Below are 143,569 nucleotides of genomic sequence, written 5' to 3'. Positions count from 1 at the left end.
GTGAACCGTATGTGCAGTTGACGGACTTTGAGCGAGGGCGTATAGTGGGCATGCGGGAGGCCGGGTGGACGTACCGCCGAATTGCTCAACACGTGGGGCGTGAGGTCTCCACAGTACATCGATGCTGTCGCCAGTGGTCGGCGGAAGGTGCACGTGCCCGTCGACCTGGGACCGGACCGCAGCGACGCACAGATGCACGCGAAGACCGTAGGATCCTACGCAGTGCCGTAGGGGACCGCACCGCCACTTCCCAGCAAATTAGGGACACTGTTGCTTCTGGGGTATCGGCGAGGACCATTCGCAACCGTCTCCATGAAGCTGGGCTACAGTCCCGCACACCGTTCGGCCGTCTTCCGCTCACGCCCCAACATCGTGCAGCCCGCCTCCACTGGTGTCGCGACAGGCGTGAATGGAGGGACGAATGGAGACGTGTCGTCTTCAGCGATGAGAGTCGCTTCTGCCTTGGTGCCAATGATGGTTGTATGCGTGTTGGGCGCCGTGCAGGTGAGCGCCACAATCAGGGCTGCATACGACCGAGGCACACAGGGCCAACACCCGGCATCATGGTGTGGGGAGCGATCTCCTACACTGGCCGTACACCTCTGGTGATCGTCGAGAGGACACTGAATAGTGCACCGTACATCCAAACCGTCATCGAACCCATCGTTCTACCATTCCTAGACCGGCAAGGGAACTTGCTGTTCCAACAGGACAATGCACGTCCGCATGTATCCCGTGCCACCCAACATGCTCTAGAAGGTGTAAGTCAACTACCCTGGCCAGCAAGATCTCCGGATCTGTCCCCCATTGAGCATGTTCGTGACTAGATGAAGCGTCGTCTCACGCGGTTTGCACATCCAGCACGAACGCTGGTCCAACTGAGGCGCCAGGTGGAAATGGCATGGCAAGCCGTTCCACAGGACTACATCCAGCATCTCTACGATCGTCTCCATGGGAGAATAGCAGCCTGCATTGCTGCGAAAGGTGGATATACACTGTACTAGTGCCGACATTGTGCATGCTCTGTTGCCTGTGTCTATGTGCCTGTGGTTCTGTCAGTGTGATCATGTGATGTATCTGACCCCAGGAATGTGTCAATAAAGTTTCCCCTTCGTGGGACAATAAATTCACGGTGTTCTTATTTCAATTTCCAAGAGTGTATTTACTACAGAAATTGATTGGTAGTGGTGACTGTTGCCGACTTACGTGGTGGGCCTTAATCAAAATGATATTTCATTCAATTTTGATTTACAGTATATTAATTTCCTCAGCTAGTCAGTTCACTTTAAAGCAAAAAATCTTTATTTATTAGTTACAATTGCGGCCCACATAGGCATGAGAGTATTTTTTTCTTACCTTTATTAACTATTGCATTGTAGCTAGAGTCTTGGCTCTGGCTCTCAGCTGCTGCACTGAATATAAGAATCTTAAAGCTCCGTATTTTCTGCAGCGTCAGGTGGCTGTAGACGAAAATGTATATTATGTTAATAGCAGGCGAGTTTTTCGCCTACAGTAATTTTTATTAGTTAATATCGCCACTTAATGGCGTCGTTGGCTGCATCGGCCGCTACGATTGTTTCACTGTAAATTAGTCGAATGCATGTTAATTCAAGGAAGGCGGACATGAAATCAGGATCACCTCTTACGAACTGAAAGTGAACAATAATATTAAATGAATATATTACCTACTTAATTAGTACAAATATGCTTACATTTGCCAGCATTCGCAAGATGTCCGTATACACACATCAAGACAAGAGAAGAAGTGAAGATGACTAAAAAAATTGACAAAAGAGCGTCTCTTTAGATCATTTTGTTATATTTCTTCGCCTTCGAAACTTACACAGAGAAATTATTATAATACGGATGCATCACAAAAATATATGTTCGCCTGAGCGGCTAGTGTCCACTTACTATTCAATTTTTAAATGTCTCTTCTTTATAAATAACGTTTTTAAGTCTTTTCTTAGTATTTCACTGGGGATGGTATATGTTCTAAGAGCTTCAGTCCGAAACTGCACTGTTGCTACAATCGCAGGTTCGAATCGTGCCTCGGGCATGGATGTGTGTGATGTCCTTAGGTTACTTATATTTAAGTAGTTCTAAATCTAGGGGACTGATGACATCAGATGTTAAGTCCCATAGTGCTCAGAGCCATTTGAATTATTTTTCAAATAAGGAGACAAACAACACAACTTATTTGTCATTGGTGGATAAAAACATATGGTACTACAGAAGATGTGGCAGGAATTACATGCTGTGTGAGTTGAATTTTGAAGGCAGTTCTGGTTTTCGTAACTTCGCTAGGATGTTGTCATCCCATTTTGAAATTATAATGAATTTTACAGGACAAGTAGTTCCAAAGAAGGCCATATATTTCAGAAAAGCAATTCCTGTGAAGCAACAACAGCTGTTAATTTTTTTTTTTTTTTTTTTTTTTTTTTTTTTTTTTTTTTTTTTTTACAACAGGAGATTCCTATCAAAGCCTTGCACATTTATTCCACATTTCAAAGTCAGCCATGTCTCAAATCAATAGTTACTATAGTTTGTGAAGCTTTGGTTGAAGGATTCAAGGACTATGTAAATGTAATTCTTTTATGTTACTAGCATTATAACATCCATTTATTTGATCATACATTTATTTTTATTTTCATATTGTAATTAACCCAAATTATCACTTTCAATAAAGAAAATTTCTCCAGCCTCAGTTCACTCACACTTCTAGTGAATGTGACAGGGAATCTGCAGTCTATGATTCTGCTGCCATATCAACATTTAACACTGACTGCTGCCTCCTAGATACATTAATTTCTGTAACATATAAAACGTCATTTTTGTCACCATCCTTTCGTAGGGCAGCATCTCACATTCTTGCTGATGACAAATTTTTCCCAGGTCTGAAAAGAATCCTGCTGTCATTGTTCTTGCTGTGATACTGAGAAATCAACGACTTAACCCTCCAAAGCCCACGTGGCTTCCTGGCGGACCCAAACACACTTTTTTTTCCCTTACCTTTCACTGCTCACTCCTTGTATAGATTCCTCCTCAGTTGTGCTTCAGAGGCTGACAAGACAGCATCGGTCCTACAGGTCAGTAACCCTTATTTTTTCGATTGTTTTGCTAAAAAAACGTGGTTCGTGTCTGAACAGACCCCATTTGGGTGTCTGTGTAGAAAAATATGGCACATGCAAAAACATTTTTTCCTCTTCGATTTTCAACTACTTGAGCTACTTAAGGGTTATTTTCACTGTCTGCGTCATTGATCAAACTGAGAATGACAAACAAGTGTTTTTTGTCCTTATTGGTATTTTGGAAACGTATTATTTTTCAGATCTGAATGGAATGCTTTGCTCATTCAGATTTATCTTTGTTGAGGAGATGTCAAATCGTTGGATAGGTCCTTGGTTCGTCGGTGAGGAGCAAATCATAGCAGAGTGGGAGTGAAAAGAGAGAGAAAAGTCACTTCAAGAAGATAATATTGAAGAAATAGACTGTGAAGTGGAGGGCAAAATTTTGCTAAACTATGGTACAGTGTCTCATGAGTTCTTCATTGCTCCTGAAGAAACTCAAACCCTTGCAAGAGCCAGATTTAGACGACTGTGAAGATAGAGACTTAGTTTTGCGGAAGGACGGGGAGACAATTTGGACAACTTTGAGACATTCAGCTACTAAAACTACCTTACTCACCTTCCTAACGCAAAAGAGGTCACCAGATTAGCCAAATCTGCTCTCTTCTTCTTTTAATTTTTCTTGAGTGAAGATATGATTAAAGAAAATTATACTTCACATTAATTAAGCTAACAATAAACAGAAATTTTGCTCCCAAAGTTAGAAAGATACACTGGGCCCACTGATGATGTAAAGCTGAAAGAACTTACTTGATTTACCTTTCTTTGTGGTGCTGCTAATATCTCCGATGTGAGTCTTAATGATCTTTCACTCAAAAAATTGGTCTTTCATTTTCATATGTGTAGTGTCCACAAACTGATTCAAATGCCTTCTTTCACATTTCAGATTTGGTTCTAAACAAAGACTTAACGAGAGAAGAAGAAATGAAAAATTAGCTGTCATTCGCAAAGTATAGGACATTTTCAGTGCAAACTGTGGGACATATTATTCCGCTTACAAATATGTGGATACTGATGAAACTCTTCTTAGATTCAGTCAGCAGTGTCACTTCAAAATGCATATCCTTAAAAAACGATAATATGAATTTAAGGTTGTCACTTTGCAACTCTCACACATTTTATTTTTGTGGTGGGATACCCTACACAGGTAAAAATACCACTCAGGTGGATGCCTCCCTTCTTCTGCAAACATGCTACATCCTTCATTGTGTGGAAACAAAAAAATACAATCGCACTGTAACAGCCGAAAACTGTTTTGCATTGTACAAATTGGCTGAGGAGCTTACTAAGCATAAACTCACATTTGTTGGTACCATGCAGAAAAACAAGAGAAATATCTCCTGGAATGCTCGTTATGAAAGAATTAGATCCTACTACATCCATTTTTGATTACCAGCCTGTCATAATGCTCATCCTCTTCTCTGAAAAAAAAAGAACAAGAACGTCATACACGATTCAGGAACCATAAACTGGCAAAAGGTTGAGTTGATTGTTTCAACAGAATGTGTCACTCTTACACATCCAAGAGGTATGCTTGTCATTGGCCCACACAATACTTTTATGGCTTATTTGATATAATGGAAGAAACCAGCTGGGTTTTATTCACCTTAATTGGAAGTAAATTGTCTGGACAAGTTTTTTGAAAAATCTTGCCTACTGCTTGGGAGATACTCATATAAAGCAAAAGCAAGCTGATGTAAGGATTAGGGAAACCCTATGTCTCAAAACAGGAGTGGTTGTTGGAACTAAAGAAGATACAATGGCTCAGTATCTGGCCTGTCCCCTCAAGAAAATTAGATGGCACATGAAACAGAGGAAATCGTACAAAACATACGTCAAATTTAACCATCCAATATCCATAAAACATGAAAAACTGAGCCGGTCATGTCTGATGTATGATGGCAATGATAATGTTGATGATGATGATGTTTCAGATTATGGGGCGCTCAACTGCGTGGTTATCAGCGCCTGTACAAATTCCCAACCTTTACTCAGTCCAGTCTCGCCACTTTCATCAATGATGATGCAATAATGAGGACAACACAAACACCCAGTCATCTCGAGGCAGGTGAAAATCCCTGACCCCGCTGGCAATCGAACCATGGACCCCATGATAGGGAAGCAAGTGCACGATCGCGAGACCATGAGCTGTAGACATGCAAATGATTCACAAGTGAATCCAGAGAAGAGAAATTCTGTGATGGGAGTTTGCAGTATTTATTCGTTCTTTTTTTTTTCAAGTATACACTTCTACATTACCAGCGTGGTTTAATCTGTAGTATTATGAATACTGAATAAGTTTGCAACTACTAAGACTGCTAAGATAATTTATTCACATAGATTACTAGTTTTGGAAATTATTTGTTACCATTTTCAGATCTGCAAAAGGTGAGACTGAAAACGCTAGGATACAGCAGCTAACATAACAGCACACACAATTATATCCAAGATTTGCAACACATGGAATAACAATATACGTATGTTTACATCTTCACACATTCTTCTCCTGCAGCACAGCAAGTGGTGCTACACAATGTATGTCCACATTGGTATTGTGAGTTGTACTGGAAGTTGGCACATCAGTTTTAAAATAAAAGCTGTGCACACACATTTTATTGTGTCGATTACAAGTGGTAGCAATCATCACCATTTTACAACTGACAGATCCCAGTGTAAACATTCTTAGTGATACATAAGTAGATCAGGTGGTGCAGAGGTAAAACGAATCGATATTATCATCTCACATTAGATTAAGGCATGGATCTCCTACACCATCAATTTTATGTAATTACATGTGCCTAAATTATTATCATAATGCACAAGCCAAGTCAGTATTCTACATTTTCTAAAAACTCTATAAAATCATGTGCTTGTGTCATGTCTGAAATTATTCAAAAAAATTATAAAAAATTCTTAATAATTCCTTACTATATTCTCTTTTATATGAAATCACAGTCATGTGATAATCTAAAGCCACTGAAATAGCTCAAAAATGGCTCTAAGCACTATGCAACTTAGCTTCTGAGGTCATCAGTCGCCTAGAACTTAGAACTAATTAAACCTAACTAACCTAAGGACAGCACACAGATCCATGCCCAAGGCAGGATTCGAACCTGTGACTGTAGTGGTCGCTAGGCTCCAGACTGTATCGCCTACTACCGTACGGCCACTTAAAAGCTCTATAAGTACAGCTAATGTTAGAATGAAAAATTATCTTAAGGATCTGTTGTAAACATTTTTTAAATTATAACATTTTGGACACTGATGATATGCTGTTAGTTGATGGCATTTTTGACATTAGTCGCCTAAGGTGAATATCTTATCAACATATTTGTTCTAGCACAGGTTCATGTAAGAGTGAGCTGCTAATGCTAGATCATGGGCTCAGGTTAGGAGTGATTGCAATCCCACATGGTCTAATAACTATACATTGGTTGCATTAAACATTGTAAGACTGTTCACCTAGATAACAGTTGATCAGATTGCACACAGATTCAGGTGACAACATTTCACTTAGATTTCAAGCGATGTGATGTCATGGATAAGGTCATGTAAACATTGTAATTGACAACAAAAGCACAAACACCAAATAGCTCCATTGTTGGTAGATATACTTTGAATGTGTTCTTGATGAAATATCATATTTGTATCTGTAGATATCGAGCTATTCCTGGATGTATTAAAATTAACCTATGTGTTATATCTTTAGCTGTAGGTTGTCACATTGATTGTGGTTTTGTGTACCTGTGTACATTGCTGTTATTTTAAAATTTAACATGCCGACTTCTAGTATAGCTAATGATACCAACATGGACATGTGTAGTATAGTACCATTCACTGTACTAAAAGAGAAGGCTGTGTAATGATGTAGATATAGATATTTTGTTACTCTGTGTGCTGCAAATATCAGACATAATGATGTGTGTTAGTATGTTAGCTGCTGTATCCTAGAATTTTCAGTCCTACATTTTACAGATCTGAAGATGGAAACAGAGAAGTGCCGAAACTGGTAATCTACATGAATAAATGATTTTAGCGATCTTGGCAGGTGAAAATTTATTCATTACTCCTATTTTCAAAGTTTATGGACCATTTAAGTTTATACATTTTTCTAAATCTGATTTTGGTATAGTCAGTAATATAAGTTGTTTTTGCTTCGCTTCTGAAAAGGCAATTTACAAAATACTTCCAGGTTCATTCAAAGTTTCTTCGAGTTTGCATATATTTTTAACTTCAATAGGCCTACAACACTTTGAGTTTCAATATTTTTCTACATCTGATTTCGTAATGAATGTAATTGGTTGTTTATAATTCCTTTTTAGGGCAATTTTCATGAAATTTCTGTATTTCATGCCTCAAGTCTGAATCAACGATGAAAATATGTGTATTTTGGCAGATATCACTTTTGTACAAGAAAAAAGGATGTTCTCATATTCTGTGTTCACTCAAATTTATATCTCTTTCTGGCATCAATAAAATATTTATCATTTTTGATTTTTTTCATTTTGGTATTCAACAATGTACCCACTTCAGCACCATTTTTTGCATTATTAATTTCCTTAAATGACGAAACACCTCTTTCTATTTATTTTCAGACCTACAAGCAGCACTTTTGCTTCCTGAAGGTTATAATTTTGAGATTATATTCGTAAGTACCCCTGAATTCATTCTATGATGTTTTGAGACCCATGTGGGTGATGAAGGGGTCGGCATTTAGTGGTATTCGGCCACGAATGGTGTTCCCTTGACTTGTACCAACACAGCCATGGAACACTGATTTTGTATTGCCAACATGTTGCTACTAACTGTATTCCAGTACTAGCTGTGAACAATGTTGAAGAACATGTTTTGAACTCAGTGTAAATGTGTCTTAAGATAAAGTGATTCTTTGAGGATCTTTGGTTATCAACAGAGTAAAGAGGATTGCAATAGTTCATTGCTTAATTTTTTGGGGAACAAAAGCAGAAAAAAGGTGTTAGCACACACACATACACACACACACAAGTTGAGCGTGTTCAATAAATAAAGAAAGACCAAGACGCTGCACAAGCAGAACTAGTGGTACAGTAAATGTGGACACTGGCTCATTTGGGGAGAAGAGTAAGCCCGAAGTAGTGTTATATCAACGAGAATTTCAGGCAGCTCAACTGCACATGAGTTAGGATGTCGAGCAAATAACGAACTCTGCAACAAAACGCACACTGGATTGGAAGAAAAAATTAAAAAGAAGAGACAAGTTGTCACCATTCAACAATACCAGCAGCAAATAATAAAGGAGGTAACAAGTGTGACAACACTCAATACAGGTATGTCTGAATCTTTCAATTTAAATGAAGGATCAAGTCCCTTCCTTGCAGAGCACACAACTTACTCAAGAAAATGGTAGTATACCAAAAGAAAGTCCTTCACAAACAAATTTACAGCTTATGGTCAAAACAGAGGTAATAGATATCACAGTGATGCAGTAGGTCCATTTTATGTATTTATTGAGGGACTTAATTGGGATGTAGGTAAATACCGCCCTGTGTCCTTGATAAAGATACTATTTACCTCTGACTCTGAGTACAAGCAAAAAATCCCAAATCTAACGATTGTGGGGAAAAACAGAATTTGTACCAATTTCTCAACGAAGGAGGCTGCAAACAGACTTGTGGAGGACAACCTGCTACATCATAAACAGATGGCAGCATACATGCCAAACCAGAGAACACATTGGCAGGAACTTATTTGGGATGGAGACATCCAATTAACAGAGTTAGGGCTGAAGGATACTATTCAGTCTACAATTACAGTCAACCATGTACGCAGAATGATGACTAGAAATAGTAATTTAGAAATGACGAACGACATACCCCAGAAAACGTTTTTGGTTACATTTGCATTGCAGTTCCTATCGGAATATGTGACAATATATGACATGAAGTGTCATGTTATACTGTATATACCCCTCAAGAAGCATTCTTTTAGACATCCTCAATGTGTCCATCTTAGTAACCACTGCAGTCACAGAGTCGATGTAATCAATGTCGAGTGAGCCATGAGACGGCTCAGTGCACAAGTGAAAATATGTGCTGTGTTCATTGTAAAGGGAACCTGCATCAGGAGATAAGTCTTGCCCTGCGTATCTCAAACAAAAAGAGAAAGCTTCAGCTACATACAATATACCCTTTAAGGAAGCTGAAGAATATAAACCAAAGATCTTATGCTATTGTGGCAGGGAATCTTGATAGGAGTAAATTGGAATAGGAGAAAGATTCCCCCACCCCCACCCATAAAAAGCATTCAGCACAAATTCATGAGAACTCTTCCCCACAGTACACCAAAACAAATAAAGATTACACCAACCCCAAGTCCTCTTTTTGCAAATATAAGTTTACCAGTATCTCCTATTAAAGAGAATCCATATGCACCATGATCACATACCCCTGAACCACAAAGGCAATAGTATCAGGAGCGGAGGACAAGAATACAGCAATAATCGAACAGCTAGTATCTGGACTAACAACTTTAATAACACAGCTTACCTCATTAAACAAAGATAGCTTGGATTAAGCTAATATATAGAGTATGGTTGCTTCGATAGTGCCAAAAAAATAAACCTGGATCAGGACAGAAAGGGTCCATACTTACACTCTGCTCATATAAACAGAATAACAGATAATTTCTCCAACGGAATGCCAGATCCTTTTATGTTAACAGAGAGTAGTCATTCATGTGCAAACTTTATACTAATGTCTATTGTATTGCTGTTATAAGTGAAACATGTATAAAAACCAAACATGTCTATTAGATATTGAGAATATCAAGGAATAAGGTCGGATCGAGAGGATGGGAAAGGTGGAGTAGCCACTCTGATTAGTACAAAAATCGGCTATAAACCAATTACCATGCCAATACCTAACCTCAGCTTTCAAGCAATGGCAGCTGAAGTAAGTACTAACAAATGCTGATTCTCTGTTGCATCTGTATATCGTCCCCCAATCTGTAGGAATTTCGAACAAAACATTCACACAATGTTGCAACACATACTAAAGCCCTTCCTAGTTTGTGGGGCCTTCAGTGACCGCCACATGGCATGGGAGAATCATAAGAATAATAAGGCAGAGAAGTACATAATGCCTTGCATTGATGGTTATAACATGATCATTTACACTGAAGAGCCAAAGGAACTAGTACATCTACCTAATATCGTGTAGGGTCCTTTCAAGCACTCAGAAGTGCCACAAAACGACATGACATGGACTTAACTAATGTCCCAAGTAGTGCTCCAGGGAATTGACACTATAAATCCTGCAAAGTTGTCCATAAATCCGTAAGAGTACGAAGGGGTAGGCATCTCTCCTGAACTGCACGTTGAAAGGCATCCCAGATATGCTTTATAACGTTCAAATCCGGGGAGTCTCGTGGCCAGCGGATGTGCTTAAACTCAGAATGTTCCTGGAGCCACTCTGCAGCAATTCTGGACGTGTGAGGTGTCGCATTGTCATGCTGTAATCGCCCAAGTCCGTTGGAATGCACAATGGACATGAATGGATGTAGGTGATCAGACAGGATGCTTACATGCATGTCACCTGTCTGAGTCGTATCTAGAATTATCAGGGATCCCACATCACTCCAACCACATACACCCCACGCCACTGCAGAGCCTCCTTCAGCTTGAACAGTCCCTTGCTGACATTTAGTGTCCATGGATTCAAGAGGTTGTCTCCATACCCGTACACGTCTACATCCATCCGCTCGATACAATTTGAAACGAGACTCATCCGACCAGACAACATGTTTCCAGTCATCAACAGTCCATTGTCAGTGTTGGTAGACCCATGCAAGGCGTAAAGCTTTGCTTAGTGCAGTCATGAAGGATACATGAGTGGGCCTTCAGCTCCTAAAGCCCATATTGATGATGTTTCGTTGATTGGGTTGCATTCTAACACTTGTTGATGACCCAACACTGAAATCTACAGCAATTTGCGGCAAGACTTCACTTCTGTCATGTTGAACGCTTCTCTGAACTCATCATTGGTCCTGTTCTTGCAGGATCTTTTAACGGTCTCAGCGATGTCGGAGATTTGATGTTTTTTCCGGATTCCTGATATTCTAGTTACACTCGTGAAATCGTTATACCGGAAAATCCCAAATTCATCGCTACCTCGTAGATGCTGTGTCCCATCACCTGTGCTCCAACTATAACATCATGTTCAAACTCACTAAAATCTTGATAACCAGCCATTGTAGCAGCAGTAACCAATCTAACAACTGTGCCAGACACTTGTTGTCTTATATAGACATTGCAGACTGCAGTGTTGCTTTCTGCCTGTTTACTTATCTCTGTATTTGAACACCCATTCCTACACCAGTTTCTTTGGCACTTCAGTGTATGATGATGGATCTGTAACATTAAACCAACGACCACAGACGAGACCAATTGTAGTCGATGTAATATTAGTTCTCCCTGTATGAACCAAATCACAGAATGAGATTAGCTTACATTAGATTAGATTAGTTTTTCGTTCCATAGATCTGTGCTGAGGAGATCTTTGTGGATGTGGAAGATGTAATTTTTTTTAAAGCTGAAGTAACAATACTAATAGTATGAATATATATAATACATCATTTGCTTCTATTAAAAAATTGGTCAATGGAGTAGGAGTTGGCCACTAGTAAGTCTTTCAGGCTCCTTTTAAACTGATATTTATTTGTAGCTAAATTTTTTATGTTTGCTGGAAAATTATTGAAGATGAGTGTTCCTGAGTAGTGGACCCCTTCTTGAATTAAAGCAAGTGTTTTTAAGTACTTATGCAGATCATTTTTGTTCCTGGTATTGTATGTATGAACTGAGCTGTTTGTTGGAAAAAGAGATATATTATTTAGGACAAATTTCATTAAGGAGTAAATATACTGAGAGGCAATAGTTAGTATACCTAGTTCTTTGAAGAGGTTTCTACACGACGTCCGTGAGTTTACTCCACAAATAATACGCTTTTGGACTCTGAAAACTTGTTTGACTTGAGGAGTTACCCCAAAATATTATACCATATGACATCATGGAATGAAAGTAGGCAAAGTATGCAAGCTTTTTCACTTTTATGTCGCCTATGTCTTCTAACACTCGACTTGCAAATACAGATTTGTTAAGGCGTTTCTGCAGTTCTGTGGTGTGTTCCTCCCAACTGGATTTATTATCAAGTTGTAATCCCAGGAATTAAAGTCTCTCGACCTCTTCTATCTGCTTTCTTCATACTTTATGCATATGCTGTGTGGAAACCAATTACAGGTCCTGAATAGCATATAGTGAGTCTTTTCGAAGTTTAATGTCAGTGAGTTGGCTTTAGACCATTTATTAATATCCATGAAAATATCATTAGCATAGCTTTCTAGAACTATGCTCGACATACTATTTATTGAAATACTTGTGTCATCTGCAAACAAAACGAACTCTGTTTCTGGCAGTGTAACTGATGAGAGGACATTACTGTACACAAGAAAAAGCAATGGCCATAAGATGGATCCTTGTGGGACACAACATGTAATTTCTTCCCATTCTGATGACTGATGACTTAATTCACTAGTCCCTTGCACTGACACCCTTTGTTTCCTGTTAGTGAGGTATGACTTGAACCATTTTGCAGCACTGCCTGTGACACCACAGAATTCTAATTTATTTAAAAGGATGTTGTGGTTCACACAATCGAATGCCTTTGACAAATCACAGAAAATACCTGCTGCTTGTAACTTGTTATTTAATGAATTAAGTACATTTTCACTGTAGGTGTAAATAGCCTTCTCGATATCAGAACCTTTCAGAAATCCAAACTGTCTTCTTGATAATATGTTATTTGTGGTCAGATGGTTGAGAAGCTGCCTGTACATTACTTTTTCTAAAATTTTTGAGAATGCTGGCAAAAGTGAATCGGTCTGTAGTTTGATGGTATCTCTTTATCCCCTTTCTTGAATAGAGGCTTAACATCTGCATACTTTAGTCAGTCAGGAAATGTCCCAGATACACAAGTAACTTAGAACTGTACTAAACTCACAAGAACATGCCTTAATTAACTTTGTTGATATTTCATAGAAACCACTAGAAAGCTTTTTTTAAAGATTTTATAATGGAAGTTATTTCTTTTGGTGAAGTGAGTGACATATTCATGTATCTGAAGCTATTTGTAAAGGCTAGTTCCAGATATTCAAGGGCATTATTTACTGATCCTGACAATCCCATTCTATCAGTAATGGATATAAAGTACTTGTTAAATAGATTTGCCACACTATGCCCATCGGTTACTAATGTGTCATCTACCCTTAGTGCTATTTGCTCCTGTTCCTTTCTGGTTCTACCAGTCTCCTCTTTCACTTTATCCCATATTGTTTTTATTTTGTTCCCTGACATTGCTGTCTTCTTCTCGTAGTGCATTTGTTTAGATGTCTGATTTACTTTTTTAAATATTGTACAGTAATCCTTTTATTTAGCTAAATCGTCAGCATTGGAGCTATTCTTGGTCGACAGATACAGTTTCCTGTTTGTCTTACAGGAAATTTTTATTCCTTGTGTAATCCATGGTTTTATTATAGACTTCTGTTTAATTTGAGTCACTTTTAAGGGAAAACAGTTTTCAAACATGGTACTGACATTTTCATTCATGTCATGAGCTCTATAAACATCCTTCCAGTTCATATCTTTGAGAAGTTTTCTAAAACACTCAATTTTTGGTTGATTGACTACTCTCCTGTGCTCACATTTAGCAGTCTTCATAATCTGATAAGAATTTACATCTAAAACAAGTGTAAGTAGGCTGGTTAGGTTTTTTTAATGGTAACACAACGTAGCGCTCTGTATGAAAATCACTGGCTGTGCTGTGTGCAGTCTGTGGCTAGTTTGCATTGTTGTTTGCCATTGTAGTGTTGTGTTGTTGGCTGTTAACAGCGCATAACGTTGCACAGTTGGAGGTGAGCCGCCAGCAGTGATGGATGTGGGGAGAGAGTGGCAGAGTTTTGAAATTTGTAAGACTGGATGTCATGAACTGCTATATATATTATGACTATTAAGGTAAATACATTGTTTGTTCTCTATTAAAATCTTTCATTTGCTAACTATGCCTATCAGTAGTTAGTGCCTTCTGTAGTTTGAATCTTTTATTTAGATGTCAGTAGTGGCTCTGGTTGTATTGCAGTAGTTCGAGTAACCAAGATTTTTGTGAGGTAAGTGATTTGCGAAACGTATAGGTTAATGTTAGTCAGGGCCATTCTTTTGTAGGGATTTTTGAAAGTCAGATTGCGATGCGCTAAAAATATTGTGTGTCAGTTTAAGCACAGTCATGTATAATTTTTCAAAGGGGACGTTCCACAAGGAGCTGTATGTCATGATCGGATAGTCCATTTATTACAGGTTTTATGATATTATTTTGTTCCTTTGATTTGTCTATAAAAATGTTATCAATGGCTGTTCTTGAGGATTTTGTGATCCTAGTTGGAAATTTTACAGTGTGAGTTAGATTGAAAGACAACATTACTAACTGCAGTAAATGTTTACTGGAAGATTGCATTAGAAAATCTGTATTAAAGTCACCAGCAATCAAAATTTCTTTGTTTCTTCCTGTTAAATAACCCAAAAGAGCTTCTAGATTATTTATGAATAGATTATAATATCCTGCAGGTGCTCGGTAAATAGTTACTATTATATAGGATCTGTTATGGAACTCTACTTCTGTTGCACATGCTTCTAGATGTTGCTCTAAATAGAATTTATTAATGTCAATGTTCTCAGATTTATGGCAGTTTTTAATAAATGTGGCAATTCCTCCATCCATATCTACACTGCGGAAGTAGGAAGCTAGGTTAAATCCTGGAATGTCTAACATATCTATACCAGTGGTCACTTGATGTTCAGGGAGGCAGATTATGTCAATTTGGTTAGATAAATTCATTTCATCGATACAAATGAGTAGTTCATCAACTTTATTTCTGAGTCCCGGAATGTTGTGGTGTAATAAAGATAACTGATACTGCATACTAATGGGATTGCAACTGCTTTGGCAAAGATGAACTGGCAGTTTCTGATTACTTTCTGTTAAACATTGTTTAAATGGAGGTTGTATGCTAAATTCTGGCTCTTTTTCATCTGTTTTCTCAATCTGAGTGTGTCTGCCAATCTCTCTTAAAACTCGTTTCTTTCCCCCTTCCCTATCCTAAAAAAGGCATCCCTCTGAAAGCTGTGACCACTGGTATTTTACCACTTGTCACAGTGTCCCCCCTTAAGTTTTCTGCAATCAACCTAGACAGTTTTCCCTTCCCTTTCCTATTGAGGTGAAGGCCATGCCTAATGTAGTCCCACCGATCGATAGAATCCACAGGAATCAAACCAATATGGGACCCTATATCCGTCCTAAGCAGCCCCTCCAACTCCAAGTTCACCCTCCCAATGTAAGAGTTCAAATGAGGCCGATCATGGCGTCTCAACACAGACACAAATCCCACACTCGCATGCAGATGCTTCGCCAGGTCACTCTCTATGGAATATTCAGTCTCTGTCAATGCTATTTCCCAGACCACCCACTATAACCACGGCATCCTTCTTAGTGAAATTCTTGCATAAAAAACCTAAAATCTCTGTTACCTGACCCAGATCTTTACTAGGCTTGAAAAAGTTTGTGACCTGGTACTCTGTACCTAGATTTTCCTGCCGTAGTTGGCCAACACCTCTACCATGGAAACTACCTAACAACAGAACTTCCTTTCTCTTTACAAATTTCCCTACCTTTTTCAAGTCCTTGAAACCTTGTTGTGCCCTTTCTAACTTCAGCTAGATGAGGCTCATCCGATTCTGACTGAGGCAACAGGACAAATCTATTTCCAAGATTTATGACAAAGCTGTCTGATGCTCTCCTTTGCCTGTTCCCTCTATTGCCTGTTGCCGCTTCTCACCTCTGTTCACCCTTCTCCCTCTTTAACCTGTCCAGATCCTCCCTTGCCTTGTCTAGGTCAGCTTGAAGAGCTGCAATTTTCTCTTCCTGTTCCAGTATTTCCTATCTCTACTGCAGATCCTACAATACCACTGGTGAGCCTCATGTATGTCCCCATTTCCCACTCCACTACATTCGCCCCATGAAAGAAACTACAGCACCCATCACACCATACCCCGGAACTAACGATCCTACGGCATGTCACACACTTCTCACTCATGGTAAAAACAGAAATCGTATAAACTGAATTAAGTACTGACTAAAACGTAAACAAAGGACCCTAGAAACTATTCAGGACAGATGTAAATAAATTGAAAGAGTACGGAATAAAAGAACTGGTGATTACATATAAGTTTAAGTCACTGTTTACTTCCGATACGCGCGCGTGGAATTAAGCTTAAAATCCGTGTTATAGGTGCGAGAAGGAAACTAAACTTCTTACCCCGTTTAATCTTCTTTAACACTTCACTAACATTTCCACTAATGTAACAAGACTTGTATTATATGTATACCAACTGGAAACGTTTACCTGTAAGTTTAATTCACTGCTTACTTACGATTCGCGCGCGTGAAATTAGGCCTAGGATTCGTGATACAGGCGCGAGAAGAAAAATATGCTTCTTACCCCATATAATCTTATTTTATACTTCACTAACACTTCCACTAATTTAACAACACTTATATTATATTTATGACACCTGTAAACGCTTAAAAATAGCTTAATAACAACGCTTTTTATAACTATTTAGTGCAGCAAATACTCGAAGAGTCCGCGTCGGCGCAGTGTTGCCAGTCAGAATGATCAGTTCTGCAGGATACAACGGGATCAGATCATTTCCCTACAGCTATGAATATACAGTGCAAGAAAAATAACTGGGCACATATTCCCAACAAATTGACTTGGAACGTGAACAAAGTTGATTGGTATAGATATCGCCAAATTCTTGAAGTAGGGGTAACATCAATAGAAAAAAAACAACCCTCATACAGGTAAAACATGCAACTACATAACAACATATACCATGCACCAAATAAATCCATTCCAAAATGATCTTTATCAACAAAAGCAAGACGACTGGGTAATGCATGGCGGAATTAAAACTCCACTAAAGCAGTATAAGACAAAAGAGCAGCGTTATGTGAATATGTTAAACAACATAACATGAATAACTTTTTGCTCTATAAACAAATGGCACCTAGAACCAAGAAGATATTGAAATCCATCAGGAAGAGTATTTGGATAAAATATTCTAATAGTTCGACCAAGAAAAGTAAATCATCAGAGATATGGCAGAAGTTCAACAGATTTAGGAATATTGTTCCTACAATCAATAATATACAATCAAATGAGTGAATGGAAGAATTCTGTGATCTTATTGCCCCACCAAGTTTTCCCAGTAAGTTATTCAGCAGACAAAGGGAAACTTCTGCAACTCAACATGTGCTAACAACACAGTTCAGTATTGATGAGTTGACATCGGTCTCCAAAGACAGCCCTAATACTGCCTCAGGAATGGATGAGATCAAATATTCTATGATACAAAAACACGCCTGACAATGCTGTAGAATTACTTCTTCAAATCTATAATGGAATTTGGATGCATCAAGAATTAGTACACAAAAAAGGGAAAGATCCATCACGAGCCATTTCTTACAGACTGAGTCTTCATCCCTTCCAGCTGGCTCAAAGTTTGGGTTCCTTAGAGGCAGAAGCTGCATGGACAACATTTCAATATTAGTTTCTCATGTGTTAGCTGCCTTCGGTGAGAGAAAATATACAGAAGCACTATTTTGAGATATTGCAAAAGCATATATAATATTCAGACAAATATGCTATTAGGTATGTTACTACTGTCGGGAACCCCACCTCCGTTAGTAGAAGGTATGTCATCATTAATTAGTGAATGAACTGGATATATTAGAAAGGATCCTGGATTCAAGGGCCCACGCATGATAATGGCATTCCACAAGGATTGGCACTCAGCCCACTAAGATATACCTATGCTATGGAAAGGGTAGTAAGTCAACCAGTTAGAATTATACAGTTTGCAGATGGTATCTGTGTATTACTTCCCATTAGGTATTACGGAAGGTGATGAACAACATTATGTCATTGAAAAAGAAGTTTAGTTGGTAGCTTCATTGAAATGACCTGATGATGGAACAGAAGAAACCTTCAGTAGTGATATTTACTGGGATATGCACCAATAAATTTTTAATACATGTAGATGATAAAATACTACAAGTTCAAGCACTTATTCGGTACTTAGGTATGGCAATGGACAACAAGATTACATGGACAGCAGATATCACTGTCTTATTCTAAATCTGTGAGCAAATGCTTTGTATTCTTCAATCAGTTACTATGACACCCTTCAGTGCTGCTGTTTCTATATAGCTCCCTCTTTAGATCCAGATTGTAATATGGACATATCTACTACAAATACACAACTTGCAAAATGTTAGAGAAGCTAGACAGATTGCAGTACTGCTGTATACAAATATACTCAAGAGTAATGAAACCCACACCAACAAATGGATGGAAGCAAAAGAGATGCCCCTCCACATAAGGAGGAAGATGGTTATGGAACGATACATAGTAGAGAAATTATCACAATCACTGCATCCAATTCATCAAATCCTACAATTGCACATTTCTTTTCCAGAAGATTGGGGCAGAAAGACTTTTGATTTCATTTAAGCATGTGAAGATTTGGCAGATGAGTGGAAAGATATTGCCACAAGTATGCAGTGGCCTGTTTAGTAATATGACTATTTCATCATCAGGTACCACATCCCGCTCCAATGATAGAGGGAAAATCTGATTTATTGGAGTCAGTTACAGTACTGCAAAGACATGTGGAGGAAACTAGGCAATGGGTAATCCTCATACACACAGAGGGATCAAAGGCAGCAGGAGACGACAACACAGGATGTGCTATATTTAGTCCGCAATTGCAGATAGCCCAAAAATATAAATAACCAGCAATTACTCCTTCCTACCTAACCAAAAAAGTGCAGAATTAAAGGCAATACAATGGTGTATGAATGAGAAATACACATACTATGCAATATTATCAGACTCGAAAACTACACTTCAAGCAATATCAAATACAAAAGTCTCAAAAACAACCAGTAAGTATCTACTCAAAGTTCGTTATTGGTATTATGAATGTCTCAGAAGGCGGAAACAAATTTCCTTTATGTGGGTGAAAGCCCATTGTGGAATTCCAGGCAATGAAAACGCAGGTCAGCTGGGAAATCAGGCTAGGAGCAATGGGACACCACTAGATATAGAGCTTCCCTATATGGAATGTAGATAACCTATTCAGAAAAAGGTATTCGAATCGTGGCAGGAAGAATGGATACAGAGCTTACGGCACAAAGGAGGCGACTATGTGCAGATACAACCATGAATACCGAAACAACCTTGATTGAGAACATTTATGGATCCTGAAAACCAACATCAACATTAAGCGGAAAAGATTCAATCATGGGACATTTTCAGAGCTTTTATGCCAACTGTGTATGAACCAGACACCAACCTGTAACTGTGATGAAACTGCTCAGGGATGTATGAAAAATATTATTATTGTTCATGTATAGTACACACGATGCACAAATCATCAATGTCACTTTTAATGGTTGGCCTTCCTTTGTGTCCAAACTTGTTTCATCCTTTCAGAATGAAGTCTCTTTCTTTCATGAGACCACAGTGTTCCAATCAATTTTCTAATTTCCCTTCTAGCAACTTTCCAAACAAATATCTTTTACCTGAATCTTTGTCTATCAGTCACGTTTATCTAACTTATATCAGCTACTTTAAGATACTCCTTAATCACAGTGATCAATTTAATTGGCTCAGTCTTGGCCTTACTTCTGTTTTCGTAGAATTCTACTGTTTGCTTTATCAACGTAGTGGGTGCCATTCTTCTAATGTGCCCCTAAGATTTAAGTCTTCGTTTTCTCTTGTCACCATGTAGTCAGTGTATTATTCTACACTTCTGGAAATTGAAATAAGAACACCGTGAATTCATTGTCCCAGGAAGGGGAAACTTTATTGACACATTCCTGGGTCAGATACATCACATGATCACACTGACAGAACCACAGGCACATAGACACAGGCAACAGACCATGCACAATGTCGACACTAGTACAGTGTATATCCACCTTTCGCAGCAATGCAGGCTGCTATTCTCCCATAGAGACGATCGTAGAGATGCTGGATGTAGTCCTGTGGAACGGCTTGCCTTGCCATTTACACCTGGCGCCTCAGTTGGACCAGCGTTCGTGCTGGACGTGCAGACCGCGTGAGACGACGCTTCATCCAGTCCCAAACATGCTCAATGGGGGACAGATCCAGAGATCGTGCTGGCCAGGGTAGTTGACTTACACCTTCTAGAGCACGTTGGGTGGCACGGGATACATGCGGACGTGCATTGTCCTGTTGGAACAGCAAGTTCCCTTGCCGGTCTAGGAATTGTAGAACGATGAGTTCAATGACGGTTTGGATGTATTGTGCACTATTCAGTGTCCCCTCGTCGATCACCAGAGGTGTACGGCCAGTGTAGGAGATCGCTCCCCACACCATGATGCCGGGTGTTGGCCCTGTGTGCCTCGGTCGTATGCAGTCCTGATTGTGGCGCTCACCTGCACGGCGCCAAACATGCATCCGACCATCATTGGCACCAAGGCAGAAGCGACTCTCATCGCTGAAGACGACACGTCTCCATTCGTCCCCCCATTCACGCCTGTCGCGACACCAGTGGAGGCGGGCTGCACGATGTTGGGGCGTGAGCGGAAGACGGCCTAACGGTGTGCGGGACTGTAGCCCAGCTTCATGGAGACGGTTGCGAATGGTCCTCGCCGATACCCCAGAAGCAACAGTGTCCCTAATTTGCTGGGAAGTGGCGGTGCGGTCCCCTACGGCACTGCGTAGGATCCTACGGTCTTCGCGTGCATCTGTGCGTCGCTGCGGTCCGGTCCCAGGTCGACGGGCACGTGCACCTTCCGCCGACCACTGGCGACAGCATCGATGTACTGTGGAGACCTCACGCCCCACGTGTTGAGCAATTCGGCGGTACGTCCACCCGGCCTCCCGCATGCCCACTATACGCCCTCGCTCAAAGTCCGTCAACTGCACATACGGTTCACGTCCACGCTGACGCGGCATGCTACCAGTGTTAAAGACTGCGATGGAGCTCCGCATGCCACGGCAAAGTGGCTGACACTGACGGCGGCGGTGCACAAATGCTGCGCAGCTAGCGCCATTCGACGGTCAACACCGCGGTGTGTCTGCTGTGCCGTGCGTGTGATCATTGCTTGTACAGCCCTCTCGCAGTGTCCGGAGCAAGTATGGTGGGTCTGACACACCGGTGTCAATGTGTTCTTTTTTCCATTTCCAGGAGTGTATTTCCGGTTTACTTCTAAGCCTATAAGTTTCTCCATCAGTCATTTTGGGGCCTAGCATTTTTTTAATAATCTATCTTTTGAATTTTTTGAGTATCCCTCTTTCTATTTAAAATTAAATTTTCTGCTCAATGAAGACATTCAGGTTTGATTACAGTGCAGTAATGCCTAAGTTTACTGAATTTAGAAAGTAATTTTTATTATAAATATTTTGTGTTAATCTGAATGCAGTTGCCATTTTTTGACATCGATCTTCGTTTGCAGCTTTTTCACACCATTTTCTTGTATAATTTCACCCAAGTATTTAAACTGAGGAATTCTTTTTATTTTTCTATATTATGTGTTCAAGAACTTTGGTGCTTATTCATTGCATGTCATATATTCCATTTTTGCGAATGATATTAGTAGTCCTACTTTTTTGGAACTTCTTTAAGAATTTCAATTTGTTTTTGAGCTATGGTAATATCCCTAGTTAAAAATGCCAGACTATCTCAAAGGCTAGGCAATCTGCTTCAGTATTACTTCCGTATAACTTGTTTGACTGATCTATATTTTGACTTGACTGTTGCTCTCGCCATTCTGTAATCACCTTTTCCAAAACACAGTTAGACAGTAATGGAGAGAATCTATCTCCCAGTCTAACATCTGACTTTATATCGAATGGTTCAGAAATTTCTCCCATGAATTTAACTTTAGAGCTAGTGACGTTAAAGTTTTCTTAATCAATGTTAGAGTTTTATTATCTAGCCCTAGCTCCTTTAAAATTCGGAAAAGAGATTCACGATCAACTGAGTTGTAGGCCTTCTTAAAATCCACAAATGTACATACAATATTATTACCAGAAATTCTTTGGAGCCTATGGATTAGTTTTAAATTAAGAATTTGTTCCAGACAGTATCTGGCCTAAAGCCTGCTTGGCGTTCACCAACATTAGGTTCTAGCTGTTCTTGGGCTCGATCAAGTAAACAATGCTAGAAACTTTTGTATATGACTGGAAGAACAGAGATTCTTCATAATTATTAACATCGGTTCTATCCCCTGTTTTATCCAGCGGATGAATTAGGGCAGTTTTCCAGTCCTCAGGTATTTTCTCAGTTTGCCAGATATGTCCTATTAGTTGAGTGATCCCTTTTATAGTGATAGGGCCAACTGATTTTAGTAGTCCTGCAATTATACTGACTTCTCCTGATGCTTTATCGTTTTTAACTCTCTTAATTTGTTTAATTATTTGGATTTCGTCAACTTCCTTATAGTTTGGGTTGGTGTCATTAGTGTGCTGTGATTGGAATTTATTCGCTGATTCTGGACAGGTAAATAATTTTTAAAAATAACTGGCAACTACCTTGCAAATTTCCTGGTTGTTAAGAGCCAAACAGCCATTTTCATTTTTTAAGCAAAGACTTTGAGGTTGGTAACCAGTTAGTTTTGTTGTAATTGTTTTGTAAAAGTGCCTTGTACTGTTCTTTCGGAAGTCTTTTTCGATTTCTAAATATTGCGGATTTTTGTAGTTTCTTTTAGACTGTCACATTACTTTAGATGTTTCTTTTCTTGCAATTAAAAAGGTGCTGTATATATTTTCAGTTTTGTTACTATTCCAGTTTTTGAATGCCCCATGCCTAAACTTAACTGCTGTTTCACAACCCGCTTTCCACCAATGCTGTGTTTGTTTCTTTCGAAGCAGCATTAAATTTTGTGGGGTTGTGATGAACTTTTCCTTTAGGCTTTGCCAGTTGTTGGATTGTTTTTTATCAAGTTCACTACCTAGAGATGGGGTTGTTTTAGCAGTATCAAATTTTGGCATAATATTTTTTGTTTTTAAGAATTTTTGAAGTTGAAGTTTTACTTTTATTTGCATTAAATAATGGCTGGAATCTATATTATCCCCATTCCTAACTCTGGCAATTAAAATTTCTTTGTAGTTAGGGTATGAAATTGCTATGTGATTGATTTAAAATTCCCCAGTAAACGTACTGGGTGCCAGCCAAGTTTTTTGTTTAGATGCGTTCTTTTTAAAATGTATTGACATGATCTTAAGGTTAAAATGTTTGCGTGTTTCAATAAGTCTTTGGCCATTTTGATTTGTTCCTTTATGCGCAGATTATCCACCCAGCGTTTACTTACATTTTTTTTCTTTACCTAATTCTGCATTAAAATCACACATTAAAATTTTAACGTGATTTGAGAGAATTTTCAAGATGATGCTTTCCCAAGCTTCATTATCTTCTTTAACTTTTATACAGTTATTCTCATTGACTGGCATATGGGCTTCAATTAAAGTGTATGCTTTATTTGCACATTTAAGAGAAATTGTCATTAGTCTATTATAATAACTTTTTCCTCCATTACTGAATTTAAAATATTTTTAGATACTGCAAAAGCAACTTCCGGATGTGGTGTATTATTATGTATTCGTTTATCAGTCTTACTTTTATAAAGTCGATAGTTATAGAAATCTCTGGTGATATCGTCTGTCATTCGTGTTTCTTGAAGTGTCAAAATTTGACCCTTGTGTTCTTTTAATGTATCTCCCAAGTTATGAAGTTTACTTGGTTGCAAAAGTGTTTGTATGTTAACTATTGAAAAAAATGTATTTGTTTTGGTTTTAAGTCAGCCACAGGACTCCAACTTCCCATGTTGAATCACACTGCATTTTAAACTGGCCACCTCAGAATCCGGAAGACCAGTTGCACCAGTAATACTGGCAGTGGATTGATCACCTGGGTTAATATTGTGATTATCAAAATGCTTCGTGATGATTGCACCTGGAATCAGGCGGAATTGAGTAGACACACTGAGTAACCTCAGAGTGTTACGACTGGAAGGACTAGTTCCAGAATATAAATTTCAACCTCACCACTGGTGAGCAGACGGTGATCACTTTGCCGCTTGCTACAAGACAGATGCAAAGTGCATTTGGTTTCATTTTGCCTTGATCCCGGAGCGCTTATTCCGTATTCGTTGCTGTCCACCATGTATGGCAGAACATTCATTATCCACCACATATTACCTGGACAATATCGTATGCAAGGAGGTTTCTTAGACTTTTAGTTACAAAGTCTTAAAGCCTGGATATGAATGATATATTATTTCAGTGCCGAAAATATAGTGAGGCGAGCAACAAATTGTTAGCATTTGTTATCAAGAGTAATATCACAGTCTAATATATACAGTCGCGACACTCACTGCTGTGAAAGTTGTTACCATTTGACAGTTCATGTGACACTAGCGCCCCTAGCGGCCAGAAAGGTCGCCTGCCTCTGATGGCAGATGCGATGTAAAAATAATGTTTGTTTTTAATTCGTTTTGTACGTAATTTACAAAATAGTTAGTATATTTTTTGAGTCACAAGTGTTAGGAGAACAGCGAGAGACATAAATGATCATGAAATATAAGTAAACAGAGCACGAACTATTGAATGAAGTGACACAAGCTGCAACATATTCTTGAATAAATAATTAAGAAGTAGCATGCAGTCGCACTTATTCTACTGAAAGTAATAGAATACACACTGCATATCCCATATATGAAGTATATAGATGCCCTTCCTTGTGTAAAAATGAAGCGACACATCACTTTTCATTACGTTCTGCTTTGCAGGAAGCCTGCTTCCAAAAATACAATTTCCATATTATTCTTTGTGGTGTCAGTTTATCTCAATAAAAAGCATGACTGTTTTAAAACTATATTATATCCCATTGATACATTTAACGAAAATAAAATTAAATGAATGAGAAACTGAAATGAGCCAGCTTCATCACTTTCTCATTTCTTCTCTTGCTCCTACAGACTAAGTCTTGATTCCTGAATTTAATAGTGTAAAACAGCTTCACTTTCACAAACAGACTTATTAACAGCAGCTTGGTTTCAGCACAGCACCCAGGTGGAAAATTAGGGATGTCCATCAAGATATTCACGAAGAAAGCACCACAATTACTTATGTGAGCATATTCATCAAAAGTAGAAGTCATCTTAGTCTCACAATGAGTTAAAAATTCTTTAACATCTTCTGTACAAATAAATAGGCTTCCAAAGTTGCCTTCATATTCCATGACCGTATCCATGGCTTCAGTGTCTTTAATGTTTCCAAATGTCTTGAGGCACTTGTAATGCAGTTCCTTAAGGATACAGGCCCTTTAACACAATATGCATTAAATATGTCAAAAATGTCGTTTACTTTTTGGCAAAAATCTGCAGTAGCAGTAGCAGATGATGATATGGTGCCACAAGTAACAAGTGTCTCAATGCCTGCTCCTACTGTAGGACTCAACACACGAACTGCAGTGCTTACCTTCATTTTTGAAAATGCTGACAGTTGAACAGCTCTTTTAGTGAACTTGGGGGCCAACTTGTACTTCCTTTCACAATCACTTGAGTACAACTGACAAATGTCCTTCCATGAAGCAGTGCCAATCCATCCTTCATCTGTTGTGTGGATAATGTTATACCTGAATAAATTGTTATGTATGCTTCTTATCAAGCATGGGGTGTCATAAAAAAGTAGATCTTACTACCTTCGTGTACTAAGCATGGATTAACTGGTGTGATACCCAGTCTGTGCCTCCAATCCACAATATTCGAGCCTTGGTCAGTCACACATGATTTTACAACCAAACCAATCTCTGTGAGTTTTTTGACAACATCAAAAAATATGCACGTCAGATGGGTGGCTACTACTGGTCCTTTGGAGAAATAATATACTAATGGCTGTTTAAAATTTGAGAAGATGCCGTCTATCATTATAACTAATGCAGTATTGGCATGTGTGTATGACACCCGTCTACAAATCCAATAACACGATCCCTAGAGCTGTCATATATCAAATTTTCCATTAGTGACATCTCATCCATAGACAAATTAACAATTATATCAGTTTCTGGTAACTGCTGCACTTTCTGCTTTAAAAGATGAAATATGTTATTATTTATCCCACAATTTAATTGCATATCTTCCACATACCTTTGTAAGGTACATAATGATGAAAGGCTAAAACAGTGCGATAAAAAACTGTATCCCAGAGTACTATAATACAACAAATTAAGTGCAAATAGTTTAGTTTTATGTTTCCATCTCGCACCACGTTTTCCATTAAATGGTATACTGATTTGGCTTATCAATAAATCGAGAGCATCTTTTTTCAAGTATTTGGAACCAAATTTTTTTAAATGAGTCCTGTGACGTTATGGTTGCAGTTTATTCTTACGATGGGCACTTTCCTTGTCACATAGTAATTTTGTACAAAGTCTAATGGCACGTTTTTACATTTCACACGATTTTCCAACACGCGAATAATTTCACGCAATCTAAGCATTTTATCTTCAAAATATCTCTGTGTTGCAGATTCCGTTGTTAGTGGTTTTTTATATGTCTCTCGTGTAGGAACACTTGTGGCAGCTGTTTCTTCTGTGTCAGGAGACAGTTTTATTGTTTTTGCAGTACCAGGTTTGTACGGCAATTTTCTCTTCATCGTAACTAGTCGTGGCTTATTCGTCACCCCAAATAACGTAGGAACTGCATTCCATACCAATGTCTTCTTTCCCGCGCTAATGAGCAGGTCTGACTCGAAATGTAACGCACAAACCTTTACGTTATTGTCGAAATAAAGGGCATTTTTTTGCAGCAGGTCCTGTTTTCTACTATTTATTAACCATTTCTTGCTCCTAAAAAAGAGAAAACAAATTTAGTAATTCAATACAGTTTAGAAAAAAATCGTAAATAAGGAGTGCTCTAATATGATGTTTCATACCTCGCAGGGTCCTTAGGAAACCTGAAGAATGACAAATGTGGTGTCTTCTTCCTATTATTACAGCAACTGATTGCGCTACATACGCTGTCTTTCGTGAAAACCATGTTAAAAATGAATATAAACGATACTGTTTACATTTACTGAATACCGTATTCAGCAGCGTAGCTTCTCCACCGTTTGGGGCGCTGTTGTAGCGGTGTATAACAAAAATCAGCGAGAGTGTCGCGACTGTATATATTAGACTGTGGTAATATCCCGCAACATTCTTCGGCGGAACTCGAGAGAGTTGCGCCCTTCGAGGATTGATTTCCGCGATCGTCGAATCGATAGGTTTAGCAGCAGCAGCAGCTGCTGCAGTTCCAGTAGCGGCTCCCGTCGCAGTTCCAGCGGTTCCAGCAGTTCCAGCAGTTCCAACAGTTCCGGCAGCGCAGCCACCAGTGTCAGCAGCAGCAGCAGCAGCCGCCGTCCCCGCAGCGCGACTCCTGTCGCCGATGCAGCCCTTCCTGCTCGCCGTCCTCGTCGCCGGCTGACGCAGTCTGCCCCGTTCGTCGTCATCGCCGCCGCCTCCGCCAGCCCGCCGCCGAGCCCGTCCTCCTCCGCCGCCGCAGCAGCAGGGCGGGGCCCCGGACCCCGCTCCCCGCCGTCGCAGCAGCAGCCGCCGCCGCCGTCTTCGCCTTCCTGGACTTGTGCAGTGTAGTGTAGTGTTCGTCTTCATCTTCGTCTTCGTTGTCTGTCATCCTTGGTGTTTCTTTTTCCCTCATCCCGTTCAGTTGTTTCATTTCACCATGACCACCCCTACCACCACCGCCTCTATCACAGCCATAACTTACACCTCCCCCTCAGCAGCTGCCACCACCATTACTTGGTGTGCTCAAACACCCCCCGCCCCCTACATCCCACCCCTCCTCACCCTTCCCTCCCCAGCTCCCTTTGTCGCTCCTTCTCCCCCAGCCACCTCACCTGACCCCTTCCCTCCACTCCCCCACGCCACTTCATCCGCTCGTGCAGCCCCCGCCAGGGTTGTGGCTCGGAGAGCCACCACCCATGCCGTACCTTCACCAGCACCAGCACCAGCACCAGCACCTGCGCCCGCACCTGCATCATCTGCAGCACCGGCCCCAGCACCACTGCCGGGACCTGCCTCCCCCCACCATCTCCCGGTTGCTCCTGTACCCCGCCCCTCTTCCCATCCTGTAAAACGTCCAAGTGGCACCCCTGCCCACTCCACTCCCAAGAAATCACAGCCCTTTCCCCCTCCTCCCCCCAAAGATGCCATGGATGTCTCCCCGCCCGCCCCTTCTACCACTTCCTCTACCACCCCCTCCTACAGATACCTCCTTTCCCGTCCGGATCCCTCTCTCCTGGAGGCCCGCAACCTCACCTTGCTCCTCTGCCAACACTTTCCTGGCGCCCCTATCTCCCTTCTCACCCCCCGTAGGGACTCCGTCCTTATCACCTCCTCTAGCCCCACCCTCCACACCGACATCCTATCCCGCATCCCCATTACCCGCTTCGGCCCCAATGCCTCTCTCGCCCCTGCTCCTTCCCCTTCCTCCTCCTGTCAACCCCAACCCCCGCATCGCCCGCCAACCCTCACCGCCGTGATCACTCGGCTTAGTCCGACGATCACAGAGGAGGAGGTGTTGGCAGAGCTTAAGGCGCATCCCTACCTCGATGTTCGTGCCGTTCGCCGGATCCACAACCCTGCCGGCCCCACCCACCTTATGCGGGTTTTTTCTGAGCACGCTCCTTTGACCGACCTTCTCCTTAAGGAGGGTGCCCTCCTCTTCAACCGCCGCTATAAGGTCGACCCTTCCCGCTCCCCTCCCCAGTCCATCCGATGCCAGAGGTGCCTGCGCTATAATGCACACCTAACATCTGAGTGCCGCGAGGCCCCTGTCTGCCCGCACTGCAAGCAAGCGCACTTCCTCCGGCAGTGCCCCAACCTTCAGTCCCCTCCATCCTGCAACACCTGTAACCTCCCTCACCCCACATACTCCCAGAAATGCAAGGCTCGACCAGCCCCTTCCACTCCTGAACTCACCGTCCCTGTCCGCCCTCTGGATGACCCTACCCCCCCTGGTAACTCCCTTCGTCCCCCCCCCCCCACTGCCGAGGACATCATCAGCTTTGTCACCATTGTCCTCCAAAACGTCCATCCTTTTCAGCGCCCCCACACCCTCCAGCAGATATCCCTCGCCGCACGCTCCGTGTTCCATCTCAATACCTATGCCACCTACTCCCATAACCAGGCCCACTTCACCTTCTCCCGTCTTGACACCCTCGTCTAAATTCCCATCATGGCGCGACAGCACCGTATCTTGTTCAATAACATCTGCTCCCTTCCTGTCAACAAGAACCTCCTTCTGCATACCTTCACGACCCACCGCGTGGATGCCTTCCTCCTGAACGAAACCTTTCTCCAGCCCCACATCACCGTCCACACCTCCCCCTACCTCCTTCATCGCTCCGACAATCCCCTCCCAATAGCGCGTGGTGGAGTCGCCATTGGCCACCACCGCCAGATCCCTGTTCGGCTCTAACCCCTCCTTCCTGACCCCACAGAACATCTGATCCTCAGCCTCTTCTTCCCCGGCGTCACCATTACCTGTGCCACCATTTATGTCCGCTCCACTGCCCCTATTCCTTTCGACTTCCTTTCCCACATCGACCGTACCTTCTCCTCCTACGTGATTGCCGCCGACCTTAACATCCATAGTCGCTCCGCTGCCCAGCTACGGCGGTGGCATCGGTTCCTCGCCACCCTCCAAGGAGATGTCCTTCCTCTTCCCCAACACACCCGCCCTGAATCCAATACCACTCCCGATGTTGTCCTGGCCTCCCCCAACCTCCTTGGCCGCATAGCAGTGGACGTCCTTGATCCTATTGGCAGTGACTATCTCCCTGTCCTCCTTACCATATCTGACGGTCGTCGCCCCCGTCCGGACCCTTGCCTTGACCCACCCCCCAAGTATGTCCATGATTACTCCCGTGCCGACTGGAATGCCTACCGGGATACCCTTACTGCCCGAGTCGATAGCCACCCCCTCACCTACCACCAACCTGATGACATCACCCATGCCGCGTCCTTTCTCCAGCAGACCTTGTCTGAGGCCGTGGAGGCCCACATCCCTACTGTCGCTATCCACCCGCACTGTCCCACTTTACCCCCACAGGCCGTTCTCCTCCTTCGAGAATCCCGTCGTCTTTACCGTGCCTTCCTTCACACGCGTGACCGGGACACACTACGACGCCACCGGCAACTCCAGAGACACATCCGGAACTTGCTCGCGGCTAAGAAACGCCGGGACTGGCGACAGACATGCACCCGTCTTAATGCTACCCTACCTCTTAACTCGTCCAAGTACTGGTCTGCCTTCCGCCGCCCTACCGGATCTAAACCCCCCCCCCTTACTATCCTCTCCTCCATAATGATCGTCCCTTTCCTGACAACCTTAGTAAGGCCAACCACTTTGCCTCCTACCTCACAGATATCTTTACCGTCCCTGACGATCCCCAGTTCGATTATTCCCTCTTCCCCGATGTCCGCGATCGAACTGACACCTCTGTCCCTCCACTCGCTCCTGGCTTCCAATACTTGGACAACATTACACACACCGAACTCAATACCCCTATCACTACTCAAGACATCCTAGCTATACTCTGCACCAAACGCAACACCACTCCTGGTCACGACCGTGTTACTTACCGTCACCTCCGTGAAGCTCCCGCCTCCTTCCTCTCCACCCTGGCCAGACTGTACACTGTGGTCTTGTCCACCGGCTTCTACCCCGACCTGTGGAAAACCTCCCGGATCCTAATGTTCCTCAAACCTGATAAACCACCTTCCGCTGTCTCCTCCTACCGTCCTATAAGCCTTACCTCGGTCTTCAGCAAGGTCCTGGAATCCATTCTTACCCGCCGCATCCACCAGCACCTCCACCAGCACCGCTTCCTTCCCTCCACCCAATGTGGCTTTCGGCCATCCTTCTCTGCCGATGACCTTCTCCTTCACCTCACTCACCTCCTCTCAGAGCAACTCAACTCCCGTCGCCCTGCCATCTTCCTCTCCCTCGACCTTGAACGCGCATATGACCGTGTATTGCATTCTGGTCTCCTCTACAAGCTCCAAACCTTTGCCCGTCCCATAAACTACGTCCGTCTGGTCGCCTCCTTCATTTCCCACCGTCCTTCCTATGTCACCATCCACAACACGGATTCCTACACCTTCTACCCCTCCGCCGGTGTGCCCCAAGGCTCCGTCCTTTCCCCTCTTATTTACCTTCTTTATACGGCGGACATGCCTCCGCCTGCACCCCCCCTACACCTTCTCCAGTACGCCGATGAGACCGCCTTCCTAGCCCTCGCCCCCACCCTGCAACGCTCCCAGCACCTTCTCCAATCCCATCTTGACCGGTTCATCTCTTGGTGTAACCAGTGGTTGCTCAAGGTCAATCCTTCCAAGACCCAGGCAATCATCGTAGGCAAAACCACCCCTTCCTTCCGTCTCCTTGATTTCTATCTTACCATTTATGGCCGTCCTATTAACCTCACCCCCACCCTCAAGTATCTTGGCGTCACCCTTGATCGTCGCCTCTCCTGGACCCCTCATCTCCGGACAATCCAAGCCAAGGCACGCCCCCGACTCCGCCTCCTCAAGCTCCTCTCTGGCCGCACATGGGGTCTGGACCCATCCACCGTCCTCCACACCTATAAATCCCTCATCCGTCCTATCCTTTGTTATGCCCATCCCGCCTGGATCTCCGCCCCTCCTACCTTTTACCAATCCCTTCAAATCCTTGAACGCCATGCACTCCGCCTCGCCTATCGCATCCGCCTCCCTTCCCCCACGCGGATCCTCTATGACCTCATCCCCTTCCCACACCTCCTCCTTTTCCTCGAACGGATACGGATCCTCTACACCTCCCGCAAGCTTGATCCTCCCCACCCGCTTGTCTCTCCCATCCTCTCCCACCCCAACCCTCTGCCGCGCCTGTACTCCTGTATCCCACCTGTTCTCCATCTTCACACTCTCCACACCCTCTCCCAAGGTGGCTTCCGCCAACTCCCTCTCCTGGATGATGCCCTCCTCCCCTCCATCTACCCCTCCTACCAACTTTGAGCCTTCCCTCTCCTCTCCTTATCCTGTGGGCACCCTCTCTCCCTTCTCTCCCTCCCTCCTTCCCTCCCCTCCCCCTCTCCCTGGGCTTCCGCACACCACCCCCCCCCCTCTCCCATCCTCTCCCCATTGGCATCAACCCCTCCCCCATTCTCTCCTACCCTCGCCCCTTCCCTCTGGCAGGTCCCCGGCCTTACTCGTGTGACAAGTACATCACCAACCGCCGGAGATTGTCACCGCAGTGCTTATGTGTTTTGTCGTCCCGCTAGTGCATCCGTGTCTCTTGTTCCGTGCTCCATCGTTCACGTGTGCTACTTTGTATCTCCCCGTTATGTGCTGTGTGAATCACTTTTAACTTGACTGCTCCACAGTGAACGGCTTCTGTTATTTTACTCTGTTTTGTCTACTGTTTTTTAACCTCCATGTCTCTGTGTGTCTATTACTGCTTGTACTATGTTCATGTCTGTGGCCGAAGAGCGGCTTAGTTACGCCGCTGCTGGCCTACCTATGTATAGGTTTAAAATAACAATAAAGAAAAAAAAATATCCCGCAACCAATACCAGTCAAGTCTTTGCTATCTGAACCTAAGATTAAAACCTACAAGAAGATAATCGAATTTGTGTGTAATGCACAGAGAAAGGTTGAATGTTTAATAGTAAACTATGACAAACGAAAAAAGCGAAGTTAAACTAAAAGAATGGGATATTATGTGAACAAAGGTATTATTATTATGCAGCAATGATTGACTGGTGTCTAACGCAAGTAAAAAATAAATAAAAAATTAAAATCATTCCTTGGACATCACTATTAATGTCGGTGTGCATTTCGAGTGGAGCGTCTTGACGTTTGATTAGCTTTGCTAGGAACAGTATGTTTATGTCCGGTGTTGTTTGTTATGAACGGTGATTTGAAAGTGCTTGTGAATTTGTTAATCCGCTATTAGTTTACGTTTCCCAGTGTAACTGACTCGTATTTACAATTTCTGTTAACATTCAAAGGACGGTATTTGATTATGGATCCACTTGTGTCAGATCTTTATGCCATCCACGAGGGTATTAAGGTGGAGCCGGAATCGAAGGAGAATACGGCCCAGGACTCAACAAACACAACACAGTCAGACAGTTCTGGCCATCCACCAGTCGTTCCATCATCCGCTGCCCAACCAACAGCACCTCAACAACCTGCAGCAGCCGTCTCACCAAATCATTCAAGTGTGGACAACCAGAATTCATCACAGAACGGTGCGTTGAGGGATTATTTTGTTCTTAGACTCTGAGAATTTCGCAAATCTCCGAGCTGTAAACAAGCTTTCACTTAAACAGTTTTCGACAGTAATATTTAGTGAACGTTCATGATAATGCTACGAAGAAGAATAAGAATAACAAGACATCCCTCCAGAGCGTGGCAATGAATTGTTTACACATTGTCGGTTGGAAAAAACGCCTTCACTGGCGAACTAGATGACTTTAATTTTATTTTTATCTGTATTGGGTTTTGTGTGAGGTGGTCGATCACTCTTTAGTTACATTTTTTGTTTCGTTTTGCAAACAAAGCCCTCCCTATTTTATTTCAAATCTATCTTTTACTGATAGTTAATGGAAACCCTCAGCCGTTGACAGGTGTTGTTGGTATACCTCTATGGGGGCAGCCAAAAATGTGAGCCTTGACCGGGACTCGAACCCAAGATCTCCTACTTACATGGTAGACGCTCTATCCATTGGAGCTACCAAGCACACAGATGAATAGCGCAACCCCAGCTTATCCCTTGCACGCTTCCTATGAGACCCACATTCTCAACTGTCCACAATCTACATACATAATGTTCCTAATATATATTTGCCCATTCACTCATTACTCACACACACTGAGGTGACGATACCCCTAAGAGTTTGGGCAACTTGTGTGCATTCACACAGACGAAGGTCGATGGCCAGGTAGCTTTTAACTGTATATGAAAGTAGTAACTGTTCTCGAAAGAACAGATACCATTGATGACTGTGCAGCTGCTATTGAAATAAATGATAATTAATTAAAACCCTCAGCTGTCAACAGGAGTTGTCGATGATCCTCGATGGGGACAGCTGAAAATGTGTGCCCTGACAGGGACTCGAACCCGGATCTCCTGCTTACATGGCATACGCTCTATCCATCTGAGCCACTGAGGACACAGATGAATAGTGTGACTGCAGGGACTTATCCCTTGCACTCTTCCTGTGAGACCCATATTCCCAACTTTCCACAATCTACATACGTAGTGTTCGTAATAGATATTTGCCCGTTCACTCATTACTCGTGCTGGGCAACCTGTGCGCATTCGCACAGACGAAGGTCACTGGCCGGGTAGCCTTTAACTATATATGAAGATAGTAACTGTTCTCAAAGCATGCAAGGGATAAGTCCCTGCAGTTGTGCTATTCATCTGTGTCCTTGGTGGCTCAGATGGATGGAGTGTTTGCCATGTAATCAGGAGATCCCGGGTTCGAGTCCCGGTCGAGGCACACATTTTCATCTGTCCCCATCGAGGTATACCAATGACACCTGCCAGCAGCTGAGGGTTTCAATTAACTATCATTTATTTCTAGAAAAGCTGCACGGTCATCAATGGTATCTGTTTTTTCAAGAACAGTTACTATCTTCATCTGTCTTTTAAGATGGACCCTTCCTGCTCCTTCCAAGCGTGCCAATCATTAGTAACAGCGTGTAGGATCATCATTTACTCTTATCAGGGCTTATAAATTTTAAGGAAAAAATTTCCGCAGTGTTCTGTACTGTTGAAAATGAGTTTTTAGGATTAGTAAACAACATGATACCACGCCGAGGAATTGAGCACACTATTAACACGGTGGAGATACTAGTAACTAGTAACAACAACACTAACACATTTGCTAAACAAATATCAAGAAACAAACAAAATTTTCCAAGGATAATGTTTTTTGGATGAGAGATATTAAACATTTGAAAACATTGTACTGCAGTGGGAAAAAAAGTTTTCAACCAGATGTACTACTTGTAACTATATAAAGTATTAATTAAAGATTTTTGTGACATACTTATTAGCTTCGCCAATTTGCAACTACTTATTCACCTTCCAGTATAACTAAAGCCTACGGTTATGCTACATCTTTTGGTCTATCACCACAATATTTTTTTTCCTTTTAAATCACTTCTTATCATGATGTATTTTGTAGCCTCTTAACTCACAACCCATCAATTGCCTTTCAACCTGACTTAGGCCCCAGACTACCCTCAGACCAGCCAGTCACCACAACAACAAGCAAAATCCAGTTCACTAACTGTCTTCGTGAGACATATTAAATGTCTATCTATCTATGGTAAGACAGAGATTTAGGAACCAGGTTTTAAACTGTAGGACTTCCCAAAAAATGGTTCAAATGGCTCTGAGCACTATGGGACTCAACTGCTGTGGTCATTAGTCCCCTAGAACTTAGAACTACTTAAACCTAACTAACCTAAGGACATCACACACATCCATGCCCGAGGCAGGATTCGAACCTGCGACCGTAGCAGTCGCACGGTTCCGGACTGCGCGCCTAGAACCGCGAGACCACCGCGGCCGGCAGGGACTCTGACCACAATCTATTGGTTATGAACTGTAGATTAAAACTGAAGAAATTGCAAAAAGGTAGGAATTTAAGGAGATGGGACCTGGATAAACTGACTAAACCAGAGGTTGTACAGAGTTTCAGGGAGAGCATAAGGCAACAATTGACAGGAATGGTGGAGAGAAATACAGTAGAAGACGAATGGGTAGCTCTGAGGGATGAAGTAGTAAAGGCAGCAGAGGATCAAGTAGGTAAAAAGATGAGGGCTAGTAGAAATCCTTGGGTAACAGAAGAAATATTGAATTTAATTGATGATAGGAGAAAATATAAAAATGCAGTAAATGAAGCAGGCAGAAAGGAATACAAATGTCTCAAAAAAGAGATCAACAGGAAGTGCAAAATGGCTAAGCAGGCATGGCTAGAGGACAAATGTAAGGATGTAGAAGCTTATCTCACTAGGGGTAAGATAGATACAGCTTCGGGGAAGATCAGTTTGGATTCCGTAGAAATTTTGGAACACATGAGGCAATACTGAACCTACAACTTATCTTAGAAACTAGATTAAGGAAAGGCAAACCTACGTTTCTAGCAGTTGTAGACTTAGAGAAAGCTTTTGACAATGTTGACTGGAATACTCTCTTTCAAATTCTAAAGGTGGCAGGGGTAAAATACAGGGAGCGAAAGGCTATTTACAATTTGTACAGAAAGCAGATGGCAGTTGTAAGAGTCGATGGGCATGAAAGGGAAGCCGTGGTTGGGAAGGGAGTGAGACAGTGTTGTAGCCTCTCCCCGATGTTATTCAATCTGTATATTGAGCAAGCAGTAAAGGAAACAAAAGGAAAATTTGGAGTAGGTATTAAAATCCATGAAGAAGAAATTAAAACTTTGATATTCGCCGATGACATTGTAATTCTGTCAGAGACAGAAAAGGACTTGGAAGAGCAGTTGAACAGAATGGATAGGGTCTTGAAAGGAGGATATAAGATGAACATCAACAAAAGCAAAACGAGGATAATGGAATGTAGTAGAATTAAGTCGGGTGATGCTGAGGGAATTAGATTAGGAAATGAGACTCTTAAAGTAGTAAAGGAGTTTTGTTATTTGGGGAGCAAAATAACTGATGATAGTCGAAGTAGAGAGGATATAAAATGTAGACTGGCAATGGCAAGGAAAGCGTTTCTGAAAAAGAGAAATTTGTTAACATCGAGTATAGATTTAAGTGTCAGGAAGTCGTTCCTGAAAGTATTTGTATGGAGTGTAGCCATGTATGGAAGTGAAACATGGACAATAAATAGTTTGGACAAGAAGAGAATAGAAGCTTTCGAAATGTGGTGCTACAGAAAAATGTTGAAGATTAGGTGGGTAGATCACGTAACTAATGAGGATGTATTGAATATGATTGGGAAGAAGAGAAGTTTGTGGCACAACTTGACTAGAAGAAGAGATCGGCTGGTAGGACATGTTCTGAGGCATCAAGGGATTACAAATTTAGCATTGGAGGGCAAGGTGGAGGGTAAAAATCATAGAGGGATACCAAGAGATAAATACACTAAGCAGATTCAGAAGGATGTAGGTTGCAGTAGGTACTGGGAGATGAAGGAGCTTGCACAGGATAGATTAGCATGAAGAGCTGCATCAAACCAGTCTCAGGACTGAAGACAACAACAACAACAACACAATCTATGTCGCAAATCAGAATAACTAAATGTCATACTTTTTTTGTTTCATATTCCACACATCATTTTTATTATAAATCAAAATGACCTGTAAATAAAACAGACAATGTACAAACAAAACACTGTGTGCGGCAATTATGTAACATATGACGTTACATTTCAAAGAATACAGCAATGATTTCTGTTGTTCGTGAGATCCACATTTCTTTCCATCAGTATTTTGAGCTTGTTGACTACATGCCATAATTAACAGTCAGCTTAATCATCATTTAGCAGGCCAGTCCACAAACTTTACACTATACTCATTGTAGGGTAACCATGGCCCATGTTTTGTAAGAAGTATAATTAAGTTGATGATACAGAAAGGGGTAAAAGTTACATATTGGACCTCCCTTTCATTTTTCAGTATGTCATTACCAGTTAATTTATAACCACAACCATATTTTCTGCTTTCACATTAATTGGTTTCTCCAACTCATGACCAGATTGTCACCTTCCAACCTAACTAGACCATGGGCTATGCTGCAGATCAATCTGTCAGCACAACTAAGATTTCAAGGGGGGGGGGGGGGGGGGGGGGGTCCAGTACATAAATTTAACCCAGTACAGGTCTAATCTTAAACTGTTAACATATTTTGGAAAATATGCTATTACACAGACTTTTGTAAGCATGTAGGGTAATTTTATGATCTATCAAAAGTAAAGATTTGATTCTAAATCGAGAAAAATAGCCTAAAACCATTACATCACATCCACTGAAGTTTACTGTCACAGTAATTATTTCAATAAATACCTTTTACTAAATGACTGATAGGCCAACATACACTCACATTACTGTGTCTTCGTGTAAGGTGTCTCATAACTCCATCAGACCTGAAACTTTCTGGCAGATTAAAAATGTGTGCTGGATCGAGACTCGAACTCTGGAAGTCAGTCCTAAGTGGGCAAGTGCTCTACCATCTTGAGCTACCCAAGCACGACGTGCGGTCTGCCCTCGCAGCTTTAATTCCGCCAGTAACCTGTCTCTTACCTTCCAGGCTTCACAGAAGCTCTCCTTCACACCTTGCAGAACTAGTATTCCTGGAAGAAAGTATATTGTGGAGACGTGGCTTAGCCGCAGAATTACATTTTCACTCTGCAGCGGAGTGTGCACTGATACAAAGCTTCCTGGCAGATTAAAACTGTGTGCCGGACCGAGACTTGAACTCAGGACCTCCTTCCACTGGTCCTTAGACCAGGGACATTTATATATATACCATTTAAATACAGTTACCCATTCATTCTTGTTATTAGTGAGTTTCAGACAGCTCCTGAAACATGATAATAAAGTCTTTTACATCAAATCAAATTATTCTGTCACTGACTTTTCAGAAGACATTCTAAACAACCATTACATTGCCTAAATACATCAGCACACTATTATGCTTCACCAACACTTCAAAGTGTTGACAGTCTTCAATAACATACATACAACTACTAGAATTGTTTATCAAGTGTATCCAAGTAAAATCTAAACCTTTTTAACTACTAACATACATTACAATGGCTGTGATTACCCATCTCAACTTTTTAGGTATATTTAATACAAATTCTGCTATTATTGGTAAAACTTTGTAGCCTAACTGTTTCTTCATGCAGTCTCTTTCCATTCTTTTTCAAGCATCTTTCCATTATCGTGGGTGAGATGCTACAGTGATGAAATTTGAGAGAATCATCCTGATGTTGATCTGTTGAGATTTCTGCAAATCTTATTAGGCAACCATGTCACCTGTGGTTGCCTTGTTGGCCACATTAGTAGAGCTGCAATGTCTCTGGTCAACCAAAAGTTGTGATTCCGCCCTTCTGTTCACAATTTACAGTTCCTGCTGTAGAAAGTTAAACCTCAAATAGGGAGAGTGAGTGTGGGTGTTTATGGTTTCATTTAATCCAACAAGTTGTTCCTGTTCAGTAACAGCGATCAGTCTTGTCCTTTATCTCTTTGACATTCCAAGTGCCATTTTCATCTTCCCAGACTTTCTGCTGTACAACCATTCTTGATAGGTCTTCAATAACCTATCGCATTGACATCCACATTTTATTGGTTGTTTGTTCATGTATATACAGAATTGACCAGTTTTTACAGAGCCATTGGAGAAGTGGAGGTCAACATCCAGGAAGGCAGCATGCAAAGCTGTGGAGAAGCAGCTGGGAGAGAGGATGGTTTCCAGGAAGGCAGCATGCAGAGCTGTGGAGAAGCAACTGAGAGAGAAGATGTTTAGGCTGTGAGGAATGTTGATAGTGTTTTGACCTTGGGCTAAGATCATGAAGATACAGGCAGTGAGCTGGGATTTGCTTATTCCCTCAAGGAGAAGCAGTTATGGGCAAAGACCTAGTAGTTGGGTCTATAAGCAATGAGGTGGTGACACTGAAGTCTGTAAGACTTTTGGAGAGAGATGTTCAACATTATCAAGGTCACAGATATTGGTGAGGGCTAGTAGGGGGAGGCTTGTGTAGGCAGGTGGTGTCATTAGTGACAAGTAGGGTCCATGTGCTTATAAATAAGCAGATAAAAGTGTCCACTCCTTCCTAACTAACTACATCAATGTTAACTAGATGTGGCTCAAATTTAAGAAATAATGTTGATAAGTTTTATACCAGCTAAATTGGTAAGAGACGGCACAAATCCCTGTGGGACACAAACCAGGTTCCAACACTTGCAAAAGCAATGAAAAAAGCATAACAGATTTAAAAGAACACAAGATCTCCAAGACTGGCAATGGTGTATCGTAGTTCAAAATTTAGCTCTTGTTTTTAGTACTTTCTTCAGTATTTAATACTTCCCATAATAATACTCTGTTACAAAATCTGGCAGAGATTCCAAAGAAATTCTGCTTATATTTAAAGTATACCAGCTCAAGTACACAGTCGGCACCTGCACAATAGCAATAGTAACAATGCCGATGACAACACCTATAAAGCAGTGTTACTAAACATGGTTTTCCGAAAACCGTTCTTTAAAGAATACTCAGTAAATATTCCAGAATTCAAATCAAGAACATCAGCCAAAGTGAGTAATTTAGAAGTAGACACCCTCAGTATAGCAAAGCAGTGTAACTCATTTAATAAAGGCCAGACTTCCAGCCCAGTTTGTATGTCAGTTAGGTTCCTTTCAGAATATGCTGATATAATGGCTCTGTGATTAACAGTCATATTCAACTGCTCCCTCAATGAAAGATCCTTACCTAAAGACTGGAAAATTGCTCAGGTCACATCAGGCTGCAATAAAGGGAATAGAAGTAATTTGCTGAATTATAGAGCCATATCATTTACATAGATTCGCAGTAGAATTTTGGAAGGTATGCTGTGTTTAAACATTTTAAAATACCTGAGAGACAATGATCTGTTAACACACAACTACCACAGATTCATAAAATATCATTCTTGCGAACCATAACTGACACGTTCTTCTTGCAAAGTAATGAATACTATCAACGAGATATTGCAAGTTGATTCCATGATTCTAGATTTCTGGTAGGCTGTTTACATTATTACTGGCAAGCAGCCACCAATCATTTTGCGTGCCTGTAGAGTATTGTCTCAGTTGCATGGCTGGATTTGTGATTTCCTGTCTGTTCGTAATAATTAATGCATAGTCACCTAGTAGAACAGAAGTGATATCTGCAGTACTGTAATGTAGTTTTACAGGCCCTCTGATGTTCTTAAACTATATAAATGATTTGGAAGATAATCTGAATAGCCCTCTCAGATTGCAGATGATGCTGTTGTTTGCCACCCAGTGAAGTTATCAGAATATGAAAATGAACTGCAGAATGATTTAGGCAACAAATCTGTATAGTGCAAAAAAATATGAGGTCTTCCACATAAGTACTGAAAACAAAAATTAATAAATTTTGATTACACAATACATTACACAATGCATCACACAAATTGATTACACAATATGTCACACAAATGTAAAGGTTGTCAAGTCAACTGATTACCTTATTTCAGATAGAAACAACTTAAATTGGAACCACCATATAGAAGAGATTTGTGGGGAAGGAAAACCAATACCTGTATTTTGTTGGCAGAAAACATAGAGATGCAAACAATCTACTAAAGAGACACCCTATAATACTCTTCTTGGTCCTCATGTGGGGTATTGTTTCATGATATGGGATTAGTACAGGTAGGATTGATGGAGAACATCAAAAATGCTCAGAGAAAGGTAGCTCATTTAGTGTTATCATGAAATAGGTGAGAGAGTGTCAAGAATATGATATGCATGTTTGAGTGGCAGTCATTAAAAGAAAGACTTTTTCATAGTGGTGAGATCTTTTCACAGAATTTTAATCGTGAACTTTCATCTCTGGATGTGAAAATATTTTGTTGAGGCTTACCTACCTAGGGAGAAATAACAATCATAATAAAATAAGAGAAATCAGAGCTTGCAAGGTTTAGGTCTTCATTTTCCCCACATATTATTCAAGAGTGGAATGATCGAGAAATAGTCTGAAAGAGGTACTATGAATCCTTTGCTACATGCTTTAAGTGTGAGTAGTCATGTAAAACAATAGAAAATCCTGGATAGATCAATATGTAGACCACGGGAAAGGCAGCCACTCACCTATAGCAGAATGAGCACATTTAAAGCTATTGCTCTTTTCCTAGCAAAAGTACACACATTCACTCATGCAGCCACACAGAAAACTGAACATGCACTCCTGTGTCGACGGGAAGATCAATTTAGTGGGAGTGCTTGTTTGAGTGTCAGTGTGGTTGTGTGACTGAATGTGTGTACTTTTGCTTAAAAAAAGAGCAAGAGCTAGAAAGCCAGTGTGGATACTGTATCCTGTTACATGTGTCTGTGTTTCAAGCAGTGGTTCATTATAGGTGAGTGGTTTGCTTTCACTTGTTTTTGGTAGTTATGTAGATTTAGGTGTAGGAATCTAGGTAATTATGTGGTGGAGATGGTTGAGAGATGATGAAAGAATTCAATTGTGTCTACACTGCAGGTGATGGGTTGGAGGTGTTGGTCAAGGAGAGCTCAGTTTCTTTCCACATGGTAACCAGTTAAAATGTGGCGTCTTGGGTTGCTATACTTATGGATTTTGGGAGGAATGTAGAAGGTGGTATATGAGGAGGGAAATGGATTCAGGAGAGAGGTTTGGAATGGGAATAAGAATTTGAGTAGGGATAGGAGATTATGCAATTGTAACTCTATAGCAGGGCTTGAAGGTGAAAGAATCAGACAGTTGATGAGTACCTTCGGTCAGGTAATTACTCTGGTTCATTGTAACAGTGTTCACAGGTAGGATAATTGAGGTTTTGGATGGCTGTTCTTTCCTTTGCCAGGAGGTTTGTGTTGTTTGGAAGGAACTTATGAAATAAGAGTAAGCTCAGATTGAAGGTAAGAAAATCCAGGAAGGTAACATGCGAGTGAGGGAGGGGCACAGTTGGATAGTATTAACCAGAACAGATAAGGTTCAGTGTTAGCTTTTGGTCAGAGAGGTCGGTGGCAGGAAATTGTTTCCGTTGTGGGAATCTGGAGAAGGAGAGTAGGTGTTTGACAAGTCCAACTTGATTGATTTTCGGTGTGGAGGCCACAGAGGATGCCTCTGGATAGCACTGCAACTTCTATGGGTTGGTGTAGCGAGGAATCAGGTCTACATGGCATTTCATGCAATGGACATACATTAGTTGGTGAACTGAGAGGTTTTATGTGTTTCCATGTCTCTGAACTGTTAGGATTTACTAGTGGTGGGACTGGAGCAAATAGTAGTAGGTCGAGGCATGAGGCAGGTTTTGCATTGGTAACAATTGGGGTATGGATAATGTTCTGGATATGTCGTATGGTTTTAAAAGGACAAATGTATGGGCCAAAAGTAACTATAGTTGGTATGAAGAGATCACGGAGAGATGACCTCATTTTATGCCTTGACCTCAGAGAGTCAGCCGTGGAAGAGTAATGTCTTGAGATATGGATGGGCTAGCTGTCAGTTGGGGAGGAAGGGAATACTGATACTTTTTGCAAATGCAAGCTATGTTTCTCTTAGTATCAGAGCAGAAGACTCTCTTGGATAGTTGGTTGTGTACAAGGACTATGTGGTAACTGCAAAGAGGAAACCAACCGGTTATACAAGTTTAGATGATGAGAGATTTGGTGTTGGAACCGATATATTTACCCAAGATGCCTAGGCTGTAGGTATAGAAGCATTTGATGTGAAAGAGTTGGCAGCTATTGAAGTTGAAGTATTGTTTTTTAAAGGTTCATGGCCAGTGTGTGAATGTAAACATCAATGAGCTGCATGTCAACATCAAAGAAGGTGACTTTGGATTTGGAGAAGGGTCAGATGACTTTGGGTTTGGAAAATAAAATAAACTTTTGCGGAAAGTGGAGGTGTTTCTTGCCACCATGAGTCCAGACCACAAAGATGGAATCAATAAATATCTACTAAGCCTGGGAGCATATCTCCAGGATAATAAAGAAAATTTCTTCATTGTGGCCCATATGTTTTCTGAATTTTAAACAGCCCCTTAATGGTGATTTTCTTTCAACTCTGTATATCTTCAAAGGAAAATAACACTGCATTTATGTTGAAGGTCAACATTATAACAGCACACAGATAATACCATATGTAGGCCTAATTCAGTGATATTGTAATAATGGTTTGTTAATGCTTGTCAAGAAGGGCCTGTGAAATTGAGTTGTGTAAAGATCAAACAATAATTTCCATTCCTCACTGCACTGTGTGTCATCATTGCAGCATCCTACTCAGATGCTATGCCTCGTTATTATTGCTGTTGAATTGGTCTTATGGCAACTTGCAAACTGTGGAGACAACACTATAGTGCTGACACATTGTTTGTTTATGTTGAACAAAGTGTGAACAAATGAGTGGAAGATGTAGCCAAATATTTAAAGAATATGGTAGTGGTTTCTAGAGGTTCCAGTAGTCCAGGACAGGACCACATAGAGCTATAGGGGTACAGGTGACCATTATTTGTTTGTCAGTGTCTGACTGTGCCACTGTTGCACCTCACAATAATTGGCCTTTTGCACTCACCCCATCTGCTGCCATCTATGTATAAAGGCAATTAACACCTTTGTGCCTGAATAAATTTCTGAATGAAAGATAAAAATAAAAAACTGTGGTGTTTTAGAGGTACCCAAAACACTCAGGAGAATGCGCCACTTGTCAGAAGTGTTGTTAGCTTCATGAAGAATAAGCATGTACTGGCATTGGTATTCAAAAACAGTTAACCTTCCAGTTAGCACAGTGTTGGTATGGTGCGAATTCGCTACACCTGGCATTGAGGTGTTCATATCCAAAAGTCTTAGGAGACAGAGACCAGTTATACAAGTGACTTAGTATCTTTATTCCTTGGATTAAGTTATGAAATACATTGAAGAGCCAAAGAAACTGGTACACCTACCTAATATCGTGTAGGTCTCCCACGAGCACAAGGAAGTGCCGCAACACAAAATTCGTAAGAGTACGAGGGGGTGGTGATCTTCTCTGAACACCACGTTGCAACAGATCCCAGATATGTTCAATAATGTTCATGTCTGGAGAGTTTTGTGACCAGTGGAAGTGTTTAAACTCAGAAGAGTGTTTCTGGAGCTACTCTGTATCAATTCTGGATGTGTGGGGTGTTGCATTCTCCTGCTAGAATTGGCCAAGTCCGTCAGAATGCAAATGGACATGAATGGAAGCAGGTGATCAGACAGGATGCTTACGTACGTGTCACCTGTCAGAGCCGTATCTAGATGTATCAGGGGTCCCACATCACTCCAGCTACACACACCTCATACCATTACAGAGCCTCCACGAGCTTGAACAGTCCCCTAATGACATGCAGGGTCCATTGCTTCATGAGGTTGTCTCCATACTCCTACATGTCCATCCGCTTGATACAATTTGAAACGAGACTCGTCTGATAAGGCAACATGTTTCCTGTCATCAACAGTTCAATGTCAGTGTTGACGGGCCCAGGCGAGGTGTAAAGCTTTGTATTGTGCAGTCATCAAGGGTACATGAGTGGGCCTTTGGCTCCAAATGCCCATATCGATGATATTTCATTGAATATTTCACATGCTGACACTCATTGATGGCCCATCATTGAAATCTGCAGCAATTTGCAGAAAGGTTGCACTTCTGTCAAGTTGAACGATTCTCTTCAGTTGTTGTTGGTCTTGTTCTTGCAGGATCTTTTTCCAGCCACAGAGATGTCAGAGATTTGATGTTTTAAAAAAATTCGTGGAATTGACGGTACACTCATGAAATAGTCGTACTGGAAAATCCCCACTTCATCACTACCTCGGAGATACTGTGCCCCATCATTCATCTGCCAACTATAACACCACCTTCAAACTCATTCAAATCTTGATAATCTGCCATTGTAGCAGCAGTAACTGATCTAATAAGTGCACCACGCACTTGTTGTCTTATATAGGCATTGGCGACTGCAGTGTCATATTCTCCTTTTCCATATCTCTGTGTTTAAATATGCACACCTATACCAGTTTCTTTGGCGCTTCAGTTTAGAGCACATCTGACCTCCTACTGTCAGCAAGTCAACTGGCTGATGAACAATGGACCATTATTCTCTTCAAATATGAATCTGGATTCAGTCTACAAAATTAAATGCGAGAATTCACATTTGCAAAGAACTAGTAATAGTTGTAGTGTAAAATACACAGGGTCAAGACCAATATGGATGCATTTTGTTGACAGTGTCAAGAGGGATCATACAGCAGGGAAACCACGTTTGTAAACCCATGAGCAGTAATAGCACCAGCTATCAAGATAAGATTTTGAAATGTAGTGTCCAATTGTGGTAAGGTTCTGTTGACTGTGATTCCCTAATGTTAAGCAATGCTCATTCACATAGTGCATGCCTGGTGGATTAATTCCTCCAAAGTTGACAGTGTTTTTCCATCTAAATGACTTAACACTTCCCACACTTCCCATATGCAAATGCTGTAGAGTTTGTCTGCGATAGTATTTGCTGTCAATTTGCTGCATACCAGCATCCACTGCCAATATTATTATGATGTTTCTTACTCACCCGAAGAAGGGGCTATTAACTGTCAACACTAGAACTGCTGACTAGATTGATGGTATGCAATAATGTTGTCATACCACTCTTGCTGTTAAAACTTGTCACACAAAATAGTCACAGAAAGAGAATGGTTTCCACATTAGTGACAAAAAGTTTGTGTACACAGTCATTTATTTATGCTAGATGTTCTTAATTTATAATCTTTTTTTTTTATTTTACAATTTGTTGAACAGCATTCATTAGGTTCAGTAAACTCATTTTTGATGGTTTGATCTCTCTCTCTCTCTCTCTCTCTCTCTCTCTCTTTTTTTTTTTTTTTTTTAGTTTGTTGGTTGTTTGCGTGTTCCCCAAATCTTAATTGCAATCTCTCATGTCATGGGGATTGTGTTAGTTTGTGGACATCAGTGTGTTTTTTTTATACTAACTAATTTATTGATGAAACTAATTGATTTCATATTTATCTTTATGCTTATATGAGATAGTTGCAGATGTTGGGATCATTTCTGGAAAAGACGAGAAGACACCGTTTGTTTCCCATACATCAACTCTCCATCACTTTTGTGTCAGTGATACCTATAATTACTATAATAATAAAATATTTTAATATAATATTAATAATAATAATAATTTGTTTACATCAGTGCTTAGTACACTACTTTAGTATAAGTGCTGGAAAATTGCAATTCATAGAAATACAGAAATGAAAAACATTCATCCAAAAATTTGAGAAATACATGGGTCATGCAAATGATTTAAAACTATGATAGTAACATACTCACAGCTTCAGCAACTTCAAAATTTTCTCATTATAAAATCAAAATGTACACACATCATCATCAGTATTTCACTTGGCATTACGATTGTGAACACAGGACTGTGGACGTGGACTATGGCTCTACGAGTTTGTAAGTGAGAAGAATTCCCCCCCCCCCCCCTCTCTCTCTCTCTCTCTCTCTCTCTCTCTCTCTCTCTCTCTCTCTCTCTCTCTCTCTCTCTCTTTTTCCAGTCATCTCCACATAAATTTGAGAATTGAGTCTTCCTGTTTTGTTTTTCTTAGTAGGAGCAAGTGTATCTTTCCCTTTCGGTTTTGGCTTGTACCCAACTTCCAATGCTTTGGTGATGAATACTTGTGGATTCCTGAGTTATGTCTCTTTGCCGTTGGCAGCAGGTACAGTTAGCCTGTGGATGGGTGCCTTTACCAGGCTGGATTGCCCTCCATATGCAGTTAAGATGCAAGCCCATCCACCTGGGCAAGAAACTGAATAGTATACAATGTTAAATAAAGCTTTTAATTTTCTGCAATTCCTTGCCACTTTCAAGGCTCTTAATTTTCAAACTGTTTTGATCTTCAGAGGTTACCTGAAAAATTTGAAAATTGATAACTGTAAAAATATTAACACGTTTACTATAATGTTTCTTTTTTTACTCTCTGTTCATTTGGATTTGCAATTGATTTGAGAGAATGGGAGCTTCTGTCTGTATATTTTCTGTTAATGCTGTTGATCTGCATTTGATTTTAATCTAGAAGAAAGAAAATACCTGCCAGACTCCTAGCAATGACAGAGATGGAACACATTTGCAGTATGTTGCTATGACATGAAATTTATTTGCACTTGCTTATAAAAGGAACACGTTTTCCAGTGGATATATGTCTATATTAAAGACAGTTGAATGAGAGGTGTGTGCTTTTGTTTTTATACAGTACGTACTTTATCTGTACCACCCCCCCCCCCTTTCAACACACACACAAAATATTCAAATGTTCTTGCCTTTAAAATTGATTTCACTTTCTTCTTAAAATACCATCAATTGTCCTTTATTTCTCTGTGGGGTAGTCAAATGATGTTATGACAGATACTTTCTGTGCCAGAATCAGTTTCATTTGTGAACATGGGAGGCTGTTTATGATTATTAATGCTACTATTGCGTTTCTCAGATTCTGTACTGTCCTTTCACAATATATCTAGGGGTAATCAGGTTTGATTCAATGAGAGTAATTTTCCTCCATGACTGTGATATAATCCAAGACAGAAAAAAGGTCAGCATCACTCGTAAAGTCATCTACATTTTCAAGCAGATGTAGATTTGAACTATCATCAGTGCAGTGTAGGTAGCCTAGTCATGTAGACTCAGTGTGGTTATAACTTTGGTATGTACAGGTGTCAATTGAGCAAGAGTTTGACTGATGATTGTATATGCCAAAGCTATATTGTTATAGTGTCATTATAACTACATACACTGAGTTTACATGACTGCCTATAAGGCAAGCAAGGAGGAAATTGACAGGGACTGCATATAGGTGACTCTCAATGGGAGAGTGGGTTGGCTGTGAGGCGTACTGAAATAGTCCGCTTAGTTGCATTAACACTGTGTCCTAGATGGCACAGTGATCTACGCACCTGCCTAGCAAGCTGGAGATCCTGAGTTTTAATCACGATCCACTGCTGATTCCACTTAATGTGCCAATGCAGCTGAAATCAGTAATCCATTCCTGTTCCTTTCCTTTCTCCCTCCATCCACCTTCATTTTACATAAAACATAAATTACCCATAAGGTTTTTGGTCAAAAGCTTTTAAATCGAATGCTGTTTATCGTTCCTTCTACATAATGATAAAAAGCATTATAGTGATATTTAAGTTTTTAATACAGTAAAGTATGAGGAAGAGCTTGTCAAACAAATTGATCAGTTTATACTAATATTTAGATTTTTATCTACAAAATAGTATTACTGCTCAACGCTTGATTTATTGCATGATAGAACTAAATTACACATGAAATTTGCAGCCACACAGCCAGTGGCAGCAGTGACGAAAGGAACTGGAAGCTCAGATGAAAAAGCTCCAGATTCATCAGACAATGGTAATAAACCTCGTGCCGGTTGGCCTAAGGGAAAGAAGCGGAAAAAGAGCCAGCGTGATCAAACTGCACCTCGACAACCCCTGACAGGTAGGACTAATGCATGAAATTTTTCAGTTAAGTTACTTGATAAACAGAAGAGTGGAGCCACTATTTCAGTCAGTGATATCCTATAACAACAATTCCAGGATGAAATAATATGTAAAATAAAGGAAAGGCAACCACTCACCCATGGGAGACTGATATGTGGCACACAGAAACACTCAACAGGAAACAGTATTTAGACTAGATTTCAAGCTTGCTGTTTGTCAGGTAAAAGTACACACACACACACACACACACACACACACACACACACACACACACACAGCCTGCAGACAGACATCTGGTCCAAGCACCTCGAGATGGTGGTCAATTGTGGGTGATGTGTGTTTCTCGTATAAATACATGTGTGTGTATTCTTTTTTGAAGGCTTTGACCCAATGCCAAGTGTGTAATTGTCTTTGCATTGTGCCTATCTGCAGCCCGAAGTGTCACCTTGACAAGTGGCAGTCTACTTTTTCCCATTGTTTTATAATCAGTTATTTTTGTTTCTGTGATGAAATAATGTATAATCTGGTTATCTATAAACTGAGATAACCATTTTAATCTACTCTTGGAATAGTTTCATTATTTGTAAGTTCAGTAATTTTGTTTGGTTGTAAAGATTTCTACAGTGGCACGTAGCATTGGTTTGCAACAAACTTATATGGTAGATTGGAGATAATGCTATTTATCTGCCACTGATATTTTTGGCAAGAACATTAATGCTACACTACTGGCCATTAAAATTGCTACACCATGAAGATGATGAGCTACAGACGCGAAATTTAACTGACAAGAAGAAGATGCTGTGATATGCGAATGATTAGCTTTTCAGAGCATTCACACCAGGTTGGCACCAGTGGCGACATCTACAATGCGCTGACGTGAGGAAAGTTTCCAATCGATTTCTCATACACAAACAGCAGTTGACCGGCATTGCCTGGTGAAACATTGTCGTGATGTCTCGTGTAAGGAGAAGAAATGTGTACCATCACGTTTCTGACTTTGATAAAGGTTGGATTGTAGTCTATCACGGTTGTGGTTTATCGTATCACGACATTGCTGCTCACGTTGGTTGAGATCCAATGACTGTTAACAGAATATGGAATCGGTGGGTTCAGGAGGGTAATACGGAATGCCGTGCTGGATCCCAACGGCCTCGTATCACTAGCAGTCGAGATGACAGGCGTATTATCTGCATGGCTGTAATGGATCGTGCAGCCACCTCTTGATCCCTGAGTCAACAGATGGGGACGTTTACAAGACAACAACCATCTGCACGAACAGTTCGACGACGTTTGCAGCAGCATGGTCTTTCAGCTTGGAGACTTGGAGACCATGGCTGCGGATACCCTTGATGCTGCATCACAGACAGGAGCATCTCCGATGGTGTACTCAACGATGAACCTGGGTGCACAAATGGCAAAATGTATTTTTTTTTCCCCCCCAGATGAATCTCGGTTCTGTTTACAGCATCATGATGGTCGCATCCGTGTTGGGCGACATCGCGGTGAACGCACATGGGAAGCGTGTATTTGTCATCGCCATACTGACATATCACCTGGCGTGATGGTATGATGTGGCATTGGTAACACATCTCGGTCACGTCTTGTTCGCATTGACGGCACTTTGAACAGTGGACGTTACATTTCAGATGTGTTACGACCCGTGGCTCTACCCTTCATTCAATCCCTACATTTCAGCAGGATAATGCATGACGGCATGTTGCAGGTCCTGTACGGGCCTTTCTGGATACAGAAAATGTTCGACTGCTGCCCCGGCCAGCATGTTCTCCAAATCTCTCACCAATTGAAAACATATGGTCAGTGGTGGCCGAGCAACTAGTTCGTCACAGTACTCCAGTCAGTACTCTTGATGAACTGTGGTATCGTGTTGAAGCTGCATGGGCAGCTGTACCTGTATATGGCATCGAAGCTCTGTTTGACTCAATGCCCAGGTGTATCAAGGCCGTTATTATGGCCAGAGGTGGTGGTTCTGTTTACTGATTTCTCAGGATCTATGCGCCCAAATTGCGTGAAAATGTAATCACATGTCAGTTCTATTATAATATATTTGTGGAATGAATACTCTTTATCATCTGCATTTCTTCTTGGTGTAGCAATCTTAATGGCTAGTAGTGTAATAAGACTGATACAGATCATTAGCAAAAAAAAAAATCCTTAGATAGTCTGAGGCTGCTAAATGATGAACCTATAGATATTTGTGTATAAACAGGTCATAGTCATAGTTGTAGCCTTTGTAGCCACAGCTGAGGACCATGGCTGGTCAAATTTTGGGCATCGAAATTTGGTGAGTATTCACACTTTTTTCCCTGGTATATTTCCTTTCTGCCTAACTATCAACTATAATTCTTTTACTTCCTCATTCTCTCTAAATCAAATAGTTTGAACATTCTACTTTCAACAGAAGGTGAATTGAGATTTTATCACTCAGTTGTGGTATAATCTCATTATGTGACTCCAGTGCTGTCAGGGGTGGGGGGGGGGGGGGCGGCAGGACACCTGAATTGTAGTTTCTGAAGTAATCTTCACTCTCCATTACCAAGCATGAGACCTCTATTAGAAATATTACATGTATGACTTCGTTTTCCAGTGAGCTGTCTTCTGTTGAATGAGAGATACTCAGCCCATGACATACATGCCTTTAGGAAGGGTGGTTTTTGTTAGTTGTTTGCAGGACTAACAATCAGTTGATGGCCTGGTTCCACATTTTTAACTATTTTTGTTGAAGCTTACTTCTCCTGACAAGTTCAGTTCATATTGTTTGTTTTCTCAGTTTATCTTGTTCTAACAGCATTTCTATCATAGCTCATTTGATGTTAGTGAAGTATTCTGCTTTCTCAGTTCACTCCTAGACTTCCATTTCAGCTCCTTATCTGCTTAGACAGTTACTCTGGATTGTAATTTCCAGAAGTTGAGCTGTTAGTGGTATATTGTTTGCACTGATCAACCACTCTGTACCTCAATTATTGTTTACCTTTACTCATTCCATTTTTTTTTTTTTTTTTTATTTTTTTTTTTTTTCCCCCCCACAAAGGACTTGTCATTACCATGTTTAATGCAGACTGAAATTGAAAATTTTCTTAGGACAGTTCTGGCATTAGAGTAAACCTTCTTGTTATTCACATGCTGGACTGTCCAGTTTCTGCTCCGATATCTTAGATACTTTATGTCAGTAATACCTTCCTTCTAGTGGACAGGGCAAATGGAAGCTTAACCCCAGTCCGAGAGTAACTTTTCCATTTTGTCAGCAGTTATATTAACCTAAGTGGAATTTAATAGGTCACCCACAATGATGTCCTCTCCAGCTGTCTTATTATTCTTTTGTAGCATAATAAAAGAGACTTAATTTTCCACTACAGGAGCTAGTGAGTGAGTTTTGTAATTAGTGCTTGTTGACAGTTGAAATTTTCATTAGGTGGACTGTAATTGACCGTTTCTTTACATAGACTATATTTTCTGAGATTCTGATTTATTGTCTAATGTTCTTGTTTCAGAAACATATTCTGACATAGGTTAATTATTTATGTGTAAATAATTTTAATTGTAACCTTGTAATTGAGCCATGATAGAACTTCTCAACAAACAGTTCGCTTGAAAAGGAAAAGTAGTTTCTATTCATAAACATGTGTCCTGAACAGAAAAGACTACACCTGCATGACAGGCAGATGTTGGCAACAATTCATGTGCCATTTTTAATTGGTATTACATGTCCGCATTTTTGTGTGTTTCTGTGGAAGAAAGGATACATACTGCTCATTCGTTAAAAAAAAACTTTATGCGCCTTCAATTTTTTAGTAAAATTTATATCTTCTTTTGAAAAAGTACTTTGCAACATTGCATTCTTAAGACTGGAAATTCGGGTTGTTTGAGAACTTTGTGTTACTACATTTTTTTACGCATTAAATCATATGAAGCACCAATTCTTACCTCTCGAATTCTGTTACCAGGTTATGTGCGGTTTTTAAATGATCGCCGTGAGAAGGTGCGAGCAGATAATCCAAACCTCCCTTTTCCAGAAATAACAAAACTGCTAGCAGTGGAATGGAGCCAGCTCCCACCAGCCCAAAAACAGGTATTCCAACATAGCAAAGCTGTAGACAGCAACAAATATTGTTTATAAAAACATAGTGCCAGCCGAAGGTTTTTATTTATGAGGGTTGCCCTGCACATTTTTATGAACAACCATGAACTGTAACATTATTATTTATTTTAAGAATTGTCATTTGTTTTTCTTAATGCAATGTCAGCTCAGATACTGAATTTGTGACGATATCAATTTTTGACAATTTTATAAAGAACTAACTCATCAATAACACCTTAAATCTCTTAGTTCACAATTAGTTATCAGTTGCCTTCAGAAAAAAAAGCTGTTTGCAGTTGATTTGTAGAATTTCATTGTGTTCATGTTCTCTCTAGTGATAGTTTGCTTTCCTCTCTCTCTCTCTCTCTCTCTCTCTCTCTCTCTCTCTCTCTCTCTCTCTCTCTCTCTCTTTTTTAAAAAAAATGCTCAATGTCAATATAGAGGCATCCATAGACATATTAAAGCCTGCAATGTGTTTGATTTTTCATGAATGTTGAGCCAGATCTGTTTCTGATGGATTCTACACAACTATTACTGAACCTCAAGAACTGTGTCTCTATGGGTGTAAGAGAAGGCTCAAAAATTTCGACAGAGGAAATTCAAAATATCCATACAACATTATAAAAGGAAATAAAAATTGGATATATTCATATGAACTGGAAACTAAGCAATAATCGAGTTTTTGGGTGATCCAGGATGGACTAAAACTAACTAAACCAGTTCATTTGTGAAGCACTTGCGAGAAAATGATCACTTGTTTTCTTTGTTAAGCTGCACTGGTCATACCTGTTGCTTTAGAGGATCAAAGGACATTTAATACTGGATGGTATAGAACAATTTTTCTGCCACAAGACTTTGATGAAATAACTTTAATAGGTCAAACAATAATAGTCCTGAGTGACACAGCAATGAATTTAAGCAGTCGAACAAGATTTTCACAGCTATATTGAATGACTTGTATTTTGAAAATTTTTGGGTGCAACTGTAAACATTGTTGTGGTCTTCAGTCCTGAGACTGATTTGATGCAGCTCTCCATGCTATCCTATCCTGTGCAAGTTTCTTCATCTCCCAGTACCTACTGCAACCTACATCCTTCTGAATCTGCTTAGTGTATTCATCTCTTGGTCTCCCTCTACGATTTTTACCCTCCACACTGCCCTCCAACGCTAAATTTGTGATCCCTTGATGCCTCAGAACATGTCCTACCAAACGGTCCCTTCTTCTTGTCAAGTTGTGCCACAAGCTCCTCTTCTCCCCAATTCTATTCAATACCTCTACATTAGTTACGTGATCTACCCATCTAATCTTCAGCATTCTTCTGGAGCACCACATTTCGAAAGCTTCTATTTTCTTCTTGTCTAAACTATTTATCGTCCACGTTCCACTTCCATACACGGCTACACTGCATACGAATACTTTCAGAAACAACTTCCTGACATTTAAATCTATACTCGATGTTAACAAATTTTTGTTCTTCAGAAACACTTTCCATGCCATTGCCAGTCTACATTTTATATCCTCTCTATTTCAACCATCATCAGTTATTTTGCTCTCCAAATAGCAAAACTCCATTACTACTTTAAGTGTCTCATTTCCTAATCTAATTCCGTCAGCATCACCCGACTTTATTCGACTACATTCCATTACCCTCGATTTGCTTTTGTTGATGTTCATCTTATATCCTCCTTTCAAGACACTGTCCATTCTGTTCAACTGCTCTTCCAAGTCCTTTGCTGTCTCTGACAGAATTACAAAGTTAGATATAGTGGGAATTAGTGAAGTTCGGTGGCAGGAGGAACAAGACTTTTGGTCAGGTGAATACAGGGTTATAAATACAAAATCAAATAGGGGTAATGCAGGAGTAGGTTTTATAATGAATAAAAAAAATAGAAGTGCGCGAAAGCTACTACAAACAGCACAGTGAACGTATTATTGTGGCCAAGATAGACACGAAGCCCACGCCTGCTACAGTAGTACAAGTTTATATGACAACTAGCTCTGCAGATGATGAAGAAATTGATGAAATGTATGATGAGATAAAAGAAATTATTCAGGTAGTGAAGGGGGACAAAAATTTAATAGTCATGGGTGACTGGAATTCGAGAGTAGGAAAAGGGAGAGAAGGAAACATAGTAGGTGAATATGGATTGGGGGTAAGAAATGAAAGAGGAAGCCGTCTAGTAGAATTTTGCACAGAGCATAACTTAATCATAGCTAACACTTGGTTCAAGAATCATAAAAGAAGGTTGTATTCATGAAAGAATCCTGGAGATACTATAAGGTATCAGATAGATTATATAATAATAAGCCAGAGATTTAGGAACCAGGTTTTAAATTGTAAGACTTTTCCAGGGGCAGATGTGGACTCTGACCACAATCAATTGGTTATGAACTGTAGATTAAAACTGAAGAAACTGCAAAAAGGGGGGAATTTAAGGAGATGGGACCTGGATAAACTGACTAAACCAGAGGTTGTACAGAGTTTCAGAGAGAGCATAAGGGAACAATTATCACGAATGGGGGAAAGAAATACAGTAGAAGATGAATGGGTAGCTTTGAGAGATGAGGTAGTGAAGGCAGCAAAGGATCTAGTAGATAAAAAGACGAGGGTTCGTAGAAACCCTTGGGTAACAGAAGAAATATTGAATTTAATTGATGACAGGAGAAAATATAAAAATGCAGTAAATGAAGCAGGCAAAAAGGAATACAAACGTCTCAAAAATGAATCAACAGGAACTGCAAAATGGCTAAGCAGGGATGGCTAGAGGACAAATATAAGGATGTAGAGGCTTATCTCACTAGGGGTAAGATAGATACTGCCTACAGGAAAATTAAAGAGACCTTTGGAGAAAAGAGAACCACTTGTATGAATATCAAGGGCTCGGATGGAAACCCAGTTCTAAGCAAAGAAGGGAAAGCAGAAAGGTGGAAGGAGTATATAGAGGGTCTATACAAGGGCGATGTACTTGAGGACAATATTATGGAAATGAAAGAGGATGTAGATGAAGAGGAAATGGAAGATATGATACTGCGTGAAGAGTTTGACAGAGCACTGAAAGACCTAAGTCGAAACAAGGCCCCCGGAGTAGACAACATTCCATTAGAACTACTGACGGCCTTGGGATAGCCAGTCCTGACAAAACTCTGCTATCTGGTGAGCATCATGTATGAGACAGGCGAAATACCCTCGGACTTCAAGAAGAATATAATAATTCCAATCCCATAGAAAGCAGGTGTTGACAGATGTGAAAATTACCGAACTATCAGTTTAATAAGTCACAGCTGCAAAATATGAACACGAATTCTCTACAGACGAATGGAAAAACTGGTAGAAGCCAACCTCGGGGAAGATCAGTTTGGATTCCGTAGAAATATTGGAACACGTGAGGCAATACTGACCTTACGACTTATCTTAGAAGAAAGATTAAGGAAAGGCAAACCTACATTTCTAGCATTTGTAGACTTAGAGAAAGCTTTTGACAATGTCGACTGGAATACTATCTTTCAAATTCCAAAGGTGGCAAGGGTAAAATACATGGAGCGAAAGGCCAATTACAATTTGTATTGTAAACAATAGTAGATAAAATAGAATGTGAGGAATAATGTGTTACAGAGAACCCAAGGCAGTTAGAGGTAATAGTTATCTCTTGACGTTTTTTTTTTTTCTATAAATTAGATTTCAGCCTCCTTCTTCTTTGCATTTTCCTGTTTGTCTGTGGGATCAGCATTGTTGGGCCACGGCAATGTTAGTGGTAGTTGGTAGCTGAATGTCCTTCCTGATGCCACCACTCCTCCCATGGCAGACTTTGTATGCCATATCGATCTGCGTCTAGAGTAAATCTCATTTCCATTAAGTGAGACTGTTTTCTAAATGTTTGCATATTGTGTATGTGAGAAGGGGATGTGGGAGCCAGTTGGGTATTTACCTAGGTGGATGTGGGAAAGTGCACAAAAACCACATCCTCACTGGCCAGCACATGAGGCCTTGTCATTAATCCACTGGACAGATTCTATCCAGGGCCTACATGCTTCCTTATATCCCAGAAGCTGCCACTTTTACATGCTCAGTGATCTGCATTCATACTAAATTGATTCTGAATGATTGGAGAAATAATACTTTTTGTAACATGTCTATTGTTATACAAGGTGCATGAGAAATGTAGTGAAACTGATAACACTTGAGTGATCCGTAAATGCTGTGTTGTTCTACTTGTGTAGACTGGTGTGTTCACCCTATCCAGATGCCCAGTCCATACAGCCATCACATGAGTTTTGAGAGCGCAGTCAGTGAACTTGTGTTTTTGTTTTGTGTTACGAAAATGGAAGAGCGGAATTTAGAGCAACATTATGTCATCAATTTGTGTGTTAAATCATCATGCATCATGACAGTGCCACATGTCAGACAGCTACTCCTATCAGGAATTTTTTGACCTCAAAAGGCATTCCTATTGGCCACATCCACCCTACTCACCTGATCTGAGTCCTTGCGACTGTTTCCCTTTTTTTTTTTTTTTTTTTTTTTTTTTTTTTGAGATTGAAAAATGTTTTAAAGGAACATAATTTTGGGACTCTGGAGAACATTCAAAAGAATACAACCAACATATTAAAGGTCCTACCAGTTGAAGCACTTCAGCACTGCTAGCAAGACTGGGAATGACGACTCCACCCATGTATAGCTGCTGAAGGGAACTACTTTGAAGAGGATAATATTATTGTTTGAAAAAATATAACCTTGGTAGATAAAAAAATAGTCTCATTACTTTTCTCTCACCCCTTGTATTGTTCGTGATTCAGGGAGGTCCATGAGCAAAATGTTTCTACCATTCTTCTCCAAGCGTCTTACATGTTTTACATTTTCTTGCTGTCTAATTTCTTCTACTTTTGACTGTAATCGATCAGTATTCTACCTATGATTTAAAAGCTGTCAAATGACACACACACACATATTTAAACTTTTGTGACGGTTAGTTATCATATTCTGCCATATTTTTATCCCAAGATAATATAATCAGTTTTTCCATAACCAAGAGGTGTCATTTTACGTTGTGTTGTGTTCTCTACCTTTGTTAAGTGCCAGTCCATGTTGCTAAAAGAACTGTTATTTACAGGCATTCATTTCTGTTTTTAGTATCACATGGCTTTTTTAAGCTATAAATCAAATTAATGTTAACACCTTGTTTGAATTCAGTGTTCTGATTTATTTTTCCAACACTATCTTGTACATTTGTTGTTGTTGTTGTTGTTGATGATGATATGATGACGACAATGATAATTATTCAACAGCTTTAATTTCAGAAATCATCAAAACTCATTTTCTGCTAATCATTTAATGTAAGTCAAAAGTAATAGTATGCCCACAAAAAACAGGAGATTACTAACCCACATGCAAGTAAACAAAAGAATAGCAGAGCATAGTCAGCAGTAGAGCACATCGGAGGATGAGCTCCTGCCGTACTGCCCTTATATAGGGAAAAGCTATAGAAGGTGGTCGGGCAGGTGCTGTGCTGTATGCATGAGTTATAGCAACCTCTGTAGCCAGCCTGTGCAGTCGGAGATAGTGGATGCCTGTCCAGCAAACCCTGCTGAACTAGGTGAACAGCCTAGCATAAAACCAGATCGGCAGCAACAGCAGTTGTGATCTGGGAGCCAGTAATAGAAAACCCTTGGAGAAAAGGTGCTCCTCCGATGTGGGCATCAGGACAACTTTACGCATCCATGGTGTCTGTGGCAGGCACTGCAGGTGATGACAGCAGCAGCGGAAGGAGAGTCCAGGCTATAACTGGTGAATAAGAGTAGAAGTGTCACAACCGTGGATGCGTGTAGCAGCCACTAACCCTCGAAGTACCAGAAGAGGTGATGAGTGACAAGGGTACAGAAAGCATCTCGACATCCTGAACCTTGATGTAGTGGAACTGTGCTCTGCTGGCGTATCGGGGGGAGGGGGGGGGGGGGGGGGTGGTCGGTCACAGCCTGCAGCGGGGCCTAACAGAGAGGGCCAGCAGCAGGCATCGGGGCACTCCAGCAGGAGGTGGTGACATGTAACAGGAAGGTGGGTCTGCTCTCACAGAAGGGGCGCTCTGCGAGATCTGGACACTTGCTAAAGGAGGACAAGGCGGAGGTGTCAGAAGTGCAGCCCTCGCAGTGGCACAAAGAAGTAGCTGATTATGATGACACACCACCAGCCTGTCACTGGCGTTCATCCTACAGAGGTGGCTGCACCAATAGCTGTGGAAAAGGAGGGGCTGTCATATGGCAAATGCCTTAACAAGTGCAGAAATCAGGCATTGTCTGAGACACAAATTGAGGACCATTATCCATCCCAAGTGTATGTGGCAGTCCGTCAGTAGAAAAAATTTTGGGAAGGGTCTGACCCATAGTGATGGTTGACACAGGAGGACAGCAGACAACTTACAAAAATTTAGAGAAGCCATCAACAAACAACAACCAATAAGAAGTGAAGAAGGATCCCACAAAATCAATGTGGATGTGTTACCACTAGCAGTGTAGTGCAGCCCACAAAGAGAGCAACACCCTTAGCGCCATCTACCGTGTATCGCACACTGATAGCAAGCCGCGACAATACAAATAATGTCAACGTTGATGCTGAGCCAAAAAACATGCTACAGGTCAGTGACATAGTGCATGAGACTCGCCAATGCCCCTGGTGTATGAACTGAAGCACATCCCACTGGAGGGCTGGTGGGACCATCAACCTAGGTTGCAACCTGTCCGTAGCTAATAAAAAACAACCTCAGCCCCTGAAAGGCAGTCACAGAGGGCAGTATAGTTATGTAAAGAACCCTTGCCCGGACTGGCTGGTGAACCATGCTGAACAAAGTGAAGAGCCTGGTGCAAAACCTGATTGGCAGCAACAGCAGCTGTGATATGTGAGCCCGTAATAGGAAGCCTTCCACTGTATGTTGTGCTTCAACATCTAAGTTTAAATAAAGGAGCGCATCGTGATCAAAAGTACGATCTGGCCCCATTGGAAGCCAGGACAGTGCATTGGCATTGGCATGCCACATGGTAGACCAAAATGTATTTCATAGTTCTAGTGAGATAAAAACAAGGCCCAACATTGAAGATGAAGTGCTGCCTTTTTGAGCAATGAAGCAGAAGGATTAAACAATGAAACCAAAGGCTTGTGGTCTGTAACGAGGTGGAACGTGGACCTATATAAGAAGACATTAAACTTTTTGAGAGCATAGACAATAGCAAGCATTACCTTTTCAACTGGTGAGTAGCCCTGCTGTGCAGAGAAAAGCATTTTTGGATGCATAAGCTGTCAGACAGTTGGAACCATTATCATAGCAATGAGCAAGAGCAGTCCCAAGGCCTTATTGGGATGCACCCATAGCCAAGATTAGGTGGTGGCCAGGATGCAGAGTAGCCAAACAAGGAGCAAAATGTAATTTACTTGTAGATTTCAAAAGTGTAAACACATGCTCGCAGGCCAGTGTCCACTGAAGAGAAACAACCTTGTGAAGTAATTCGTGGAGAAAGTGGGCCAACATGGCCACAGCTGGAATGAATTTAAGATGGTAGGTAATTTTTGCTATGAACGCTTGGAGATCTTTGACATTTGTTGGACGAGGCTGAACCGTGACAGCTGTGACATGGTGACGCAAAGGCTTTTGCACCATCCCAAGAGACCTCAAACCCCAGATTCACAAGTGATGGCTGCAAGAAGTCAGACTTGGCCAAGTTGCACTTCAAACCAGTATGCGAGACCAGGTGAACAATGACCGTAAGTGTCCAACCGTGAATTCACCTGTCATGACAATGCGTCAAGATAGTTGATGCATCCCGGAATGAATATCATCAATTGTTCCAAAAAACACTGAAAAATCCCAGGGGCACTAGCCATACCAAATGGGATGTGCTGACACTGGTACAACCCAAAGGGGGTGTTGATCAGAAGGATCCATTTCCAATCCTCATGCAACAGAATTTGTACGTAGACTTCAGATTTTAGAAAAAACTTACCCCTTGCGAATTTGTCCAATAACTCATCCTGACAGGGCAAAGGGTAGGTGTCAATGACAGATTGACCATTAACAACACATTAAAGTTGTCACAGAAGTAAAGTTGAACATTTGGTTTTTTAACAATCACATAGGGAGTAGACCACTCACTTGGCATAAAGGTTGGATGACCCCAATAACTTCGTCTGTCCAACTTGGATTTCACTTTATCATACAAGGCCATTGGAATAGGTCACACACAGAAGAAATGCGGCCAATCCATAGGTTTCGGAGTAATGTGGGCTGTAGAATTAGTGGCGCAACCCAACCCCTCAGAAAAAAGAGAGAAGAATTCAGAACATACAGAATCTAATTGCTGGTAAGGCACCTGGTCAGACTTGAGGTGCACTGCATCTGCAATTTAAAAAAAAAATCAGTGAAAGCATCCAGACTAACCAGATTGTCGACAGTAGTATCATCCATTACCAACAAAGTCAAGGAATGAAACACCGATTTATACACAGTTGGTGTTGTAAATTCCCTCAAAATTGGAATATGCTGCTTGATGTAACTCACCAACTGTTGAGTAACAGGAGATAACACCAGAGATCCGAAGTTGATGTAAGTCTGTGTGATCAGTAATGTCACCGCTGCACCCATGTCCACTTGTTCCCGGAGCACTTTGCTCATCACTTACATTTCAATAAACAATTTTTTAGTTGCATAAGGGCCACAGATACACAATAAGAACCATGTCCACATCTGCAGAGAAGGATGTGAACGACTCACAGATGCTACACACTGATCAGCCAGAACATTATTACCACCTCCCTAATAGCCAGTATGTCCACCTTAAGCGCGGGTAAAAGTGGCAATGGATCATGGTATGGAAGCAGTGAGGCCTTGGTAGGGCGCTGGAGGGACTTGGCACCATGTCTGCACGCACAAGTCGTGTAGTTCCCATAAATTCTGGAGGGGGGGGGGGTCGATGGGCTCCGACACTATGTTCAGTCATGTCCCAGGTGAGTTCGATCAGGTTCAGCCGATTTGGAGGACCAGCACATCAATTGGAACTTCCCACCGTGTCCCTCAAACCACTCCTTTACACTCCTGGCCTTCTGACACGCCACATTACCGTGTTGAAAAATGCCATTGCCACAAGAAACAAGATCATCATGAGGATGTGTATGGTACTCATCGGCCGTCACAGTGCCTTGCACAAGCTCCAGAGGACCCATGGGTGCCCACATGAATGCTTCCCAGAGCATGGCGGAGCTTCTGCCAGTTTGTCTCCATCCCACAGTACAGTTGTCAAGGAGCTGTTCCCCTGTAAGATGGTGGATTCGCACCCTTCCATTAGCATAATGAAGGAGGTATCGGAATTCATCAGACCCTGCAGTGGTGAGCCACTGCACCAATCTCCAGTCCCAATGTTCATGTGTCCACTTCAGTTGTAGTTGTCAATGTCGTGGTGTTAACATTGGCACATGCATGAGTCATCAGCTGTGGCTGCCCATTGTTAGTAATGTCCATTGCACTGCATGTGCAGACAAACTTTTACTCTGCCCAGCATTAAAGTCCGATGTTAGTTCCACCTGTCCTGTTTTACCAGTCTGCCCAGCCTACGATGTCAGACATCTGTACTGATGAGTCTCTGCCCAATCCCACAACATCTGCATAGGGTTTCACTGTGGTTCAGCCACATGTTGAAAAACCCACCACAGCACTTTTCGAACACCTGATAAGTTGTGCAGTTTCTGAAATGCTGTGCCAAGTGTCTGGGTCACTACAATCTACCGTCTGTCAAACTGGGATAAATCGTGTGCCTACCCCATTCTACACATGAACAGCACACACACTGATACTACTTGCACCACGCATGTGTCTGACTAGCAGTCGTTCCTCACCAAGAATATTCTGACTGATCCTTTTATTCTACAGTTGTTTGCAGGTCACCCAGCACTTAGGGCACACAGTCCTCTCATGTTTCATGAAGCAGTATGGGCAAGGTGGGAGTGCCTACCACTGCCATTGCTATGGTTGTGGCTGTTGTTGTTTGGTGTTTGGCATGTTGCTCTCCACCGCAATGCAGAGGGCACGTTTGCACCACTGCCACATCACCTTCCCCCCGAGAATGATGCCGTGTTAACATCAAACCAAGACTCAGTCTGATCGCCAGCACCATGAGACATCTCAAAAGATTGGGCAATATTTAACCCTTCAGACAGATTTTTGCACTGTAGTGCGCATTGATGCACCTCCTTGCCAGGAGCCAACCAAACTATAGGACCATAGAATCAACGTAGGAATCGTGATGGGCATCGGTAACAAACTGACACTTGCGTCTGAGGCCATTGAGTTTGGCCGCCCAAGAACTTAATGCTGAAATGACTGTTTATGACAATGCCAGAACTCGACACACATCGCAATGACTTGCATGCACTTATGGTGATAATTAGACAACAACATACACATTTTATCAAACAAAAGTGATGGTGGTTCCTGGAGTGGGGCTAACAGTCACAACAACTGACAAACACAAGGGGAAATCCCAGAGAGAAACAAAGCCTTGCACATATTAGCATCAGTGACACCAAAGGCAGGCAAATGTTGATGAAGCAACTTCCCTTAAGCTTCCTGGTCTTCAGTCGCATTATCGTAGGGGAGGAAGGGTGGCGGGTAGGCTGATAGCGTAGAAGCCTAAATAGTCTCACAATGACCAACAAATTCATAATAGTAACCATTAGAGTCCGTTGCTGCTTAAGGAGAGACTCAAGCATTGCCTCCATACCCCCCAGGGGGCTCGCCACTCTTTAGTAAGTTTCTGCTTGGCTACCACAGGGCACCAGCATTTGCAGCATCTTTTCCGTTCCATGCTTCATGTCTATCTTCTTGCTATTCTTTTTCCCCTCCATTGGAGATTATGTCTGGGGTGTTATTGGGAATGTTCTGCATTGCCCATTGCTGACATAGGAATAGCCTCACTACTGTTTTTCATTCCCTTTTCCTTTCTTTGTTTACCTTCTCCTGTCCTTCCTCTGCTTTGGCATTTGAGGTTGCTCTTTTTCTTTTTCCTTCCTGTGTTCCTCTGAAGTTCGTGCCACGTGTCTGACACGTAACAGGTGACTGGGGAATGTAATTCCCAGCCCCAGGTCGACAGGTAGGGTTCACATTTACCCCTGGTTATGGGCCAGGCCCAGGGAGGGAGGGAGGCAGGCAGGCCTGAGCTCCCCAAATTGCTGATTGATCCCTCTGTCAGGTGTTCAGGAGGTGTGATCTGTGGTGTGAACAATCACTTAAGGCGATTGCATCCCCTTGGAAGGAGCATGCCATTGGAGACACTGGCAATCGTGGTGGATTTTCTGGCAATGAACCAATCATCTTCACAGTCAACATTATGAAACCTAAACAGAATAAAGCTAACGATTCGTAGACCTTTCCAGCTGAATCACAGTTCGTCATGGTTTCACATACTGAAGAGGGTCAGTCCTTCGCAATGGTAAATCTGTTTATTATTCAGAAAGGTGTTGGGTGCAATTGCCGGTCCTGTGAAATCCTGCTCTCATTTATGGACTGTCACTTTGCTTTGGAGACTACTTCTGATTGTCAAATAGTAAAACTGCTTGCTGCTTCGCTTCTCCACAGCTATCCTGTTTGTGTCGAGGCCTTAGAGCTCTGAATTCTTCCCATGGTGTTAATTACTACAACTGTTTGCTGCTTCGCTTCTCCACAGCTATCCTGTTTGTGTTGAGGCCCATAGAGCTCTGAATTCTTTCCATGGTGTTATTTACACTAGGCTGCTCGACAGTCTGACTGAGGCCTAAATCCAATGATACCTCTCTGACCAAGGTGTCATTGCTGCCCCCGGATGATGAAAAAGGTAGATTCCTCCTTAGTGCCCACGCACACTTTTCTTCTCACCTTTGATAGAATGATGTTTCTTCCCAATATCAAAGCAGCTATGAAATAATCACAGTCCAACCATACATTCCGAACCAGATGCGCTGCTACCAGTGTCATTGTTTCAACTACTCTCTAATATCTTGTCGACACCCGGCCAAACATGTAACCTGTGGTAGGGATGCGCACGAGGTTGATTGTCCACCACCTTCTCCCCGCTGTATCAATTTGAATGGTGACCGTACTGACCATACCACCACCTCTCGAGATTGTCCTGTGTATCTCAGTGAATAGGCTATTCATGAGATCCGGTAAAGAATAAAGTGCCTTACCCTGTCACCTGCAAGTGATTGGCTAGTCACAAACACTGTGTTCTACCATCTGGCATTTACAGTACTGTTCTTGCTACATCTCCCTCTATGAAGGACATGGCCACACTGGTATATGACCTCAGATTCAGCAGTGCGGTTGTGAAATTGCCCAGTTTCATAGTAGCATCGCCATCTCCTCATTCAGCTGTACAACAAGCCACCAAACATTTGCCTCCCAGGACCTAGTCACCTACTACTTTACCGGCGGGCCAGAAAGGGCAGAAGAAACACTCCTGTGACAACTTCCTACGTCCCTCCAGCCAACAAACATCTGAATCTTCCTCTGTCAACCAGAAAGACTCCAAGAAGTCAAATGAAGGCAAACAGTCTTCTCCTTCGCCAACTCAAAGATCCTCTTCAGCGGTGTCGCCACATGATACTCTCTCCTGGCTGACCTCCATATCACCAGTGTGCACCACCAAACGTTTTTCTGCCCTGGACTCTGCAGATCGACAGAGGGAGAATGCTGACGCCTCGAGATCTCATGCAGCAGGATCTTCCAGCCTCCGCACCCTGTAGCAGGCAGTCTGAGGTGAGACCCCTTCATTTTTTCCCATCTTCCCTTTCTTCGTTATGACTCTCCTTCAATAGAACCTTCGTGGCCTTTGACCAGACAAAGAGGATTTATGGCTGCTCTTAGAATTGAGGTGTCATCTTGTTCTCTGTATCCCGGAAACAAAATTGCGTCCTCGTGACTGTTTTGAGCTCCCGCATTCCTTCCCGGTCTGTTTTGACCTACCCTTCAAGGACGACATTCCATCTCATGGGGGAGTCATGCTGCTCATATGGAATGAGATTCAAAGTCAACCCATCTGCCTGACTAACCACATTCAAGCTGCTGCAGTTCACCTTTTCCTCTCTCATTTGACCTTTTCCCTTTGTGCTGTTTACATCCCTCTGTCATCCGATGTCCAGCTTACTGGGCAGCTACCTCACACCTTTCTGCTGCTCGGTGACATTAAAGTGCACTATCCCCTTTGGATTCTCCCAGAACATAAAAGAGAGGTACCCTCTTGGCTGACCTTCTTAATCAACTTAACCTCTTCTGCCTCAACATAGGAACACCCACATTCCTTTCTGACTCCTCGCACACTTGTTTCCTTTTGGACTTATCCTTCTGCACTGCCCAGCTTGCCCATTGTCTCGAGTGGTCCATTCTTTCTGACACCTAACCGAATGACCATTTACCATAGTGATGTACCTTTTTCATTTCTTGCTTTTATGTTTTCGTTTTCTTTAAAAGCAAAGAGAAAATGTGAAGTGGGGGTCCAGTGTAGAGCTTGCACCTACCGTCATGTATTTTTGATTTTCAAATGTTAATAAATATAAGATGTTTTTCCTGTTCCTCATAAGAGGAAGGGCTCGCTCTCTGTTAATGAACAAAGGTAGATGCACATTAGACATTTTGGTAATGAGAATAAGTGAAAAGTCTGTATTTTTTATGTGTTCAGAAGAAATAATACCTTTGTATTTGATTAGTGAAAAATTGAGTTGTTATTCCATGTAGTACTGTGATATAGAAGAATTGAAGAAGCCCACCTGTGTACTTCGGAGTTATCATGAAAATCCGATTCCCATTACACGGACAAGGTCAAGTTTTTGTAAGTGGATACAGAGATCGCACGTAGTATTATTAGTAAGCATAAATCTACAACAAGAGAAAGACTATTTCGTCCATGCAGAACTAATATGAACCTATTTACAGGCATAGCCCAGCTTATTGTGCTTGTCTCAGCACCAAAAAATTAATCTCACTATTTCCATATATTTAAACATTTTTTTATTATGTTATACCATGTGCTATCTGTTTGCTGCTGGCTCCTACCCCACCAAGATGCACACCCAAATGACAGCTTACTAAGGCTGACTGGCAGCTTTACTCCTTCCTGGCGACCTTCGAAGAACAAGATTTTCCCAGTTGTGATGACCAGATGGGGTATCGTACAAACTTTATCCTTACCACTGCAGAATATTCCATTGCTTTCACTTCCTCTTTACCACACCGTGTCCCAGTCCCTTGGTGGACTGAGGTATGCTGCAATGCAATTCATGAACAGAGACATGCTCTCCCTGTTTTTAACCATCATCCTATGATGACAAACTGCATTCATTATAAACGGATACGTGCACAGTGTCCTCACGTTCTTTGGGATAGCAAAAAGGCTAGCTGGATTTCATTCAACCATTTTTTAACAGTTCCACTCCCTCCTCTGCCGTGTGTGCTAACTTTGACAGCTCTCTGGGACCAAGATCCACTCCCCAATTTCCGGCCTGACAATACAGACCATGTCATCTTGGGCCCTATTGCTATCTCCAACACCTTGGGCTGCCATTTTACAGAAATGTTTAGCTCTATCTTCCCACTATCACCCTGCCTTCCTCAATAGGGAACAAGTGGAGGAGACTTGGTTGATACCCTTCTCTTCTCAGAATTGATAGTGCTACCATGCCACCTTTACTATGAGGGAACTAGATCATTTTATCAGTTCATCCTGATCCTTCGCCCCGAGGGCAGATGCTTTTCACATTCAGATGTTGCAGCACCTTTTTCGTGTGGGCAAGCACTTTCTGCTTAATATGTACAACCACATCTGGGCAGAGGGCATGTTTCCCAGATGCTGCTGTGAAGCCACTGTCATACCCATACCTAAGCCTTGTAAGGACAAACACCTTCCTTCTAGCTAACATCCCCAACTCTCTCACCAGCTGTGTTTGCAAGGTGATGGAACTTATTCATGCCTGGCTGGTATAGTGGCTCGAATCTCGCAATTTACTAACCAGTGCACAGTGTGGAGTTCGAGCACGCCATTCTGCAGTTGACCATCTTGTCACTTTGTCCACCTGTGTCATGAATGGTTTTCTGTGGAAATCCCAGACTGTAGCCGTGTTTTTCAATTTGGAGAAGGCCTATGACACCTGCTGGTGAACTGGTATCCTCTGTACTCTCTGCATGTGGGGCTTCCGTAGCCGCCTGCCCCATTTCCTTGATGAATTTTAAAGACCGAGTTTTCAATGTACGTGTGGGTTCTGCCTTTTCGGACACCTTTATCTAGGAAAACAGTGTGCCTCAGGGTTCCGTCCTGAGCGTCTTCCTCTTTGCTATTGCCATTAACCGTATAATGGCCAGTCTCCCACCAGGCATCTGCAGCTTCCTTTTTGTTGACAGTTTTGCCATCTATTGCAGTTCTCAATGGACCTGTTTCATTGAGCGACATTTTCAACCCTGTCTCAATCATCATTACTCATGGAGCATCGACAGTGGCTTCTGTTTTTTAACTGACAAAACCATTTCTATGAATTTCTTGTGGCGCAATTGGTTTCTCCCACAGACTTTACATCTTGTCTCTGTTGCTATTCCATTCATTAAAACTACGAAATTCCTAGGGCTCATGCTCGATAGGAAACACTCTTGGTCCTCCCATGTGTCTTACCTGGCAGCTCACTGTACGCAGTCCCTCAATGTCCTATGTGTCCTCAATGGTACCTCCTGGGGTAGAGACCGAACCATCCTCTTCTGTTTGTACCAGTCCCTTTTCCATTTGAAACTAGACTATGGGTGCTTTGTTTATACATCTGCATTCCTGTTCCCCTTAGGCCATCTCAACACCACCATCACTCACTATCCACCATCATGGCATACGTTTGGCCACTGGCGCCTTTTACACTAGCCCAGTTGAGAGTCAGTATGCTGAGGCTGCTGAACTACCACCGTCCGACTGCCATGAGGCCACTGGCACCTTTTACACTAACTCAGTTGAGAGTCTGTTTGCCGAAGCTGCTGAACTACCACCGTCCGACTGCTGTGACTTTCTCTTCAGCAGGCATGCATACCATTTGTCAGCAATGCATGACCACCCATCCTATGCCTCCTTTTTCAGTGACTCCGTTGATCGCCAGTATGGAGTGCGACCCTCTTCTCTGTTACCTCCTGGAGTTCACATTTGGCTCTTGCTCTGGCGGCTTTACTTCATTTTACATGCAACTTTTACTGTGGGCGTAAACTGTTCACCACTTTGGCTTTGTGTGGTGGCCCATTCACTTCCTTTGGATACAACACTAGACTCACTCTATCACCTTCACTTTCGCAGTATCGGCTTCCGACACATTGCTCAGTATTTACAGTAGAGCTCTTCGCCTTGTATCAGGCCACGCAGAACATCCAGTGACACAGGCTTTCCAATTGTGTACTCGGCTCAGACTCTCTCTGCGCCCTTCAAAGTTTCTGTGCGCTGTACACTATAAAAGTCGCATGCGGAGTGTTTGAATGTAGCACACCGGTGCCTATGTCTATGGCTCATATCCAAGTATGTTGTACAGGATTATGGCAAAAGTATAACGCTGTGTGTGGAGTAAAGTGTTACAGAGAACCTGTGGCAGGTGGTGATTGCTATGCATCCGATTACAACAATATAATCACCATTCCATGAAAATACAGCATGTGATTGTGCTGTTTTGCATGTGGTTCGAATTAATGCTATAGCACATGATCCTGTTCTGTTTTGCTGCCAAGATGATACAGTTGTAGACATTTGTGTTATAATAGTGGAAACAATCAGAGTTACAATTGAAGAAGATCTTCTACTTAATATATATAGATACATGAAAAGGAACAAATAGGTGAGACATGATGAAATTAGGGAAATTTTTTATAATCGCTTCAAGGAAAAGAAAAAAATGGAAAAAAAATGGAGGCTAATCTTTAGAAACTCAAAAGAAAGGCCTTTGCCGTTGCTGGGTCCATGACCGGTGCACCACACAGTAGAAGATCCAAGAAATATGACAACGATAATGAAGTCACTGAAAACTTAAATGTGTAATTGCTTCATTCACCAGCAAAATTGATGAGGATGCTGTCAGCGGAGATTAACATTACCAGAAGCTCCATGTGTTGTGGGGTGAAGAAAGAAGGTCACCATTCATTTCAACCAGGCAGCATCAATGAATTAAGTGATGGTCAGGGTATGGTGAGAGTTTGAAACAAGTAAGAAGTGTGAAAGAACATCCATTTCTCTGTTATTCCATTCTTGGGTGTATCTTTTCTCATTAAATATAATTTCTGCTAGAGCTAGGGAGTTGTTTCATGTTCCTTTTTGCCTGCTCTGTTTTTCAATCAAATAACATTAAACATTACTGATTATGACTTCTGGCCCACCCTATATATGAGGTAACAATGAAACCATTTTTGAGTTGATATTTCATTTAGCTTGTGACTATTATCACATGTACCGTTCCATTATTTAACACAACAGGATAGTCACATTCTTTGTCTAGCTAAAGGATTAAATTTAGTTTTCACCAATGAATACAGCGTTGAAAGAAAGTCATCAACAGACTTTGGATTCAGTGGAATTATGGTGCAAATTTTAAACTTGAAGTTATTCAATATGCAAAGAGTATACCTTATAGAGAAGCTGGCATAAAGTATGGTGTGGACATATATAACATGTGATGCTGAATCGCATTGGAGAGTAAGCTGCGAACTGCCATTTCATCAAGGATATCCTAAAGCGAGTCAAAAGATGGCAAATATGATTCAATTTAAACTAAGGTTCTTTCCTTACTAAAGATAAAAGGAAAGCTGGAATACCTATCTCTCATTAAATAATACAGTTAAAGGCCTTGCAAATTGTGAATATGTTAGACATAGCACTGACGGAATTCCACACGATTACATTTGGTGTCACAGGTTCATGAATAAAAGTGACTCCTCTTTCCAGTTAAGTACTTCACTATCACAGAGACTGCCAGATGATTTTATTGAGAAACTTGTCAATTCTCATAGGCATGCAATCCAAATATTGCAGCAGCACAAACATCCTCTATGTGATATCGACAACACCAGCAGTACATTTGTCTTTTGAGACATTTATAGCAATACTATGCTATAAAGGGGTGAAACATACCTCACTAAGAACAGCTAGAAACAAAAAAAAAAAACTTCCTATGATTTTAGGTGAGGAAAGCTGCCTCTTACATTATTCTCAAGCTTAAAATTTTATGCAAGAAAAATTTCCCTAAGAGGTTACAGATCTATTGTCAAGAAAAAGGCTGACTCTTGGAATCCCAGCCATGGTGTTTTGTTCATTAAGAGAGGTACCTAGTGTTCAATGCCTTTAAAGGTCACTTCACACCTAAAGTAAAGAATATACTTGCTGCATTGAAGACTGACCTTGTCATTATGCTTTCAGGTATTACTTTGTATCTGCTGGTGCTTGATGTCACCAAAAACAAGCAATTTAAAGAGTCTCTCTGAAGGGGGAAAAAAAAAACAGTTCCAATTGGCTTTAGAAGGGAGCTTGTATATTCACTCCCTTTGACAAAATTAAAAAGCTGTGAGTCAGCCTTAATGTGTGAGTGGTTTCTCTCTTTGTGGTGCACATAATCACCAGCCTCTGTCTATGTCTACTTACATATTCTGCCAGCCACGGTATAGTGTGTGGTGAAGGGTACCCTGTACTCTAACTAGTCATTTCCTTTTCTCTTCCACTCACAAACAAAGCAAAAGAAAAAGAAACTCCATATGAGCCATATTTTTTCCTATGTTTGTGGTCCATATGTGAAACATACATTGGCAGTGGTACAATAATTCTACAGTCAACTTCAAGTGTCTGTTCTCTGCATTTTCTCTGTAGCATTCCTTTAAAAGAATGTCCCCTTTCCTCCAGGGTTTCAAATTTGAGTTCCTGAAGTATCCCTATAATACAGGGTGCTTATAAATGAATATCGGGGTTTTAACACTTTATAATATTTATTACATTAAACTTACAGTTGTAAATGATATGTCAAATGAAAGAGCAACTCAAACAGTTTTACCAAGGACCTTATAAATGTTCAATTTGAGCACCATTTGTCACACGGCACACATCAAGTCTATAGCTGAGTTCTTCCCGAACGTTGATAAGTGTGTCTTCAGTGATTGTAGCAACAGCTGCCTCATTCTGGTTTCTTAATTCAGGGAAGTCCGCTGGTAGCAGAGGCACATACACATGATCCTTGATGAAGCCCCAAAGGAAAAAATCGCATGGTGTTAGGTCAGGCGAACATGGAGGCCATATAAAGCAAGCCATGTCATTGGGCCCCTTGCTGCCTATCAAGCACTTGGACTATAGACTTGATGTGTGCCGTGTGGCAAATGGTGCTCACATTGAACATTTATAAGGTTCTTGGTAAAACTGTTTGAGTTGCTCTTTCATTTGACATGTTATTTATAACTGTAAGTTTAATGTAATCAATATTATGAAGCATTAAAACCCTGATATTCATTTATAAACACCCTGTACATGCATGTTAATCGAACCTAATGGTAATAAATGTAGCTCCCCCCTTCCCCCTTCTGAATTTTTTCAATGTCTTCCTTTAATCTGACCTGGTGGAGATCCCAAACACTGAAGTCATAATACTCAAGAATGGGTCATACTAGTGTTCTGTATGCGGTCTCCTTTACAGGTGAACTGCACTTTCCTAAAACTCTCCCAGTAAATCAATGTCAGCCATTCCCCCTGAACATTACAATCCTTAAATAATAGTTCCATTTCATATCGCTTTGCAACATTATGTCTTGATATTTAATTGACCTTGTTGTGTCAAATACCACACTACGAATGCTGCTTTGTAACATACAGGATTTTTTTACTACCTATCTGCATTAACTTACATTTTTCTACATTTATAGCTAGCTGCCATTCATTGTACCAGCTAAAAATTTAGTCTAAGTCACCTTGTATACTCCTACAGTCACTCGATGATAACAGTTTCCAGTACACCAAAGCATCATCAGCAAACAGCCTCAGATTGCTTCACCTTGTTCGCCAGATCATTTATGTATATAGAGAATAACAGCAATGCTATCACACATCCCTGGGGCCCTCCTAACGGTACCCCTATCTCTGATGAACATTTGCTGTCAAGTACAGTGTACAGGTTCTAGTATTTCAGAAGTATTCAAGTCACCAAAAGGTTCAAGATTTGATACGTGGACTGTAGTGAAGACAGTGTATACTTCTGACCATTAAAATTTCAAAAACAGGTAGAATAACAAATAATAAAATTTTTCTTATTGTGTGCATACAGTATGGTGGAATAATAAATGGTTAGATTTGTAAGTGATTTGAATGCATACAAGGTGTAAAATTTAGTTCACAGAGCTTCCATCCGTGGCAGCAATAGCAACTCTAACCTGGCTGAACATCACGTTGAACTGAGAGTGGATGACAGATATGGGTACATCATTCCATGTTGCGTCATCAGTCACAATGGCAGGCCAGTCTCTCAGCAACACATAACCAGATGTTTTTAATGGATAAGGCATCTGGAGAAAGTACTGGCCTGGACTACAGTTTTAACACCCTCTGTATTGTGATAGGTCAGGACAGCTTGGGCAGTGTGCATTCTTGCATTTTGTTGCTGAAAGATTACATGAGGAGGACATGGATGTTACAGCAGTGCCAGGAGTCTTAACTCATCTGAATTGTTAGAGCTGCTGTCCAAATAACCAGTTATGCGACCAAAGGTGTCCAAATTACCAATTATGGAATGAAATATGTCTTACTTACCAGTTATGTGACCAGTGGTGCACGTGATTTGTGCTCAGTGGAACCCAGTGCCATCACACCAAGTGCTAGGTTGTAAGATGAATTGCAACACATTCTAGTAGACATTTTTTCCTCGTACAAGAGGCACAAAATGATCTTTTGACAAACAAACAACATTCAAAATCAATTTGTGACTGTGAACGTGCTGTGTAATCTTTCCTCATATGCAGAATTTAGATGACATTACTCCTACCTACTTGTGGGAACTGGGCTACGATGCTTATCATTTCCTTAACCAAACATGTAGTAAACATCATACCAATATTATGAAAAGGAAAGTTGCTGCTCACCATATAGTGGAGATGCTGAGTCACAGATAGGCACAGCAAAAAGACTGCCTTCAACCAATTTTGAGATTTGATGCTCGTCATCTTCAGTATGTTACAGTTTTAATGGCCCACAAAGTACTTTGGGAGGAAAGTGATGAAAATACTGGCAATTATGAAACAAATACTTCTCATGAAATCAGTGATGACTGTGATTAGAGGGGTGATATTGCTGTTTAATTTGTCTTCATTGCAACATAAAAAATTTGATTAAGGTTGACCATATTGTGAACAGTTTTTGTAAATGTGTAATGTGTGATATTTTTTCTCTTTGTTCTTATATTCAGGCCAGTATGGTATGTAGAAACCTTCTCTCTAAAATTTATTGCTGATACACAGTGATGTAAATCTTGATTTGTACGCTGAGATATATTAATGTTACATAATTTGTTTATGTAGACATTTTAACATTAAAGTACATTGTGAGAGCAATAAAAGATATCAGATTCAGAGCAGATACCTAGTTTCCTGTCGCTGCACTTGCATAAATTATTCCCAAGTTGTACACATATAAATTATAAAAATCAAGAATGCAGTTTGCAAACTTTTATTTGATCCATTGAAAGTCGTTTTATGTTTTAGAGAGAACACAATTATAACAAAAGTTATTGTCTCTGTAACATAATTTATCAAAATGTGTAATACATAGAAATATGTTATTTAAGTTTAACTTTGGGAAAACCGTGAAAAAGACTTCATAATCTGTATGTATTATTACAATGTTGTGACAGTTGCGTAAGGCACTGGGCTCAAGATCTGAAGGAGTATGGTTCATACTTCATGGAGACAGCAAGATAATTTTTTTATATATTTCCATTAAGCAATTTAGTAGCTTGGCTTTATGATTACATTGAAAAATGACACCTGGTTCCTTTCCACATCCTCCACCAGCTAAGTTTGTGCTCAGATTCTTAATAACATTGTAAATTGATGAGACATTCGTTGTCTTATTTATATATTGATATGCCTCTTGTACTTTGAATTACTGTAGTTAGCTAATTTCTTATTCTGTATGTCATTTGCACAATTTTATGTCAGTTATGTGGAATGAGTCAGTTTAGCAAGTACTTGCACACAATCTTAAGAGCAAAACTTCAACATGCATAGTCACAATGGAGAGGCATGTAGACTGACTGAACCGTAATTTACACAATCCTTTGCTGAGTATGTGCTGAAGTTACCTTTCTGTCTCAAAATAGACATTGACTATGTATTATCCTATTACAAAAATTAACCTGAAAGTAAGTAACGATATATTTAATAGTAAAATGTAAGCATTTATATTTCCATCTCATGAAAAGAGGAAAAACTTTTCCGTGTAAGATTAGGGAAATTCCAACAGTTGGGTAATTTGTGCTATTTAGCAATAGATTATAGGAATTCATTTCATTCTGTGACATGATTAAAATAATTTTTCGACATTGTACGGCATATAGTCTGCAGGTACCAAATTTGCATGGTAGTTTATTTGTGAAAACAGCTTTATTAGTTTGAATCCATACATGTATGCACTTCATAACTTATTATCAATTTTATTTCAATTCCAGAGCTATCTAGATGCTGCTGAACAAGATCGTGAACGCTATGTCAGAGAACTAAATGCCTATAAACAAACAGAAGCTTATCGTCTATTTACACAGAAGCAAGTGGAGAAGAAACAGCGTCAAGATAAACAAGTAGAGCAAGTTGTCCAAGAGGTAACTTTAAAAAAATCATTGTTGATTACATCAGCTCTGTGACTGTAGAAGGTACCTCTGTCCAGACTGCTCCTGAATCACAAGTGTGGATCTTTTAAAATTCTCACTATGGTATTTGACTAAACATTACATCACTTGAAATTAAGCAGGAGGCCTTAATTCAGATCCATTCCATGATAAGCTGTACCAAACAGAGATAATTGGACGTTCATGAGGAGGCATTTCTTATTGCACTGCTGGAGCAGCAGTTGGAGAAAGTGTACCTAAGAAGATGATAGCAAATATTGCAAAGCTACAATTATGTTACAGTTATAAGTTTGATTATTTTTATTTTTCACTTTATTATGTACATTTTTGGCGTAGAAATTAATTGCATTATTATAAACAACCAATATTTCATAAATATAAGGGGCAGTCAAATGAAAATGAGATAGATGCGGAAAAAGTAAGTAAAACTGTGTGGAGCAATAAGTAAAATAAGAGAAAGTCAACCAGATTAGATTAGATTAGTACTTGTTTCATAGATCATGAATACGACACTTCGTAATGATGTAGAACGTGTCAGGTTAATAAAAGGTGTCTATACAAGATAATACATTTCACAAAATATTGCATGACACTCTTTTTTGTGGGGGTTGGGAAATTACCCACTTACTATATTCAAAAAATCATCTAATGAGTAGAAGGAGTTGCCAGTAAGAAATTCTTTTAATTTCCTTTTAAATGCTATATGGCTATCTGTCAGACTTTTGATGCTATTAGGTAAGTGACCAAAGACTTTTGTGGCAGCATAATTTACCCCCTTCTGAGCCAAAGTTAGATTTAACCTTGAGTAGTGAAGATCATCCTTTCTCCTAGTGTTGCAGCCCTGTACACTGCTATTACTTTTGAATTCGTTCGGATTGTTTATAACAAATTTCATAAGTGAAAAAAATGCAAACATACACACAAAATTCAAGCTTTCGCAACCAACGGTTGCTTCATCAGGAAAAAGAGAAGGAGAGGGAAAGACGAAAGTATGTGGGTTTGAAGGGAGAGGGTAAGGAGTCATTCCAATCCCGGGAATGGAATGACTTACCTTAGCGGGAAAAAAGGACAGGTATACACTCGCACACACATTCGCGCGCACACACACACACACACACACACACACACACATATCCATCCACACATACACTGACACAAGCAGACATTTTCAAATGTGTGTGTGTGCGAGTGCATACCTGTCCTTTTTTCCCCCTAAGGTAAGTCTTTCCGCTCCGGGGATTGGAATGACTCCTTACCCTCTCCCTTAAATCCCATCCTTTTGTCTTTCCCTTTCCTTCCCTCTTTCCTGATGAAGCAATCGTTGGTTGCGAAAGCTTGAATTTTGTGTGTATGTTTGTGTTTGTTTGTGTGTCTATCGATCTGCCAGCACTTTTGTTTGGTAATATATATATATGATGTAAATAAAATAGAAAGAAACTTCCACATGGGAAAAATATATTAAAAACAAAGATTCCAATACTTACCAAGCGGGAAAGCGCCGGCAGACAGGCACAATGAACAAAACACACAAACACATACACAGAATTACTAGCTTTCGCAACCGATGGTTGCTTCTTCAGGAAGGAGAGGGAAAGACGAAACGATGTGGGTTTTAAGGGAGAGGGTAAGGAGTCATTCCAATCCCGGGAGCGGAAAGACTTCCCTTAGGGGGAAAAAAGGACAGGTGTACACTCGCACACACACACATATCCATCCGCACATACACAGACAGAAGCAGACATATTTAAAGGCAAAGAGTAAGGGCAGAGATGTCAGTCGAGGCGGAAGTACAGAGGCAAAGAAGTTGTTGAAAGACAGGGGAGGTATGAGCGGCGGCAACTTGAAATTAGCGGAGGTTGAGGCCTGGCGGATATCGAGAAGAGAGGATATACTGAAGGGTGAGTTCCCATCTCTGGAGTTCGGATAGGTTGGTGTTGGTGGTAAGTATCCAGATAACTCAGACGGTGTAACACTGTGCCAAGATAAAACACACAAACACACACACAGAATTTCGAGCTTTCGCAACCGGCGGCTGCTTCATCAGGAAAGAGGGAAGGAAAGGGAAAGATGAAAGGATGTGGGTTTTAAGGGAGAGGGTAAGGAGTCATTCCAATCCCGGGAGCGGAAAGACTTACCTTAGGGGGAAAAAAGGATAGGTATATACTCGCGCACACGCACACACACACATCCATCCATACATATATAGACACAAGCAGACATATGTGTCCACATATGTGTGGAAGTTTCTTTCTATTATATATATATATATATATATAAACAGAAAGAAACTTCCACATGGGAAAAATATATTAAAAACAAAGATTCCAAGACTTACCAAGCGGGAAAGCGCCGGCAGACAGGCACATGAACAAAACTCACAAACACACACACAGAACTACGAGCTTTCGCAACTGGCAGTTGCTTCGTCAGGAAGGAAGGATGTGCCTGTCTGCCGGCGCTTTCCTGCTTGGTAAGTCTTGGAATCTTTGTTTTTAATATATATATATATATATATATATATATATATATATATATATATATATATATATATAAGATTCCAAGACTTACCAAGTGGGAAAGCGCCGGTAGTTAGGCACAATAAATAAAACACACACACAGAATTTCTAGCTTTCACAACTGACGGTTGCTTCTTCAGGAAAGAGGGAAGGAGAGGGAAAGACGGAAGGATGTGGGTTTTAAGGGAGAGGGTAAGGATTCATTCCAATCCCGGGAGCGGAATGACTTCCCTTAGGGGGAAAAAAAGGACAGGTGTACACTCGCACACACACACACACACACACACACACACACACACACACACACACACACACACACACATTCATCCGCACATACACAGACACAAGCAGACATTTGTAAAGGCAAAGAGTCCGGGCAGAGATGTCAGTCGAGGCGGAAGTACAGAGGCAAAGAAGTTGTTGAAAGACAAGTGAGGTATGAGCGGCGGCAACTTGAAATTAGCGGAGGTTGATGCCTGCTGGAAATATCACTTTGCCACGAAGAAAAATAATCCTGATCCCACTCCTAATGATCCAACTCCCCAAGACACTATCCAAATTGAACCCTGCCTGGAACAGTTCCGTCCTCCATCACAGCGGGACCCACCTCCTCTTCCTCAAAATCACCCTATCCAAACCTTCCAGGAATTTCTCACTTCCAGCCTTGCCTCCCAATCTTTCTTGAAAAACCTTAATCCTACTCCCAACATCACCACAGCCGAAGCCCAGGCTATCCGTGATCTGAAAGCTGACCGATCCATCATCATTCTTCCGGCTGAGAAGGGTTCCATGACCGTGGTACTTGATCGTCGGGAGTATGTGGCTGAGGGACTGTGTCAGCCTTCAGAAAACTCTACATACAAAGTTTGCCTAGGTAATCCCATTCCTGATGTCCAGGTGGAGCTTCAAGGAATCCTCAGAACCTTAGGCTCCCTACAAAACCTTTCACCTGACTCCATCAAACTCCTGATCCCACCGACACCTCGCACTCCTACCTTCTACCTACTTCCTAAAATTCACAAACCCAAACATCCCGGCCGCCCCATTGTAGCTGGTTACCAAGCCCCCACAGAACGTATCTCTGCCTATGTAGATCAATACCTTCAACCCATTACATGCAGTCTCCCATCCTTCATCAAAGACACCAACCACTTTCTCGAACACCTGGAATCCTTACCCAGTCTGTTACCCCCGGAAACCATCCTTGTAACCATTGATGCCACTTCCCTATACACAAATATCCCGCACGTCCAGGGCCTCGCTGCAGTGGAGCACTTCCTTTCACGCCGATCACCTGCCACCCTACCTAAAACCTCTTTCCTCGTCACCTTAGCCAGCTTCATCCTGACCCACAACTTGTTCACTTTTGAAGGCCAGACATACCAACAATTAAAGGGAACGGCCATGGGTACCAGGATGGCCCCCTCGTATGCCAACCTATTTATGGGTCACTTAAAGGAAGCCTTCTTGGTTACCCAAGCCTGCCAACCCAAAGTTTGGTACAGATTTATTGACGACATCTTCATGATCTGGACTCACAGTGAAGAACAACTCCTGAATTTCCTCTCCAACCTCAACTCCTTTGGTTCCATCAGATTCACCTGGTCCTACTCCAAATCCCATGCCACTTTCCCTGACGTTGACCTCCATCTGTCCAATGGCCAGCTTCACACATCCGTCCACATCAAACCCACCAACAAGCAACAGTACCTCCATTATGACAGCTGCCACCCATTCCATATCAAACTATCCCTTCCCTACAGCCTAGGCCTTTGTGGCAAACGAATATGCTCCAGTCCTGAATCCCTGAATCTATACACCAACAACCTGAAAACAGCTTTTGCATCCCGCAACTACCCTCCCGACCTGGTACAGAAACAAATAACCAGAGCCACTTCCTCATCCCCTCAAACCCAGAACCTCTCACAGAAGAACCACAAAAGTGCCCCACTTGTGACAGGATACTTCCCGGGACTGGACCAGACTCTGAATGTGGCTCTACAGCAGGGATACGACTTCCTAAAATCCTGCCCCGAAATGAGATCCATCCTTCATGAAATCCTCCCCACGTCACCAAGAGTGTCTTTCCGCCGTCCACCTAACCTTCGTAACCTCTTGGTTCATCCCTATGAAATCCCCAAACCACCTTCCCTACCCTCTGGCTCCTACCCTTGTAACCGCCCCCGGTGTAAAACCTGTCCTATGCACCCTCCCACCACCACCTACTCCAGTCCTGTAACCCGGAAGGTGTACACGATCAAAGGAAGAGCCACGTGTGAAAGCACCCACGTGATTTACCAACTGACCTGCCTACACTGTGACGCTTTCTATGTGGGAATGGCCAGCAACAAGCTGTCCATTCGCATGAATGGACACAGGCAGACAGTGTTTGTTGGTAATGAGGATCACCCTGTGGCTAAACATGCCTTGGTGCACGGCCAGCACATCTTGGCACAGTGCTACACTGTCCGGGTTATCTGGATACTTCCCACCAACACCAACCTATCCTAACTCCGGAGATGGGAACTTGCCCTTCAGTATATCCTCTCTTCTCGACATCCGCCAAGCCTCAACCTCCGCTAATTTCAAGTTGCCATACCTCACCTGTCTTTCAACAACTTCTTTGCTTCTGTACTTCCGCCTCGACTCACATCTCTGTCCGGACTCTTTGCCTTTACAAAGGTCTGCTTGTGTCTGTGTATGTGCGGCACTTTCCCGCTTGGTAAGTCTTGGAATCTTTGTTTTTTATACTTCCACATGGGAAAAATATATTAAAAACAAAGATTCCAAGACTTACCAAGCAGGAAAGCGCCGGTAGATAGGCACAATGAATAAAACACACACACACACACACACACACACACACACACACACACACACAGAATTTCGAGCTTTCGCAACCGGCGGCTGCTTCGTCAGGAAAGAGGGAAGGAAAAGGAAAGATGAAAGGATGTGGGTTTTAAGGGAGAGGGTAAGGAGTCATTCCAATCCTGGGAGGGGAAAGACTTACCTTAGGGGGAAAAAAGGATAGGTATATACTCACGCGCGCACACACACACACACACACACACACACACACACATCCATACATACATATTTAAAGGCAAAGAGTCTGCTTGTGTCTGTATATGTATGGATGGATATGTGTGTGTGTGTGTGTGTGTGTGTGTGTGTGTGTGTGTGTGCGCGCGCGAGTATATACCTATTCTTTTTTCCCCCTAAGGTAAGTCTTTCCGCTCCCGGGATTGGAATGGCCTCTTACCCTCTCCCTTAAAACCCACATCCTTTCATCTTTCCTTCTCCTTCCCTCTTTCCTGACGAAGCAACCGCCGGTTGCGAAAGCTCGTAATTTTGTGGGTGTGTTTGTGTGTTATTTTATTGTGCCTGTCTACCGGCACTTTCCCGCTTGGTAAGTCTTGGAATCTTTGTTTTTAATATATTTTTCCAATATGGAAGTTTCTTTCTATATATTGTGAGGCTACAGTGAAGAATTCTAGCTCTTTAAATAAGTGTCTGCAGGATGATCTTGATGAGCTCCAGCAATTATTCTGATTACACGCTTTTGTGCAATGAACACTCTTTTACTCAATGATGAGTTACCCCAGAATATGATGCCATATGAAAGCAGAGAATGAAAACAGGTGTGGTAAGCTACTTTACTCCGATGTTCATCGCCAAAATTTGCAGTGACCCTAATAGCAAAAGTAGTTGAACTCAAACGTTTCAGCAGATCCTCAGTGTGTTTTTTTCCAGTTCAACCCTTCATCAATGCATACACCTAGAAATTTTGAATATTCTACCTTAGCTACCAATTTCTGATTGACGTCTATATTTATTAATGGTGTCATTCCATTTACTGTGTTGGAACTGTATATACTGTGTTTTGTCAAAGTTTAATGAGAGCCCATTTGCAGAGACCCACTTAATGATTTTCTGAAAAACATCGTTTACAATTTCACCAGTTAATTCTTGTCTGTTGGGTGTGATAGCTATACTTGTATCATCGGCAAAAAGTACCAGCTTTGCATCTTCGTGAATATAGAATGGCAAGTCGTTAATATATATTAAGAACAGCAGAGGACCCAGGACCAAACCTTGCAGCACCCCGTTCTTGATTGTTCCCCAGTTTGAGAAATCAGTTTTTTGCATATTATGTGAACTGTTTATTTCAACTTTCTGCACTCTTCCAGTTAGGTATGATTTAAACCATTTGAGCACTGTCCCATTCATACCACAGTACTTGAGCTTATCTAGAAGTATTCCATGATTTACACAATCAAAGGCCTTTGATAGATCACAAAAAATCCCAATAGGTGACTTCTGGTTACACAGAGCATTTAATATTTCATTAGTGAAAGTATATATAGCATTTTCCATTGGAAAACCCTTCTGGAAACCAAACTGACATTTTGTTAAAACTTTATTTTTACAGAAGTGTGAAGGTACTGTACAATACATTACTTTTTCAAGAATTTTGGATAAGGCAGTCAGAAGAGAGATTGGGTGGTAGTTGTTGACATCAAACGTATCCCCTTTTTATGCAGTGGTTTAACAATGGCATGCTTCAGTATATCTGGGAAACTAGCCTGCTTCAGAGAGCTACTACATATGTGGCTAAGAATCCCACTTATTTCTTGAGAACAAGCTTTTATTATCCTGCTGGAAATGCCATCAATTCCATGTGAGCTTTTATTCTTGAGAGAGTTTATTATCTTCCTAATTTCAGGAGAGGTGGGTGGAATTTCAGTTGTATCAAATGGTGTGGGTACGGCATCTTCCATTAACTGCCTTGCATCTTCTATTGAACATTTAGATCCTATTTTCTGTACAACATTTAAAAAATGATTATTCAAAATGTTTTCAACTTCCAGCTTGTTGTTTATCAAGTTTCCATTTGCTTTGATGGTGATGCCATCATCCTGTACTCTTTGTCATCCTGTCTCCCTTGTAATAATATTCCAAATTGTTTTGATTTTGTTATAAGAGGTATTAATCTCAGACATGATGCACATGCTTCTGGACTTTCTAATAACCTTTCTTAATGTAGCATAGTAGTTTTTTATAATATTTGGCTGTTTCTGGGTCATTACTCTTTCTTGTTGTTAGATACAGTTCCCTTTTGTGGATACAAGATATTTTTATTCCTTTAGTAAGCCAAGGTTTTTTGCATGGTGTCTTATAATTAGATTTAACTACTTTCTTGGGGAAACAGTTTTCAAATTCTCTTACAAGTGTATCATGAAATAAGTTATATTTTTAATTAGCATCAGGTTCCTTGTACACCTCATCCCAGTGTAACTGCTGAAGATTTACTCTGAAATTTCTAATTGCTGAGTCATTAATTGAACGCACAACTTTGGAGGGTAGTTTTGAATTACTGAATGGAGCTATGTCATATACTGTAACTAGCTGAGCATCATGATCAGAAAGCCCATTCTCAACAGGACTAGAATTTATGTTTTTAAATCTGTCTTGGTCTGTAAAAGTGTTATCTATCAATGTGCTGCTGTCCTTTACTACTAGAGTAGGAAAATTAATGACAGATGTCAAATTGAAAGAACCGAGCAAGACTTCCAGGTCATTCTTCCTATTACACTCTTTCAGTGAATCAACATGGAAGTATCCACAAATAATAATTTGCTTTCCCCTGTCTGACAGACAGCACAACAAGGCATCCAAGTTTACCAGGAACAAATGAAAGTTTCCTGAAGGGGACCTATATACTATTACAATTATAAAAGAGCCCTCCTTCAGTTTAAGTTGACAGCCACAAGCTTCTATATGTTGCTCTAGACCAGGGGCGAGCAAACGTTGCACACTTGCACACAGCTCATGAGCGCACAGCACTGCATGTATGCTGCTTGCGTGCAATCATCGTCCGGGCCAGTGGCGACAGCCGGCAGTACCAGGCTAAGCTGTGGACGTTGATGTGAAGTGACCACTTCGTAGTGAACGTTGTATTTCAAGAACCGGAAAATGCAGAATGAATCAAGGAAACGGAGAAGTTGAAATTTCCTATCTTTTGAAAAGGAATGGCAGAATCAATTTTTCTCTGAGCAAAAACGTGAAAATTCGAAATGTTTAATACGTGGCTGTATTCTTGCTGGTCAGCGGAAGTTTAGTATTGAACGCCATTATAAAAAATTTCACAAGGACGAGTACAATTTATCGTCGGATTTTGAGCGGATGGGGAAATTGACTGACCTTAAGAAGAGCGATCTGACGATAGGAGATGAATCTGACGTAAGTTGCTGTTGTCGCGAGAGATCTGCAACTTTCTTTCGTCATGTCTCTCATCTAACTGATTTAACATTTTATGGAGCACTGTTTTCGACTATTCAGGACAACAACAATGATAGCCCAGTGGTACGTGCAAGTTATAAGATTGCGCTTAATATAGCGAGAACTGGAAAACCATTTGCTGAAGGTGAGTTTATAAAGGAATGCATCAATGACATTGCTGATTTGCTTTGCCCACTGAATACAAATCAGTTTTGAGCTATCACTGTTCCTCGGCAGACTGTAAGTGGTCGGATTAGTGCCATGGCAGGTGACGTTTACTGTAAATTAAGGAGTGCAGTGCGGGAGTATATTGCATTTTCCATTGCTCTTGATGAGTCCACATTATTTCAGACGCTGCGCAATTAGTGATTTATGTGTGCGGCAGGGACACTGCTCTACACATAACAGAGGATTTTTTAGATATGACATCTTTTTTTAGATATGACATCTTTAAAACGCTGACTTAAACTGGGAACATTTGGTGTCAGTGACAACAGACGGAGCACCTGCAATGAAAGGGGAACAAATGGGATTTGTTGGATCACTAAGAAAAAAGCCTCAGTGTACAGAAGAATCATTGTACAGCATCCTCTGCATTTTGCACAAAAAGTACTCTGTGCAAAAGCAGTGAAACTGGGAGACGTCATGCAAGTGGGTATTCCGGAAGTTAATCATTTGAGATCTCACAGGATTACACATAGTTTCACACATATTTAGCTGAAATTGGGGAAGAGCACGGTGACTTACAATACCACAGTGAAGGCCGCTGCTTACGCTCTGTGATGTACTCACAAGATTTTTTGAGCTGAGAATACCATGGTTTGAAAGAGTACCTATTACCTACGATACATTATATTTAATTATCACAGGTGGACTTAATAATACGTTTAATGTCTGGAACAAAATTTCTACATACAGATAAACACAAACAGTTTTCTAATCTTCTAACTTGGGATCGTACCTTCCTTTGTCCTTTAAATACTGATTTAAAGGACAAAGGAAGGTCCGATTCCAAGTTAGAGGATCCAGAGTGGGTTTCCGACCTTGCATTTTTAGTGGACATTACCGGACATGAATGCATCAAACATAAGTTTGCAAGGAGAAAATCAGCTGAGTTGTGAAATGGCTGAAAAGGTGCAAGCTTTCACTAGCAAGCCGTACTCTGTCTACTGTGTGAGAACAGAATTGCAAACAATATGTTTCGGTACTTAGTGCAATAAAAGAGGAATTTCTCAAACAATTTGGGGATATCTCATATTTATCCCAAGCTTCTGAATGGTTCTCGAAGCCATTTGCTGTTTCTGTAGATGATATTCATCCCAATTTGCAAATGGAATTAATAGGTTTGCAGTGTAATTCTCATCTGAGAGACAAGTTCCTTTTGGCAAGATGTGTAATAGACTTATCAAGGCTTTCGGCAGCAAGAGTTTCCTCGTCTCCATCGTGAAGCCGCGAAGATAATGTCAATGTTTGGCTCGATATACGTTTGAGAGAGATTTTTTTCTGTTATGAAAATTAATAAGTCTCGGTTAAGAGCAAACATCAGTGATGAAAGTTTACGTAACTGTTTGTGTTTATCTGTATGTGGAAATTTTGTTCCAGACATTAAATGTATTGTAAACTCCACCTGTGATAATCAAATATAACGTATTGTAGGTAATAGGTACTCTTTCAGAGCATGATTTCTTTCAAGCACTCCTACTAACCTTATGCCTTCAGTCAATAAAGCAAGCTAGGAAACAAAACGCATTACAGAGGGAGGAGCAGAGAGACGGTATGGTGGGGAGGGGAGAGAAGCGGGTGGCCATCTTGCCCCTGTGTGCACGCAGAACACCTGTTAACTGCACACGAGCAAGTGCACCGCACACGTGCAGGATTCCTGTCCGCCCCTGCTCTAGACAAAACTTTTTTGTATCTAAGCTTTCTACAGAGTGATAACTTTTTACATATATGGCAACTCCTCTTCCCACCTTATTCTCTCTACTCATATGTGCAGCTAGTTTATAACCACTGATATTTACCTTTTCCGTATGAGAGACAATGTGATGCTCAGACAGGCATAGTATATATATTACATTATCATATTCTATGTCATCTAAACAAACAAGGAGCTCATGTACTTTATTCTTCAGTCCCAGAATATTTTGGTGAAAAATGGTAACATTATTTTTTTACTTTTGTGAGAATCTACTTTTTTCTTTAATCCACCAATATTTTGGTTAAATATGGTAACATTATTATTTACTTTCCTGTTGTGAGAATTTTGTGAGTTTTGGACCTCTTTGCACCTGCCTGCCTGAACTTCTCATTGGACACTGATATTAGTCCAAAAAAGAGGTGTCCCCTCTTATGGATTTCGCTAACAACCCTGCCGGTTTACCCTTCCCTTTCCTATTGAGATGTTGGCCATGCCTTTTGAAATCTCCCCTATCAATAGCCTCGACAGGAACCAATCCAATGTCTGACAGAGTGGCCGCCCTATGCAACTGATCCAACTCCATATTTACCCTTCTGACAGAGCGGTTCAACAGGGGCTAATCATGCTGCACGAAAGCAGGCACCAGCCCAACATTGGTATGGGTCGTTGCTGAGGCTATTTTCACCAGGTCACACTCAATACTGTAGTCCTGATCCCTATCAATACTGTTTCCCACTCCACCCACTATCATCACATGATCCTGCTTTGTGAATCCCTTGCACAAGGAACCTATATCCTCTACCGACTGGGTAAGACTTGCATTTGGCTTGAAAAAGTTTGTGACCTGTTACCTGTCACCTAATTTTTCCTGCAAAATCTGGCCCACACCTCTTCCATGGCTGCTACCTAGTAACAGAACTTTCCTCTTACTTTCTACTTTTCTTGAAACATTTGGGTTTCCTAGTGAGATTCTGTTGCATCTTAACTACATCTACTTCTGCTGGAGTCTCTTCTTTACTTAACTGTGGTAGCAAGGCAAATCTATTGGTTGTACCAATTGGGAAACTGCCAGACACTGTCCTCTTTCTGTGACCCCTGTTCCCAGCTACCACTTCCCACTGCTGTTTGCCCTCCTCTCCTCTTAATCTCTTCAGTTCCTCCCTCGCTCTGTCCAAATTAGCCTGAAGGGCTCTAATTTTCTCCTCCTGTTCAGCTATAATCCTATCTCTTGAGCAAACCTTACCAAAGAATGGAAGAGTCTCGTTTGCTTCCCCAGTTCCCATGCTGCTACAATTTCCCCAATGAAACCACCTGTCACAACAGCTGCACAAAACCTCTGAACTAACTTTTCTACTGCAGCTCACACACTTAGCATCCATAGTAGTTTGGAAATTAGTTAAAAGATTTACTAAGTGATAACGATAATACATTAAATACAGACGCAAAAGGACACTAAATATGTTTTGGAAACTAATATGTAAGTAAACTATTACCAAATGCACTTAAATTTGTGGTATAATGCTAAATATGAACGATCAAAAATTAGGCCTAAGCAGCCAAATGTAACCAAAACGAACTTTTTGCGATAAGTGGAAGAATACGTAAATAAAAGAAAAACCTTTAATGGAAAGCTTGAAGAGCACACTGTTGAATGTATGTAATTAGTTAATCTATACCGAATGCACTTAAGATTGCGGTATAACGCTAAGTATGCACACTCGGAAAGTAAGGCAAAGCCTTGAAATATAAGCAAAACAAACTTTTCGCGATTAGTGGAACAATACGCAAACAAAAGAAAAACCTTTAATGGTGAGCTTGAAAAGCACCTTAATGGACGTATTTAGTCAGTTAAACTACAGCAAATGCACTCCAATTGCGGTATAACACTAAATATGCACACTTGAAAAATTAGGCCTAAGCAGCAGTAAGTAAACAAACAAACTTCTCACGATTACTGGAACACTATGCAAATAAGAGAAAAACTTTTAATGGTGAGCTTGAAGAGTACACTGAAGAATGTATTTAATTAGTTAAAAGTGTTCAACTACAATTAATTACAGCCTAAATTACTTATCTTTCATGAGAGCTTTGTCTCCGTACGTGCGGCCTTGTGCAGGGATACCAACCAGCAGATCGAAGTGTGGAACACAGTAACACATTACAGCAAACAACATTCATACTAGCTTTCGAGCTCTACCTGAGTGCTTTGATCCATGGTTTTCAGGGTGTCATAGGAGAAAAGTGTAAATTGGGTTTCACATGACTGATATGTGCTGAATCTGGCTGGTTGGCACTTAGGATGTCTTTCTGTTTGAGTTACAATGTTATGTTTGAGCTCAAAATATATTCTGAGATTCTACAATAGACAGATGTCGGATATTGGGTAGTTGTTTTGTGGATCACTTCTGCTACCATTCTTGTAGATGGGTGTGATGTATTCCTTCTTCCAGCTGTTGGGCAAGGTTTTTTGTTCAAGGTATATTTTATGTATTATGCCTAACTCAGCTGCAAATTACGTTTAGAATCTAATAGGGATTTCATTGGGACCTGGCATTTTGTTCAGTTTTAGTAATTTCAGCTGTTTCTCCATGCCACTGATACTAATATTTGTATCTATTTATATCACTCATCTTTCAGGTGGTGCTAGAATTAAACTGGGGCAGTACACCTGTATTTACCTTTATAAAGGAAAATTTCAAAATGAAGTTCAACTATTCTGTTTTTGCCTTGCTATCAAGATATGCTGTTAAAAGAAGTTGACTTGTTAAATTCTTGGGATTAAAACTTCATAGTAAATTCATATGGGAAGTGCTGAAACTTTTTTCCTCCTCCTTTTTTTCCCCAATGCAGATGTTATCAGCTGCAGATGACATAAAAATAAAAAAAAGTGGCTTGCCTTCATTCCACATTGGCACACAGTCTCACTGCTAATTATCAAACCCAGCTGAAGTTTTCTGGGTTCAAAAGCATATAATACAAATATTTGTAGTTTGAATTCAAGAATGTCTTACAGCAACTTGTTCAGAGAACTGGGTATACTAACTGCACTATGGCTTCGCAGTATATTTATTTATTTGTGAAACTTGGCATAAGCAGTCTCTTTCTTTCAACCCTAAAGTTCATTTTACAGAATCCGTTCCAAGAATAAGAGTTCTATTCATAGTCACTCAATCCAAAATGTCATTGTATATTCAGGTGTAGACATTTTCAGTAGGTTGCCAGCAGCTGCAAAACTTTGGCTAGTAATGAAGTGCAATTTACAGAGAGCCCAAAGGGTTTATTATTAGCCACTTCATACTCCACTGCTGAATTTCTTAGTAGAATCAGTTGGCAAAATATTATTAACAGTATCATGTGATATGTAAGGTGTTTAATTTTTTTTTAATTATTCCACATTCTTGAGGATCTTTTCAGTTAGTATCTGTGGAAGGGACAAAAGTACATCAGTTCTTTTGTAAGTAAGTATTGTGTTTTTCTGTTCTTTTCAACGTCCTCAAGGATCTTCCCACTATTGGTCTGTGGAATGAACAGTTTGTCTGATCTCCTAACTAATCTAGTCTTCTGTGTTGCAGAAGTATGCTTAGGTTTAATCGTTCTTGAAATTGATGAGACCCTCTTTTCAGCGTCCTATCATTTACATATAAGGAGTAAGACCATAATCTATATTTCCAGTAGGGCACAGTAACCAAGTCCCAGTTCCGTGTTGCATATCTGATAGCTTCCAGGGGTCAACAAAAATTTAATTTTCAATGTTTCATGCAATTAGTGACCAAATTTAAAATTCTGTCATAATATAATCATCAAGAATTATAATCAGATGTGACAGATTTAACACAGCAAGACAGGTATTAAAGTTGGAAACTGTGTACATGTCCTGAGATAGAGCCAGAGCCAGTTCGAGAACATTTTCCGACAAACGCGAGTTATCTTTGCCCCCCGTCCCCTGCCAGTCCACTCTATACCCCCTCTTTTTGCCTTGCTCTCACACATTTTACTCATGTCAGTTTATGCTGCTAATTGTGATAGACATTTCTATACAGATCATGCATACGGGTGTCCCCCACAGCTTGATACTCTGAGCAGAGGCAGTGTTGCTTGGGCCTTAACTGCCCATGGAGACAGCATATTCGTCCAGTATTTGTTCATGGGAGCAGTTACTGACTTACAACTAACTTTAAACATAATTTCAAACATTTTCTAAACTTTTTGTTGGTTACATATTTAACATATTAACTCATTCGTAAACTCATCAGAAGTGTGAAGCACTTTTGTTCGTTGAAGTTCAGTATTTGAAACAATTGGTGTTTTACTGGTGATGATACAAACCACCATTTCAACATCATTAGTTTTACTCTAGGTCAAGAAGACAAAAGCATGTGCTGCTTTTGCGTCACCAGTACTGATTCTTCAGTCTCCTGATCTTCATGAATACAGAGTGATACTGATGCCTTTGGATGGATGTGTGCGTCCAACAGTCAAAATATTTTGCAAAGTGGCCATGTTACCATCATGATAGCATCACGTTTTTTCGGAAGAATTTTTCCCAGTAGACTCACAATCTGACTAGGCTCAAGAATTATTCTGTTTGTCAATACTAATTAACTACAGCCCTTTTGATTCTTCAGTCTTGAGTGTCATAATTTTATGCAGAACTTGCTGTACCTGGCATGCGTTGCAGTGCCATGGAAGGCAAGAAATTGTTTGATTTTATGATCTTTTTATTGAAGTGCTTTTGAATACACAATATTATTTTATTTTTTTATCTGGTGTGTTCACAAATAAGTCAACATGGTTTCCTGATGTGTGAGCAAGCCATCTGAGAAGAATGGATTTTTCACATTTAGTCCATACGCTTGTACTGTCCCTGCACCTTGTTGATTGTCATTGCAAATGTGAGTCGCATCAGAAACTGCAGTTGTTTGATCTCGAAAGGCGTATCTGTTGGAATCATTGTGATGCGATTAGGAATATTTACTTTTTCTATTTATTTGTTGCTAATAACAAACCTCAAACAATTCTAGACCAAAAGATATGATTTTGACACAATGTTGCATTGTAATAGACTTTGGTTTTGTATACTTTTTTAGAACATTTGTAAAATCTATTATGGATAACTTTAGTAGTAAATAAGTAATAAAACAAAATGTCATGCCTGATGTGGCAGTTTCTCATGCATCTCAATGTTTATGATGTCATATCTCCTGCACTAAGTGTTGCAAAGTGATATAAATTTAGTGATATATGTGGACACTGTATGCAAAATTTGTTGTGAATAGAGTTAGTAGTAACAAAGTAATATGTTAAAACATCATGCCTGATGCACCAGTTTTATAGCATGTACAGCGAAAATGTAGTAAACAACAACCTTTTTTCGTTTCATCATTTTGTGGGGAATGTCAGCGAGAAAAATTTTCGTAGAGGTTTGAAACTATAAATTATGTTAAGTTTGTTGCCAGTCAGTAAGTGCCGTCATCCTCAAATGGTGGATGCATAAATCTGGGTATTTTTGTACTATGGTGTGTCATTGCTTATGGTGTCATATCTCCTGAACTATGTGTTGAACTCTTTTTTTGTGTGTGTTGGGGGGGGGGGGGGGGGGGTCCTAGGAACCTTCATGGCCACATGGAGAACAAGTCACCAAAGTTTCATTGCACACTGATAAATGGCTTAGGACCGCGTAGAGGACAAACAAATAAAAAAAATTCATTTTTATTTATATAGTTATACAGTTTATTTACCTATTTTATGGAAGCTGTGATACGTTATTGCTGTAACATTCATATCAGACCTTTCCATCAGGTCCTCAGTACTTTTGACATCTAACCACTCCAATCTTTGCTGAAAATTTTAATGTGTACCTGAATTAATCAACAGACACTTGTGCAAAGTGCTGATACATTATTTTGGCTCTTGTTCATAAAGTTCAACACAGGGGAAAGCAGATAACATCTTAGCTTAAGAAGAGCAAATAATATGGAGAGGAGGAGGATACTACATATGAAATCATTTTCCTCTTGTTTTTAAAGAATTTGTAGTGTCTGTGGACCTGCATAACAGAAATTAATAGAAGGAAGATAGTCCATGAGTAAGTGACATGCCTGTAAATAAAGTTGATTCTCTCCCAAAAGGAAGGGAATATTTATTTTGCTTATGGCTTTATTGCAGTTCCATGCCTTTGGATGTATTTCAGTTACAGAATGCAAAGTAAAGTAGCAACCATGTTTTATTAGAAAATTTGAGAATACATTTGTGTGCTTAATTATTTTTAAGCATTGTGATATCCTTTGACAACTCATAACTAGATTAATAGAACAATTTGTTAATACATGGTGACTGTTACAACTGACTTAAGCAAAAGAAAGGTTTATGTATGATTATCAAGGTGTCTTTCATCACTGCTCTGCCATTATCAGTGTTTGCTTTTTACTTCCTCTATTTACTATCCTTTTTTACAATATTCTTTGAAATTTTCTTACAGTTTCATTTTTTTGAGCTGCATTTTCCGTAGTATTACAACTGATATATACAGGGATAAGCAAAATAAGCAGTGGTAATAATGGAATGGTTGCGTTTGACGGTCAACAGTGCAGGTAAGGCACATGTCATGCTGGACTGTGCATGTTCAGTACAGACTTGCTGGACTGTGCATGTTCAGTACAGACTAGGCATTGGTGCAGGATGTTTACAAGTACTGCACACTTTTCCATTCAGAGGCCAAGGTCAACACGCAATGAAAGACCTGACAGAGTTCCAAAGAGGGCAGATTGTGGGGGCCTGATTAGCTGGACCGTCAGTAACCAAGGCAGCCAAGGTATTGAATGTTACAAGAGCAACTGTTTCAACAGTCATGACGGCCTACACAAAACATGGAAAGACATCATCTTTTAACCATAATATTGGGCACAAATCAAAACTAAATGACAGAGATCATCTTATACTAATATGAATTGTGTCAAAACTACAGCTGCTAAAGTGGCCACAGAGCTCGGTATCCATCTTCAAGACCACCTGTCTATTGACACTGTCTGCTGAGAACTCCATAAAGTGAATATTCATGGGCGAGCTGCTATACTGAAATCATTAGTGACAACAACCAATGCAAAGAAGCATAAAACATATTGTCAGGAGCATAAATCCTGGCCGGCTGATCAGTGGGAACACGTCATATGGTCTGCCGAGTCAATGACTTCGTTATTTCCAACATCGGGGCTGGGTTTATGTCTGGAGAACCCCAGAAGCCCCCCATGAACCATGGACCTTGCCATTGGTGGGGAGGCTTGCGTGCCTCAGCGATACAGATGGCCGTACCGTAGGTGCAACCACAACGGAGGGGTATCTGTTGAGAGGCCAGACAAACGTGTGGTTCCTGAAGAGGGGCAGCAGCCTTTTCAGTAGTTGCAGGGGCAACAGTCTGGATGATTGACTGATCTGGCCTTGCAACATTAACCAAAACGGCCTTGCTGTGCTGGTACTGCGAACGGCTGAAAGCAAGGGGAAACTACAGCCGTAATTTTTCCCGAGGACATGCAGCTTTACTGTATGATTAAATGATGATGGCATCCTCTTGGGTAAAATATTCCGGAGGTAAAATAGTCCCCCATTCGGATCTCCGGGCGGGGACTACTCAGGAGGATGTCGTTATCAGGAGAAAGAAAACTGGCGTTCTTCGGATCGGAGCGTGGAATGTCAGATCCCTTAATCGGGCAGGTAGGTTAGAAAATTTTAAAAGGGAAATGGATAGGTTAAAGTTAGATATAGTGGGAATTAGTGAAGTTCGGTGGCAGGAGGAACAAGACTTCTGGTCAGGTGACTACAGGGTTATAAACACAAAATCAAATAGGGGCAATGCAGGAGTAGGTTTAATAATGAATAGGAAAATAGGAATGCGGGTAAACTACTACAAACAGCATAGTGAACGCATTATTGTGGCCAAGATAGATACGAAGCCCACACCTACTACAGTAGTACAAGTTTATATGCCAACTAGCTCTGCAGATGATGAAGAAATTGAAGAAATGTACGATGAAATAAAAGAAATTATTCAGATAGTGAAGGGAGACGAAAATTTAATAGTAATGGGTGACTGGAATTCGAGTGTAGGAAAAGGGAGAGAAGGAAACATAGTAGGTGAATATGGATTGGGGCTAAGAAATGAAAGAGGAAGCCGCCTAGTAGAATTTTGCACAGAGCACAACTTAATCATAGCTAACACTTGGTTTAAGAATCATGAAAGAAGGTTGTATACGTGGAAGAACCCTGGAGATACTAAAAGGTATCAGATAGATTATATAATGGTAAAACAGAGATTTAGGAACCAGGTTTTAAGTTGTAAGACATTTCCAGGGGCAGATGTGGACTCTGACCACAATCTATTGGTTATGACCTGTAGATTAAAACTGAAGAAACTGCAAAAATGTGGGAAATTAAGGAGATGGGACCTGGATAAACTGAAAGAACCAGAGGTTGTACAGAGTTTCAGAGAGAGCATAAGGGAACAATTGACAGGAATAGGGGAAAGAAATACAGTAGAAGAAGAATGGGTAGCTCTGAGGGATGTAGTAGTGAAGGCAGCAGAGGATAAAGTAGGTACAAAGACGAGGGCTGCTAGAAATCCTTGGGTAACAGAAGAAATATTGAATTTAATTGATGAAAGGAGAAAATATAAAAATGCAGTAAATGAAGCAGGCAAAAAGGAATACAAACGTCTCAAAAATGAGATCGACAGGAAGTGCAAAATGGCTAAACAGGGATGGCTAGAGGACAAATGTAAGGATGTAGAAGCTTATCTCACTAGGGGTAAGATAGATACTGCCTACAGGAAAATTAAAGAGACCTTTGGAGAGAAGAGCCCAGTTCTAAGCAAAGAAGGGAAGGCAGAAAGGTGGAAGGAGTATATAGAAGGTTTATACAAGGGCGATGTACTTGAGGACAATATTATGGAAATAGAAGAGGATGTAGATGAAGACGAAATGGGAGATATGATACTGCGTGAAGAGTTTGACAGAGCACTGAAAGACCTGAGTCGAAACAAGGCCCCCGGAGTAGACAACATTCCATTAGAACTACTGACGGCCTTGGGAGAGCCAGTCATGACAAAACTCTACCAGCTGGTGAGCAAGATGTATGAGACAGGCGAAATACCCTCAGACTTCAAGAAGAATATAATAATTCCAATCCCAAAGAAAGCAGGTGCTGACAGATGTGAAAATTACCGAACTATCAGTTTAATAAGCCACGGCTGCAAAATACTAACGCGAATTCTTTACAGACGAATGGAAAAACTGGTAGATGCAGACCTCGGGGAGGATCAGTTTGGATTCCGTAGAAATGTTGGAACACGTGAGGCAATACTGACCTTACGACTTATCTTAGAAGAAAGATTAAGAAAAGGCAAACCTACGTTTCTAGCATTTGTAGACTTAGAGAAAGCTTTTGACAATGTTGACTGGAATACTCTTTTTCAAATTCTAAAGGTGGCAGGGGTAAAATACAGGGAGCAAAAGGCTATTTATAATTTGTACAGAAACCAGATGGCAGTAATAAGAGTCGAGGGGCAGGAAAGGGAAGCAGTGGTTGGGAAAGGAGTGAGACAGGGTTGTAGCCTCTCCCCGATGTTATTCAATCTGTATATTGAGCAAGCAGTAAAGGAAACAAAAGAAAAATTTGGAGTAGGTATTAAAATTCATGGAGACGAAGTAAAAACTTTGAGGTTCGCCGATGACATTGTAATTCTGTCAGAGACGGCAAAGGACTTGGAAGAGCAGTTGAACGGAATGGACAGTGTCTTGAAAGGAGGATATAAGATGAACATTAACAAAAGCAAAACGAGGATAATGGAATGTAGTCAAATTAAATCGGGTGATGCTGACGGAATTAGATTAGGAAATGAGACACTTAAAGTAGTAAAGGAGTTTTGCTATTTAGGAAGTAAAATAACTGATGATGGTCGAAGTAGAGAGGATATAAAATGTAGACTGGCAATGGCAAGGAAAGCGTTTCTGAAGAAGAGAAATTTGTTAACATCGAATATAGATTTATGTATCAGGAAGTCGTTTCTGAAAGTATTTGTTTGGAGTGTAGCCATGTATGGAAGTGAAACATGGACGATAACTAGTCTGGACAAGAAGAGAATAGAAGCTTTCGAAATGTGGTGCTACAGAAGAATACTGAAGATAAGGTGGATAGATCACGTAACTAATGAGGAGGTATTGAATAGGATTGGGGAGAAGAGAAGTTTGTGGCACAACTTGACTAGAAGAAGGGATCGGTTGGTAGGACATGTTTTGAGGCATCAAGGGATCACAAATTTAGCATTGGAGGGCAGCGTGGAGGGTAAAAATCGTAGAGGGAGACCGAGAGATGAGTACACTAAGCAGATTCAGAAGGATGTAGGTTGCAGTAGGTACTGGGAGATGAAGCAGCTTGCACAGGATAGAGTAGCATGGAGAGCTGCATCAAACCAGTCTCAGGACTGAAGACAACAACAACAACAACCCCAGAAGAAGCCTACAATCCTGATTGCTTGATTCCAGCAGTGAAGCATGAAGGAGGTACTGTGATGGTGTGGGCAGCCATATCATGGTATTCTGCCCGTCCACTCATTCCAGCCAATGATTATGTGAACATTGTAGGTGAGTAGGTGCACTCCATGATTCAAATGTTGTTCCCCAACAATGATGCCATATGTCAGGACAACATTGTACCCATTCACACAGGTAGGACAGTACAATGATGGTAGGAGTAGCATGCAGCGTTTTCTCTGGCCAGCAGAGTCCGAGACTTGAACATTATCAAACCCTTGTGGACAGTATTATAACGCAGACACTGGAGCAGATTTCTGCCTCACTCATCACTACAGAAGAGGTTTTGATCGAAGAATGACATAACATTCCACTGGAGAGTATGCAATCATTAAATGCCAATATTCCAAGAAGAATTGCAGGCAAACAGGGGTCCAACCCCATATTAATAAACCTTTCCCAAGTAAATACAGGTGTTCACATTATTTTGCCTATACCCTGTATATATACATCCACAACAATCATGACCCCATTACTTCAGTGCCTCTGAACAGATAATCGGAAAGACACAGCATATTATCTGTCAACAGAAACAGAAGTGATAACCAGGAGGACTTTATTTAATATGATTAATTTGATAGGTCGACAATGGTAGCATATTGTGCTGACCTCTTATGACTAAACATATATAATGCCTTACTCAGTTCTACCACATTTGTACATCTAAATCATCATTCATCTATATCATATTACTTAATTGTGGCACAAACTCCGAAAACGAGAGTGATCAGTTGCTTGGCTTTCTTTTATCAGTTCATTGCCATTAACAATGCCATACTGATTAGCTCAGATTATGTAGCTGATGTGAGTTGTCAGTTCATGATGCTCATGAATCCATTTGCAGTGTCACAAAATACTTATTGTGGCTAATCTAGTTGGACATAATTCATTTTATACATTTTTCACACTGTGGTAATTTCATTGGCATGTTTCATACTTAACACTGAAATGGTTTCTTCAATACTAAGTATCATTTGATTACCTATGTAGTTTCTATGTTTGCTTAGTTTGTCCTAGTTATGAAAAAGAAAGTTAAAAAAATATAAGAAAGTTTATATTAGAATATTGTGTTTTCCTCTATCACTTTCACTTTTGTGCCTAGCAATATGTGAATGTGTGAAGTCTCATCATGTTAATTTAGGAGTTGGTGGTCTGCATGCTTAATTTTACAAGTCTTCAATCTTTGTAGTGTTTGAATGAAAATGTCTATGTTTTACCATCTTGTTGTATAATTTAGAGCATGGTTAATATGTGTGTTAGTCAGTCTCTTTCTGTGTAATCGTTATGGGCTACACTTTATAAACAGAGTGTATAATTATCCACCTTTTTGCCAGCTGATGTATTTAGCAGTTTACATTTGGTATGGAACTAGTAATAGAAAGTATAAATGTGTAGAAGCAAAGAATAGCACATTTTCTGAAAGTGAGGGAAGTATATCTCATGTTTTAGGTGAGTTGAAAATATATTTTTTTAAATATTACTGAAAACTGTCAAGCAAAGTAGTACTTGTTCTAGTGTCTATTATCACTGTTGTACTGCAAAAATTGTTAGTATCATTTGCATAGTGTTGCACTTTAATGTGCTTTCAAATAATGGAAATTTATAAACATTAAATATTTTCTGCAGGATACAGAGAAGGATGCAGATTTCAATGGACTTGACATCCCCATATTCACAGAGGAGTTCCTTGACCATAATAAAGGTTTGTAAACTAGCTGTGGCATGGAAAGCATTGATCTAAAACCAGTGCACACAAATGAGATATGACTTTGGTTAGGGAAAAAAAACTTTGTTTCCATATATATACAGCACTGTGAAACTCACATCAATATTGTAGAAACATTTGCATATCCTCAATTCTGTTATTACCGTATTTACTCGAATCTAAGCTGCACTTTTTTTCCGGTTTTCGTAATCCAAAAAACCGCCTGCGGCTTAGAATCGAGTGCAAAGCAAGCGGAAGTTCTGAAAAATGTTGGTACGTGCCGCCACAACTAACTTCTACCGTTGAATATATGTAGGGCTACACAGGCATGCTTTGTAGCCACAAACATAAATACTGGTGCCAAAACCTCTGAGTCAGTAAATAAATTTTAAAAAAAGTGCAAGACGAGCTTTTTTTCTCCGCTTCCGAGTTTCGACCACTGCATTTTCATACATAATCCAAAGAATTAAATACAAATTCCGTATTGTTCATTTTCGAATGTAGCAGAATTTCAGTGTACTACGAAAATCCGACTGGCAAGACTGTTTGGGATGTTTGTCAATATGGCCAACTCTACGTTCTGAATTTTTTCCTACCTGTGAGAAGAGATGGTTGCTAATAGGAACCTGATGAAATTTGAATCACATACAGTATTTTCTTCACCATAAGAATAATACAATTATAAACATTTTGCCATATATTCTTCCGTGTTTGCTGCTATCTCATTTAAATCCTGTCTGCCTAATAAACTATGAAACAAGAGTGAGACAACAGCAAAAGCGGAAGAATATACGTATCGTGTCATGTTTATATTCGTATTATTCTTATGCCTAATAGTGATACAGTCAAAAATGAAGCACGGCAACTGACTAGATTTTTAAATCTAAGATGACTAATTTCTGTGTAGAATTTAATGTAATAAAGAAGCGTCCGCAAAGATTTTCAAATGGAGAAAAATTTTCGCCTGACTCTCGTTCAGAACATGTTCTATCACACGCAGTCTATTATTTGGTTCTTGTTGATCATTATCAAAGAAAGCAGAAGTGTAAGTAACAACAAGTAGCAGTCTCTTCCCATTGTTTTGCTAATGAGATGATTCTTCTCTTTTTTTTATATTAATTGTAGCGCGCACAAAAGCAAGCCATGCCGCGAGCCGCAACAGGCCGTAAACACGCACTAGCAGAATGCAACAAACAATGTATGACACAGTGCAGTAATGCATTTTCAGCTTAAGAGTGACGCAAACACCTATAACAAAGAAAACGGCACTTATCAGATCAAAGCAAAATAAGCAATCGATTCAAACCAGACGAAGCACGTGAAAAAGGAAGGGTCCCCATATAAATAAGGATGGAGCGCCTGACGCATAGCAATGGCTACGTGGTAAAGCTTAACTGCTAAGCTTACGACTCGAACCAAACTACTGTAGTTGTATTGTCATTCATTCGACCTAAATTGTGTCTCATATTACAATGGACCAACTTTGTTTCGATTTGTACGTGCGGCCTAAAACTTTTCTCTCCCCTTGAATTTCAAGTCTCAAATTTCAGGTGCGGATTAGATTCGGGGAAATTTTTTTTTCCTTTATTTCGAGTCTCGGTACTTTAGGCTATGTTCCTCAAGCTTGACTGCAACTTGACACAAGGTGACTTGAATCAAATTCTGATAGTGACAATAAATTTTCATTTTCGTGTTTTTAAATAGACTGCATGTACTGTTTGAAACAACATGTATATGACAGTGCTCTATATTCATTCTCAAACACATTTGAAATATTTTCATAGGGAGAAAAGAATACTCCCTTTGAGGATTATGTATTGTATTTTGAGTTCGATTCAGTGGCATGAGTGAACTGTATGCTAACATCAGAATGTACATTTCTCTGTATCCCATTTACAAATTAGTCTATAACAACAGATGTAAATAATGGGAGGAGTAGTTACCAGCTGGATGGGAGAGAGCCAGAAGTGCATGGGATATAAATGTGGCACCAGTAAACTAGCAGTTGCACAGGCAGAGGGAGCAAAGTTTTCATACTGTGTCATGGACAAGAGGACTGGGAGTGGAGATAGAACAGAGGAAGAATGAGACGCAGGAAGGAGGTTATACGTGAAATGGGGAGGGGGATATTGATGAAGGGGTGGAGGTGAGTGTGCGAAAGAGGCTAATAGAGACAGGTTTTGAGGATTGTGGGCGCAAAAGGAAGCAGGTATTCGGGTAGGATCCAGATGACACAAGCTGTGAAACCTGTTGAAGTCACAACTTGTACAATCTGGCTCATCCCCTCCCCCTCCAAATACTAGCTTCTTTGAACTGTCATACATATATAAGAATTGTTTTTATAACACAAACTTCGATCCTGTAATCCTTTTAACCTTGATCTCTGCTAGCCCCTCCTGCACCCACTTCCACCCCAATTCCCATGGTCCCCACTGCACTTCTACACTCACTCTGAATAGGAAGTTTATTATATCACAAAAAAGTAATTTTTTCCAATGGAAAAATGGAACGTTCTTGAACAAGAAACAAGAAAATGTTATCTGAGGCAAATGGCCTGGAAATGCCACAGTAAATGGAAAGTTCCATAATCCAATGTCCCTGACTCAATCAAAGTCTGGAAGGGACACGTCAAAGTCCTGAGAGGACAAGTAATTTTTAAAGTCTGGCATAGTGCCAATGACAATAACAATAACCAATTTTAGAAGTCCAGCTGCTGCTCATGGTGTCAGAGGCCATGTGTCTTTGTTGTAGAGATGAAACTGGCAATTCCTGGATGGGAAGGTTGACAAGGGTGGGATATCATAGTAGTGGTGGCTCCAAGTATCATTCTGATTATGGGGATGCTTTTGCAATTGGTGCATGGTCCAGGAAGGTGCCTCAAAGTGAAGTGGCCCATTGTGCTCTTGGTGCCAGCATAAATATTACCCATGCTCCAGGATATTGCAGTTGTTATTTTTGATTACACAGCCTGTGGAGGAATAATGGTCCATGGGGCTAGCAACCTCTGGTGGCCTACAGTTGGCAAAGCTTAGTGCCACCCTCCTGTCTGTTGTCTGCAGAGATGTCTATTGTCTGTATAACCTATCTGTGTTGTCCCCCAAAAGGGGAGAGGAGGCAGCAGAACATATTATGGGCCTGAATGAGGCTGGATTCCCACTGGTGGCTAGGAGGTTAAGATCCACCTCCATTGGTTTTGGTGCTGGTGTGGCCTGTGGGGAAGCTTAGGATCCTTCCAGAGAGCCATTTGTAGTCAAAAGCTGAGACAGGCAGGTGGTGTCCAGGATAGGTATTGTTAATGATTCTACCTCTGGAACAAAAGATGATGGTAGAATAACAGGCCCCAGAAAAGGATCACGGCAGGGCCTCAATTGGTTAATATGCTTAAGAGGTAATGTGCTGTCTTGAAGGGTCACATTGGTTATGGACTGAATCAGAAAATTGAAACAACCACAGGGAACCAATCCTGGTGGCCTTTGGTGAAAACAAGGGCCCTCATAGATCTTGGCGAGAAATACCTCACTGCCAACTGATAGTTCCACCAAAGGCAGCAGAGGAAAAATACCCAGATATACAGTGAAGCCCCCCCATGAACCATGGACCATGCCATCAGTGGGGACGCTTGCGTGCCTCAGCGATACAGATAGCTGTACCGTAGGTGCAACCACAACGGAGGGGTAACTTTTGAGAGAGGACAGACAAACGTGGTTCCTGAAGAGGGGCAGCAGCCTTTTGTTATCGGGAGAAAGAAAACTGGCGTTCTATGGATTGGAGTGTGGAATGTCAGATCTCTTAATCAGGCAGGTAGGTTAGAAATTTAAAAAGGGAAATGGATAGGTTAATGTTAAATATAGTGGGAATTAGTGAAGTTTGGTGGCAGGAGGAACAAGACTCCTGGTCGGGTGACTACAAGGTTATAAATACAAAACAGAATAGGGGTAATGCAGAAGTATGTCTAATAATGAATAAAAAAATAGGAATGTAGGTAAGCTACTACAAACAGCATAGTGAACACATTATTGTAGCCAAAAGATAGATACAAAGCCCACGCCTACCACAGTAGTACAAGTTTATGTGCCAACTAACTCCACAGATGATGAAGAGATTGAATAAATCTATGATGTGATAAAAGAAATTATTCAGATACTGAAGGGAGACGTAAATTTAATTGTCATGGGGGACTGGAATTCAATAGTAGGAAAAGGAAGAGAAGGAAAAGTAGTAGGTGAATATGGAATGGGGGTAAGGAAAGAAAGAGGAAGCCGTCTGGTAGAATTTTGCTCAGAGCATAACTTAATCGTAGCTAACACTTAGTTTTAAGAATCATGACAGAAAGTTGTATATGTGGAAGAGGCCTGGAGACACTGGAAGATTTCAGATAGATTGTATCATGGTTAGACAGAGATTTAGGAACCAGGTTTTAAATTGTAAGACATATCCAGGGGCAGATCTGGACACTGACCACAATTTATTGATTCTGAAATGTAGATTAAAACTTAAGAAACTGCAAAAAGGTGGCATTTTAAGGAGATGGGACATGGATAAACTGAAAGAACAAGTGGTTGTAGAGAATTTCAGAGAGAGCGGTAGGGAACAATTGACAAGGACGGAGGAAAGAAATACAGTAGAAGAAGAATGGGTAGCTTTGAGAGATGAAATAGTGAAGGCAGCGGAGGATCTAGTAGGTAAAAAGACGAGGGGTAGTAGAAATCCCTGGGTAACAGAAGAGATATAGAATTTAATTGATGAAAGGAGAAAATATAAAAATGCAGTAAATGAAGCAGGCACAAAGGAATACAAACGTCTCAAAAATGAGATCGACAGGAAGTGCAAAATGGCTAAGGAGGGATAGCTAGAGGACAAATGTAAGGATGTAGAGGCATATATCATTACAGGTGAGATAGATACAACCTACAAGACCTTTGGAGAAAAGAGAACTAATGGCTGAGAATGACCCAGTAGCAGCACAGAAATGAGTGGGAGTACTTGTGTTGAGGATGCAAAGCTCATGAGATGTCATGAGGCTCTCCAAAACCCGACCCTGAGGATGAGGTTGTGGTCCACAAGACATCATGGGCATTGAAGTCTCCCAGTAGCAGAAATGGTCTGGGGAGTTGTTCCCCAAGATCTGTGAGAGCTTTGGAGTCAATTGCACATTGCTGAGGTAAACAAAGCAAGCAAACAGTGATCTGACACACATGAATTCGAACTGCAACTGCTTGCAAGTCAGTAGCCTGGTGGAGAGCAGAGGAGTGGAGCGATTATTGACAAACACGACGACCCCTCCCTTGACCCTTTTGCCACTCAGATCATCCTTGTAATGGAGCATATAGGCCCACAGTATGTGATAGAACATATAGCCCCACAGTACAGGGGCATCACGTGCTTTGAAATGTGTTTCCTGCAAACACAAGCCGAGCGAGTGTTCCTGTGCTCAAAGTTTCAGTTCCTCCACATGTGTCCGAACCCACTAATGTTCCACTGTAGGATGGAAGCCATCTATTGTGGGGGTTGGACTTTTAAAGATGACTTTTCCTTTTTTAAGGGTAAGAAATAACTAGCAATTTGATCTAAATTGTCTACTTCTTGTTTTCCTTTGTTGTATTCAGTAACGACTGCTGTTTTATGTTGTCCATGTCCAGATTGATCTTTGGTGATGGAACCGTATCTAAAATGTTTTGTATTTACAGAAAGAACACTGACCTCCTGTCTTTCCATTTCCCAATTGTAGTTCCATCATGTGACTTTACCTACCATTTCACCCTTTTTATGCCGTTTTTCATATTTATGAAAGTTTCCATCTGTTCTTTTCAGTGTCCTTAACAAATTTATCTTCTTTCCAAGCAGCTGTTTTACAAGAAGAATGGATGTATAACAGTTATCTGTAACAACTGTCACCCTATCCAGAAATTTGATAAGCTACCGTTTGATACCTTCTGCCAAGTTTTTAGACACAACATTTGTGCATCCTTTATATGTCACCATGTATAGAGTATATATAATTCAGTCATATAATTTGCAGATCTTAATCCCATATTATGGCCTTTAACTGAAATATACAGTAAAAACTAAACTCGTTTTCTAAGCGATCCATGATGATATTTATTGTTTCCGTGAACTTAAAGAGTTTTATCACCTTTAGCTGACTTATTATCTATGAAATGTTTTAATGGATGAGTAACTGTAGGCAGTTTCTGCTTATTATTTTAGGCAAAATGTTATACTTGAACAGAGCATTATAGTCAAGTAATTTTCTGTTTTTGGGTGCATTATAAGTTATTTGCACTTAATCATGCCAAAAAATCTTTGAATTTCTTCACAATTCATTTCCTTCCAACACTTATTCAGCACACTATGACTTAGATAGTTGCCACCTAAAAACAGTGCAGCATATCTGTTGGGGTCAGTAACAGTGAAATTAATTAGTTCCTCTCTTTTAAATTAAAAATTCTCAGGGCCTCAGCATGCTTTTGCTGAGTACAGGCTAGATGTCTCCAGCTTTCCTGAGCTGGGGACTGGTAAGCACCACCAGTCCTCTGTCACTGTGAACTGAGCATGCTTCAACAACCACTGTGTGGCGCGGCAGGGGAATGTTGTATGTCGCAGGGAACAGAGATCTTGGCTTGACCAACCAGATTGTGGGGATGGTAAAAGCTCTATAAAATAAAAAATAAAAAAACTTTCAGTCTCAGGGTGTACTGCACAACAACGAGGTGAATGTCTGCTGAGATGGAACAGTCGTTGGGGGCAACCTCTGGGGAACCTGATGCTTCTCAGTTGTATAAGGCTTACCTAGGCAAGTTGAAAGCATCACTTGTGGTATATTCAGCTTTTCCTTTTCTCACAAAATATCTTGTGAATGGTGGACAAAGGACAACAGACATATTCCATGTTTCTAGATTTCCAGAAAGTGTTTGGTATGCTGTCCCACTGTAATTTGTTAGCAGAGTACAATGGCCTGTAGATCATCATACACCATATTGGGATGTGCTACCATGTCACTTACAAGCTGTTAGTGCTATAATGCTTAATTTGTGCAACAGGCGCACACTGTTGTATAGTTCTGGAAATTAAAGTAATTATGGCACAGGTTCTGTTTTGATGGTCATCATTAAGAGTAGTTGTAACGTTCAAAATTTGAATTCCCTTAACAGTGTCTTGTTTATTCGTTGCTATAAAAAATCATAGATGTACACTTTGTGCAAGCTTGACATAGGGTATTACTATCTCTGATCTGTCAGTACTCAATTTAACATTGTCTAGAACCAGCTCTTGAATTACAGGCCCAATCAAACTTGTGTAGTCAATCATAAGAAATGCTTTTAGCTTGAATTATTATTTTATGACCAGTTCCTTCCCAGGTGTGACAGCACTCAGCTTTAATATCACATCTGTTGTAATCTATAGCTATCAACAATATTAGCAATATTGCTTGTTTAAGCTTTGCTTTGTTTGCATAGATAATATCTCTACTGTTATTTTGGAACTGACACTCAAATACCTTTTCAAAGTTTAATTCATCTTTCATCAGTCCATAATTGAAATAAAGTCAGCCCAGCATTGGAAAAGTATCCTTCATAACATTTCACTCAAATATTGTGAAATAAAATCACCCAAAACTCAGTTTCATAACTTCATTAATTATGTTGCTATTCAGTATCAGTTTTTTAGTTTTTGCGAAATACATTTTAAATGGCATTTCAGCTTAACACAACTTTACCTGCTCTGATATACAGGACATAAAATCCCGTCTGAGGCCTGTGATCATTTTTCTGTTAATAATTGGCAACCAATGCTGTACAATCGCAATAAAGTCATGAGATGTTCAATTGACTCTTAATTAGAACATGTTACGCGTTTTGGGATTACACTCATTTTCAAGCATCTGTCACAAAAAAGTACAAGGCATGTTTATTAAGTAAGTACCGTTTTGAAATTAAAAAAAAAAAAAGTGCTAAGATATCTCAGTAATTTTATTTTTACATGGAAGCCTGTACCTTAATCTACTTTTCTACATAATTTCCGTCAATATTGAGGCACTTGTCATAACATTGTACCAGTTTTTGAATACCCTCCTCGTAGTAGTCTGCCACCTGACTTGTTAACCACTGCATCACCACGGTTTTGACTTCTTCATCATCTTGAAGACGCTGACCGCCTAGTGTTTCTTCAAGTGCTGGAACAGATGGTAGTCACTGGGCGCAAGATTGAGGCTGTACGGAGGATGATCTAGAGATTCCCATCGAAAAGATGTGATGAGATCTTTGGTCTGATTCGCCATAAGTGAACGGGCATTGTCTTGCAGCAAAACGATGCCCTTGCCCAACTTCCATGGACTGTTGCTTTGATTCTGGTGTGACGTAGGCCACCCATGTTTCATTGCCCGTAACAATTTGGCTTAATAAATCATCACCATAGTTGTGGTACCGCTCAAGGAAAGTCAATGCACTGTCTAAATGTTTGGTTTTGTGCACATCCGTCATTTTTGGTACCCAACATGCGCACAATTTTCAGTAATTCTAGTGATCGGTCACAATGCCATACAAAACACTACAAGAAACAAAAGGAAAATCATCCTGCAAGGAGGAAATCGTAAAGCGTCTGTTTTCTCTGACCTTATTGTCCACTTCCTGCATCAAACTTTCATTAACGACCGAAGGACACTCACTCCGTTGTTCATCATGCACATTTGCGCGGCCATCTTTAAATGCTCTCAACCACTTTCTTACCATTCCATCACTCATAATGTTTTTTCCGTAAACTGCACAGATCTCACGATGAATATCGATCGCTTTTAGGCCTTTAGCACTAAGAAATCTTACAACAGCCTGTACTTCACATTCGGCGGGACTCATGATTATCGAAGGCATCTTAAACACTCAGTACACAATGTAAACAAGGAAAAATCAGACTGTAATGGTGTCAGTGCATAGATTAAGGTACAGGCTTTTATGTAAAAATAAAATTAATGAGATTTCTTAGCACGTCTTTTTTTAATTTCAAAACGCTACTTACTTAAAAAAGACGCCTCGTACAAAACGTAAGTGAACAGCACACTCAACACATCTCATCAAACACGTTGAGACGTGTTGAGTGTGCTGTTCATTTATGTTTTGTACTTTTTTTGTAACATGTGTCTGAAGATGGGTGTAATCCCGAAACGTGTAACATGTTCTAATAAAAGAGTCAATTGAACATCTCATGACTTTATTGCGATTGTACAGCATTGGTTGTCAATTATTTACTTGCTCTGAAAAAATTTTCATCTAAGCCAGTTATTCATGAAATGTTCTTCACGGAGTATTTAAATCTTCCAAATACTTTTGCTTACTTTTTTAGTCTTTGTTACATAGCTTTTACGTACACTGATAATATCACCTCCTCTCATACATTAATGAAATGCACCAACAGCTTCCAACTAATTGTGGCCAAAGCTGAACACATTGTTTAATTTTACAATTCAAGGTACATTTTGTCATCATTACTAATCCATGGTTGGATGAGTTGCTTCAGGATGGCTTCTCTACAAAACAACTGTCAGTTCGACATAAGTGTTGTCCAGTGATAATGGCTGTGTCTTGACAGAAAGACTGTTCTTACGTTTCTTTTTGAAACATAAGAAACGACACACTTTTACATCATTATATATTCACACAAAATATACAAAATCTTTTATTTTTATTAACATTACAAAACTTACAGCTACACATTGTCCACATATCGTGTAGTGGAGAGTTATTGATGGTACACATGGTTTACAAGGTACTGTATCGTCTTAGAAGGGTCCAAGCATGTGGAACTGGTTCTCAGATATGCGAAAAGCTCGAAGACTTCTTGAGTAGTAGAACCCAGTATGTTGTCCCATGTGGTGAATGTTCATCAGAGACAAGTGTGTCTGTCATCAGGAGTGCCCCAGGATGAACTGTACTTGTTCTTTCCATACATAAATGACCTGGCAGATAGAGTGATCAGCCATTTGTGCCTGTTTGCCGAGGGCACATTAGTATATGGGAAAGTGTTGTTGTTGCGTGATTGTTGGAGGATACATGATCACTTGGACAGAATTTCTATTTCGTGTGATGAATATGAGCTTACTCTGAGTGTAGAAAAATGCAAGTTAATGTTGATGAACAGGAAAAATAATCCTGTGATGTTCGACTACAGTATTATTGGTGTGCTGCTTCACACAGTCTTTTCAACTAAGTATCTAGGTGTAACATTGCAAAGTGATATGAAATGGACTGAGCACAAAAGGTCACTAGTGGGGAAGGTGAACGCTCAGTATCAGTTTATTAGGAGAATTTTAGGAAAGTGTAGCTCACTTATAAAGGAGGCCACACGTAGAACACTAATGTTACCTATCCATACGTACTTTTCAAGTCTTCTGAGATTCCCACCAGTGCAGATGAAAGGAAGACATCAAACTAACTTACAGACATGCTGATAGGTTTTTCACTGGTATATTTGATCAGCACTTAAGTATTATGGAGATTCTTCATGAAATCAGTGGAAATTCCAAAAGAAAGATGACATTCTTTTTGCGAAGCATTGAGAAAAATTTAGAGAACAGGCATTTTTGTCTGACTGCAGAATGACTGTACTACCACCAGTGTACATTTCACATCAGTATCATGAAGACAAGATGAGATAAATTAGGGCTAGTTTGGAAGCATATAAATAGTCACTTTTCCTTTGCTCCAATTGTGGGTGGACTACAAAAGGGAATGACTAGTATTGGTAAAAGTGACACTGCCTTGTACCATATGGTGGCCAGGTGAGTATGTATATAGATACAGATGTAGACGCAAATGTGCATGAACTATTGTAGAGAATATTTATATACTTCAGACTTTCAATAATTTGGATTGTGGAACTTGCCCAAATTAGTGCAGTTTTACTGTAGATTCTTTAATTTGCCATCTTCAAATCTTACTGTTTCACATTTTCAGTCCTTTGAGTATTTATTTGGTTTCACATTATAGTTACAAAACCTCTTTTTCAGCTCGTGAGGCTGAACTGCGACAGTTACGAAAGTCTAACACAGATTATGAACAACAGAATGCTATTTTGCAAAAGCATATTGAAAACATGAAAGCAGCTGTCGAGAAGCTGGAGGCTGAGACAGTGCAACAACAGAGTAGTAATAATGCACTCCAGCAACATCTGGAACATCTGAGGACAAACCTCTCGGCAGCATTTTCATCACTCCCTCTCCCAGGTACTGTTAAGATTTGTTTTATCATAACATAATTTATGCATAATTACTATTCACAGTGGAAAAGTATTAAAGCTGTCACTTTTAAAAGATACTATAGTATACTAGAAACAGCTGAAAATATTTTAAATAACTGGTATGGATTATTAAAATACAGGGTGGTCCGTCGGTTCTTAAACAGAAGCTTAAAGTCAGTCAGCATGTGACGGAATGGAGGCTGCCCTGTATTCATCCTCAAGTTAAATTGTGTTATGTGTGGCCAAAATTCTCATTACTCATTATTATTAGTTACTTACTTGTACATTCCATACATCGTAATTGTAGCCTCTCGCTATGATATGGAATGATATGGTTTACAGTTATAGTAAATCTCCTCAGCAGGAGATATGGCAACATGTTTAGCACCCCATCCCCCAAACATACACACTACTACATATTCAGAAATTCTTCTATGGTGGAGGGGGCTTTGCAAGAAGATATGATTTGATTTTGTGTTCAAAGTTAATTTTATTACCCATTAAATTCTTTATATCACTGGGTAGGTGGTCAGAGATTTTTATGGCTGAATACCTCACTTCTTTCTGTTCCACATTAAGGCTGAGTGATGAATAGTGTAAATCATTTCTCCTTCTAGTGTTTACCAGTGTTGCTTTTGTTCTTTAACTGTGATGAAGTGTCAGCAACAATTTCATAAATGAGTAAATGTCTGCAAGGCTGTTGTCAGTATGCCCAAATAAAGATATGTCTGCAATAGGTTCTAGAGCAGACATCACATATTATCCTTGTTACACACTTCTATGCAACAAACACTTTTTTCCTGAATGACAAGTTACCATAGAATATAATGTTGCAAGACATTTGCGAATGAAAATAGAAAAAGTAAATCAACTTCTTTACATTTTCATCCCCAAAAAATGATTTTATGCTTAATATAAAAGTTACAGAGCTAAGATATTTAAGAAGGTGTGTAACATGATTTATCCTCATGCTTTATTTCTAATAATGCAGTCAGAACTTGTGCAATATTGAATTGTGTGTATTTTGTTTTATGTAAATTCGGTGATAGTCCATTTGTGGACATCCAATTATTAATTTTCAAGAAAATATTATTTACATCTTCAAGTGTTAAGCTTACTCTGTTAAGTTTGATTATAATACTGGCATCATCAGAAAAGACAAATATTTCTGCTTCTTGGATATCTAATGGAATATTAGTTGCATATAAAAGCAAGTGCACACTCAGTGTCAATCCCTGTGGTACATCTGCAGTAATAATCCCTTATTCTGAAGATTCTGTTTCATTGTGTACTGATCCTCTTACTGCAACACCCTGTGCCTTTTTAGCTGGAGAAAGTGTTTTTAAGGGTTTCTCTTTTATGATTAGGCACAGCTAGGATACTAGATAAGTGAGACCTTGTGTTGCAACTATAATGAGATGACAAATCATGATCTGTAAGTCAGGCATTTGTGTGAGTGCATCATCATTTTGTAATGGGTTTGAGTGTTCTCCCTCTACTGGAGGTTGGTGAATCAACATGAAGCAAAAACACATCATTATGAGAAGCCTTTGTTTACTTCCCAACATGGTGTACTGGTGGCTTCTAACCACATCAGTTGGCACTGGATGGCAGCAGCATACTCTTGAAGTATACTGCTGGTATAAATCTGCACATGAAAGATTGGTAGGGGTGGGATCTGTGCAACTCTACACTTCAGTCAGCAATCATCAGCAAAACTATGAGTAGGACTGACATGAACGCTCACCACACAGTCTGTGCTGATTTTCATTATGACACTGCCTTATAAGTCCAAATAGTGGCTCCATTGACAACTGACCATTCTGGGAGACTAGCATTTAGTGCACAGAGGTGAGAAGGAGTGAACCCAGGGTAGCATTCAGGTAGTTCAGATTTTCCCTTTGGAATTATTCGTTTGTACCTGTGATCACATTCCAAGGGCGCTCCTACACATGTTTCTCCACACAGAACAGGTTGAGCTCTCATGACCCTGACACCATATGTACTAGCTTTGTGGGGTATACTGTGACTTGTTTGGCCTGACAGCAGCCTGGGACTCACTATCACAACCTTTATTACCATGACATTGTACACACTTCGGAAAATAATTGACATATTGCACTACATATCACCAATGTTTCCTACCAGATCAAATCAAACAAAATTTTCTAGTATCATCACTGCACATACTGTAACGGGCCACCCCACAACCTTGGGCATGCCGTTGGAGTAACTGTAGTAGTAGTTCGTTTAGTCCACCGTGTCTTAACTGTCTTCTCCCCCCAATTCTCTCCCTCTGTTGAGGAAGTAAACAGTAGCTAAGTCAGGACTTCCAGGACACCCTTAAAAGGGCAGATATGTCCCATGTGCACCACAATGGTAAAAATTGGGAGATATAGCTATATGTTTACGCAAGGGGTTATTTCAGTTACCTGATAAAACCCCTGTTTTTAGCAGACCTCCCTACTGCTCTAGGGCTTTTGTATTTACTTTTTTAACCTGGCACCATATGCCCCTCAATCTCTAGAAAGGTTACATATACCTGAGACATCTTCCATAGATGGCACTTTGGACTGTTTGATAGGGGAGGGCACCTTCTGACTATAAAAAACTTCATATGGTGATGTTCCTGTACTTTGATGCACTTTTGAGCAATAGGCTGCACCAGATATGGTAGTAGAGTGTTATATTCACATAATAATTTAACATTTTCCCTGTGGTTCTGTGCACCTTTTCTTTCCTCATTTGTAAGTGTAGTGCACCTGTCGGCAACTTCTGAATCCATAAAAGTTGACGCACATGTTTCAGTAGTTCAGAGATAAAATTAGTATCTTGAACATTAATCCAGGTTTCCCAAACCAGACTTAAAAATCCATGGCTCACCATTTCCAGAGCTACTGTCTGTGCCCACTGATTTGGCACAACAGTCATAGACAAATAGCTTGAAAGGTGATTGATTAGTCAAGACATTGAGTACCTGCCAGTTTATGTGTGAATAGTCCAAGAATATCCAAACCAATCATCTGGAAAGGCCTTTTGGTGTCTGCAATCCCTATAATACAATTTGTTGATGACTGAGCAGAGCCCTCTTTACACTGTGTGTGCTGTTTTTCGCATATTGCTCCATGTCCCACTTGCTTGTTTTCCATCAATAATTTTCCACAATACTTTGCTCAGCAGTTTGACGACCTCCATGCCCTGCTAAGCTAAGAGTTGTGGACCTGTCTGAACACTTTGTCGCATAAACTTTCTGGTACAAACCTACTTTGTTTGTACGATACTCCATCATCGGCACAGAACTGGGGTTCTATCACAAACTGCTGACAAACTTGGTCAACAGCCTGAGCCCTCTGCCATTCCACTGCAGAAAAATCAACATGTTCCATTGTATGTACCTTGTGACTTTACCAGGCATTGCTGTGTGTTTATCTGGGGTGGTGTACTACTGCAAAATCAAACTCACTGTGCAACAAAGTCCATTAGATTAAGCAACACATTGGGTCTTGAAGGACCATGAGTCATTTCAATGGTGCAGGACCTGTTATGACTTTTAAATGTCGAACATGTAGGTTGCAACGGAAATGTGTGATACAACGAATCAGGCTGAGTCTCTCTTTCTTTGTAGTTGAATGATTCTTTTCTACCTTATTCAGTTGTATAGATGCATAGACTAATGTGTGCTGTGCCCTTCTATTGTCTGGCTTAACACACATCCTAAGGCTTGGTGCTGGTACCACAAGATAGTATGAATTGTTTTTGATAATATGGGAAAATGAGGCAAGGACCAGAGTTCAACAGCTCCTTTACACCCACAGAGTCTTGCTCGTAAGCCAGAAACCACTAAAACTTGATTCCTTTCTTTAACAGATGTCTGAGATGCCTCACTACTTCTGCAAACTTTGGTGCAAACTTTCTGTAATAATTAGCCAAACCTGAAAAGGACTCAAGATGTTTTTGTATTGTAGAAGCAGAACATTCACGCATGGTTTGTATGAGCCAAGGGTCTGCTTGCATGCCATCCTGACCAATAACATGGTCCAAATAGTGAACTTTCTTCAATATGAAATGACAGTTTTCCAAAGTAAGTGTCAGCTGTGCCACTCAGAATTGTAAAATAACAGCATTGCCCCAGGTTATCCAAATGTATGTGATTTTTGGCTTTGGGTATGCATCTCATCTGTATGCTGATTCAAATATTGATAGTCCCAACAGAAAGTATAGGCACTACTGCTGTTAGAGTTCTTCTTTGGTACAGTAAATACCATCACTCCAACGGGTGGTACCCTCTTCAATTAATCCATCATGGAATTGTTGGCTTACAAATTTCTCCATCACCAGTTGGAAGTTACGTGGGACGCAGTACGGTTTTCTGTACACTGGCAGTACATTCCCAGTGCTCTGTTTTGGGCATAGCTGGAATGGTCTGGGAGGGTCGAACAATTTCTCGTATTCCACTCATAACTTTACCATTATTTTGTATCAGTTTCTTGCAAATGTGAAACATTTCTCCCCAGTGTTGCTGAATCGGCAGACTGTTACAGCTTAGAATACCATATATTAAAATCTCTAATTCTTCTTCCTCCAACATTTCCAGGTTGGCTGTCAGTTCACCTCCTGTTAACTCCACTTTCATTGACCCAAAGTTATCTATGTTGATGGGCGTTAACAGGCATCTACCAACTTCTTGCACTTATGACAAACTATAGTGTACAAAGCACCGTGCCTTTTTCAGTTCCACAATTTCTGCCAAGGGTTCAGCTGGCAAATCTACTCCTATTTTTCCCCACGCTAGCTGTCGTATACCTTTCAGTATTTTGTCCTAAAAGTAGAGTCCAATGGAACATACACACAGTCTATATAGTTCCTGCTACATGCCATGCAGCATTTCGGTTTTTCCAGCAGTAAAGTGTAAACAGAACCATGTCCCATCCAGCTCCATGCGCACTGTTCCTGGTTGACTTTGGAATTATCAGAAAATCCAGTTCAAATATGACATCTTATCTATTGCCAATCCGAGGTACTACTTCCATGTAAGCTGAAAGTCTTTCCCTCCCACTCGAAAATTGATCGATGCTGAAGCGAGTAAATGAATACTACTCTCATGTATGCTGCCTAGTGTACAAGGAGGCGGGTTCATTTTCTTCATACCACATACACCCTAACATTCTACAAATACCTGTGACCCCATATCCAGTAAAAATCTACACACCCTACCTCCTACATAGCTGGTCAAACAAAAGTCTGCCACTGATTCAGCACACAGGTATCCTGTGCTGACAAACTGGGAACACTGCACAGTGGCCCCATCGTTCCTTTTCTTGTTTAAGCATGGGGTGCAATCTCTAACCTGCAGAAAACTTCCCTGTGCTTGTGAAAACCTGCACAAATATTCCCATTGTGACTGTTCAGCTCTATTTCATCTCCCAACTAAGGTGTGAACAGGTCGACCACATTGATAGCATGATTTATGGCTTAAAGACCGTCTTCTTGTTCCTTCTTTTGGTCACTGCATCTATCTTCACTAATTTTATTGCAGTTGCTACAACTTCATTTAAAGATTCTGGGAATTGTACTTGTGCTTAGCGGAAAATTTTGGTTGGCAAACCCATGAAGAACATGTGCAGCACTCTCTGCTATGCTTCCTGCAGAAGGATATTGTTGGCACCCTTCAACTCATAAGTATTAATTTTAATTTTCTTATCTGATCAACAAAGCTTTCTACAGACTCTCCCTGCTTTTCTGCTATACTATTAAGCTGCTCACTGTAATACATAGCTATATTTTTCCTCCTATATCATTCTACTAATCCTTCCCGCAGGTTCTGAAAACACTGAGCATTTCGCAATTTTTCTTGGCACATTATGTATGCCATAGCATTTGTTGTTAATTTTAACCAAGCCATACTTAGTAATTGCTCATCAGTCCATCCCTGCAATTTGTCTATAAAAACCAAGATAGTTCCTCCTCATGCAAAAATTTGGTCCACTGAATTCCTGATTCAGTGTAAGGCTAACGAAAACAGATACTCAGACACATTTAGAATCTTCCCACAATTTTTATAGTTCCAGTCAGTGGCTTGCTCAGAAAACCAGCACTAGTCCTGCGAATAACAGTATAGTTGATACATGTTATTACATTTTGGCTTTTGTCCACACTATATTACTTATGTAATTCATTCACTGCTTTATGTGACAACTCTTCAGGCTGTTTCACTGAGGGGTCCATAACAAATGTACTGTCTATATGAATTTGATCTGTCCATTTGGTAGCAAGATCAAACCACCTCATAGAGGTAGGGTTGGAGATCATAGGAGGCATCCTACCACATACTCTTGCTTGATATGTCCAATGTTATAGAATTATGCTCTTTTCCATGAATTATCCATAAATCTATACCTAGCTTCAACAACATATCAGTCATCTTCATCAACATAGTTACACAATTTCCCATGTTACACATTATCCTAATAGCTTATTACATCTTTTCACTACATCATGAAACAAGCACAGAAGTTTGACTAAATGAACTTAACGAAAATTATTTACAAAGAAAGAATCTTTGGTAAAGTCAATGTAGTTGAATTTCTGATCATTACATGTGGAGAACTATCACTTGAATCTTAGATCTTTAAAGTTATTCTCTCGTCCCCAAGAGCCATTCAGTGTATCATACTCCGTAAGCTGTGTGATGCTACTGACTTATCAGTGAATCATACTCTTTAAGCTCTGTGATACTACTGACATATCTATTTAACCACATGTGCTCTACCAGCTGCAACTTGTACCCTCTTAATTCAAGTTCCATTACTCAATAATATTTTACCCTTGTCAATTTCTCAGAAATCTGATATGTTCTCTCATTATGACTCCAGTTATTTCTTATACTGATTCTGACAGTTATCTTAGGTAAATTATCTGCTATCTCGCTGTTACGACTTCGAGATACTAAGAGTGGTATAACAGTGACATCATGGCCAGAGACGAATCTCACATCCAGGATATCTCAGTGCCTTGCCACACTATTTTAAGTCAGTAAAGCATGAGGAGAGGAAAAAAACCTGAACTAAAATACGCTGTTGCAACAGTAGCCTATTTGGTATACTGTCAACTTTGTATCACAGCTTACTACTACATCACTAGAGAATAGGGTCAGAGATACAAGCAGAAGGAGTACAACACAGAAACAGAAAGGAAGAGAAAAGCTCCACACACAACACAGGTACTCTGTGGACATTAAAGTACATACCTGTTAGTGTAGATTACTGGAGGACTGTTAAATTTCATAACTCATGTGACAGCACTATTTAAAATAAATTAAACCCACATTCACCTACTATTTACATATTTCTAGACCTCCCTGATTCCCATGGCCTACCACTTCTCAGCCACAAACTGTCCTCACACTGCCTGGTATAATGATTTGTTTGTCAGCATTTCTAATGTACTACATAATGTGAACCAAAACATAAGAACCGCATCACCTGGTAGGCTACACTGTGAGCACATAATTGAGTCATCGATTTGTTCCTTGGGCCCTTCCCAGAAACCATGAACACATCTATTCTTGACATAATCAAGACACATCAATAGAAGGGACATGGACACAAACCAAGGAAGCAAGATGGGAGATACCCACAAGCAGTTAAAGAATATACACAGTGCTACGTACTCTCAACTGCATCAATGGTGACTGTATCACCTAACCTGTCTTGTCTCTGACACCACTTATAACAGGTGTGAGTGTCCTTTGGTGGAGGTCAGTGGTTCAGGGTGAGTCAGAAACAGCTCACCATTTGGTGAAGCTGTTATTTGCTTTCCAACCAAGCGTAGGGGTGGCTTGTGCTCATGTTAGGAGACGTTGTGCTCTTGAAGCATATTGGTGATGCTGCCAGCTGTTGTTACATTTAGCTCAGCATGGTGGCGAGTGGACCTTGCAACTTTGGCATCCTTCGGCGGCCAGCAGTGTTGGCTCAGCTGCTGTTCAGGTTACACAGCTGGGTTTACCAGTAGGGGTGGTTGGCTGATGGTCACCCTGGTGTGAGGCGGTAGAGGTGTATGGTTACATACCCTAGATCTGCATCTGGCGAGCAGCAACTAATGTTGGCTGACGTTCAGTGGCTCTATGGCTTCAGTTGGAGACTTGCACAACGGCAATCAAGTGTATGCTCCTATGTCACGCATTCTCTGACTGCCAATTCGGTAGTGTTCTGAGCATTCTGCTTATGAATGTTGTGACCAGTGTGAGCATTAAACGATGGTTTAATGAGTTATTTAGTGAATTTTCATTCCATTTGTTGCAAGTTGTCATGTCTGATGATGGTGGTAAGTGACAAATTCTACAAGTCATTATTTGCAGGATACAAGCTATCTTCAACCACAAAGCCCTTCTATGTGTGTACTGCAACTGTCACTTGGAACAGGCAACACTGCGATCTCGGTCCATGCCCCAACTGCATGACCCTCCAACATTTATGAATCAAGCTATAGGGGAGCTTTGGTTCAATCTTTGGCCCATCAATGCTTTGGTTGGATCTCCTGGCAATCAGTCCTGTCCAGGAGATAGTGGACCAGTAGCAGCCTCATGGCAGAATCCAACACTACAGCAGATGCTGCCATTACACATTGCAGTGGTTTGCATATGAAATGTCCTGGATGGGATGCAAATAATGTAATGAGTAAATGCACTGCATACGGCTATCATCAATATCCTGCAAGATGCAGCGACTACTGTGCTTCATGATGTGTACTGAAAGATGCCTGATCAACAGTTGATGTTGCTTAATTGGTAACCATTTCAGATCATCTAGCTTTTTCTGCGACAGAGCACTGTGGGTATGAGTAGTTTGCCTGGAGGTACTGACTGAAATGGTTTGCGATTACACATGTGCTTCACTCTGCTCATATCTGCATGATCTTGATCTGTTTGGCTTGTGTTAATGCCATCAGCTTTATGAAGGAAACATCATATCATAGGTAAAGAATGAATAAAGGCTCAGTTGTTTTTCTCATGTAATTTGAATCTATTGAAGTGTCATGTGACCATCTTTCCATTTGAAAATTATGATTTGTGTCAAGAAGCTGCCAATGTCGCATCACATCTCATACTATTTAACTTTGAATTTCAGTGTAGATACCTATCTTTGTTTTAGAATGGTGGTTCCACACCTGTGGACCACCATTTACACATCTCATTATTAATTTTGGCGAAAAGAAACCCTGGGAAGTCAAACATACTACACAAAGAGTTTATTGGCAAGCTGTAGAGCTTTGAATGATCTAAAGTCTGATCAGAAATTACTTACTTGGTAATTGATGCTCCAGCTTAACACTCCCCTAACATAAATTCAAATAAAAATGTACTTTTGCATTGCATTTTGCTCCTATGAAATTACGAAATGTGACAAAAATTAAGTAATTTTGGTACAAGAATGAAGAAATTTTTGAAAAATTTACTTATCTAATAAATCCAGCTGTTGGTGATAGTGATCATCAGTGTGCTTTCAAAAATATGAGTTGAGGGATCTTTATTTGAGTGATCATAACAATATGTATGCAAAATGTATGATCTTATTCACTTTTTAAATTATCTTCGATGTTGCTCCACAAAAATCACGACAGCCAACAAACATGATTTTGTGCTACTCCAAAAGTGAACTTACAACATCCCTGACTACCCACCATGAACTGCCCAGAACTGCATTGGTGGATACAGCTGCCGGAACGTTCTAACAATTAAAGGCAGAGTAATTATTGTTGATAATAGAATTTTAATTACAAATACAAAAATAATTATATTGACATTGGCACACACCACGGCATACTTTGCAAAACGTAAATACAGATTTTCTGCTCAAAAATAAGAAATATGCATAATTTTAGTTTCACTTTTATAACATTTACATTTCCTGGCAAGCAGAGTTAATTAGGTTTTAATTAAACCTATAGTAGTTTTTCAGTTCCATTACTAACATTGGTGAAATAACTGTATATTGTACATATTAACATAGGGTTCCTACTTTTACTTGTAGTTACAAAAATAATTAAATGTGACAGAGTTTACATACCAAATGAATGTACCTTTTAATAATTGAGAAATAGTGGCATCATATATGCTTACGGTTATTGTAATAAACACTAATAAACATTAGTGAAAAAATAGAGGTGCAAGATTGACTATTTATGCACGTAATTAAAGTTGGTTCAATTGATACACTAAACTTGTATATCCCATACTTCAGTTATTGCTTCTCAGTCCGTTACATTAAAATTTCCATGTTTCACTTTGAGTGTGAAGCGAAAGTTTTTATTTCCAGTTTTTTTATGAATTTTCATTAACTAGTGATTTTGAGATATGAGGTGTGATCAAAAAGTAACCAGAATTTTTTTAATTTTAAGGGCTGTATAAATCCGATTTTCAATTTCCCCCCCCCCCCCCCCCCCCCCGAATGCTTAGCAAATATTTAATAACGAAGAAGAGGGCTCAAAGAATTTTCACTAAATTTTCCTTGAAAAAGGGAAAAAAGTGCAGCACCACTTTTGAAATGTTGCCTTTGACTTTTGGGAAATCCACTATGAGTAAGACAAGAGTTTACCACTGATATAAATGTTTCAAGGAGGGTCAGGAAGACATTGAACACAATGATGCTCTAGCACAGCAGTTACTGGCGACAGTGTGGAAGGAGTCAAGAAAATGGATCTGGAAAATTGTCATATCACCATCAGAGAGGTTGCTGATGATGTCGGCATATCCTTTGGCTCATGCCAAACAGTTTTTTTCAGATGTTTCGGGCATGAAACATGTAGCAGCAAAGTCTGTTCCAAAATTGTTGTCATGTAGACTTTGGCCAGGAATTGCTGAATGAAGTCAACAACAATCCAGAACTGCTAAATAAGATTATGACATTGAAACCAACACCCAATCATCCCAATGGAAACTGTTTGCAGAACCAAGACAAAAAAATTCAACAAGTTCAATCACACCTGAAGGTTCTTCTCATTGTTTTGTTTGTTTATAGTGGAATAGTGCCTTGTGAGTTCTTGCCTGGTTGTACGGTCATTAAGAATACCACCTGAAAGTTATGTGCCATTTGCCTGAAGCAGTTCCAAGAAAATGACCGGAATAGTGGCAAAATCACTCAAGGAAACTGCATCACAAAAATGCTCCCAAAATTGCATCACGATAATGTTCCCACATTCACCTCAAAGCTTGTTCATGATTTTTTTGGCAAAAAAACAAAACAAAGATGTTGCCTCAGCCATCGTATTCACCAGACTTCCCAGGGCTGAAGAGAACCATGAAAGGATGTTGTTTTGCTTCCATTGATGAGATTAAAAACAATTGCTGAAGGATCTGAACACCATTTTAAAAAATGAGTTCCAGAGTGCTTCCAAGATTGGAAAAAGCACTTGCACAACATTTTTGTATCTGAGAGGAATTGCTTTGAAAGGGACAAAGTTGATAATGTTAAATAAATGAATGTACTTTAGGAAAAACAAAAATTCCCATTACTTTTTGATCACATCCCATTTATTTCATTAGAGTAAACATTGGCCAGGAATCCATTTCATGCAATGCCAGCTGTGTTTGTAATTCAACTAGTAATTTGTCTGCAGGAACTAATGAGCTGCCCACAGTTGCTACTGTTGACGGCTATATAACAAGACTTAATGCAGTTCTTATGGACCAGTCAGCTCCAGACCATGACGGACTTGCAGTCCGTGTGCGAGAGTTGGTCAACAGTTTAGAGTTTCCAGGATGACCTTTCAGAGTGACAGAAAAAATAAGGACATTATAGCCACAAACTGTAACAGACAATTTACTATAAAATATTTCATTTCTCATCTTAATTTTCATTGTACAAGATACTGCAGTTCATCTGTACATTAGCTTTAAAATAAAATGACGTGGGTATGCTCTCTCAAATAGCAATTTTTTATTGTAATATCCTACAAAGACTGGAAACAATTTTTAAAAAGTGAAAGTACAGTGGTGTAAGTATGAAATTGTATATTTTAATTTGGTTCAGCTTAGTAATTAAAGTAAAAAATAAATCTCTTCAGTGCTGTGCTTATTGAAAACATGTCCGTTAATCTTCAAAAGAACAGTAAGCACACATGTTTTGACTTTCATTAAGATTTCTCACTTATTTCCATACTTATTATTGCAGGGAAAGAATGTAAATAAGGATGTTTGCTCTGTAGTTTCTGTATCAGAAGCTCAGTTTACAAGAATTTCATCTCCTATGACACAGTACTTGCTTCCTTCCAGACTTCATTATGATTGTTACATTGTCTTTTAATATACTTTACTTGGCCTTGTAATTGGTATCAGCACAATTTTATTGTTTGCTTGTATTGACTCAGATGAAAAAGAAAAGATTTTTAGCAGAACATTATTTTTTCCCAAGTGTTTGAATTCCTATTCATCCATATTAATGACATGACCCTTTAGATTCAAGACTTCACTTCAATCAAATAAGACAGTAGCTATAAGGAGGGTAATAAACTGGACTATGCATGTTGTCCCAGGAATTCTCATTGACCGCAGTTTGGGTAAATGTCATTGAATCACTTGTCCAATTGTTAGTAAAAGTTGTTGACAAAATCTTCATACATATGAATTTTGTGAAAGTAATGTTGTCGTGTGTTGAAGTACTAGACCCCGTTTTTTTAAGGATAAATATGACAGCATGCTCCCATCCCTTAAAAGTACCTCAACCTCTTTATACATTTTGTCAATGTGTATATAGAAGATAGGATGTACCAAACCAGAGTGCACACACATACACACACACACACACACACACACACAGTATATAATGTATACACACAAGTTTATCAGGGAGGGAAAGAAATCATAAGGAAAAACATCACAGAAACTTTTCCCAAATTATCTATTCTTTACCGCACTACACAGGCTGTTAAAAATAAAGTACGGCATTTGAACAGCCCACTGGTATGCATTACAGAGCACTGAAGAAGAAGCACTGAAGTAGACCTATAAGGCTATCGTCAACAGGGTGGTACATGGTGTATCCATAAATTGCAGTTGGCTGCCCTGGTGAAATACACTTTGAACACTGCACAGATATTGCAGCTGTGGGAGTGTCTACCTGAACTGGTCTTTTTATGCAAGCACAGTGGTCATTGCAACGGACCAGAAAACATAACCATTTGGGTATCCTGAGAAAAACAGTACTCTCAGGTGGGTGAGGCAATGGAGGAATACTGATAGTGTTTTGAATCAGCAGTCTCTAGGGTGGAGTGTTTGAACATGTGAGAACCTGGAACGTCGCAGTCACAGACATTCAACACCGCAAAATGCGCAAACATGACATCTGTCACACTTGGCTGCTTACTGGATTATTTGCATTTTTTTCATATTAACAACTGGTGGTTTAAGAGTTGACTGCCTTGACATTCTTGTAATTTTTAACTGAAATCCACTGTTTCTCCAGCAGCTGTTGATGTCCAAGGAATCAAATCCTTTCATAACTGGTTATGTTAATAATTTCCGGTATTTGTCAGAAGAAACTCCACAATGCTTACATAAAAAGCCCCAGGTGAGTCCAAAAGTAGTTGTATGGTGCAGTTGGCACATTGAGGTTCTTGGCCTTTGTGTCTTTGAGGGCGACACCAGGTGTGGAGCAAAAGTGAATGCTGACCACTACTACAAATTGTTGCAGAAATTCTTTATTCTAGAACTGCAGGCAAGAGGTTGCTGAATAATACTTAGTTTCAATAGGATGGTAGAATAGCTCACACAGCACTCCAAAGAAAGGCTGTTCTCCAACAAATGATTCCAAACCAGGTGATATGCCACTTCGGCAGTGTGAGATGACCAACCCAATCCCCATATGTGCCATTCCTTTAGGTGGTGGTATGAATGCTTTCAGCAATGCATCCAAGCAAATGGGGCATTTGTAGAAAATTAATTTCAAGGTGTCTGCCAATGTATTTACAAACTGTCGTAATTTCTAATTTGTGTACTTTTTATTTCCAAATGTGTTAAACTACTACTTCCATTCACCATTTTTCTGTTATCGTGTCCAGTTGGTAAATGTAATATGTGCCACCCTGTATGAACACGCGAGTTGCTATTGGAAAACTATCTTACATTGTGGGGGATCATGTATTTGCATCAGAAATGGCAAATGTTTTAAAGTTAGGGAAGATCTAATTATAATGAGTGTAGATAAACATTTTGAATTGGCAGCCATTGAACTAACAAAGCTAAGTAATCACAAGCGGTTAATCATTCTGTGCTTGAGGCAACAATAATGCAAATTTTTGGATGGAGCATTATTTAAAATAAGTGAGAGGCAACCATTCACCTATAGTAAATCAATGAGTGGACTACAATAACACATAACAGAAAGCAGCATTCACGCTAGCTTTTAAGCATTAATTATTTGCCAAGCAATAGTCACACATTCACATGCACACTCACATAGACACCCAAATGCACACTCCCATGGGCATGGAAAGACTATTTATTGATTCTCGGTTTTGAAAGCAGTTGCCTGAGCTGATGGGAGGTGGAGAGGGGATAGGTAAGGATACAAGGAGAGGGTAGTGGAAAACAGGCATGTTTTGGACAGATGACTTCATGGCCACACAACAAGATGAAAAGAATACCGAGGGTACAACAAAAGAGATGTAAGCAGTGGGAGGGAGAGGGGAGGGGCGTAACTGAAGGGGGAAATGGGGAGGGGGAGGTGAAGACAGAGAGGAGAGAGAAGGGAGAGGGGTTGAAAAGGACTGGTCCAACAGAAATATTTTTTGGAAATACTGGGAAAATTATGTTTTCCGTGTGCAGCCAAATGTAAATGAGAACGTGCTGTTAATACTTGGCAACCAGGAAAGTCATATCATCATGGACAGTTTCATTCTAGCAAAGGATAAATCTTTCTTATGTGTCCACCACATAGTAGCCACAAGCTGCAGCTTCTAGAGAAAACTGTCTTTGGTCCATACAAAACTTTCTACACTCCTGGAAATGGAAAAAAGAACACATTGACACCGGTGTGTCAGACCCACCATACTTGCTCCGGACACTGCGAGAGGGCTGTACAAGCAATGATCACACAAACGGCACAGCAGACACACCAGGAACCGCGGTGTTGGCCGTCGAATGGCGCTAGCTGCGCAGCATTTGTGCATCGCCGCCGTCAGTGTCAGCCAGTTTGCCGTGGCATACGGAGCTCCATCGCAGTCTTTAACACTGGTAGCATGCCGTGACAGCGTGGATGTGAACCGTATGTGCAGTTGACGGACTTTGAGCGAGGGTATATAGTGGGCATGCGGGAGGCCGGGTGGACGTACCGCCGAATTGCTCAACACGTGGGGCGTGAGGTCTCCACAGTACATCGATGTTGTCGCCAGTGGTCGGCGGAAGGTGCACGTGCCCATCGACGTGGGACCGGACCGCAGCGACGCACGGATGCACGCCAAGACCGTAGGATCCTACGCAGTGCCGTAGGGGACCGCACCGCCACTTCCCAGCAAATTAGGGACACTGTTGCTCCTGGGGTATCGGCGAGGACCATTCGCAACCGTCTCCATGAAGCTGGGCTACGGTCCTGCACACCATTAGGCCGTCTTCCGCTCACGCCCCAACATCGTGCAGCCCGCCTCCAGTGGTGTCGCGACAGGCGTGAATGGAGGGACGAATGGAGACGTGTCGTCTTCAGCGATGAGAGTCGCTTCTGCCTTGGTGCCAATGATGGTCGTATGCGTGTTTGGCGCCGTGCAGGTGAGCGCCACAATCAGGACTGCATATGACCGAGGCACACAGGGCTAACACCCGGCATCATGGTGTGGGGAGCGATCTCCTACACTGGCCGTACACCTCTGGTGATCGTCGAGGGGACACTGAATAGTGCACGGTACATCCAAACCGTCATCGAACCCATTGTTCTACCATTCCTAGACCGGCAAGGGAACTTGCTGTTCCAACAGGACAATGCACGTCCACATGTATCCCGTGCCACACAACATGCTCTAGAAGGTGTAAGTCAACTACCCTGGCCAGCAAGATCTCCGGATCTGTCCCCCATTGAGCATGTTTGGGACTGCATGAAGCGTCGTCTCACGCGGTCTGCACATCCAGCACGAACGCTGGTCCAACTGAGGCGCCAGGTGGAAATGGCATGGCAAGCCGTTCCACAGGACTACATCCAGCATCTCTACGATCGTCTCCATGGGAGAATAGCAGCCTGCATTGCTGCGAAAGGTGGATATACACTGTACTAGTGCCGACATTGTGCATGCTCTGTTGCCTGTCTCTATGTGCCTGTGGTTCTGTCAGTGTGATCATGTGATGTATCTGACCCCAGGAATGTGTCAATAAAGTTTCCCCTTCCTGGGACAATGAATTCACGGTGTTCTTATTTTAATTTCCAGGAGTGTATAACACTGCATGTGCAGAAAGGCTGAGGTCACATCTTGGAAACGCTATTAACCATTTACGATGTTGCTGAAGTTGCAGGTCAAGTTTATCCATCAGCATTCACACCTGTGAATATTCAATCTGCATTTCGAGCAGCTGGGATATGGCCCATGAATGGGAACATTTTCAAAGATGATGAATTTCTCACATATGTGACGCGTAGACTGCAATCTACTTTGAATACAGAGGCTGCATCTAGGAACGATGAATTGGCAGCAAGACAAAGTGGTATTTCTAGTCAGCCACCTTCGAAACTACAGTCGCCCCCTACACAGTTACTATTACTATTACTGAAAACCCTTCCACAAAACAGTGGGTGTACATTAAGGGAAAGGAAGGTGTGGTGCATCAAGAGTGTTGACTGATCCACATGAAAAGCAGGCAATAGATACACAGTGTACCGCACGAGAAGAAAAAAAGAAGGGATCGTCAGCTAGGAGAAGGATACTATTTAAGACAAATACAGAAGGAAGCAAAACTAAGAAGAAAATTATAGATGACCTCAGTCCAAGTAGTTTGTGTGAGGATAGTGACAGTGGCATGAGTCTGAATGACTTCTCATTGCAAAGATAGTCAGACAAAAATGAATCAGGTGGTATTTCATTTGATGTACACAGATGTACAGGAAACACTACATTCTAGACAGTGGGTTTTGGTGAAAAATAAACATTTTATGGGAAGGATTGTTTCTGTAACTTGTGAAGACCCAACTGTGGAATTTCTACAAAAGTGAAGAGAGAGTGAAACATTTGTGTGGTCTTTAGTAGATGATGGTAAAGTTTCACAAGAATATGTTGTCAGACATTTCCAGAACCAGCATTAGGAAGGCTTTGGGAATTGAGTTTCCCTCTTCATTTTCATGGCTCCAGAAATGGATTAAACTTTCTAATGTACATTAACAATATGCCAGTAAAGAGTAACAATATAGAAGTGCTGCAGAGGCTTCAAACAGTAAAAGTAACTTTTGTTTTATAACTGTTAAATAACATGCACTTTAAGACCTAATTGTTTACAACAGATGCAGTACTATTTTCTGTGTTTATCTGGATGTTCCATACAATAGCCCTGGGTTTATGTTAAATAATTCTATTCATAATAAATGACTTGTGGATTTATTTTCAACTGTGGCTCATGATACACGACCACATTGTACCCTGAGCCAAATACATTTTGTAAAAATGTCTCTATAACACAGATGCTTAACAAATTGATGGCCGGCCAGAGTAGCCACGCGGTTCTAGGCGCTACAGTCTGGAACCGAGCGACCGCTACGGTCGCAGGTTTGAATCCTGCCTCGGGCATGGATGTGTGTGATGTCCTTAGGTTAGTTAGGTTTAATTAGTTCTAAGTTCTAGGCGACTGATGACCTCAGAAGTTAAGTCGCATACTGCTCAGAGCCATTTGAACCATTTGAAATTGATTATGTATTGTGATTCATTTGATGGGAAATAAGACAAGTAATGCAATATGTAAATAAGCACATTGAAAACATTATTGCATTTTCCCAAGTTACAAGCCCTTCCACTTTAGGGATGAATAGGGATCCAGGTATTATTAGGATGGGGATGGTTGGGAGACATTGAAGAAAGCAGTTCACGTCTTTGGTATGAAAAGCTAGGCTGTCGACAATGGAAGCGTATGCCAACAAGGACAATTCTTTCTGTGGGACCACAGTAACTATGAGACTTCCAGATTTGTTAGATTTATTTATTTTGTGAAGCATGTGGTTGGGTGAGGAAATAGATGGATTCAGAGGAGAGATTATAGAATGGGCATAAGAATTTGAGTAAACATGGAGGTTATAATGCACTTCTTTGATGCTTGTACGCAGAAGAGTCAGACAATAAGTGGATGTCATGGAGTCTTTCTCTGCAAAGAGTTGATTGTATTGGGTAATGTCTTAAAGCTGTGGATGGATGTTCTTTCCTCTGTCGAGATGCTCGTGTTCTTGGGAAGGATGCTAGGAGTGGAATGTGAGGCCAAGTTGGAGGTAAGGAATTCTTAGAAGGTAACTAGAAGTGGTTATTGATAATGGGGTAGAAGATCATAATTGGATAGTTATGAACTGGGAAGTACAAGGGTCAATGTTTGATTTTAGTTGGCTTTAGTTGGTGATTTGCATGGGGAAAAAAACAGTGGAGCAGGAAAGTAAGTCTTTGGCAAGTCAAGTATAACTGAACTTGGATGTAGGGCTGAAAATGAGACTGAATCTGCTCCCAAAGTGCTATTTCTTCATCCAGCTAATTTACATAAAATCACAGCCCACACTTCTCACACACTAGCCGCCAACCCCTTGCCACATGGGTCATATCCATGTGGAAGACCTGTTAGGTGTCTTGCGCATTCACTCAACATGTCCAATTCCTGTTCCAATAATGTCATAGTTTTTATTCATTACAGAATATTCATAACCTCCTAGAAATTATTCCACAAAACCTATTATTTAGCAATTTGTAGCGTTATGTGGATGATTACAGTGAGACGATATTATAGCAGTTACCAACTTCTCTTTAGAAAATGTAACACCAGACAGTCGATTATGAAGTACAGACTTCATACATTTGTGAGTCGTTCTCCTATCGCTAATAATGAACACGTCATTGTACTGTGGATCAAAAGAAGGCGCGAAAAGCTGCTCTTGTGAGCCATGCCGACTTCCTCAATTGTCCATGCATTATAGAGAAGTCACTGCAAAAATTATTACATGAAAACAAAAAATATGAGCATATAGGAAATTAAATTTTATATAACTTTTTTAATGAAACTCTGTGCAAGATGGCGAACATGGCAAAAATTCCGCAAAGTTACAAAAAAAAACGGTTTTTCTTAAATAAATAAACTGTTCCACCCATCAGGAAATGTCAAACGAGAAACTGAAAAGTCTTAAGACGTATTCATTGCTTTTTGTTGATTTTTATATATATTTATTGATTTATTTTACGAGAGTGTTTTAGAAAGTCAGTTCCATTTCGATTTTTGTCCGCAGCACTGCTACGATCACGATTCCGCTGTTGCATAGTATATCTGTGGTTCCTGCAGCACATACTGACGCCATTTCAAGTTTTCTCTGTGTTGTGTATCGTTCGTAGTGATTTTTTTATTATGGCATCGTTGATCGAAAATCCCACTGAGTGTGAACTGAGATCTGTGATTTAGCTTTCTGAATGCTAAGAACTTTAAACTAAGTGAAACTTAACGACAAATCTGCGAGGTTTACGGAGAAAATGCAAATAGTGCTTCAGCAGTGAGAAGATGGTCCGACAATTTAAGGAAGGATGTGATCAAGTGCATGCCGAAGAACGAAATGGACATCCATCTGTGGTTTCTGACGAATTGGTTAGTGCAGAGGAAGAAATGATTAAGAAAATCCGTGGGTTTACAATTAATGCTGTTAGTCATCAGCTATCACAAATTTCACATACAGTGATTTCCGAGATTGTTACTGAAACAACTGCGTTTTCGTAAACTTTGCGCTCATTGGGTGCCTAAACTTCTTCGTGAACAACGCAAAGAACTCCTTCAGAGCTTTAGCTGCGGCGTTTTCGGCCATCTTCCATTCATACCGACCTAGCTCCTAGAGATTTTCATCTAGTTCGGTATCTGAAGTCGTTCCTCGGTGGTAAGCTTCAATAAGGATGAAGAGGTAAAGAACATGTTACCACATGGTTGACAACACAGGGGGCAATATTCTATGACGAAGGAATACATAAACTTACACCACGCCATGAGGTATGCCTGGCTAGTTACAGGGGCTTTATTGTGAAGTAGCATAGGTGTATAGAGTTTTGTGCAATAAATTGCTTTCTTTATCTGCGTTCGATTCCTTTTTTTACTGTCAAGCGGGGTTTACTTTCCGGGGTACCCTCGTATTTCGAGATCAAGAAACCATTATAAATCTGGTCCTCGAATACCAGTTCACACTGCCCGTCATGGCATCTTCATGTCACAGTGCTGTGACGTCAGGGTGTCTTATACTCTCCGTCCCATCAAGTAATGTCGAATCGATTCAAGCTGGGTACATTCATTTCGCAATACGATTTGCAAACATGCCGTTATTTTGATGTTATGCACAGTATCGACAACTACAGGAATTGCTATCAACTTTTCGAGAAGGAAGAATATGAATGTTATCGCTCCTTGTTCCACTCACAGAAATTTAAGCTGTCCTCTGTGGTTCCAACCTAACGACACACCCGCAAATTGCCACATAAGGCCAGTTCACACTGATCGTCATAGCACCATCATTTCACAATGCCGTCATGTCAGAGTGTTGTCACACTGCCCATCACATCATGGCATGTCAAGTCACGTGACCTCAACTTGCATGACTGCCCTCAAATACTTTTTTCGCGGAAATTGCGACCTTTGCCAAGATCATTTTCAATTAGTTTACACATGAAGTGCACATACATCGTGCAGTAGCTTATATACGTAGATGATGGAGTCCACTCTCATATGAAAATTACATTTGTTGGAGTCACATCGTTTGAAGCTTACAGGGATATCTTGTATATTAGAATAAGAAAGACAGGAGTGTGAAACAACACAAAAAATCAGTATGCGACGAAAAAACGTCATTGCATGGTACAGAAGGAGTATTTCACACTCTGTACTAGGAGCTGAAGAAAGAGGAATCTGCATTTATCAATATTTTAGAAAGTCGAAACACCAAATTTTTTCATTTGTCATGTCAAATTGCACCCAGAATTACTAAAAGGAACACAGTGCTACGATCTTCCACTACATCCTGTGAAAAACTGGTTCGTTTAAATTTAGTTGCAGTCTAGTGCACATTTTTGTGCAACAGTCACATCTCCCTCAGTAACATCCCCTTCAAGATTTATACATTTTCTTTACATCTTGTATTTGCTTTTAATAGTTCACATGCCTTATTTGTACTGGGATTAAATAGTCGAACCACATAAATGTTGACCACTGATACTTGTAATACAGTTCCACACACAACTCAGAGAGCTACTTAACAGTAAATAAGGCTGCTACAAACACACATTTAAACAAATAACTCTCATACATTACTTGATGCATACTTCATGAAAAAAAAGCATTTTGCCACTTTTTCTGTGTGCTTTCCAAAATATAAATTACACTTATTAATCAAATTGATTCTAAGTACACCACTTTTTTCACTTCAATTTGAAGCCATATTGCAATTCATTTTATTGTAACATAATAAATATGGCACTGTTATGTGTAAAATCCACTTTATAAATGTAATACAAGACAACTAATTTAGTATTGGCATGTTGTATAATTCAGATGTTGTCTCATTGCTTCAATTAATCTTTCGCCATTCAATATAAAATTATAAGCCTTAACAAAAGAAGTAACAAAACGAAATAATGTATAGCAAATAAGAAAATTAATGAACAACAAAGACTTAGAGTAACAACATATATCAACCACAACAAAAAGAAATTTAGAAATGAGTGCATGGCTGTGTATCATAAGGAAATTTGCCTGTGGGTCATGTGGTCAATGACAGATGATTTTGTCAGTTGTCAGAACTTTCTTCCCTAGAAACATTGATGGCATTGCGATGTGACAGACAGTGTGCATGTCAGTATTTGAAATGCACTGCAGAATGTTTTCATGGGACATGACGTGCCATAGCAGCCAGTGTGAACCTGCCTATATTCGAAAATTAAGAATCAAATACTTGTGAAAAGCTGTCCTGTTAGGTTCCTGCATTACCTCACACTTGGAAATCGCTACATATTTATAAATAATGAGTGAAATATTTGTGAGAAGGATGGATGTGAATTTTATTGCTGCTCATTTCACTCGCAGCAATTTAAGCTGTTGTGGGAACTCAACCAGTGAGACTCCTCAACTCAACATCTCTGGCTATTGAGCAGAACTGAGTAGGTACACTCTGCCAGTTTAGTCTCGACCGGCTGATGCTACATTAGGATGTTCAGTCCACAACAGTGTATATACGTTGTATGGATCTGTGTCCTATTTTACTGCACCATATTTTCTTATTCAACTTCCAAGCAAGTTACCACTCAACAACAATGCAGCCATTATTGTACTCCATCGCTAAGCATTTTGTGCAAACTGACAATGATTTTCCTGCACCCTTGTATTAGAAACCACGCTACAACATAGAATATTCGTGTGCAACGCACCAAATTGTCATCAGACCTGAAACAATGCCACAACTGTGCAGTGTACTGATAATCCAGTGTATCTACAGTGTTGTGCCCTCCATCAGTGCACAAGCAGCAGCTTGTTTGGACCCTCATGTTTGATACTCTGCAACAGCACTTTCAGCACTCTCCATAAGACTTAAATTCAGGTATGAAGTGTCATTACAGTGCCAGACAGTGCTATTCAACTATTTAAAAAGCACTGCATTCACACAGTAAACATTTTCACAATTGTACCTTCCAACCAGTTGAACATTGCTCAGATGTGTTTCTCAGCTCTCCTTGACTTGTGCAGTCGATAATATACAACCAACACCATTGACAGTGGCCGCCATCTGGCCTCGCTCCCACTTCACTCACTGGCAAGCACCCAAATACGCAAAAGTTCAGCCAACCATTACCGATCTCGACACTCTCGCTCCCATACATTTCCAGCTGTCTGGTACACTACGACTTCGCCCAACCATCACTGGAAACGCTGGCATTCCCTCCTCGCTGTGGCAGTCGGCTCTGACGTCACGCCTCCATCCGAATGACACCAAGATGGTGCAACCACCTTGCGAGGAGAAGACACATCCCTACAGCGGCTGCCAGAAGACATAACAACTTTAGATGTGGCGGAGGCCTATCTTCCACCATGTACCACTTGCCTGTGCTGATTCCATCTTGATCTTCCACATGCATGTGCCAGTGACCATGCACACTTTGCCACCATGTTGCATGACCCACATCTTGCATACTGAATCACAGAAGCTACCCAAGATGCTCACCTACCAAATACGATAACACTCTCAACGTCGTCATACTGCAGCATTTGTGCCATCTGGAGAAGATGTTCCAGTAATGTACTGTGATTCCACTAACATATTATAGCGAGCAACTTGTTACACACAGCCAGTCTTGCAGCCAACCAAGACGCAGGTGATAATATGAACCTGTATGAAGATGACTGCAACGTTCCACTTATCTCCTATCCTCAGACCTTGCTCTGCACTAGAGGTGGGGGTGGGGGCTTTGTTGAGACTCCCCAGCACAATATCTCGCTGTCAAGCGGTCCTGAGTAGATACTCTCTTACAGTTTAGCCAGGACTCAACCTGTGTTACATAGGACATTCAGTACACAAGTGTACACAAATACTTCGAAAATAAATTAGTGATCTCTAATGTATGGATCCATGTCGTTTCTTATCACACTCATCCACACTCAAGTTGCTACACTGTCCAATAAGGTTGCTGCCTAACCACACACTTGGAAATCACCAGATACTCATTTCATCCTTCGTTATCTGATCAGACGAAAATTTAAATATTGCTAAAATACTTGTATTACGTTCCTAAGAAAGTCCCAGGATGTTTTAACAATGCTAACATGAGAAAACTATATCTGCATGTGACAATATTTGAATCTACATCTTTTGACTCCAGTAACCACAACATTAACTATTACACTAGCGCTTAGTCATGTTATTTTAATTTCCTCTCTTAGTTATCACAGTATCTCTTGAATCATTGATGTATTATTAACTGACAGTTACTGATAATAGTGAGATGTTAGAGATAAATTTCCAGTGCACCATTACCTTGAAACGACTTACTGTAAGCTATAATACAAGCGTGTTTCATACATAATTAGTATATTATTGACGATAACAACTCACTCCTGAGAGACCATCCTTATATAAAACTGTCGATAAATCATTATTTGACATTTAATTATAACTATGATTACATCAAATTGTCCCAAGAACGACGTGTTTTTATAAAGCTCCGATATTCGTGCATTAAGTCTTGTGAGAGACTATCGAACGCTAACGGAAGTTGATAGCAGTTCCTGTGGTCACCGGTATTGCTTGTGACGTCAAAGTGACGTCTCGTTTGCAGAAAGTCTTATGAAATGAGTATTACCCAATCAAGTTATGTGAACTCAACTCGCATGGTTATCCTCAGCTGTTTTAAATCTATAACGACTAACAGGAAATAACAAAGAACAGTCTCGGACCAAGAATAACAGAGATGCAAAAACCACGACCTAAAGAAAGCACTATGAGGTGAAGTATGGAAGATGAGAGCACAGCTCTGTATCGAGAGGAAATGACCTTGGGGATCACGTGATCGAGAATGGACGATGAAATCAGCTGTTAAAACTTTTTCCCGAGAAACCTTGACAGTTCCTCGTGTGACACGACATAATGTGACCACCAGGGTGAATGCCGCCATTTGAAACACATTGTTTAATGTTTCTACGTGCTGTAATGTGTCGACCAGCATGAATTGGTCTATACACTGAAATAACTCTAAAAGCCAATTCACACCGGCCGTCACATCACTTCAAGTTAAACTATACCATAGCGCATTTCAAATGGCGGCATTCATATAGGACACAAATGTGCCATCATATCACGTCCAGGTTTCTCGATAATAAAGCTTCAGTGGTGTCATCGTCTGCTAACATTGGGCGTTATCTTATTTTCGCCACGCTCACTCATGTAACAGTAGTGGATTTTTTGTATCTTTGTAATCTTTTGACATCCTCTACATCCAACATATTTGTTGGTGTCGTGTGTTCCACCTGACAACTACTGCCAGCTGCATCTAGCATCTCACCTGCTGAGGCATGGCTGTACTACAATCAACTAATCTATTCCTGTCCTGCACATTATCATGCTGAACGAAATCTGTGTTTGATTTCACATCCATAATTCTGCCCACTTTGCCTGTAATTTGATTTTGCTATTGTAACAAGTCTATACACGTTTAGACACAGCGCATAAACACATACACTTATAATCATGCATGTTAAAAGCGAGTACTCTTACAGTTGCACAATGCTAACTTTGGTTGTAGTGACTAAGTGAAAGTTAAACTCAACAACATTACATTGTCTTTATATCAGCAATTGTTCTAAAATTGCAACTTGAAATGAATTTCTGCCTTACCATGACTCATCACTTCAGCATTGCATGGCAAACTTTATTGGAACAACAGGATAGTATGCGTGCCATCGTGTATAATTATTGAAGTTACTTAGATGAATCCATGCTCACAACCACTATAGGCCATATACACACAAAAAAATATTTCACCATTTTCAAAACATAAGGACCTACATGTGATTTAATATGTCTTAGTGCAGCCCAAGTCTGTGTCCTATTGCAAATAACATAAATCGTCTGAATAAATCGGCAAGTACTTTGAAAATGTCAGTTTCCTATAGATCATGAATGAAAGAAATAATATCGCCCATCTCCAGTGTTACCTGTGGAAAGAAGGAGATAACAATTACGATAATTTAAAATTGCTGCTTAATGGCGGCCAATTGTCTCCGTCCAACGGTTTCAGCTTGTTTCTGGCAGGGCGTCCGAAATTATTTTAAAAATGATTGGAGAAGCAAACGGAATATGTGGTGTAGGTTACAGTTAAAACTAACAACAACAATACTTTAGACATATATTGGAGCTCACTCCTCAAATAATAAAACATGTAGATTGTGCACAATGGCGTCTTATCCGAACAAGATCAAGTAAGGGAGAGTCTGGCGCTTTTTGCTTGACACTGATACAAACAAGAACAAAAATAATTATAATACTTATCTTTCAGATAATAGTTTTTCTTTATAACCACATTATTCCTTGACTTTCAGCAGAGTTTCTTTTACATATGACAAATATAATTGCTTATTATTGTGGTAAACTATTTAATAATTTATAGCTCTCCTAATCTGGGCCACAGGTCGTCATACACAGCGCATTTCAACTGGCGGCATTCATATAGGCCACAAACGTGCCGTCACATCATGTGAGGGTTTCTCGAGAATAAAGCTACAAGGGTGTCGTCGTCTGCCAACATCGGAAGTTATCCTATTTTCACCGCACTCAGTCATATAACAGTAGTGGATTTTGTGCTTTTTATATTTTTGTATTCTTTTTTTTCATTATGGTTCTTTTTTTTGTGGGAAATTGCAAATGTTCCATGAGGACTTGGATATTTTTCCTCTGAGCGTTCTTCCACAAGCAAGATCAGATATCTGAAAGTGAAAATTTATTTAGGTTTACAACAAAAGAATAGTATTGGGACCCATACTGTATACAAATACAACAAAGTTGATGAAGCAGTTTTGATAAAATAAAATTTTAAGTCAAAAAGTCAGCTCTACTAGAGAGGAAAAATTCAGTGTTTATGACCTATTAGTTATTTCAGAAAAGAACATAATGGGTAAAGTAAACAGGCTCTAAGCATTCCTTTATAAATATTGTATGATGTGATCAAAAATATTCGGACAACTGGCTGAAAATGACTTACAACTTCCTGGTGCCCTCCATCGGTAACGCTGGAATTCAATATGGTGTTGGCCGACCCTTAGCCTTGATGACAGCTTCCACTGTCACAGGCATACTTTCAGTTAAGTGCTGGAAGTTTTCTTGGGGAATGGCAGCCCATTCTTCATGGAGTGCTTCACTGAGAAGAAGTATCAATGTCGATCGGTGAGGCCTGGCACGAAGTCAGCGTTCCAAAACATCCCAAAGGTGTTCTATGAGATTCAGGTCAGTTCTCCATACAGGCCAGTCCATTACTGGGATGTTATTGTCGTGTAACCGCTCTGCCACAGCCCACGAATTATGAAAAGGTGCTCGATCGTGTTGAAAGATGCAATCACCATCCCCGAACTGCTCTTCAACAGTGAGAAGCAAGAAGGTGCTCAAAACATCAATGTAGGCCTGTGTTGTGATAGTGGCACGCAAAATAACAAGGGGTGCAAGCTCTCTCCATGACGAACACGACCATACCATAACACCACCGCCTCCGAATTTTATTGTTGTCACAACACACGCTAGCAGATGACGTTCACCAGGCATTTGACATATCCACACCCTGCCATCAGTTCGCCACATTGTGTACCGTGATTCTTCACTCCACCCAACTTTTTTCCACTTTTCAATCGTCCAATGTTTACGGTCTTTACACCAAGCGAGGCGTCGTTTGGCATTTACTGGCGTGATGTGTGGCTTATGAGCAGCCGCTCGGCCATGAAATCTGTTTTCTCACCTCACGCCTAACTGTCATATTACTTGCAGTGGATCCTGATATAGTTTGGAATTCCTGTGTGATGGTCTGGATGGATGTCTGACTATTATACATTACATCCCTCTTCAACTGTCGGCGGTCTCTGTCATTCAACAGACAAGGTCAGCCTGTATGCTTTTGTGTTGTGCATGCCCTTTACTGAGCAAGGCGGCGCAGCGCTTAGCTTAGTGGACTCGCATTTGGGAGGACCACTGTTCAATCTCGCGTCCAGCCATCCTTATTTAGGTTTTCCATGATTTCCCTAAATTTCTTCGGGAAAATGCTGGGATCGTTCCTTTGACAGGGCACAGCCGACTTCCTTCCCCATCATTCCCTAATTCAATGAGGCCGATGACCTCACTGTTTGGTCTCTTCCCCCAAATCAATCCAATCCAATCCATGCCCCTTCACGTTTCCATTTCAGTATCAAACCGGAAACAGTGGGCCTAGGGATGTTTGGAAGTGTGGAACTGTTGCGTACTGACATATGACACAAGTGATACGCAATCACCTGACCACGTTTAAAGTCTGAGTTCTGCGGAGCACCCCGTTCTGCTCTCTCACGATGTCTAATGACTACTGTGGTCAATGATATGAAGTAGCCTGCAGTAGGTATCAGCACAGTGCACCTAATATGAAAAACGTATGTTTCTGGGGTGTCCGTATATTTTTGATCTTATGGTGTCTGTATATGTTTTCGCTAACAAATAAATGTCGATGCTTTGAAATTTTGTTTCTCTTGCAGCACATTTCCACGTAAGAACATATGTTATGATGTTTGTTTTGGACATTAATAAACTTTATCATTCTTAGTTCCTCAAATTCTATTTTATAAACCGACCTTTTTATCATTGATAGTTACTCATAACCTTACTTTCATTCTTCGGTATTGGATAAGCAAATTGACGTTTTGTGCAATGGTGGCTAGTGTCAATACATCTTGATATGATGGTACCATGGCGTGATGTTACAGTCTAATGTTAGACTGTGGTGATGTGATGTTGATAGCAGGTGTGAACTAGCCTTAAAAATGGTTATACAATAAATTTCGTGTATCTTCAAACAAAGAGATTTCTTAAAGAAATAGCAATTTCAAATTAATTATTAGTTTTGTAATTTCAGTTCCAACTCCTCTAAACTATTTTACTACTATAGGTCTTTCTATAACGCATTTTACATATTTTTTATCATTTTTAAGTAGTTTATCGATATTGACAGGTTACTGTAGCAACAACTGTTCATGTATTTTAGGTCATAAAATCTAGGATCTGTGGTTGGAGATCCTTTTTATATATGTAACCCATTAACTGAGATACACTGTAATGGATCTCAGATATTTTTTCAGTTACTGTGCAACCAGAACGAAATGGTCGAGCTCCCTATTACACTTTGTTCGTTATTGGCAGGTGATGTGCATACATACTGCTGCCTATGAGGGACTTTGAAAGTGTAAGAAACAAATCCATCGTGTTCTGCATAATAGTCTTCTCTTAATATTCTTTCATGAAGAGTACAACTGTCTATGTTATTACTTTCTCCACCAGACTATATTTTTGACAATAATTCATTGATTTCTTGTTTTATCTTTCACTTGCCTCCTGAGTTTTTATAGCTCTTATAAGATGTCATAGAATGATTATAAATCTTCATAATCTTTATTGGCTGTTCGTGCATACCTCTGAGTAATGTTCATTATCTGACATATTGTTTGTAATCTCAATGTCAGCAGCTTTACCTATTCACTACAGGTGACAAAATTAAGAACTGATTTTGCAATCACTGACGAAACAAGCATGGCTGCTCCATGTCTTTAGTTGTTGTCTAGTCCTACAGAATTGTACGAATGTTCACCTCTGGCATTCTGACTTCCAGGCAACCTTTCGTCATAAAACCACAAAATGTTGAATTCCAATCTGCTTCTCTCTGTCATAGCGGTTGCAAGTTTTGTTTTCATTTATCGGTTCCTATTTTCATAGATCTGATTGGGTGAATAGAAACTCTGAACAATTGTCATTCATCGCAACCATACTGTTAATTTTATAGGTATACATTCCAATATTTTGAGTGCAGTGGTTTCTCATTGCCTTCTGAGTCCTGATGTCATTAATCAGATCTGATTTCTACACCTTTAGTGACATTTTCTTACACCACGAGCAATAGAGAGCCCTTACCTATACCCACTCCTCAGTTTACAAGGACATGGGAAGCAGCTGGTGGAGCTCACACAGGGCTGCTTGGCCGGTGCACAGAAACACATTCTCGTTCGCAGCGCTGGACAAGTCCACCCCCCTGTTCCAATGGTATGTTCCCACAGTTTTCTATTGCCTGCACAGCTATGAGCTTCATCCATTATGAATGAAACATTCTCTGCCTGCCCAGCTACACTGCAAGAATGGAGGTGTGCGAGCGCCAGTTGCACTGAAACCTTTCTCAAACGATTTTAAAGGAACTAAACGGTAAAAAATTGATTCTCACTCATCTCATAGCCCCATTTGTCAACTTTGTGATGAACTGCCTGTTATTTCTTTGCCAGTAATGATTACTGAGTTAAATTCGAATAGTTTGTATTGAAAAATTGTGGTCGCTATGAGTTTGTGTTTATGCATATTAATCAAAAATGTTGCTACATTCGACATTGACCTAATATAATGAATTTTTCTTCAAACTTGAGATGAGTTCTGTGTATGTAGTGTACTCACTTCTGATCGTCTGCACAAACGAGAGTGGAAGTGAAGTAGTAATATCATCAATCAGATCTCATGAATGGTTTGAGATCCTGTAATGAATTTTTGGTAAATGATAGTATGCAAAGTGGAGAGTATTTTGCCACTTAGGTAAGGAGCAGAACTTTCTTATGTACTGTGATGGTTTTACTACCAATTTTTTCAATGGAATAATGTACTCATCACGCAGCCATACATGTACTGAGTGTGTAGTTCTTCGAAGATGAACTGATCACTTTCACCAGTGTGTTGTGGGTTGCATGGGCTGTAGAGGACTGAATGTGTTACTCCAATTTTTTAAGAAAGTTTAGCTGGTCCCCAGGAAATTGTTCTGGTGAAGTCTCAGTGAAGCCACCTGGTACCTGTAATTGTTCACTGAAGACTAGTTGTGCTGGAGAACAGGACAGATCTCTTTTAATGCTGGCTGGAAGCCAAGCAGTGGTCATGACAGAGTATCAGTCCCTGACTCTTTGTGACACATAATGATATCTTTGAGTGGTTGATGCAGGTGTTTAACCATGCCATTGCTAGCACAGTGATAGCTTCTGGTACAAAAATGATGGGTGTCACACAAGTTGAGCAGGTGGTTGAGGAACCATGGTCAGTTGTGATGGTGAGAGGAATGCCTTGGCGAGAGAACCATATGTTAATCACTGCTATGGCAACAGATTCAGCACTGAAGAGGTGTGGCTTCGGACCACCTGGTGTAATGATTAACAATGGTTAGGTGATAACATTGACTGCTAATGCATAGTAGTGGGCCAACCAGATGTAAGTGGATGTGTGCAAAGTGTGCCGATGGTACAGGGAAGTCCTGAGTTGCAGCATGCACATGTCTTGAGATTTTGTTTCGTTAACATGCAAGGCAGGAACGCGCCCATAAACAACTGTCCTTTTCCATCCCAGGCCAGACGACCTGGCTCATCACTATTTTGAGCATTGCCTTGATATTCGATGTGACATCTCATGGAGTGCATTGAAGACTTCTCGACTGTGTGTTTGTGGGATGAGCAGATGTAGCTGAATGCCATTGCTGTCAGACCACATCTCATATGAAGAATCATCAACTGGCACACACGCCAGACGAATTGCGGCACAAATGGCAGGCGTGGGTGGCTGAGAGGTGCTAGGCGCTACAGTCTGGAACCGCGCGACCGCTACGGTCACAGGTTCGAATCCTGCCTTGGACATGGATGTTTATGATGTCCTTAGGTTAGTTAGGTTTAAGTAGTTCTAAGTTCTAGGGGACTGATGACCGCAGACGTTAAGTCCCATAGTGCTCAGAGCCATTAGAAGTGAGGCACAGTTTGCACTGTGGATGTACTGTTGAATAAAGGTGTCTGTGCACTGTGTATTTGCAATTTTTGTGTAGTCCACCACAGTCGCGAGAGGCAGTCAGTTACAGAGTTAACTTTGTCTTGCGTGGCGAATATCGGTTGTGAATTGAACCACGAAACCTGCATCTCTGGCCTGACGGATGAGGCAAGTTCTGTTGGCCACTGGAGATAGATGTGAGAGATCAATGATAGTAGATAATGAAAAGTGTTCACCTTCTAGTATAGGTTGGAAGCATAAGATGGCAAGGTACGTGGCCAGTAGTTCTCTCTCTATGGCACTTCATTTTATTTGTTCTTCTTTCAGACACTTGGAGAAGAATGCTAAGGGTTGTCATGAACTGTGTACTTGATGTAGTAAGGCTGTACCCACCTATGCTTGACTGTCGTCAACAAAAAGTCGGAATGGCGCCCCAGACTTTGGATGTGTGAAAAACATAGCCTCAGATATTGCTGTTTTTAGATTATCGAATGCTGCAATTGGTTCCACATTCCTCTTGCCAGAGGTATTTTTGCCCAACAGGAATTCATCAAGAGGCTTTTGTGTCACTGCTACATTCATTAGATAATGACAATAATAACTTATCATTCCATGCATTATCAGAGTTCCTTGTATGTTGTGAGCTGGGCGTATCTTGAACAGCAGAAGTGTTTTCCTGCAGTGAAGCTAGGCCAGAATGGGAAACATTGTAGCCCAAAAAGGAAACTTCAGGTTTGGCGAACACACTTCTCGGGATTGATGACAATACCATAATCTCAAGACCTTGTCAGAACTGACAAAAATGTTGAAAATGATCTTGTAGGGATTTGAAAATGATCAAAATGTCGTCGACATAGTAGAAGACAAATGAGAGACCACGTAAAGCACCGTCTAAGGCACTTCGTTACATTTTGAGGCAGGCGAGGTCCAAGGCCGCTCTCAGATGCACACGATCACTGACACAACAAACACTGTCTTCAAGGTAAGTAACCATAGTGTCCGCCTTCTTAGCCAAATCTGCTAGCGGCAGATTAGTTTCAGCGGCTAGCACAGGGTGTAAC

The 143,569-nt window shown here is 40.6% G+C and overlaps 1 protein-coding gene across 1 annotated transcript; it reads left to right on the top strand.

The window, feature by feature from the left end:
- Positions 1-33,202: 33,202 nt before the first annotated feature.
- On the top strand, positions 33,203-122,847 carry LOC126281677 (high mobility group protein 20A). The gene is made up of 7 exons (XM_049980842.1): positions 33,203-33,596; positions 49,424-49,585; positions 53,550-53,674; positions 76,384-76,533; positions 99,483-99,558; positions 110,561-110,776; positions 122,404-122,847. The coding sequence occupies exons 1-7, from the start codon at positions 33,368-33,370 to the stop codon at positions 122,547-122,549; spliced, it is 1,104 nt and encodes a 367-aa protein (XP_049836799.1). The 5' UTR covers positions 33,203-33,367; the 3' UTR covers positions 122,550-122,847.
- The last annotated feature ends 20,722 nt before the right edge of the window (positions 122,848-143,569 follow it).

Source organism: Schistocerca gregaria, chromosome 7 (assembly GCF_023897955.1).
Source record: "Schistocerca gregaria isolate iqSchGreg1 chromosome 7, iqSchGreg1.2, whole genome shotgun sequence".
Lineage (NCBI taxonomy): Eukaryota > Metazoa > Arthropoda > Insecta > Orthoptera > Acrididae > Schistocerca > Schistocerca gregaria.
This window is presented reverse-complemented; position numbering and strand designations above follow the sequence as displayed.

Excerpts from the sequence above, each read along its gene's own strand:
- LOC126281677 (XM_049980842.1), top strand. The coding sequence starts at position 33,368 with ATGGATCCACTTGTGTCAGATCTTTATGCCATCCACGAGGGTATTAAG. Across the intron at positions 53,675-76,383 it reads TCCCACCAGCCCAAAAACAG|AGCTATCTAGATGCTGCTGA; the intron begins GTATTCCAACAT and ends TTTCAATTCCAG. Across the intron at positions 76,534-99,482 it reads TAGAGCAAGTTGTCCAAGAG|GATACAGAGAAGGATGCAGA; the intron begins GTAACTTTAAAA and ends TATTTTCTGCAG.